We start from the raw sequence: 144,179 nt of genomic DNA, 5'->3' as shown, positions 1-144,179 counted from the left end.
AAGCTAGAAGTCCACAAAGAAGTTCACACTCTCGAACCAAGACCAGAGATGAATAGCGGATCACCACCAATGCAGGCATGACATTTAAGAAAGATAAATAGATCGAATTCTAGATTCCTCTAATCATAATAATACATGTTTTTTTGTAAAAGGTCAGCCATTTTAATTGCGCGCAATCTACAAGAAGGATGTCAAAATTAATCTTAGTTCTGCACCAATTGTTTCGATTGGTTACATTGTTCTTTGGAAATGCCAAACAGGAGCTACAAGTCGTCTACTGTAACGTATTTTGTCTCCCCCCAAAAAAAACATTCATCTCTCCTATCATACTGCATCTATTGCACAACATCTACAACGATTTATACTGTATTTATTTGGATCATAGCTCACTACTTGTATAAAATTATGCATTTGTGTGTGGGAAGATGAGAAGCTTGCAGAGTCAGGAAGAGTTCAAGAGTAGAGCTACTGCTCCGCTGCATCAAAAGTCGCCCTATGAGGTGGTTCAGGCATGTTAAACGGTCACCATAAAATATTGCGTTAACGCTGAAAGGCAAACATTTACAAGCTGCTAGGACAGTTGCTGTGTCTACAAGAGGTACAGACTAAATAGTGCGGCAGCTAACTGGCTAACTAGCATGGGTAACGGTGGTTCAAAGCCCCATGAGGTGGCTTGGGCATCTTATGAGACGGTGACCCAAACATATTGCTTATTTGGAAGGAAAATGTTAGCAAACAGTTCAGAGAGTTGCTACAATGTTAGCAAACAGTCAGAGAGTCACTACAGAGGCTGATAACTGGCTAACTAGCATGGCTAATGGACGTTGAAACCTGAGTAGAGTACAGTAGCTACTCATTTTCAGAGTTATTTGAACCCTTTCATGTAAGCTGATAACATGATAAACTGTGCACTGTAGTCATGACTCTGCCTGAAAAGGTTAGTTAAAAAAATATTCCATTCGTATTTTCTTTTTACATTTGCTGATGTACCCACAAACAGCATTGAGTGAGATGAAAATTTCTACCTGTAATTGTGATGAAATGAATCGCGATACTTTTGCTCATGGTAACACACCATCAAACTGTTAACACCGTTCCAGGCCCATATCCAGAACCATACCTATTGTAGTGTGTGATATTATTATTGTACAGCTGAAATTAGAAATGTATCTATTGCACAGGTGTCAAAGTCAAGGCCTGCGTATTTTCCGTAAGTTTGGCATTCACTTTCACTGCTTCGCGGATGACACCCAACTCTACCTCTCTAGCAAACCCGACGCCTCTCTTCCACCTTCATCCCTCTCACTTTGCCTCTCAGAAATTAAATCCTGGCTTTCCCATAACTTTCTCAAGTTTAACAGTGACAAAACCGAACTTCTCCTTGTCGGTACCAAATCCACCCTCCACAAAACTAACAGTTTCTCTCTCACCATTGGCAGTTCAACCGTGTCCCCCTCCCCTCAGGTCAAGAGCCTGGGTGTCATCCTCGATAGCTCACTATCTTTTCAGTCCCATATAAATAACATAACTCGGTCTGCTTATTTCCACCTCCGTAATATTAACCGTCTCCGTCCCTCGCTCACCCCTCACACCACTGCTATCCTTATCCACAGTCTTGTCACCTCCCGCATTGATTATTGCAACGCACTTCTCTTCGGTATCAATCAGAAATTTCTCCATAAACTCCAACTCGTCCAAAATTCTTCAGCCCGGATCATCACTAGAACCCCCTCCTTTCACCACATCACCCCTGTCCTCCAGCAACTCCACTGGCTACCTGTTAAACATCGTATCGAATTCAAAATACTTCTCTTTACATTCAAAGCGATCCATAACCTTGCCCCTCCCTATCTTTCTGACCTGCTTCAAATCTCTGTTCCCTCTCGGTCCCTCAGATCCTGATCCTCCCTTCACCTCTATGTGCCCTCTGCCCGTCTCACCACGATGGGATGCAGAGCTTTCAGCCGCTCTGCTCCCAAACTCTGGAATTCTCTTCCACCCAACATCCGCAATATTGACTCCCTCCCTATTTTCAAGGCTCACCTCAAAACCCACTTGTTTAAAATTGATTTCAATGTATAGTTCTATCTGCTATTTCATTATGTATCATTTTACTTATGGTTTTATTGTTATGTGCTTTGTTTTATTGTTTTTATTGTAAAGTGTCCTTGGGTGTTTTGAAAGGCGCTTGAAATAAAATGTATTATTATTATTATTATTAAATCCGGCCCGCCACATCATTTTTTTCGACCCGCGAAAGCAGATCAAACTTGTTAAATTGCATGATGATTGCTAAAATCTGAGCCAAAATTTCATATTTTTGGATGTCAACCACAATAAAAGTAATTATTCTTGACTTCAGATTTGAAAACGAGTTATTCATTAATTTGCTGTGTGCTCTATATGTAATATTTGAAGGGATTTAAACATTCTAATGGGTTCCCCAAATTCATAATGGCCCTCGAGAGGAAACCATAACTACAATGTGGCCCGCGGCAAAAAAATGACTTTGACACCCCTGATCTATTGCTTTGATCAGATTATCTGTCATAGTTATGAATACCCTAGATCAGCGGTCGGGAACCTATGGGTCCCGAGCCATATAGGGGTCTTTTGATGATTGCATCTGGCTCGCCGATAAAATTAAATACATAGTCTCGCTTTTTCGCTGTTAATTTCCAGTTTGGGCGGCAGTTGGCGGACAGCGCATTTTTGACTGGCTGATACTGACCTATGGCCATTGATGTCGAAACCGTTAAACGCCCCCTTTTAACTATGCCTGACGAGTAAAAAAAAAACATGAAACATGAAACAATACCATGAATGAAACAGTTGAATATCAGTGGCACTTTGACAAGCCTCATGCTAACGTTAGCATCAATATACTTCTGCGAGAGAGAGCAGAAAGCAAGCGTGCAAGCTAATGAGCAGTGTGCAGACTAGCGAGCAGCAACTTTGATTATGGACCCGGCAAGTTGACTTTCATTCCGATAGTTTGGCTGGATTTTTTTAATCATTTATGACGAATGGAAAATTATTCATATTAATGGTAGGTATAATCACAACGTTATCTTAAATAAAATTGTCACGGTTTGCGAGGTGGTGATGGCGGGTGCGGATCCCAAAAAGCAGGCAGGAGGGAGCAGGAGGTTGTTTGAGAAATTGTATTAAAATAAAGTCAGCAGGAACAAAATGTAAAACATCAAAAAGAATCAAAAGAAGACCAAAAGTAAAAGTCCGCCAAGGTTAAACAAACACATACACAATGCATGCCGCAAACAAGCAGCAAACAAACAATGAACCAGCAACGGATGGTCGTGCCGGGTGTCCTTTTAAGTGACAGTGATTATAACGACCAGCACCTGCGAGGCTGCCGGCAGGGCTGGCGTCGCTACCCGTTGGTCGCCAATCTGATCGGGACGACCAGCACCTGTGCAGGTGCAGGCGGGGCCGACAGCACCCCCCGTTGGTCGCCGACCAGATCATGACAAATATACTCTCACATTTTGTTGAAATCGTGTGCATGTTTGCGTGCGTGCGTACGTGTGTGTGTGTGTGTGTGTGTGTGTGTGTGTGTGTGTGTGTGTGTGTGTGTGTGTGTGTGTGTGCGCGGGTGGGGGTCGGGGTGGGTGTGGGTGTGGGTGTGTGTGTGGGTGGGGCTCTCACTGAAAAACATTTCAAAATATTTTATTTTTATGGCTTTCTTAGTCAAAAAGGTTCCCGACCCCTGCCGGAGATATATCTTAAATAGAATACCTTATCGATTTGTATTGGATTGCAGCCAAATTGATGGCACTTGTTTATTTTCCAGCTGTCTGCTATATGTAGTATTTTTCTTCACAGTTGCCATTTTTTAACAGTCGGCAAACTTTACCAAAGAGTTGCACCAAAGTTGAGCGGGAATAAAAATAACGAAATCAACATTTAAGGGTGTGCATCTTGAGATTGAAAATTAATCAGCCCAGAGATGGGGCCTTCTCCAGGCACAATTTGACCTCCTCCTCCCCTGCAACCCATTTAGGCGGGCTAGATAGAGAGAGAACCTACAGCTCATTGTCCAGTTTTCCTTTTTTTAACAACAAAGAGCCCAAAGTGTCCAGGATGGAGGCGGGGACCCTGAATACAGATGAGCTCCATCCATCTCCCTCTCTTTTACACACACACACACACACCCACACCCATACACACACACGCGTAAACACACGCACATGCAAACACACACGCACACTGTCTTGCTTACTTTCGCTTCCCTTTACACTGAAAAAAAATTCGCACAATGCTCTGCTGCTTTTTAGGGGTTCATTCCCATCACGTCGGAATGTTGCTTTGGTGATCGCACTCACGCGGAAAACATGAATGCACAACTTTTATTGTGCATTCTTCAACGACAAGATGCTTTTAAGTGGAAAGAAAACAGACTTTTACACTATAAGACTAATATTGTAACATGATCGGGCTACATTGTTATTTTGGAGGAGAAATGGTTGAAATTCATCATGAACAAAAGTCATACTCCTGGATCAAGTTGTGTTTTGTTTCAGTTGTGGTTTTCGGTCATTGAAATTTTTCATGAAATAACTGTCTATCTGTCTGTACGTCCATCTGGCTAACTATCTCGCTAGCTATCTTGCTAGCTATCTATCTCGCTATCTATCTCGCTATCTATCTCGCTATCTATCTTGCTATGTATACAAAGAAGAAACAAAGTTGCATTGTAATGCGCATGTTGGAATTCTTATTTCAGAATGGATGGATGTTCTAATTAGGATGGAGTGGAATTTCCCCGTTCCTTTGTTCAGTCTAGAGAGTGCAAGGAAGAAACGTTCATGCATCACAGAGGGTGCATGAAACAATTCCAAGCCTTGAGCGCTGAGAGCTAATCTAGCTTTTAGTGTCTGCTACTTCCTCACATCATTTACATTGTGTGGATGGAACAAGGTGATTAAGATCACTGCATAATTCAACAGGAGACGCCGCGCTCGTGCGTTCGCGCATCGGTTCGTGTGTGTGTATGTGTGGGCGTGTATTTGTGTGTGGTCGAGGTGTTAATTGATTAATTGAAATGCAGGGGTGCTAACAAACAGCCCGAAGGTGAAGACATGGCGCCAGAGTGCTCACCTCTTCGTTTCATTAGCGTCGTGTTAGCGCAGAATTAGCGAGCAAAGAGGCAGGAAAAGAAAGAGTGCGAGAGGACGAAAAAAAAAATGCAATGACTGCAAAAGGCTACCGTATTTTCTGGTGTGTAAGGCGCACTGGACTATAAGGTGCACCCCCAAGGAATGGTGTATTATCATTTTTTTTCCATATACTGTATAAGGCGAAGCAGACTATAAGACACACCTCCAAGGAATGAAAAAGGTTTTCCAAATATAATATACAGGTAACATCCGATTTACGACTGGCGCGAGTTATGACCACCCGTAATTACGACCACGACTGCCAGACCGTTTTTTTTTAATTCTACGGCTTCCACCGCTACAGCTGGAAATGCTGTTGAACTCCGCAGCATGTTTGCTATGCATTTGGTAGAATAAAGACTGTTCTTCTTGTTTAGATTTGTCACGTTCCGAACGAGGCAGAGAGCAGCTGACTCGTCGGAGCAAAATTGAATGTCTGGATCCCCAAGCAAGTGACAGAGACAGAGCACCATGCAAGATGATTTATTCAGAGACAACACAAAGCATTGGTCCCAAAAAGAGGATCAGGGGAATCATAAAAAATAAAGAATACCAAAAACGACGAGTGGGTGGGCAAAGGGAAACCCGACCCGCATACTACGCCAATGGCGAAAAGCAACTCGCACACGGTGGTGCCCAAAAGGAACAATCCCGGAAGATAATACTACTTATGGGATGTGGGGGGGGGGGGGGGGGGGGGGGGGGGGGGGGGCTCGGACCGAGCACCGAAGATATAGAAATCCAGGGTAAGACAAAGTACAAATACAAGTTGACAACATCCCGTTTTCGTACCCCGTGCCCTGATGAAGGAGGTGGTGGAGGCAGGGAGGCGCAGCCCCGCCCCGCCCCCAGCTGTCGATCCGAACGTGACAATATCAAATAAGTAGGATGTTTATTTGCCGGAGCAGCATTGCACAAAATGACGATACAAAATAACTGTTTCTTAACAAACGCGTACAACGATTTTCTCCAGCCTGACAACATCTCACTCGCACAGCGGGGGTGTCCACCGACGGCAAGGCGTTGTTGGGTGGCGGCGCTAAAGCGGGTGGGATCGCCGCGTCGCAAACGCCGCGTCGACCTCTTTGAGACAGTTCGTTCTTCTTCGCGGCGAGGTGGCGGATTGGGCGAGTCGGTGTTGCGGACGGCCCCTGGGTCGCGCCGCGGGGTACGGCCGGGGAGAGGGCAACCGATTGGGTGACCTCTTCTGGCTTCTCCGTTAGCAGGAAGAGCGATTTTTCAACAGCTCGCATGCATAGGAAGCCGTGCGTATTTGGGTCAGCAGAAAGCGTGTGCGCCGACACAGTAATAAAAATCATAAACACGAAATATAAAATGATTAAAATGACAAGATTTATAAATGAACTGTCAACATTTTGGTATATAATAGTATATGATGAGAAGGTTTCTTCAGCCGTCATCTGTACAAAAGTGAAGGTTTCGGACGTTTCGCCTCCTATCCAAGAGGCTTCGTCAGCGAACTAAAGTCTGACTGGTCGTATCGGCCCCATTTATATATCCCTAATGTCCAGACCTGGTGGCGCCGGACACAGCTATGATAGGTCCCTACTCTCAGGTTCGTTCATACAATAGCCTGCTCAGGCAAAACAGGTTAGGTAACTTTCGCAATGCTGATGAGGGTCGTTATGCTGATGAGGTGATACCGGGGGGAGTGGGTGTAATAGGCCAATCGTTAGTCAGGAATGTAGGAACAATCAGTGGGGCCACAGGGGGGGGGTCCCGCGCCCCCCCCAACCTGAGAGTAGGGACCTATCATAGCTGTGTCCGGCGCCACCAGGTCTGGACATTAGGGATATATAAATGGGGCCGATACGACCAGTCAGACTTTAGTTCGCTGACGAAGCCTCTTGGATAGGAGGCGAAACGTCCGAAACCTTCACTTTTGTACAGATGACGGCTGAAGAAACCTTCTCATCGATGGACCACTCCTGTACGACTGAGAGCTTACACAGACATAATAGTATATGGTATATGGTATAAGTATATATACCATATACCATATATAGTATATGGTATAACGTTGCTTAAAAACAACAGATTGACATCGTATACTATCCTGTCGTATAAACCTCGCGTCAGCCATTTTGAATGCATTTCAACTTTCGACCGTCGTTAGTCGGATGTTACCTGTATAAATATATAAATGTTTTCCAAATACAGTATAAGGCACGCCACATTATAGGTGCTACAGTAGACGTTGGGGTTACGCACTACTTCTTCTACAAGTGGAGTCGGTGGCAGCTGACAGTAGTTGCGAGACCTGTTGTGGCTCAATAGGACTTCACATACAGTATAAGGCTCCTCTTTTTAAAGAAAATAAGGGCTTTTGCGTGCGCCTTATACACTGGAAAATGGTATACTCTTTTCAGATTTCTACTAACTTCAACAAGCATCTTACTCATTTCGACAAGTCACTTCAACTAGTTACAATCACAAATGAGCTGACTTTATGTTCCGTCGAGGAGACTAGCCCGGAACACCTCACCAGAAGGCCTCTTAATCAAATTCCCAAGCCACCTCATCAGGCTCCTTTAAATGTGGAGGAGAAGTGGCTCAACTCTGAGCCCCTTCCGGGTGGCTGAACTTCTCACTTTATCTCTGAGAGAGCCCAGACACATTGCTGAGAAAACTCATTTTGGCCGCTTTTATCCAGGATCTCGTTCTTCCAGTCACTCTCCATAGCTTGCGACCATCGGTGAGGGTGGGAATGTCCTTTTTTTTCTTTCAAGTCGATACAAATTTCAAGGACTTAGTGACTGCACTTCAAGTAGTTATTTTTAGTGACTTACCGATTACAACCCGTTTATGTTCAGAGGTTGCTTCCTTCAACTACTCACGACCAGTTTTATGATCCACTTTCTTAGATTGTTATTTCAAGTGCCTTCAAGGAGATACTTGAACTCATTTATCATTTGTGTATTACACAGAACCATTTTAGCTCGGTTATGTAGAAAACCTATTTAAAAAATGTAATTATCCACAGGCAGACTCTTAGCCATTGACTTTTTCGGTGTCATTTGCGTGAAAAGGACATCCACTACAACGATTGATTATCTCAAACCGACGCGAGCTCCAAACAAACTTCCCTTGAAAAGAATGTTTACCGCATTCTTTTTCTATTAGTGATGCATGTACAGTGAGACCTCAACTTACAAACACAACACAAACTTTTCAACTTACAAACGTCAAATTTATAAAAATTAAACCTTCTAATAAGCACTATTTTCATAATACACACCCACCACGGCTGGCGGAGTGATCTTCGGCGGAAGCACACGACCGAACAGCACCAGAGGTTAAGTTACCAACAATCCTTATGGAAGGTGACTCTCCTTCCATAAGCCATCAACGACCATCAAAAAGGTAAATAAAACATTCTTTTACAGCACAGTTTATTTCTTTAATTACAGTCCTCATGTAATGCGCCTCGCTTTCCAAACAGCAATTCCCTTTGACCTTCGACCTCCAACGCCATTCCATCAAGCCATCAATGACCATCACAAATGTAAATAAAGTGACTTTATGATACAATTCAGTGTATTTCTTTCATTACAATACAATAGCACATTTATTATACAGTAAAGTCTCGTTATATCGATATCGGTTATAACGATAGTACCGCTTATTACGATATTATTTTCATTTCCCTTGCACATTTCTAGTCTTTTTATGTATAATTAGTACCGTTTAGTACGATACCCGGTTGTTACGATAATCCGGTTATTACGGTGCTCCTTTTCATCCCCCGCCGGCCATTTTTGTTGTTTACATCGATATATCCGTCGCGCCATTGGTCAACTTGGTCACGTGTCTTGTTACGTGAGCAGCTCTCCCGAGCAGACGCCATTTTCAGACGGCAGCTCGTGTGTATCAGACGTATTCAGCCACTCTCGAACGTCATGTAAGTTATGTAAACGTTGCAGTTTTGGTTTTTCATCCATGTACAGTATTTAATTGTGTTGCATCCAGATATCTTTATTGTTTGCAACAATCACTGTTTTTCATATGATTGTACATGCTGGCGTTCGTGGCTTCGTGTGAATAGAACTTGACGATTTAGCATTGGTTGGTTGCATTTTTGAAAGGAAATAGTCATTAAAAAGTGTAAAGACGTTTTTATTTTATGCACAACTTGATTTTTCACTTCACTACTGTACAAAAAACATGTTAGATACGCAATCCATGAACCTAATGATGAAATTACATGCCATAACAAAGATGCCGCATTTACGCCCCCCCCCCACAGGATCGGATATATCGATAGTCCCGGTTATATCGATATTTTTTCGGATTCCCTTGCGTATCGATATAACGAGACTTTACTGTACATAGAATAAGGTCTGTTGTGTGTAGTTTTAAGGCTTATTTAGTTGAAAAGTATATTTTATGGAAACCTGGGAACGGATTATTCCCATTTTAATGGTTTCCTATGGGATTTTTTTTTTAGATACACACTTTTCGCCTTACACACTCTGTCTGGGAACCAATTAAGTTCGTAAATCTAGGTCTCACTGTATTCCCTTGCTCGAAGTCGTTGTATTTACCCGTTAGTATTCCGTATGTGTAATTCATCATTTTCTTGAATGTCTGTCACATATGTTTAAAAACAACTCTAACATGAAAAACAACATATTTATTTTTGTTATTTTGTCATGTTATGGCTATCATCATCACGTTCACACTATTGGACCAACACCATTGATGGAATTCATCTTATGCAGGGATACCCAATATGCCAATCACAATCGACTGGTTCCAAGTCGATCACGCAGGGTGGAGGGGAAAATAAGACCTACAACTCTGGATTCAATATAAACGACAGTTGCATCAAGAATATTGGATTTTCTTTGCATCGATGTAAAACAGAAATCACCAGCTTCCCCTTTCCATGCTTCACGACAATGAATCCCGAGAGCAGATGGTAACACCCCCCCCCCCCCCACGCACACACGCATGCACACGCATTCACACCCAAACATTCATCGGAGCAAATCAGTGAGGTATAAAATGGGAAAAAATAATAGATGCTGTCACACGGGTTGAGAGGAACAATTGTGAAAATGCCACCAGGCATAACATTATATTATATTATAAAAGTTTTCCAGTGTGCGATAACAAATGGACCTCAATCCAGGCCAACATATAAGGCCAAATAGTGGTTATTGCACCTGGTAGACATATTTCATTATGATGATAATTTGTGTCCACGCCAGTGCCAGGGTTTTTGTCATTGTCACTTGAATTCCAGGACCCACAGAATATTGAGTTTTAGGACTAGATAAACATTTAATGCAGCGTAAGAAACCTTAGACTCTCTTCTTTCATCAGAAAAGAAGAGTTAATTCCAAAATTATATGAGTCTGGAGTTAAGAGTGTGAAATGAGGGTGGGTGTACAAAATATACGTATTGGTTTATATCACGCTTTAACAAAAGCTAAAGCTGGAACAAAGCGCTAACATGGAAAAAGAGAAATGCTGCCATCTTGTGGAAAAGAAAAAAAACATTGCCAGAGGCCATGGCCAGTGCTTTATCGGGATGCAAGCATGAAAAAACATAACCCGAACAAATTCGGGAATGTTGCTCTACATCATATTTTCAATTCCCATCAATGGCAATGAATGATTTCAATACAAAATGTTTGACATTTCCAAAGCTAAATTTTTAAGACAAAAGCAGATTTTTCTAAATTTCCAAGCGATAAAAAGCCAAAGCCAAAAGACAAGACAACTAGATGTGTTTAGTCAGCTGTTGCGAGGCAGGATTCATCTGCCTCACGGTTCCCCATTCGACACTTGTCTACATTAAATATATTATTAGATTAAATTTTAATCACCATTATTAGTCCCCAAGTGGAGAAATTTACATTCCACAGAAGTAGTTATGAAAGGAAGAGGAAAGGAAAATAACAAAACAAAATAAAGGCACTGTTTGAAAGGCAGCCATTCTCACGGCGCCATCTTGAAGTAAAAGCAAAACAAAAAAAATAATGTGATTAAACACAAAAGACACAGACACAGACAGGCCTTATGAATAATAACAAGAGTCACACACACACCCTGAAAAAAGCAGCTTATGAAATTGGTAACTGTACGTTTGTCCAAAACGATTAACATAAGTCAAGTGACGCAGTTGTTATGAGTACAATTCAAAGGGCTCGCCCGCAGTTGCCACAAGAGTTAACGAAAAACGTTGGCCTTTGCTAACTAGATTGTTTGACTGACCTAACAAACAAAAAAAAGGTTTCCCAAATCAAAAATACAAATCAGCTCACAAATCACATTTTTGTTACTTGTTGCAAGGTAAAGTTCACTGGCCCAGCATATGGGTTGTAAGTGATCACAAAGAAAAAAGACTCAAGACGTGTTTCTCCCAATGAAAACATGATGAATAGCCGGCGGCAAAGTCGCAGAGGTCATTCCTCTTATCTGGATCATGTCCTGGTCCGGCAGAAGCGTTTCCACCACCATCCCAACCCGACTGATAATAAAATCTCAGCCTTCCCCGACTTAATAAATCCGCATTCATCCCCTTCGACCTTGACTTCTGCCTTTCATGGCCACACTTATTTCCATAAGTGACTCTGAAGAGGAAATATGAGCACAAAGCAAACGGGCTCCAGTGCCACTGTGTTGTTTTGTTCAGCTGAAGGACGCTTGATGATGAGCTGCGAGGTTTAATGGAGGGAAGCTAATGCTCCCCTCAAGCTTCCTCGGTTTAAACAAGCAACTCCTTTAAGAGCAGCTTGACTTTCTGCCTCGAGCGTGTCGGTAATTACTCTCCAGTGTGCCAGGAAAACCATGGCTCCAGGAAACCTCATTCTTCCAGCACCCCAAAAGAGGTGCTAATGCTAACATTAGCCGGGCCGTTGAAGCTAAGACATCATGGGTCTTTCGTACCTAAGCAAGCAGTCAAATGAAAAGTAGTGTCCCTTATGTTTTTGAAATTCAGAGCCTAAAGCGGATTGATGGACTAACATACTAAACTAGTCCGAGGGATTTTTGCTACCAAATTCGAACTTTGTAAACGAGACAAACGGTTGAAATTACATTTTGGGATTTGGAGAGAGAAAAATTTGATGAGACGCCACTAAAATGAGAAATCAAAGCAAGACGACACCATGGAGGTTGAGGATATGTAGTCCCCAAAGGTAGTTTCACGTAGTAATATGTCCCAGGGATGTGCCCGACTGTGACGATGCTCCAAGGTGTGTGCGCGATTTGAGGCGTGGGTCAAATTTGCTTGTGGACACGACCAAAGCCTCGCGAGAGGTGATTTCTACGTTATTACCCACTGGAAGATTCGAAATAAGATGGCTACCGGGGCGTCAATGAGCTCACAAGTAGCATCTTCAATCAGATTTGTTCTGCATTAGATGCATCGTTCACAACAAAAAAGATGTCTTAAGTAAAGCAATTATTTCAACACACGCACATTCATTCGTGTCACCACACCCGCCATTTTTACACAAGAGGATTAGGGCTTCCAATAATAATAATAATAATAATAATAATAATAAAGTTGGCATGATTCTCAGTTTTATCTCAGAAGTCTGACTGTATTCTCTGAATCTTGAATTTTTACTTTTTTTGTAAATTTCTCCACTGCAAGATTAATAAAGGCTAATCCTATCCAATCTCAAAAATCTGACTTTAAAGTGAGGATTCTCACTTTAAAGTGTGAATTCGGAGATAAAAGTGAGAATCTTGCCACCTTAATTTTTTTTTCCTTCATTGGCCTTAATCTTTTTACGTACATTTTGACCCCATCAAATCCATGATAGCATTTTAATCCCTCTCTCTGTCAAGACATTTAATTTCCACACGATGGCGCAATGGAACAAATAAGGCCTCATGATGCAATGGTCAAAAAGCAAACCATTTGGATGGAAAGCCTCATTGCTTCATGATGCCTCATTTTGCCATCACTAATGTCCATCTTGGGTAGACCGACAAAAAAATTCTCAAAAAAAACATGCTGTAAAATGCAATGGGAGTCTTGGAAATTGGTTTGAAGTAAGCCAGGTTTGAAGACTACATGATTTACTCATTCCCTACCATTCACGAATTTATTTGGGAATTGAAAATATGATGTAGAGCGCCATTCCCGAATTAGTTCGACTTTAGTTTTTTGCTTGCTTGGGTGCCGATAAAGCGCTGGCTAGACCTTTGGCATTTTTTTTCCGTCTACAAGGGGGCAGCTAATGTGCGCAGCTTTTTCCGCATATTAGCACTTTGTTCCAGCTTTAGCTGTTGTTAAAGCACTATATACACCAATATGTATGTATTGCATTGTATGTTGGACAGCTGCCCTCATTTCAAGCTCATATAACTCCAGACCAGTATAATTTAGGTATTAACTTTTTTTCTGGTGAAAGAAAAGAGTATAAGTTTCTTACGTTGCATTGAATGTTTATGTAGTCCTAAAACTCAATATTCTGTGGGTCTTGGAATTCAAGTGACAATGACAAAACCCCTAGCACTGGAGTCAACACATTTTTGGACATCATCTGGCAGTGAATGAGTTAATATTAATTGAAAATTGTGGTAAAATAGGGTCTAACATGTTTATTAAGTCCCTGTGATTGTCTGGTAACAGGTTCAGGGTGTCCCCTGCCAACTGTCCGAATACAGCAGGGATAGGCTCCAGGCACTTGTGAGGATAAAGCGGATCGTAAAACGGATGAGTGAATGGATCGATGTCTATTATGAGTAGACCCACAAAAAAAGCCTTGAGAAACTGCTGGGAAAAAACACACAGGAAGTCTGCTATTTTTATTTGAAGTGACAAGAGATGTCAAACACAAGCTGTGTCTCATCAGCTTTTGCCTTTTAAATAGATCACAACGGCTCAACAAGTGACAGCTCCCCACTGTCAGATTAATTTCTGGTGTGTCACTTTTCAATATACTGTATTGCCTTGTTGTTATTCGTATTACGATTCCCAGTCCATAGTTGAGACGAAACATCATCTCCTTGATTTGTTTTGACAATCAGCAACTGTTTTGAAACCTAACCTCCACGCTTTGGCTTTCACATGGCATCGGCTCAGCGTTGGCATTCCATCTTTACCAGTAGGCCTTGGCGTCATGGCCGATTATCACGATGATTTGGACACGAACAAGCAAGCAGCTTTTAACCTCTGCAGTAGGCCGCGGTCAATCACCATCGGTTGTCACCCCAGGCCGCGAAGGAACCTCGCCGCTTGAGTTCTACCATTAAAATCCCAAATGGAAATAAGAGGGGGCAACTGCGGAGGAAGGAGAGCAGCGAGCTAGCGGGCGAGCTTGTGACCGTCGGCATGCAAATGAGCACAGCGTGCAGTGCCATTATCTGTCATTAAACTGGGATTAAAGTCGTTTGCTCTTGTCAGGGAGATCTGTCAGCGCGATGGCGTGAAGATGAAATGCAGACAGAAAGGGAGATCTTACTTGATGATGATGATATGCGGCAGATTGAGTGACCGTGTGTCAGTGCGTAATCACGTGTGCGTGTGCGCGCGCATGTGTAGAAATGATCTAACCCATCAAAAGCTTTTGATTCCAACCTCGCCTCACATACAAACGTAGCCTTCACAAGCAGGCAGCTATGAAAATTGATCTTGTCACGGTCTCTCACACACATCCACTGCATTATGTCCAGGACAAGCACCCGGATGATTTTGTAATCAAAGTTTCCCAAGAGACAATATGAATGGGTCAGCTTCGGCCTACTTGATGCTGGAATCAATTCCCAGAAGAAAATAGAAATGACTTAAAAATCCACATGGAGCTTAGACAAATCAACTCCTTCACTTCACAGTCCTCCCTTGTGTATTTTGGTGTTCCCCAAGCCTCTGTGCTGGGACCCCTTCTCTCTAGTATTTACCTTCTTTCCATTGGCAATATTTTCTGTAATTTCGGCATACACTTTCACTGCTTCGCGGATGACACCCAACTCTCCCTCTCCAGCAAACCTGACCCCTGTCTCCCACATTCATCCCTTTCACAGTTCCGCTCAGAAATTAAATCCTGGCTTGCCCATAACTTCCTCAAACTGAACAGCGCAAATCTGAACTTCTGCTTGTCGGTACCAAATCCACCCTACACAAAGCCAACATTTTTTCCCTCACTATTGACAGTTCAACCGTGTCCCCCTCCCTTCAGGTCGAGAGCCTGGGTGTCATCCTCGATAGCTAACTATCTTTCCATTCCCATTGAAATAACATAACCTGGTCCGGATATTACTACCTATGTAATAGTCTCCGTCCCTCTCCCACCCCTCACACCACTGCAAACCCGTCCTCGAGCAGCTCCACTTTTCAAAAAGGCACAATTTAAAATACTTCTATTTATATTTAAAGCGATCCATAACCTTGCCCCCTTTATCTGTCTGACCTTCTTCAAATTTCGGTTCCCTCTCAGTCCCTCAGATCATCATCCTCCCTCCACCTCTGTATGGCCTTTGCCCGATGGTGTGAAGAGCTTTCAGCCGCTCTGCTCCCAAATTCTGGAACTCACTTCCACCCAACATCCGTGATATTGACTCCCTTCTCACTTTCAAATCAAATCACACCTCAAAACACTCCTGTTTAAAATTGTATTCACTCTTTAGTTTAATCAGCTCTTTTATTATTTATCATTGTATTTATGGTTTTATTCTTCTGGTGTTTTGGTGTTCTACCAATTGTAAAGCATCCTTGGGTGCTTTGAAATGCGCTTGTAAATTAACTGTATTATTATTATTATTATTTTCTTCTTCACTGTTCACCACTTTGAAATCATCCCATTCAATTAGCCCATTAGTATCCCCAAAAATGACACAATATCAATATTTTTATGACTCCATCGTGAGATGAAAAAAGGTCTAATCTAATACAGTAACAACAAACCCTTTCCTGGAATCAATTTACAGGACACAATATCAATATGGAAATAGATGTCTATGATAGTGTCCATCCCGGTAATGGAACCAATTCCTATGAGGGAGTATACTCCTGCAAAACTAGCTCTTCCGATACCAGGACTGATTCCCTGAAGAAAATCCATAAATCTTGTTTCGGGAATTAAGAATGAGCAATTCACAGTTATTACAGGCCAGCAGTGAAAAGTACTCTACATTGTCGTAGGTGTATCCTGGTTCTGTTGATGTTACCAGTTTAACCTTTAGCATTCCCAGGCTGCCTCTGACTAATTTATCATTTTGAGGCCCGAGGTCACAATTTTGTGCATTAGCTTCCGCTACCGCGGGGAGTTATTTTCATAGCGCCACGATACTACTTCGGAACCAGGGAAAGGCGAATGTTTTGAGAAATGTGTGCAACAATATCAACATCTCCATCATTGTCCCCAATCTACTAATCAATGTGTTGTAATTATAGTCACGAATCACTGCAGTTTGTGTGGAAATGTATCAACATGGAAAACTCAACGTATCAAAACTCTAAGAGTCAAACCTCAGTTTTGGACCATAATACATTCCAGAAACCTGTTCGAAAAACGATTTGGGTGAAAAACGAAACATTTCCTATTACAGTGATACCTCAGTTCTCGACCATAATTCGTTCCAGGACCCTGTTCGAAAAGCGATTTGTTCAAACACCGACACCATCTCTTTGCTCCTGTCACTTGCAAGTTGACAGCGGGGGGGGGGCTGCCTCTCCCGGCCGTTCTCCACCTGCTGTCAATTCTCTAATCACGGACACGGGGCATTTATACGGTTCGCGATCACCTCACCAATGCCGGATGATTGACTCAACTCGCCACCGTACCTGGACTCTTCCTTCGATGCGCGAGTGTATCCGGTCCGAGGTATTTTCCCTGCATCCCGTAAATTTATGTCATCTTCCGGGATTGCGTAGTTTTGCACCCTCGTGTGCCATTTGCTTTTTGGCGTAGTAAGCGGGTCGGATCACCCCCTGCCTTCTTACTCGCTGTGTTCTCTTTTATTTGTATATAAACATCCTGCTTGGGTAGTATACGTCTCTGCCGCCTGCTTTGGGATCACAAATATTCCACTACGTTCTGATGAGTCAGCTGCCGTCACTCTCGCTCGGAACGTGACAGCTATGGATGACTCGGCTACAGGATGTTCTTTTCTCTTAAAAAATCTATCCAATGACACTTGCTCTCACTCCCACAGCCACATCACTAGATTTCACAGCCTCCTTATATTTTAATATCGTACTGATCGTAGATTTCGCCATGCTGTGTTCCCTAGCCAGATCAGACACTGGCAGACCTCCTTCATATTTTACGATTATTTCTTTCTTAAATGCAATAGTTGTACGCACTACTTTTAGCAGCACTTACTTTCTTTGGAGGCATGAGTAGGGGCTAAAACTCTTCATACACCTATATTAAACGCAGCACGTCCGCAAGCGACAAGAGTTGGTCACGGAGAGAGCGATACACCCGTACGCCGCTCAGCAACCCACCCGCGCATACGCACTCACGCGTCGTATTGGCGTTCGAACACCGATTCGTGTTCGAACGCCGAAACAAGAATATCTCGAATATTTTGTTCGAACTCCGATTTGTTCGAACTGTGAGGCGTTCGAGAACCGAGGTACCACTGTATAATCAATGTAATCAAGGTCTGCTTTTTTTATTGTGATTGAACAATACAAACAAACCTGCTCACAAAGGAACACTACACGAGGATAATGCGTCTGTCACAATGAGACGTTAACACAAAGAAGCGACGTATAAGGAAGCGGAGGGCAGTCGAGTGGTGCATTCAGGTGCGCTCAGTTTGGCCGAGAACAGATTTTCGGTTAAAAAACTGAAGCATAAAAATTAGATTTTTTTGGGGTCAAAATCCGAATTGATCAAGAACCGAGGTGTTCGATACCAAGGTTTGACAATACAGTATTCGCAACACTGAAATTGTGCAACAAGAGAAGATTTGATCCCAACGGAGAGAATATCAATCCCAAATATCAACACTATAAAACCCTTTTTGGGAATTGCTTTTCGCCAAGAGAAAAATAACACCTGAGTCAATTCCCAGCTGAAAATATCAATTCTGGAATATTGTTACTCCCATTTAAATGCCACATCTCCAAAATCCACGCAGCGGAAAAACATTGCGAGGCTTGGCGATACAGAAAGGTATTTTCAACAGAAAACAATAATCTGACACTGTACTTCCTGATAACGGCTTTCCCAATATGATAATAAATTCTCAGGAGTGTATATCGACACTCAATAACCACACTCAATACTGGGGTTTGATTCCAAGAAGAAAATATTGTTACCTTGATACAAACCTACCTGATGCCATAATTGAGCATTAGGAGAGTATGTCGTAATGTTGATGGAACTTTCTCAAGACTGGAATTGAACCCCAGGGGAATATATCAATACTCTGACCAACCTTGCTGATATTAGAATCGATCCGCGGGATTGTCCATGAATACCTAAAAGTCAACAAAACAACTTTTTCAATTTTGGAATGATTTCTCAAGAGAAATTGATGATACTCTGATTTCTGGCTTTCCATAGTGAGAATCTATTTTCTGGTTGAAAATGTTGATATTGAACTTTAGATACTGTTTTTTAAACAACGCAGGTGTCAAAGTCAAGGCTCGGGGGCCAAATCTTGCCTGCCACATCATTTTATTCGGCCCATGAAAGCAAATCAAATTAAATTTCATGACTTGCCCTACATCACTCATTTTCATTTACTGTGTGTGACATGCTCACATTTATTGTCAACAACAGGACAGTCTAAACCACAGGTGTCAAATATTCGGCCCGTGAAAGCAAATCAAACTTGTGAAATTCCATGATGCTTGCTAAAGTCCGAACCAAAATGTCAATTTTTGGGGATGCAAACCACAATATCAGTCATTATTCTTGACTTTTGAAAACTAGTTATTCATTAATTTATTATGCGTTCTATATGTAATATGTGGAGGGTGAAGAAGCGTGTCCAGGCAGGCTGGAGCGGCTGGAGAAAAATGTCAGGTGTGATGTGTGATAGAAGGGGTTCAGCTAGGATGAAAGGAAAAGTGTATAAGACAGTGGTGATACCAGCCATGATGTTTGGACTGGAGACAGTGCCGCTGAAGAAAAGACAGGAAGCAGAGCTGGAGGTAGGACCAGGAATGAGTACATTAGAGGGACAAGTCATATTAGAGGCTTTGGAGAGAAAGTCAGAGAGGCCAGACTGAGATGGTTTGGACATGTTCAGAGGAGAGACAGTGAATATATCGGGAGAAGGATGCTGAGCCTTGAACTGCCAGGCAGGAGACCGAGAGGAAGACCGAAGAGGAGGTTTATGGATGTGGTCTAAGAGGACATGAAGGTAGCTGGTGTGAGAGAAGAGGATGCAGAAAACCGGGATAGATGGAGGACATTGATTCGCTGTGGCTACTCGGTGGTCGCCAATCCGAACGTGGCAGTCCGCCAAGGCTTAGGACGACCAGCACCTGTGCAGGTGCAGGCGGGGCCAACAGCGCCACCCGTTGGTCGCCAACCAGATCATGACACAGATTGTCATATTCTGAAATTCAAATGCAATATCGCCCCAAATATTGTCTTACTTGGTATCATATCAATGAAAAACGTATTTATTCTGTATTTTTCGAAATTTTTCATTTGGATTCATTTCTACGCCAGGCGACAGATAGCAAATAAACACTTTTTGCTGCATATTGTCACGAGGCATTCGCGTTGGCAAGAAAAGTGAATTTGCTGTCTGTCGTGCGGCGATACAGCAAGCAGGTGGAAAGAGGATAAAAGTTCACTCAGCTAGATGCAGGAAGGGTATCGTGACTTTTCTTTATTTGAAGTTGATATCAGCTTTCAACAGACCACAGGTAACACCGCTCTCCAGCTTGTCCTTTGTCCCTCTTCTTCCTCCTCGAAGTGACTAGCTCAGGCTGGCTTTAAAGGTGCTTCACCTGAGCTTCTGGCCAATCAGGTCCCAGCGGCAATTGGCCATTCCCAGGTGGTTGCAATCACCTTCTCAGAGTCAATTAGTGGTCGCCCAACTCAACTGTTTTGGATGGGGAGAAATGCGCACCTTTCTCCCATCCAAAATCCACGAAACACAAAATTATTTAACATTTCTTTTAGCATCATGACATCATTCACCCCCTCTCCTCAGAGTTCAGACATTCTTGTCAAATAATCAGCAATAACATTTGTTGTCAGGGCAGAGAATGTCATATGTGACAGGTCCTATTCTCCTAGTCACAGCGTATGGGCCCTGCCACTTTGCCAGTAGCTTACTTGGTCCCGTATGCAACAATATTAACACCTTGTGTCCAGGGTGCCAATCTCTCCCTGATAAATTCTTGCCGTTATTCTCGCTGGAGATCCTCTTCCAGCTCCTGACGTTCTGCATCTTCCGTTTCTTTCTGGAATTCTGGGTTCAGAAAGCATTGGAATTGCAGCTTGTCTTAAATGATGAAACTGTGGAGGTTGGGCATGTTAGGTAACCAGACTTGGGAGTTTCTTGTGCGGGACGAAGGTTCGTTGGCCTGGATGTTCGAGAGTCAGCGCCCTGGGCTGCGGTCCCAGAGGAGGATAATGTTGACTAGATCGACTGTCAAATGTCCATTCTTACTTCTTGGTGCATCTGATCTCTAGATCTGTTCAATCAACATCACCTCTTGTCTGAGTCTTAGGCTTCACCACTGGTTCCATCTCACTCTGCTCAGTTCCATCTTTGGCTTGGCAACTGTCAGACGCCTCATGGAAAAGAAGAACGGCATCTTCTTGGGGCAACTCAAGCTTCTGGTTTCCTTGATCCCCTTCAGAACTCTTCAGTCCAGTTTGGTTGGCCCGTGCTACACAACTTCTTACTCGTCCCACCTTCTTCCTCTCGGCTTCCTCTTATCCTTGTCCACTTCAGCAAGGCGTAACGATCCCACCTTCTTCATGCAGGGTGAAACGATCCCACCACTGCCACCAATTGTCGTGCGGCGATACAGCAAGCAGGTGGAAAGAGGATAAAAGTTCACTCAGCTAGATGCAGGAAGGGTATCGTGACTTTTCTTTATTTGAAGTTGATATCAGCTTTCAACAGACCACAGGTAACACCGCTCTCCAGCTTGTCCTTTGTCCCTCTTCTTCCTCCTCGAAGTGACTAGCTCAGGCTGGCTTTAAAGGTGCTTCACCTGAGCTTCTGGCCAATCAGGTCCCAGCGGCAATTGGCCATTCCCAGGTGGTTGCAATCACCTTCTCAGAGTCAATTAGTGGTCGCCCAACTCAACTGTTTTGGATGGGGAGAAATGCGCACCTTTCTCCCATCCAAAATCCACGAAACACAAAATTATTTAACATTTCTTTTAGCATCATGACACTGTCTTTGTCGCCCCCGAGCGGCCACTAAAATACTACATGCCCCCGAAAAAACATCTTTTATGTTTCGTTCCGCTCGAGCACACACACACACACACACACACACACACACACACACACACACACACACACACACACACACACACACATCGATATGAAGATGAAGAAGATGAAACAGATGGGGAATGAGGAAGAGGAGGAGGCTGATGACATGTTTTCACACTCAGGAGGAAGAAGAGACATCAAATGGAACCCCAAGGGAAGAAGAAGAAAAGCAAGACAAGAACAAATGACATCCTAGATACCTTCAACTTTTTGGGGGATTCTTGACGAGCTACCTCCTGACCACCTTGAGGATGACTCCCGCATGCACGAAGTGTGAAGATGACAAGTAGATAAAATGTATCCTTATCATCCTCATACTTGCCACACTTTATAGATGAAAAGATGCCACAACACCATTAATTTTCTCGCCGCAAAAGAGCCAAGACATTAGCTTCCAGGTCAATTTGCATAGCGACACATCAAAGAAATAATCAACTGCCACATTTTCATTGCAACTTTTCCCACTTGGCGTTCCATTTTTCATGTGCTCTCCTGTTTACTTGCCGCGTAAGACAATGCGCACCTGCATCCAAAGCTGACTTGCGCATGTTCGCAACACCGAACGAGCATTGCAAAGTGCACAGAGCCTCACAGTTGGCTCGCACCAGCCGTAGGAGCTCCGGAGACGGCCGCGCTTGCCACGTCTCCCCAATCCTCCACAGGAGGGCAAAAAAAGTGCGGAGATGCAACCTTACCTTGCGCTAGAGTCCACACGCACACCAACCAGAGTGCATGCAAGCAAATCCACACGCTTCTGCTCTGAGGTGCAGCCATCTTAATGACAGAAGCAAGAAGATAGTGCGGAGTCTTCTCCCTCTTGGCTTCGTCTTCTTCCTCTTCTCTTCTGGTGGTGCAAGTGCACTCTGAAGGAGTAGATGTGAGGGACAGCCAGCGAGTGGAGACGGGAGGGATGGGGGTGGGGGGTCGAGTGAGACTGAGGGAAAGAGCAAGAGCGAGAGAGAGAGAGAGAGAGAGAGAGAGAGAGAGAGAGAGAGAGAGAGAGAGAGAGAGAGAGAGAGAAAAATGGGGAGGAAAAAAGGGAGTAGAGACAGAAAGGGAGAGAGAAAGTGAGGAGAGAGAGAAAGGGGTGATGGATAGAAAGGGGCAAGAGAGAAAGAGAGAAAGACAGGTAGGCGAGAGAGAGAGGAGAGAGAATCAGAAAAGAGAGAGGGGAAAGAGAGAGACAGGGAGGGTGAGACAGAAAGTGAGAGAAAGAGAGAGAGTGAGAGACAGAAAGTGAGAGAGAGAGAGAGAGAGAGAGAGAGAGAGAGAGAGAGAGAGAGAGAGAGAGAGAGAGAGAGAGAGAGAGAGAGGAAAGAGGGAGGTAGAGAGGGACAGGGAGGAGAGAGAGATAGGAAAGAAAGAGAGACAGGAGGGGAGGATAGAGAGAGGAGGAGAGAGATATAGGAAAGAGAGAGACATGTAAGAGAGATAGAAAAAAGAGAAAATAGTAAAGAGTGAGAGACAGGGAGGAGAGAGAAACAGAGAGAGAGGAAAGTTAGGAGATAGCATTTGCATAAAATGGGTAATGAACATGAGTAAGGGGAGAGAATTCGTGTGGTAGTGGCAGAGTGGGAGAAGAAAACTGGATGAAAAGGGTGACGGAAGAAAGGTGAAGAAAAAATAAGGGTGTCACGTTTTGCAAGGTGGTGATGGCGGGTGCGGATCCCAAAAAGCAGGCAGGAGGGAGCAGGAGGTTGTTTGACAAATTGTATTAAAATAAAGGTCAGCAGGAACAAAATGTAAAACATCAAAATCATCTGAACAGAAAAAAGTATCAAAAGAAAAAGTGTAAAAGTCCGCCAAGGTTAAACAAACACATGCACAGCATACAATGCATGCAATTGCAGACAAAGCATGCAACAAACAATGAACCAACACCGGATGGTCGTGCCGGGAGTCCTTTTAAGTGTCACTGATTAAAACGAGTAGCACCTGCGAGGCTGCAGGCAGGGTTGACGTCGCTACCCGTTGGTCGCCAATCCGAACGTGGCAGTCCGCCATTGATCGGGACGACCAGCACCTGTGCAGGTGCAGGCGGAGCCGACAGCGCCACCCGTTGTTCGCCAACCAGATCATGACAAAGGGAGCAAAGGATAAAAGGCAGGTATCGAAGTTTCCAGTAGGAGAGAATGAGTGAATGTAGGAGGAGGCAAAGAGCTCAGGGAAGGTGAGAATGAAGGGAGGTCAGGGGGCGATTTTCAATCGTCTGAGTCAATTTCAGGGATCCCTCCAAAAATCTTCTTCCTCGAAATTTTGTCCAATTGGGCACCAAATGGGAACCACGTCTACAAGACAGATGGACCGCACTTAATTGTTACATTCTAGTCTCCTTCGCTAATAAAATAAATGACATCCAAAGCGCCAACCCCAACCAGCAAGTAAACAGTAATGCATTTGGATGGAGAGCCTCTCCAGACATTTTCAGGCTTCATCCAATTTCCTTCCAGCATCTGTCTGCTTGAATTCAAGCTTTGAACGTCTGCTTCTGCTTTTAGAAGAACAAACAGCTCAAAGTCAAATCAAAGACCTTTGTTTGTTTCTTGCTTTGTTTGTGTATTGTCGGGGAAGAAAAAGAAAAAGATGATTCTCCACCCCAGCACAGAAATGTTTATGCGCTGACTATCTGATTACACAGAAAAACCAAACCAGAAATCGCTTCCATCTTCGCAGTCTCTCCAAGTACAAATGTGTCCGTAGGGTTTGACAAAGATGCTACGATTTATCTGAGGCGGCGCGTCAGCAGGCTCCAAAGTGGACCACGCATCTCGGTCGAGATACACACTCAATGTTTTATCCACGCGGCGCTCTTTGCATTTTATCTGGGATCAGACGGCGCTAAAACCGTTTTTGTCCGTCCAAAAATCCCTCTCTGTGTGCACGGATTCGTCCTTTTATGTGACTGGAAGATACTTTCTGCTTGTGATCATGATTCAGAGGATCAGTCAATAGAACAAGAGGCTTGCACGCTTTGTGTTGGGGGGAATAAAAAGTTGCTTAATACATAATTTTCTGGGTCAGTGATCAAACTTTTTAAAACGCATCAAAGCAATGAACTGAATTCAAATATTTCATCATTTTACATATCCCCAGTTCCAATTAAATGGTATGCCATTGTGACTACAGTAATCCCAGGATCACCCGCAATAGACAAAAATCCGCGAAGTCGGGTTTGGCCAACCACCTCCCCACCCCCACAAGTCAGCACTGGGAACCAATCAAGCTACAGCCATGTCCAGTAATCCCTCATTTCTTGAGGTTAATGGGGACCAGGACCACCTGCGATAGATGAAAATCTGCGAATAAAGGTTTGGCTAATCACCCCCTCTCTCCCTCCATGTCAGCGCTGGGAAGCAATCAAGATCAGAGTCAGTCAGAGTCAAAGTGTGCTTTATTGTCAAATATGCTAATATGCATGACATACGGCACAAGGCACTTATAATGTGGCTAAAAAAGACAGACAATTGACAACATACAATACATGTAATTTGTGAATGTAAAGTGAGGTAGTGTCGTATGTGACGTAGTGACTCTACATGGCTACAGTCATGTAGAGTGATCCCCCGTTTTTCGCTGTTAATGGGACCAGGAACACCCGCGATAGACAAAAATCGGCAAAGTACGGTTTGGCCAATCACCCTCTCTTTCCCCCCATGTCAGCGCTGGGAACCAATCAAGCGACATCCATGTACAGTAAACATCCATTTTTCACTGTTAATGGGGACCAGGACCACCCGCGATAGACAAGAATCCGCAAAGTAGGGTTTGACCAACTGACCTCGCCCTCATGTCAGTGCTAGGAACCAGTCAAGCCACAGCCATGTACAGTAATCCCTTGTTTTTCGCGGTTAATGGGGACCAGGACCACACGCAATAGACGAAAATCTGTGAAGTAGAGTAATATAATTACTGTATAATCAACGTGATGAGACAGAGGGGGTGCTGGGCGGCGCTGAGAAGATGCCCAGCCAGTCCACATGGCTGTAAATCATGGGATATTTTGCTCTCATTTGGGTGACCAATCAAGCTACAGCCATGTACAAAATTCAACCATAACGTCCCTGATCCACTGCTGAAATGGATGCTTTGATCCTCTCCTCTTTCATCTCGAACTGCTTCATGTCATCACAAAGCGGGTACAGCAAGTCCTAAAAAATGAATGACTCTCTGTGTCTTTGTGTTGTCATAGTATTTGTTATTTTGTTTTTTGTTTTTCCCAAGTTGGCGGCGCGTGAACACGCAGCGGCTCCCCTCTTCCAGCAAATTGGCGTTTTCATGTTTATTATGTTTGTAAAAGTCATTATAAGTGCCTTGCATGCTGGGTCCGAAAGGACAATAATTTCATCTGTGCTGTATGTCATGCATATTAGCATATTTGACAATAAACCTCACTTTGATTTTCACTTTGACTTTGAAATCTCTAAGTCATTCTGCTTTTTTTTTATTCAAACGTTTTTTTTATTCAAATCTGTGATGCATTGAAACCACATATCCTTTTTCAAAGAGTAAAATGAAAAAATATATCCACATGTGCATCCATCTGTCTGTGTTTCTATCTAGATATTTATTGATCCGCCGATCGATCAGTTATGCATCTCTCCACAAAAAAAAACTACATCCATTTACAAATGCTAAATTATTATTTTCTTTTCCTTGTGGAAGCCCAAAGTATCTCTACATTACAACCCAGCTGTCAGACAGTCTATCCGTTGGCTCGACAGTGTGTCCGCCTTCTCCCATCAGTCGCTCGCTTTCCTCCCAGACGGGTGACTCGCCGTCACAGGTGATGAGCGCCTCATCCCCGTTGCCATCTACAAACATCCATCAGCGAGAAAGAGGAGGGGATGGGGGTTGGTCTGGTGGTGTTGATGTCTTTCAGATGCCGGCAACAAAGTCGGATGTCTGACCTCAATCTGGCGCCATACCCGCCATGTAACACTTGCATTATAAACACAATAGGGGGGTTGTGGATGAGGGCGCGAGGTATGCATCACCAACCAGAAAATAATTCCATTTGTGTGCAGACCCGCTCTCATTTCTTCGTTATTACCATCACCAAGGAAGTTTCAGATAACTTTTTCCTATATTTTGTTTGACAGGAGTTTGCAGTGTTTTGACATTTGTTGTTGGGATAATTACTATATTTTCCAGTGTGTAAGGCGAACCGGAGTATCAGGTGCACCCCCAATGAATGGTGTATTTTCAAACTTTTTCCATATATAAGGTGCAATGGACTATAAGACACATCCTCAATGAATGAAATAAGTTTTCCAAATATAATGTGTTAATATATAAAAGTTTTCCAACTTAAAGGCACACCACATTATAAGGTCATACAGTAGAGGCTGGGGTTATGAAATACTTATAAAGGGGGAAAGGGAGTCAGTGGCTGCTGACAGTAGTAGCAAAGCCTATTTTAGCTCAATATTACTTCACATGTAAGGCGCACCGCTGTATAAGGCACAGGGTCATCCTTTGAAGAAAATGAAGGCTTTTGGGTCCACCTTATACAATGGAAAATACAGTAGGTTAATTATGCTGAAGCAAAATGTCACTGATTTTACAATATAATACAATACATCGTAATTTATATAGCACTTTAACAACAGGTGAAGCTGTAACAAAGCACTTAACATCGACAGCTATCATATACAGTGGGGCCTTGGTTTACGAACTTAATTGGTTCCCAGACAGAGTGTGTAACACGAAAAGTGTGTATCCCAAAAAAATAATTTCCCATAGGAAACCATTAAAATGAGAATAATCCGTTCCCAGGTCTCCATGAAATATAATTTTCAACTAAGTAAGCCTTAAAACTACACACAACATACCTTATTCTATGTATAATAAATGTGCTTTTGTATTGTAATGAAAGAAATACACTGCACTGTATAATCAAGTCACTTTATTTACATTTGTGATGGTCGTTGATTGCTCTTAATTGACACCTGTTGCTTTCTGACTTGTAAGGTCTTGCGAAACTGAGGCATCACATTATCATTCATCATGTTGATGATTCTCATAGCCACAGTCTTTTCTGGATGGAACTGTTCAATAAAAGCCTGCACATCACAAATTCTTCCATGCTGCTTTCAAGGATCGAAGGGTAACATCATGCCAAGCCTATCACACAATGATACTGTCACGTTCCGAGCGTGACAGGGATAGCTGACTCGTCGGAACGTAAATAAAAGGGGATCCCTAAGCAGGCGGCAGAGACGTCTGTGCTGGTAGAGATTTTATTACAACAAAAGGCGCGGGTCCGATGATTCCACGTACCCGGAACGACGCGATAAAAGAAGGCGGGCGGGGGCGATCCGTCCAGCCTATCAAGCTAGGCAAAAAAATGGCACGCGGGGGTGAAAAAAACTCGCAATCCCGGAAAGCAACAAACTTACGAAATTTAACGTTCGTAAACCGAAAAGTTCGTAAGGCAAGGTTTTCGTAAACCGAGGCCCCACTGTACAGGAAATAAAGCAGTGGTAGCACCGATTTTTCTCAAATCCAACAAAAATTCATCTTGGTGAGATGAATTTCAAAGTATTTCAATGTTAATTATTTGTCAGGATGATGCTAAAACTCATTTTGCTAATCTCCATTAAAAAAAACAAATGAAATCTCATTTTGGGAGGCTCACTATTTAGGTGTCGATCCAGTTTGACCACCAATAATTTTGAATGCGCCAGAGGCGGGAAATGAGCTGAGGTGACAGAGGGAGGATTCGTGCGTCAGGGCCTGCAAGGCCTTCTCTGCTGGCCTCAAAATATCTGAATCACAGACTAATGTGAAATATATTTTGTCCATAATGTCTTGATAAATAATTCCAACTTGTCTTTGAGCATCCTTTCATTACTTTCCCCTGTTGCGCTGCTTCCAGATGTGTTTTTTCATATTTAAGCATTTAACCAATCACATTTCAGCCATCATTTGTTACTAGGGCCATAAATCTACCTGTACGCCTTCAGAATCAGTTCTGCAGGCCCTGGAGCATAAAAATCAAGGGCGATAAAACAGTTGCTGTAATTAATCAGAGTTCGAGTTGGCAACCTAAGACCTGCTTGCAGGCGCTGGAAACAAGTTATCACAAACTATGATTGAGTCAAAACTAGACAAGCATAATATCATTAGACACTAGGGATAGGCGCATACTGGCTAGAGCTAGCACACTGTAGCGAGCTGCATAAGAAAATACATTTTTGTGTTGATTGATAATTGTGATTTTATCAACCCACAATGGCTGAGGGAGGAGCAGAAATGGATTTGGTTGCAGATATACTGTCAGAGTCATTTTCAAGACAGACTTTTCAAGAATAGTTGAACATCATCAAGGTTTGACAGCTCTGAAGCTAGCAAAAATAGCACATAATATTGCAATTTTATGAGGTTATCATGAGTATTTCTTAAGTTTCTTCAAGTCACAAGTTATTTCCTGAGCACCTTCTAGTGGACGTGTAGTAATATCACACCACACTGGTAGCTGACGTAGCACTACTGAAGGCCTAGGAATGACATGCACAGCCCGCCACTGGAAAGAAGGATATATGTTAATGAGTGTAGGAAACCAAAGTCCTGCATCATCCGCCATCACACAAAAAGGATCCCAAATGTCTGCACACAAGCCAATATGGAACAACTGGCAATTGTTTTTATAAAAGAAGCACTTTTCAATTCTTATCCCTATTTGGGATACTACCAGGTTTACTTATTGCCCCATTTTGTGTGGATGCAAGTCACATGACATGAAAAAAAAACACAGCCCACAGACCACAGTGCAGATGAGTGCTGGGGTGGAAAACACACCCCTTGTGGGAGATTTTCTTTTTCCACAATTATCTCCCATGTTCACATGGGCACCCCCGCTGAGACATCATTCCTTTATTCCGCCATGAAAGACGGAATAAAGTGTTTGGACAAAAGCGCCGTGATGACGTATAAATGCACAACATGTTGTCTTTGTGTACGATCGTGAAAAGCAGGATAAAGGGAAAATGAAGTATTTTTCGACAGATTAGTGAGGACGCTCGGTGTCACCTCCAAATGGCCTCTGACACTCAAGTTAATTGCTTCTCATTCTTTTGTGAGCACCCAAAAGACGGTTCAACACACAGCACTTCCAACGATGCGTTTTTTTTTTTCCTGAACAAATATCACTTTCCTCCTTTAACACGAAGCTTCTTTCATATGTAAAAACCGTAACTATGTTCTTACCACACAACACAAGAAAGCATTCTTTTTATAGCACTTTAAAAATAGTTGCAGCCAAACAAAGTTCAAACTACGGTGTGTGTGTGTGTGTGTGTGTGTGTGTGTGTGTGTGTGTGTGTGTGTGTGTGTGTGTGTGTGTGTGTGTGTGTATGTATATGTGCCTCGACTGGGATCACCACCTTATCGCGGTGAGGCACTTTGCGCGCCTCAATGACCCTGAGAGCTACGTCGGCCGGAGTCTTGCACTCCTGGCAGGGTCACCCAAGCCGAACAGGTCGAGGGGTAGAGGCCAGACAAAGAGTGATCCCAAACCCGCACCCGGGGGTAGGCGTAGGCGGAGTCCAACAAACCGGACTACCGGCAGCCCCCTGCAACTCCTGCCAGAAAATGGTCGTCATGAGTATGCTCATGCCACCAGAAACTCATCTGGTAAGAGCGAAGATGGTGGAAGTGTGGAGGCTTCTTGCCCCAATCCCCCCCCCCCCTCCCATGGAAACCCAAAGTCCTGTGGCGATGTGGGCACAGGCCAAGGATGTGGCTGGAAGTGCCTAGCCAAACCATGCACACAGGCGACAATGGAGTGATGGTTGTTCATAGTGCGGGATGGAGCAGCGCATCTCCTCGGCAGCTTCCATTGTGTCTGAGCAGCTCCACACATAGAAGGACATAGAAAAAGTGGTCTAAAAATTGTCTGCTCTCCACACTCCGGACGGTAAACCGCAATCGTCGGAGCATCCCTCCTGCGGTCGAAACTTCAAAAAACGAGTCACAAAAAAACTAAGCATTGCTTCGTGGAATGTCCGCACGCTGTTGGACCTGGCTCAAACCGCTGAGAGGCCCCATCGGAGGACAGCACTTGTAGCCATGGAGCTCGCAAGATACAAAATCGACATTGCAGCCCTCAGCGAGACCAGACTACATGGAGAAGACTCCCTGACAGAGGTTGGTGCAGGGTATACCTGCACCAACCATATATATATATATATATATATATATATATATATATATATATATATATATATATATATATATATATATATATATATATATATATATATATATATATATATATATATATATATATATATATATATATATATATATATATATATATATATATATATATATATATATTCTTCTAGCTGTCCATCATATATATATACAGTAAAGTCTCGTTATATCGATATATATATATATATATATATATATATATATATATATATATATATATATATATATATATATATATATATATATATATATTCTTCTAGCTGTCCATCATAGGTGATGATGACGCTTGCTCCCAGGGAGGGGATGTTGGGGGGATGTGTATATATATATATATATATATATATATATATATATATATACAGTAAAGTCTCGTTATATCGATATCGGATATATCGATAGTTCCGGTTATATCTATACTATTTCTATGCACGCACGGAGAAAATTACATGCAAACAGGGTCGGATATATCGATAGTCCCGGTTATATCGATATTTTTCGGACTCCCTTGAATATCGATATAACGAGACTTTACTGTATATAGTTAATGTATTTATTTGTTTATTTATTTATTTGTTTGTTTGTTTGTTTGTTTGTTTGTTTGTTTGTTTATTGGGGGACAATCTTTTTCTTGTGCCAATATAGTGAGAATCATAGAAGAGCGTTCTTTGGTTAAGGCCCTGCTTCATCGAAGACAGAAAAAAAACACATCCCTACACAGATGCTCAAAGATTATTCCTCATAACAGTAGTATTAATAAAAATGCATAAAATTGATTCATGCAGCACTTTTTTTCTATGTGGGACAGCTTCTGTGTGAAAAAAAGAAGAAGCTGAGACGCACAAAAAGAGGCTTGTGATTTAGGGTAACTTCCTACAGGCAGTTAACTTGCCTCACGGAGGACAGCGTAACGATGACCCGCTCACAATTTCCAACTTTCCGTTTGGTGACAGATAATGTTCACAAGTTTATTGTCCAGGAATGATGGGTCACCCGTTGAGGTGGTCCATTCCTCTGTTTCCGTAGCAACAAAGAAGATGGCCTGAAGGGATCTGACCTTGAATTTCTTATTTTTATTCTGATGCACAAAGACAGAAGCAAAGAAACATATACTGCTGCTAGTCGGTGTGTTTGTTTCAAACTTTGTTTGTTTTTGCGTTTGTGGGCAAACTTTTTGACTCGCGGGCCACAATGTGTTCTAAAATTTGACAGAGGGGCCGGGCCAGGACCATTTGGAGGGAGTGTTTGGGCCAGATATACTAAAGCATTAAATGTAGTGTGTGCAAACCTCATAGCACAGTAAGAACACAACAACCCAATTTATTAACTGTCTTTAAAATGTGAAAAATAGCCCTTATCAGTATCATAAATTTGTCTCATGGAATATGCAAGATATGGCATTTACATTCTATTTCGCAGATACTGGGAGGAGGAAATGGAAATAGATAAAATAACATTTTATAATAATAAGATTTCTCAAGATTGCATCTGTTTCCAACTCTGTATTGAATGTGTATGTAGTCCTAAAAGTCAATATTCTGAGGGTCCTGGAATTCAAATGACAATGACAAAAACCCTGGCACTGGAGTGGACACATTTTTGCACGTCTAGCAGTGAATGAGTTAATGAATAACTAGTTGTCAAATTTGAAGTAACTTTTTTTTTTGTGGTTTACATGGGACGATTTGAAATTTTGGTTCGGGCTTTCGCAAGCATTATGGCACTTGACATGCTTGATTTGCTTTCGTGGAAAAAATAATGCGGTGGGCCAGATTTGGTCCCCAGGCCTTGACTTTGACGCCACTGGTTTAGAGTACCTTGTTGTTGACAATATATGTGAGTATGTCACACAGCGTCAACAAGAAAGAGTGGCATTCGGGCGAGTATCACTTCCGAGCCAATGTATGAAGTGGCTACTGGCTGCTTTAGAGTGCCACATTGTAGGCTGTGAGTGCATGCATATCAAGAAGAGAAAGTGAATGAGTGAAGAAGGGGAGGCAGAGTCCAATATGACATCTTGCCTGTGGACCTCATCTTAAGGCTGGTGTGCCTGCTTTCCAGTGTCTTTCTTCTTTTTATTCAAGCAAATATAACAGCAGCAAATGCTCCCAGATAATCATCAATCTTGTGCATTGCAAGGCTTTTTGTTCAGCGACGTGAAATTTTCTTCGAAAGCGTTCATTTGTATTTTCTTTTTTTAGAGTGTGTTCAGTTCTGTGTGTCATTAATTAACCACCAATCAAAGGCAGCTAAATCCAGCAACGGGATAATTGCCTGAGATAAGTGATTGACAGCTTGACTGACGCTTCCACGGCGTCACCCACACAGATGCTGGATGGGTTTCTTTAACACTGCAGAGAAAGCTACTTTCAAAATTGGTACAGGCATACGATAGTACTCTCTCAAACAAACTTGTATTACAATATTAGTCAATTAAAATCGAGTTTGTGCTTGAGAATCTAAATCAACGGTGTCAAATTCATTTTTTGCTATGGGCCACATTGTAGTTATGGTTTCCTCTTTACATATAGAGCGCACAACAAATTATTTTATAACTAGCTTTAAAATTTGAAGTCAAAAATAATGACTGTTATTGTTATTTGAAATGTTGGTTCAGACTTTAATAATAATAATAATAATAATAATAATAATAATAATAATAATAATAATAATAATAATAATAATAATAATAATAATAATAACACGTTTTATTTGCTTTCGTGGGCTGAAAAACATGATGTAGCGGGCCAGATTCGGCCCCCAGGCCTTGACTTTGACACCTGTGATCCAAATGAATGGAATCTAAATTTTAGATTACTGTATTTTCCAGTGTATAAGGTGCACCCAAAAGCCTTGATTCTCCTCAAAAGATGTGAAGCACCTGCGCCTTATACGCAGGTGCGCCTTATATGTGATGTCATATTGAATCACAACAGGTCGCGTAACTACTGTGGTGTGCCTTATATTTGGAAACATTTTATATCTTTGTATATATGTATTTATATTTCATTCATTGAAGGTGAGCCTTATAGACCAATGCACCAAACATGGATACATTTTGAAAATAAACCATTCAGTGGGGGTGAGCCTTATACAGCGATGTGCCTTATACACCAGAAAATACTGTCTATATGGAATCCTCTGGGCAGTCCAGTGATCCAGAGCACATTGACCTCACGTCATAGCCCTTCCTGTGTGTAGTTTACATGTTCTCCCCATGCCTAAGTGTAAGCGCGAACGGGTGTGTTGGGGGTATCCCAACCCTCTTGGGGGAGTTGGTACAACCCAAACCAGTTGCCAGCCAATCGCAGGCACATATAGACAAACAAACAAACAAACAAACAAGCATTCACTCACTGACTTTTCTTCATCGGTCCATCCACATTTTTGTAAACAAACATTTTCAAATTCAGAAACACATATCACGTAAAAAAAAAACACACACACACAATCGGTCCACCAATCTCAGGGCCCTCCTCTCACTTGAGTTTGGATCTCGCAGGCATGACAGTCCAACATCATTGCCTGCTTGCAAGCAGAAGAAACAACTCTTAGGTCTTTTCCCACAATGGAATGCAGTGCCGAGGCAAAACGAGTGTGACCACCAGAATCTTTCGGAGCCACCGTGAAGCATTTAATTGAGCCGACCGCTGTTAATTTGCATCTTAGGCTGCGAGGGCACTTCATCATCATGCCGATGGCGTCTCTGCATGTCTCTGTGTTTAAGTGTGTTGATGATCCATGGAGAGTCTGCTTAACGACGCTTGAGCGCGTGCGCGCGCGAGGGTAGCGGGCCGGCGTGAAGCCACTTTCATTTGAGAACACAATCTGTTCATGGCGAGATGGCATCGACGTCCACTTAGTGCCTCACACCACACAAAAGGACATTGTTTCCGCCCCCCCCTTCCTTCTTTGTCATAAATTTGCATTTGTGAGCCACGCGAAGTGTTGTTTGGTTGTTCCATCCTCAAAGTTTCCACAAAAGAACAAGTTTTGTGTGACTCTCAGGCTTATGTGGGAATTTTTTATTTTCTGCAAGTCGCAGATGGTACAGATTAGTAGTAGAAGTGCTTCAGAAATTTATATTTAGTAAAATGGACGTACAGTATATGGTTTCATTTGACAGTGCATTGTCATAAAATGAACTTCAATATTTTTCATTGAACGGGAAGTCAGGTCTAACATTTTTTCCTATGCTGTCTCACTCGTCTTAACTGATGAATATTGTGCTTGTGGAATCTGAATTAAGCAGATGAATCCACCCATTTTTTTCCATTTCAGGGGGCAGCCATTTTGTGGTGTACTGGTACTTGCCGTCAACTAAAAATGACATCACAGTGCCGAAGGCCTCAGGTAATAAGTTTCATGGCTCACCAGTTTTCAAAGTCAAAGTCAAAGTCAGCTTTATTGTCAAACGTGCTAATATGCATGACATACAGCACAAATGAAATTAATGTCCTCTCTGACCCAGCGTGCAAGACATGCAAGGCACTTATAACGTGGCTAAAATACATACAATTGACAACAGACAATACTTGTAATTTCTGTATGTAAAGTGAGGTAGTGACATATGTAAAGTGAGTAAGTGACGTACATAAAGTGACGTAATGTCGTAATTGCAAAAACAAACAACAAGAAAGGGTTGAAGGGAGGTCTTGCAGAAAAAAAATGAGAAAGAACAAAAAAATAGTTTTCTGGGTTTGGAGCCGTGCATGGAGGTATTATTAAAAATAATATGAATAAAAAGAATTACAATAATAAAACGTATTCATTACCATAACCTTGTGCGTTATTTTATCAATTTATTAACATGTGGCGTCACAGGAGCACGGCGCTGACGTGTGACCCCTTTGAAGTGCGCCCTTCAACCCTTTGATGTCTTTCAAGCCCTTTGAAGTCTTGACGCATTCCCACGCATGTAAGGCATATGTATATAAGCTCAAGCTCTGGGACACATTACCGTGTCACTTGCCTGGGAGATCTGACAACTACCAACTTATAAATAAAGAGAAACATCAAACTCTTTAAACATATCAAGTATGTTTTGTAAAATAAAATGTAAGACACCGGTGTCAAAGTCAAGGCCCGCGGGCCAAATCCGGCCCGCCACAGCATTTTTGGCCATGACAATCATCAAGGAGAAGACTGTGCTGAGCGGTTGCGCCTTTTCGGCAGCATGAATATGCCAGTACTGTTTTTGAATGGGAGGAATGTCGGAGCCATTCGACTGCCATCGCTGGACACCAAAGGGGCCATTGTGCTTTTTTGCGCCTGTAATGGGCAGCATCTTCACAGTCCCGCTTTGTTCAGCGGAAAGGTCGGTGCTGTTGGTCAGTCTGCGGTTGGATGGATGCATGGCTTGAGGAGCCCGCGATAAGAAGAAAGCAGCGTCAGCGCAGGGCGCCGATGCGTATGTGGAACTGTCGCGGCTTGGAAATAAAGCGGATTTATGTGGGACAGGAGATGTGAGACAATGTCTTTTTGTCAATGGATGCTACAGCTTCGTGTTTGCTTTCAACATTTAGCTTGTAGTAGACGTGCAAATTCCACCATGACGTCCCTGATCCACTGCTGACATGGATGCTTCGATCCTCTCCTCTTTCATCTAGAACTGCTTCATGTCATCACAAAGAGGGTACAGCAAGTCCTGAAGAATGAATGAATCTGTCTTTGTGTTGTGATATTTGTTATTTTTGTTTTTCCCAAGATGGCGGCGCGTGAACTCGCAGCGGCTCCCCTCTCCCGGCAAATTGCCGTTTTCATGTTTATTATGTTTGTTAAAGTCCTAAGTGCCTTGCATGCTGGGTCCGAGAGGACAGTAATTTCATCTGTGCTGTATGTCATGCATATTAGCATATTTGACAATAAAGCTGACTTTGACTTGACTTTGACTTGTTCATTCGGCTAGTAGTTCGTGGCTAAAGCACTGTTGTTTTTGTTTGCGGGCTGTGCAAACCATTCACATTTTTTATGCTTTCCACAATAAGTGATCAAATTATTCAATAGGATTGTTGTCCAGGTCTTTTTTTTTATAGGACTTACGATGCACCATTTAATCAATGTTGTTTTTGGTGTGCGACCGTCACACAAAAGCAACAGTAAGGAACTTTTGTCAAAATAGCTTGGCTAGCTGCGCAAAATAAATCAATAAGGTAATAAATACAAAATAAATTTGAAGATAAACTCTCCTCGTGTGGCCTTGTACCAGTTTGGGGCAGAGGAGCGGTAGTTGGAGATAAGTTGATAAGTTTTCATACAGACAGACCTGATTTTCCAAAAATGGACAAACATGATTTTTAAAATAATGATACGGGGTCACAAGTGTATATGTTGTTCAGAAAATAGGCATTTAAGTTTGTTTTAATGGGGCCGTTACCACTAATTGCTGTAGAATTTAGTTTTTTAATGAAAAAAAAAGATTATATTCTGCCTCACAAGTTTCACTTTAAACATGTTAGTAAAGAAAGTTTTTTTTAATGAAATATGCAGTCGTAAAAGTTCTATTTCTTGCTCCAATAATTACAGGTCCATGTTTTTCCATCACGCTGCGATCCATTCTGATTTCCTCTGATGTTTCGACTCCTCCTTGATAGATCCTTTTATGAGAGATATGTCGGTGTTGGGCAGTAAGATGCAAATAAATAACATTTGCGCAATGCTGCACATATAAATGCCGGTGTCTACGTTTACAACCTCCCTGCCTGTGATGATAACACATTTTTCAGCGCAGAACGGGTATCTGCCTACCAGACAAGTATAATGAATGTGTTAAATGTGGTTCATTTCACCAACAGATGCCATTGCAGAGCTTTTTTGGGGGGGTCGCTTAGCTAGTGCAACCCTTCCCTTCCCCCAAAATCAACATCCTGATGAGTTTGAGGATTGGGGCTATTTGAATAGCCACAACTCTGAGAGCAAAAATAAATACAAAAATAAATAAAACCCTCCTTAATTCCATATTTCACACACACATTCAACCCGTGAGAGAGGGGAAGGCCAGAGCGAAAGCCAGTCACCCCGTTGGCAAATTAATCTTGCCCAGAATAAAATCTTATTGCTGTGAAGGCAAAGTTGTGATCAAATGAAAAAGAATCTCTGTAAAAAAATTCTGTAAAAAGAAAATGCTCTCAAGACATACATCAATTATTACACAATTTCATATTGTGCATTCGGTTTCGGCCTTTTTTTTATCATAAGATAATAACAATTGGTTCATATATAAAGCACATGATTATAAAATAGACATGGGTGATTTTTGCATGTACATGCATGGTCATCACGCCGACAGAGTGGGCAGTGCATGTGACAGTGTATGCATAAAATGAACTTTCTTTTCAAAACATAAACATTCAAGGTTTCTCCTTTCCAAGAAGTCTACTTTGTTTTGTTGTGCGTCGTGTGGACCGGATGTGTGTTTTTCAGCATTTTTGGCCACAACATTCATCAAGGAGGAGACTGTGCTAAGCAATTGGACCTTCTCGGCAGAATGAATATGCCAGCACTGTTTTTGATTGAGAGGAATGCCGGTGCCATTTGACTGTCATCGCCGGACAGTTCTGGGGCGATTGTGCTTTTTTGCGCCTGTCATGGGCAACATTTTCACAGCCGCGCTTTGTTCAGCGGAAAGGTTGGTGCAGTTGGACAGTCTGCGGCGGAATGGATGCATGGCTCGAGGAGTCCACGATGACAAGAAAGCGCATAGCGCCAATGTGGATGTGAAACTGTCACGGCTTGGAATTGAAGCGGATTTACGTGGGACAGAAGATGTGAGACAATCTCGTTTCATCAATGGATGCTACAGCTTCGCGTTCGCTTTCAAAACTTAGCTTGTAGCGGACGTGCACATTCCACCATGACGTCCCGGATCCTCCTCTTTCATCGAGAACAGCTTCATGCAACAAAGGAGATGCAGAAAGTACGCAAGATTGAATGACTGTCGGTGTCATTTGTGTTGTGTCACATTATTTATTTATTTATCTATCTCTGGTTGTTTGTTTTTGACTTGAAGATGGTGCTGGGAGACTGGCTGTCTTTACAGGAGTTCCTGTATTTGTTTTTGCTGTTGTGAAATGTAAATTTCTCCACTGTGAGACACATAAAGGCTTATCTAATTTAATCTAATCAAAAAAGGACTGCTACCTTTGACCGAGAAGTAGTTCCGACTCTCATCCTCGTAGCCTTCATCACTTCACTTGCATGATCTGATGATTTTTTTTTGGTGGATAAGAGCCAATAAGTCATGTAAGACAAACAGAGCAGTCCGCGAGAATAAACTACACCCGCCCCTTCTTCCCACCATTGTAAAAAAGGTCATAATTGTGATTGTGTATATGGTAGTGAGTTATTACGGCCCCTTGGTATTGATTTGTTAGCACTCCAGAGAGCAGAGTGGAGGTGGTGTTATTACTCAAGCCACAAATAACGCCAAAAAGCTGTTGCGAGGCCTGAAATCCAATCGATGATGTCGCTTGTGATTGGCTGCAAGTTAAAGTTCATTTCACTGTGAAAAGAACATCAAGTAATGGGGGTGCCGGTTTTTCCGCATACCGATCCAATCAACTGGGCAGTCAACCGTCGCCGTCTGGAGACTCCAGTTGGCGTTTTAGCTTAGTTGGTGTCATCCAAATGCACGCCGTCCAATCACAGTGCCAGACACAGATAAAAGCATGCATGATATTAATCTATGTGGTTGTGTGCACGTGTCAATTTGACCCGAAGCATAAAAGAACTACTGAACAACAACTCGAAGAACAGGTATATAAATTTCACAAAGTTTTAAAATATAACAGGGGACAGTTTGACCCACCACATTCGCTTGAGAAATCTTGTTTTGTTAGAATTTTTTTTCAGTTGAATTTTGTAAAGTTGAAATTATTTCAACAAATAATAATAATAATAATAATACATTTAATTTCCTTTCAAAACTCTCAAGGTCTCTTTACAGTCACATGATTTTTTTGTGCGGGTGAGTAGCAGCAGCCATTCGCGCCAGCACCAGCCAGCGTCATCACTCATACTGAAATATTATTTCTGCTTTCCCAAGCGTTTACCTTTACAGTGGTTCAATGTAATATGGTTTATTAGCAGTAAAATGTTTCAACATATATTTTTTACATCTTTTAAACTAACGTGTCAATTTAAACCACTTAACAGCAAACATCAATTTTGAGAAATATTTATTCTAATGGAAAATGTTATTAGTATTGCATTTTAAGCATTTGAATGGGTCAATATGACCAAGTACATAGAAGATTCAGCAGCCTTTAAAAAATATACCCCCCAAAAAAGAAAGAAAGAATTGGTTTATTTTCCCCAAAAAAACATTTTAAAACAAACAAAAAATATGACCTGATTCATAACCTGTGGTTTAATATGGGACAATTAAAAAAATACAATAAAATGAAAAAAATAAAAATGGCCAACAGTCCCAATTTCAGAGTGTTTTTCTTTGTGTTTCTCATACTAATAATAAGAATAAATGCCAATGTGTTGAATGAAAATGAGCGTAATTGATAATATTGACTAAACGTCGTGTACAGGTGGCTCATCAAATTGCAACTCTTCGAATATGATCATTACTGATTGAAATGAATTTCTTTGCCTTTGGGACTTTCTGGACTTTATTACCACCACAACGGCTTGTCATTTCCTGCCCTGTGCAGTCAAATCATCTCATCATCTTTCTTTGGTGACTCTTTCTTCCTTGCCTCCAATAATACCATTGAAAAAGTGCGGCGGCCATTCCGAGTGAATAAGTCATGAGCGTTAACAAGCGGCCGTTGAAATTGCAATAAAAAACCTCCCTAAGCCCTCCCACTCTCCTGTTTTTTTTTCCAACGGAATCATTTCAAGGTTCACGCGCCTTGTTAATTTGCCGCCATTGTGTTTTTTTGCTCGGCTGACTGAGGTGATGCAGAGGTAATTGCTGGCATATGCAATTTACAACAACGTAGAATGAAATTAGCTATTTTGAAAGCCTCCATCAAATAAAAAAGGGAGTAAATTGTCTCATCGTAATTCCACAGTAATCCAATGGTGAGATTCAAAAGTTTGGTGACAAATTGACTTTTTATGAGGTGGTGGAGAATTTCATCCCTGAAATATTACAAAGCGCGGAGTCCTCAATTTTCCTGGATCTATGAAATACTCTACCCCAGTGGTCTCAAACTCGCGGCCCGCGGGCCAAATGCGGCCCCCGAAATAATATTTTGCGGCCCGCCTTGATATGAAAGATTAATGTTAGTGCATGATTGATATGAATGAAACTTGTATGTGGAGCTGAACAAGTAGGCAAGAGAAGCAATGTTTAGGACAGTTCATGTTCAATATTCTCTTTATATTAAGAACGTTCAAGGTTAAAGAACTGTGAATACAGACATTTGAAACTTTATTAAAATAATTAGTTTTCCTGTGGTTTTTTCAGTCGTCTGTAACTGCCTTATGATCATTACATTATTTTATTTATTTATTACTGGTTCATTTATTTTTTTTATTCATTTTTCCATTTATTCGTTTAATTCATTTTTTGTGTGTTAAAAATAAAGATTTTGAGAACATTGGAATGTTTTATCTGTGATTTTCTTGTGGAAAAACCGATGCGGCCCAGCCTCACCCAGACTCTGCCTCCAGCGGCCCCCGGGTAAATTGAGTTTGAGACCCCTGCTCTACCCCCTCAGAGTGTGGTCTTGTTTTGTTACAGGAAGTATACGTATCAACATCTGGTGACTTTGAGAGTCTAAGGAAGAAAGGAATCTTAAGTCAAGTGCTATGAATTTGCCAGCTATGACACTGTTGCCCTTTTGTCTCTGCTCTTGTCTTTTTAATGCAAACTTTTGAAGTACCATTTTGTGTCTGAACCACAGTCCTACAAAAGTTCCAATCTCAGAGAAAAAGCCTCGTTTCAATTGTTTGAATGCTATACTGCCAGCTATTAGCTGATGACGTTTTTTTTTTCATGATGAATTGTCTTTTTGTTTCACAAGCAGCAGGGGAGGAAGAGCAAATGGCCCAGAAAATGTGTGGCTTCAAGTTAACCGTATGTGCATGAGACACATGCAGAAAATGATGAACAATTAAGCACAGATCTTGTATATGATGCCAGCAGCTGTTCGGATAAAATCGAATAAACTGTGACCATGTCTCCATTTTTTCCCAAGCCTATTACATTAGATTCATTTGCATTGTGGAGCTTTTCAGCAAATTGAGTACTGCTGAAAATTCTCAATTTTATTTATTTTTTAATTTAATTTAACTTATATTTTTTCCTAATATTAAAAAAATATGTTTTCATCTGCTTATCTTTTTGATTATTTTTCTTATTGTTATCGTTGTCAGTAATTTAAAAATATGTTTAAAACGAATATTAGGAGAGCCAGTACATTTGGAATTATTAATCCCCGGATTTTCTCCCTGCCTTTACTACACGGGATAATGTCATTTCCCTCATTCATACTCTAATTTAATTTGTTAAGAACGTAATACTGTACTTAAATCTGTTTTTAATGTACTGTACCTAGTTGCTCTGTGCTATAGCTACCATCTGTACTTCTTATGGCACTCGTTATATTATTTTTTCTTAATTTTATTCTGCTTATTCTGTCATACCATCATAATTATTTGTATGTATGCTCCATAAAAGGGTGTAATGTTTACAGTATGCTCGCAGTGATGCAGTGTGCTTATTGGGAGACGAACGTCAGTCGACACAGGGCGAGTCAGAACAGCGCATGCGTGCACACGTGATCTGCTGTACGGGAAGTAAATAAAGTCTCTTCCCGCGTCGCCGCGGGCTTTCGAAACGCGGCCTAAATGCAATTATTAAACAAAATGGACGAGCTTTATCTGGATAACATCGACGAGTACGTCCACGACCACGACAAGATCGTAAGAACAATTTTGTGATGTTAATAGTCATGTTCTCATTTTGTATTGTTGTAACGTTTCAACGACATCAGCCTCCGAGCGAAGCTGACAAATGTCCACTGAAAAAACTGACAAATTCAAGTAAATCGCGATAAAATGCCGTTCATATGGCGAGTAACATATATACTCAATAGAATATGTCTTTATAGAGTATTTGGTTTGTTTGGGCTTTGATTTCATCTCTGGAAACACGTTAGAGCAGCAGAAAATTACACAGAACGTGTACTGCATGGTCCCAGACGAATGCATGACCGAAGACAGTATAGCGTCGTTTAACATGAAACCCCCGAGTGCTGTTCATAAATTACCCGACGTTCAACGTTTTATTGTTTTTGAGGAGACAAATTCGGCGTTGGCTTTATCGCTGAAAAGACGTTGAATGTTCTGAAATTCATCACTCAAATGGCAGCTGTATTGCAAGTTAAAATTACTTTGAATGGAATAAACTCGGCTCAAAATTGAGAAAATAATAGTTTTAAACGTTCCCCCAATGGCAACAAGATTTGTTGTGGTTTTCGATGTTTGGTATTGTTTAATAACAATCTTATTTGGTTACTTACGAACAGGTTACATATAAATGGCTGAGTCTCACTCTTGGAGTCCATGTCAACACAGCGAAACGGTTAGTCTTTTAACCCCCTCTCCCCCCGCCTTAACCGTACAGTGACATGTCAATGACCAAGGCAATTTTTTGTTTTCTTTTTCTCTACTCAGAATGCTCTATCATTACCTGGACCACAAGAGGAAGGAGAGCTCAGCTCAGCTGCATGCAACTTATTTTGTTTCGGGAAAGTGTGTGGACAATGGTCACACGGTGTGCTAAAACAATTCAAATTTTATCTTGAGTAGTTGTTCTTTTTTTTTTTAAACCAGTTCTGATTACTTACTCAAGTACTGTTTTTTTTTACCAGAGTCATAAGATGTCAGTGGTGCGTGAAGAACAGCTGGAAGGTGTGTTTTTTCATCCACATTTCATGAATCTTATAGATAAAAATATGCATTCATTGTTTCCCCCCCATAGACTTCAAGTCCAAGATGAGTTTGATCGTAAGTGTGCATGTTTACAGCGTTCAAAAAGCTCTGCTGAGGGACAGTGGGCCACTCTACACTGTCGACTACGATGCGGTCAAAGACAACCTTCTCAGCTGTAGCAAGTAAGTCGATCTCAAAAGATCACTTTCACTAAAGGTTCGTTTTATGGGAATAGAAATAGAAATGGCAAGAATATATATATTTTTTAATCCGGGTCAAAATATTGAATTTTACATTTTATCTCGTATATCTCATGTGTGTTGAGTTTGTGTTGTGCTCTTCCGCAGATATAGCGCCATCCGGTGCTCCTGTGCCGTTCCCATGTCCTTTGAGGAACCCAAAGCTCAGCAAGCTCCCCCTCCTCCTGTTCAAGAGCCTCAGCAGACCAAAAAGCCTTCCGCTAATGGAGATACCACTTCCAAAGCCAGGCCTGCCAAAAGCATCATGGGAATGTTCGCTGGGAAAGCTGCAGTAACTAAGAGCCAAGATGGTGGCAAAGAGGTGAAGTCCGAGCCACAAGAAACAGCACCTGAGGTTTGTCTCCAGGAAAACTTTTTAAAATAGTGAAATAGGTGGAATTGAATCAACATGCAAACGCACGATTGTGGCTGACCAGTTCCTTCTGCGCTGAAGCATTCCAGGAAAGTTAACCCAACTTGCTATTGCCTTAAAGGACAACCGACACCTCCAAACAAGTTGTATCCATAATTTGTAAAATCGCTTCAAATGACTTCTACTGAGCGTATTTAACAAAGTAGCTATATAGTAGCAAAATAGCTATATTTTACGTTTTAAGACTCGCGCTGAATATTCCGGAAGTCTTGTTTTTGAGTTGGTGACGAGTCCTCACGTCACCTCACTGAAGGAACGCCCCTTACTGAGAAAGGACACATTGCAGCAGTCCTTTCATCACGTCAATGCATTTTGCGGTACTTTGTTTGGTCTGAAAACTTCGTGTTGATCCGTGTTGATGGCGAAATTAGAAGGAGAACACATAAATAACGCGATGGTGAATCCTTGTGTGTTGTGACAAAAATGTTGAGTCCATTGAGCCCATGTATTATTATTATTTCCACACGGAACTTTGTCGCCATCTTCTGCCTGTTTTGGGTGTGACACCCCCCCCCCTGATACCTCAAAATGACACGGAATAAATTCTTTAATCGTTTGCAAACATGTATGCTTTCCTCTTCAGAACTATTTGAATCATATTCATAACTGGATGAGTAACAAAAAAGCATGTTCTCCAAATCTGAAGCCATTGTTTTGATTCTCGAGCAAGGCAAGATGTCTTGGCGTGACACCACGAACAAGGGGGCGGGACCTTCTGAAAATGGCCACTTCCGGTTTAAATTATTTGCAGTTTCAGCACACTTTAAATAATTTTTATTGGTGTTTTGCATTTTACTAAAAATATCATACTGTGTGTTTTGGGTATTTTAGATGCTATAAAACGTGTTTTTCTGATGTTAGTTAGGAAATGAGAAAGTGATTTCAGTTGTCCTTTAAAAAATAAATAAAAACATCAATTTTGAGTCATTATCTTAACATAATATCCCATTCAACTTACCAGGCAGTTCAAAAGATGTACTGTATTAGGCAAATTTTCATTTGGCTTATGATGTTTGAAAATAACAGCTGAGATCAGGACAAACCAATTTAATTGATTTGTGGGGAAAAATATGGAATTGACTATATATAGAGATACGGAAGAATAACTAAACAACTGGATTTTACATTTGAAAAATTACGTGGTGCACCACCATACAAAATTCTGACTAAAAACAAATGTACCAATCTTGTCCCAATTTCCACACAAATTGACTTGCTTCTTGAATGTGTCATGACTTAATTTGTCACTTTATATACTGTAAATCTACTGTATATTTTTAGGTGGATGTCCCCAAAGGAAAAGCATCGGCAAAGTCCAATCACATGATGAACTTGTTTGGCAATCAAAGCATCAGTAAGTAAACATTCGTTCAAAAAAAAATTATCTCACACAATTAAACCGATATGAAATAGTTCTAAAAGTAAAAGTCAATTGTCTGGATTTTAGAGAAACAAGAGAAACCCGTCAAGGAGGAGCAAGAAGTAGCAGTGAAGTCCTCATTGGCGGGACCACGACAGACGGAAAAAGTGCAAGTTAAAACAGTCACAACGGAACCGCGAAAGTACAACAAGAAAGACTCAAGAAGGTTTGTGACAGCGTACAATGACCGGGAAATTAGTTAAGTACACACAGGATATGAGATCTAATAAGAAATTTTGCTAAATTATTATGAGTTTCGGACATTTTGTTCAATCATTGAACAGAGGCAGATTGGGATGTGAGAGTGGGGTTAAGTTACCAGCAACAACCCCCACGCACTTTCTGCTATGACTGGAAGCCAAGGTTTTGTGAAGCCCCAAAGTCACTTTCAAGCAAACTTGTAATGCTTGACAGGGGGTATTATTGTTGGCTGTCTGCTGCATGGACCACCACACGGAGCGGCACGCTAAACTAACTTTTTAGCTTGGATATGAAGTGCTGTATCCAACAAAGGAAAATTAAGTCCGTACTATTCCTGGTTTATCTGTGTCCCTTTCAAGACTTCAGAAGGATTAATATCCATGAGATTGTGTACCAAATTATGGATTAGCATTGATTGGTCTTTCAGTAGAGAAATTTACATTTCACAACAGCAAAGTTATGAAAGGAAGAGGAAAGGATATATAAGGAAGAAATTGAAAAACAAAATACAGGAGTTTCTGTACAGGCAGCCACGATCATGCCACCATCTTCAAGTCAAAACAAAAAAAAAACGAACAAATAATGGGACACAACACAAAAGACGCAGACCATCATTCTATTTTAAGGGACGTCATGGTGGAATGTGCGCGTCTGCTACAAGCTAAATGTTGAAAGCAAACACAAAGCTGAGGCATCCATTGACGAAAAGAGATTGTCTCACATCTCCTGTCCCACGTAAATCCGCTACAATTCCAAGCCGCGACAGTTCCACATACGCATCGACGCTCTGCGCTGACCCTCCTTTCTTCTCATCTCCTGCTCCTCAAGCCATGCATCCATCCAGCCACAGACTGTCCAACAGCACCGACCTTTCCCCTGAACAAAGCGGGGATGTGAAAATGTTGCCCACTACATGCGCAAAAAAAGCACAATCAGCCCCTTAAAAATTGCCAATGGGCTATAAATTTTACCGCTGTGATCGTTTTCACGGTATTAACTTTTTTTCTTCTTCTTTCTCAAGCAAAACCAAACGTCTTCAAAGTTCTGAGAGTGAAGAGGATAAAATGGAGAAGAAAAAACGTCGAAGGATCAAGAAGCCTGTGTCCGACAGCAGCGAAGACGAGGATGGTAAAAAGATCATTTTTCCGTTCTACTTGGTTGGGCTGAAATGTTCCATTCGAGTGGTGTAGGTGGCTCTCATCATAAAATGGATGCCAAAGTTTTCTACTTGACTTGTTTGGGTAGTGATCCAACTTGGCCCCGAAGTAAGTTAGTTGTAACATCTAAGAGTATGTCTGTAAACCATTACTGTAAATGTATTTTAATTCAAAAAAATATGACAAATTTAAAATGAAATTTATGAATATTTGTAGAAAAACATTTTTAATAGATAATTGATAATATATTATTACTATGATACAAGTATTATTTTATTGTTATTCTCATTTTATTTGTTTATGTATTTTTGCTGACTGATCTTGGAGATGTTTGAATATATTTAGACACAAAATGGGATTTATATCCTCAACCAATTGCATCTGTTGAAATTGTAGCCGTGTACCACCAAGATGATGTAAATGTATCCTTTTTATCTCTTCTTTATTATCAAAATCTACAAATATCCCAGTAAAAATAAGAAATGTCTACAGTCATTCCAGATTCACCGTCACCAGCGGCTGTGAGAGAGACTGCACCAGCTCCCACAGTGGAACCTGCTTCACATGTAAATATTGCCAATAACTTTTATGCCTCACTTGTAAATAATGAAGATCATGAAAAAAATGTTTCTTTGATTTCAGCCTGAACCTTCAAAGACGACTAGAATACGCAAGCGCAGACGTGTCCTGAAATCTCGAACCTTTGTGGATGAAGAAGGTTGCATCGGTAAGCAAATTAGAAATCTCAAGCCTTTCTTTGGTTTCTATTTCTCACTCTCTTGTGTTGTTGCAGTGACGGAGAAAGGCTACGAGAGCGAGTCATACTCGGAAGATGAAAGCACCGCTAAACAAGCGGCGACAAAAAATCACGCCAAAACCAACGAAAAGAAGAGTCAGAAGAAAACGACAGAGAACAAAGCGACAAAACAAGCTTCCATTATGGGATTTTTCCAGAAGAAATAATGAAGAAAAAAAACACTCAATAAACACGAGTGGAAAAATATTCGTATTGATAGCCAGTGGCATTTTATAGGTGTATTGAACATTAAAGCTGATTCAAATCGAATAGAAAGACCCTGACTACTATGTATGTACTGTATGGTTGTGTTTGCAAGTTGAGATGTGACACACAAGCACCAGCATATTAGACACACCCTTGAGGCAAGAGCACAATTGAGCCTGGTCGGACTGGTCTTTCCCAAGAAGAAAATGATCTCTCGGGGCGTGGTTTAAAAAAATGGATAGAGGCCTCCCTCTTCCTTTGTCGCCAGGTGATTTTTTGTAGCTGCGGCTCCTAAAGATCGCTGAGTCACAGTGCAGGGAAAATATCCTCTTTGCTCAATACAATAACACCAGTCGTCCTGCCATTTGACTTCTCTTTCCTCTTTCAAATGAAAATAGAAATACTGTTCGGACATTTTACTAATTGGTTGTATATTTACATCTTGTATCAGAATCTGAATCAGAAAACTTAATTGTCCCACAATAGGGAAATTTGCAGTCCACAGCTGCAATTTGAAAGGGGATTGGGGGGGGGGGGAATAAAAAAAAGGATTCTGAGCATTGTAAAAATGTTGGAAGACTGAGATGTATACTGTAAATGTGCAAAAATGTTTCATAAAAAACTAAATAGTGCATCATGTATCATGTATTCAGTAACTACAATCGGATTAAGATAGATTTTATAGTGCGCCCATGCCAATGGTTCGCAAGTATGTACAGTGAATAATAAAGCGGTTATGTCAATAAAATTACAATTATGAGAACATGATTTTTAACACCCTAAAAACTGGCAGGATTTATTAATGATAACATTCACTAATTTGTCTTGACACATTTTTTTTGCCTCAGATAGTTTTGTCAATCTAAATTAGACGTCAATCCCCAACTTTTCTTGACAATCTTTTATGGGTCTTCACTAGTATTGGATTGGATTGGATTTGCCTTTATTAGTCTCACAGTGGAGAAATTTACATTTCATAGCAGCAAAGTGATGAAAGGAATGAAAGTAGAAAAACAAAATACACATGAGCTGCTGGAAAGGCAGCCACTCTCGCGGCGCCGTCTTGAGGTCAAAAGAACAAAAAAAACCTAAATAAATAATATGACAGCACAAAGACAATATGACAAAACAAAGACACAGAGTCATTCATTCTTCAGGACTTGCTGTACCCTCTTTGTGATGACATGAAGCAGTTCTAGATGAAAGAGGAGAGCATCAAAGCGTCTTTCCACTAGTGGATCAGGGACATCATGGTGGAACGTGCACGTCGACTACAAGCTAAATGTTGAAAGCAAACACGCAGCTGCAGCATCCATTGACGAAAAGAGATTGTCTCACATCTCCTGTCCCACATATATCTGATTCAATTCCAAGCCGCAACAGTTCCACATACGCATAGGTGCTCTGCGCTGATGCTCCTTTCTTCTTATCTCGGGCTCCTCAAGCCATGCATCCATCCAACAGCACCGACCTTTCCGCTGAACAAAGCGGGACTGTGAAGATGCTGCCCATTACAGGCGCAAAAAAGCACAATGGCCCCTTTGGTGTCCAGCGATGGCAGTCGAATGGCTCCAACATTCCTCCCATTCAAAAACAGTACTGGCATATTCATGCTGCCGAAAGGACGCAACCGCTCAGCACAGTCTCCTCCTTGCTGAATGTCGTGGTCAAAAATGCTGAAAAACAATCCGTATCCATTCCACACGACACACAACAACACAAAGTGACAAAAGAAAACACAAAACAAGAGAAAAAAAAAAAAAAAAACAAGGCTCATGAGAGCACTTGCTGACGGCTGCCTACTCGGGCGCTATCTTGTGTTTATGGTATCTGTGTTAAACAGCACAATCTCCCGTTTTTAGCCAAATCTGGATGGCTATTTCTTCACTTTCTGACAAGGCGAAATGTGCCAAATGAGATTGACAAAACTGATGGATTTCAAGGTTTTATATATATATATATATATATATATATATATATATAGAAAGAGAGAGAGAGAGAAATATATATATACAGTAAAGTCTCGTTATATCGATATTGGATATATCGATAGTCCCGGTTATATCGATACTATTTCTATGCACGCACGGAGAAAATTACATGCAAACAGGGTCGGATATATCGATAGTCCCAGTTATATCGATATTTTTTCGGACTCCCTTGAATATCGATATATATATATATATATATATATATATATATATATATATATATATATATATATATATATATATATATAAAGAGAGAGAGAGAGAAATATATATACAGTAAAGTCTCGTTATATCGATATTGGATATATATATATATATATATATATATATATATATATATATATATATATATATATATATATATATATATATATATATATATCAGTGACGTGCAGTCAGGGGAGGCAGGTTAGGCACCTGTCATGGAAACATCAAATGAAAAAATAAACAGTTATATTTATTTAGTGATTTGTACTTTAAAGTTCTTCTCCATTTAACTGCACTATTTTATTTCGAAATCACTGAATTTTCACATTTACCGTTCAGATGCTAAGTAGAGACGAGAGGTGAGGCAGCAGCCGGCTGAGCCTCACCATGGATTGCGCAATGACTGCGAACTGTGCTGGCTTGCTCTGCAGTGAGACCGCATTGCTGTCCCTCTGCATATCGCTCTTAAAGTGTTCAAACACTTTTAGTATATAAACTAAATTTCTACAGTTTAGCTGGTGTATATAATGTAGTCATTTTATATTATAAACACTGTACTACTGTGTTTATTTTATTTTTATCAAAACTGTGCATTGGTGAGGCACTCAGTTCTCCTGCCTCATGACAGGGGGCGCTGGTGATTACAGATATTCTTCTGGCGCCTCCTCAGCTACAGAATGATAGAATTAGTGAGAGCAAGCTACAGTAAACAGTTTGCAAGTTAAGTGCAACCATCCAGTCATTTTTTTGTGTTGATTGGCCTTATTTTCAGAATGGACGATTACATATCTATATTGAAAGAAATAGAGAGACTTTTCTACAAAGAAGTTATTGATGCCTTTCTTCAGAAGGTGCGGCGCATGGACTTCATTTATAAATAAAGGTAACACAATATTTTTTTATTCTGTTTTCTATGCTACAGTTTATATAAAGAATGCGGACATGACATTTTAAACAACACACGTTAACTGTTGCCAATTAAATGGTGAATAAGCTACTCTGTAGAGTTCATATGTATGCAAATCTGACTGTGATGACATCAGTGCCTCATCAGCCATGAACCTCACCGCACGTCAGCTATCTATCTATCTATCTATCTATCTATCTATCTATCTATCTATCTATCTATCTATCTATCTATCTATCTATCTATCTATCTATCTATCTATCTATCTATCTATCTATCTATCTATCTATCTATCTATCTATCTATCTATCTATCTATCTATCTATCTATCTATCTACCCCTCTCTCTCTGATGTAATTCGTAGTATCAGTGTATAAGTGTTTTTCAAGATAATTATTCTATCCATGGGTCAAAATATTTTTTTTCTCCCCACCCCAACAACCCAGTCCAAGTGTTGCCAAAAGAGAGTGACGTCATGTCGATGCACACAAGCAGGGCGGGGGCGGTGGCCAGGCAGCAGCAACCAGCACTCATCCACCGGTGTCATGGCTTCCTAACAGTCGGGGAGACTGAATGAGAGCAAAAACAAGCCCGCTTGTCTCCAAGGCCCGACGCGCTATCACCCTTTTCCCATCGAACCGAGGAGGGGGCGTTCGCCCGGCCTCGATTTTTTGCTTAGGGTAGACCTTTTCAATTGATTTTTGTTGCATTTGAGCCTTCAAATCCCCCCGACGTTTAAAGGCAAGCACCGCGCTGGTGGAAGATGGCCGACCCGGCGGAGTGCACCATCAAAGTGATGTGCCGTTTTCGGCCTCTCAATAGCTCCGAGGTTACTCGAGGAGACCGATACATTCCCAAGTTCCAAGGGGAAGACACCGTTATTATATCGGTGAGTGAAACGCCCTCCAAGGCGACCTTTATTTTCCCCATTAACCGGGGTTCCTCAGCTCGAGTCAGCGATGCGCCATTTTAATTGTCTTGTAGCTTTACGGTAAGTTAGCACCTTTAGCTTGTTAGCGCGAAGGTTTCACGCTCTCCGCTACGTGCGAAGAAGCAACCGGCGTCCTGGGAGCTGTCACTGAGTTTCGAAATGTATTATTCGATGTCCGCTCCCCATTTTAGGTTTGGTGTCACCCTAAATGTCACCCTCTTGGTTAAGTTAGCCCCGGCCACAGCTAACCAGCTGTCAATCAACAAAGCCTCTCAGGACACTTCCAGTTAGCCACTCTAGCATACAGCACATTTGGAAGATATTTATTTGTTTATGCTAAACGATAAGCCATTATTAATGGTCAAGGGTTAATGCTTGATGTGAGAGTGGCCAACAGTTATCCACCAGCCGGCCTTTGGGCTAAGCTTGACCGGTCTACACAGTTATTTAATGAAAGGCTTACTTAGCATTTAGCTAACCCTGCTACATCACTAAACGTAAATCATTGGCAAAATGCATACATTTTGTGTGTGTGTGTGTTTTAATTGTAAGGCGAAAATGCGACAATACTGATCTATCGTAGTCAATGACGTCTGTGGAATTTTCTCCTTTTGACGTCGTCCCATATCACGTGACGCTGGATCAGATCCGTACCTGCAAGTCCAAGTCACCTTTTGCGATTTATATGTTGCATTTTTTTTTAAATGCTACACTTCAACTAAAATACAATTGTTGGGTTAATTAAATGTTTTCTCAAACAATTCAAGCAGATGGCTCAGGCCTGTAGAATTTGAAAGACTATGGTATTGATAAATGACAACAATGACACCAGGACCCATTCACTTGTAAATGCAACACTTTTTATTATTTTATCCCAAACACATAACAAAATTAGGATGGCAAAATAGAATTGACATCCAGTGTCTTATGAATGTATTTAGTGAAATCTCTCGGGTTTCTTGCTCTTAAAAAACTCATTTATCCTTTTAAAGTTATATTATATACAGTAAAGTCTCGTTATATCGATATTTAAGGGAGTCCGAAAAAATATCGATATAACCGGGACTATCGATATATACGACCCTGTTTGCATGTAATTTTCTCCGTGCGTGCATAGAAATAGTATCGATATAACAGGGACTATCGATATATCCGATATCGATATGACGAGACTTTACTCTATATATATATATATATATATATATATATATATAGTTATATTAAGGCAAACTTAGTTTTTATCAAGCAGTTAAGTGAAATTTGACACTTTCCCGTGGCGTACCCGATTATGTCCCATGATTCCCATTGCCCCAATGCAATCTAATATCGTCTCATCTTACATCATTACCCTTATGAATAATTTGAAGACAGATGATTTGATTTCAGAAAACAATGCACCAGAGATATGTTGGCGCTGTGTTACAGTTTGGCAAAATAACATTTGCTGCTTTCCTGTTAGCCATATTTATTACATTTTTCACTCAGTGATACATACAGTGTTGACTGTCATTAAAACATATATATATATATAGATGTAATAATGTTTTCATTCTTCCAAAAATATTACTCTGATGCAGTATCTAACCTATTGTGCGGATTATATTTCTGGCCCTTTAAACCTGCTTGAGGTGTCATGCCTCTGTGCTCGTCACTCTGATTTGTGAGGACCTCTAAGGCCGAATCAAGAAAGAAATAGAATCTACTGCAGGTCACATGTACACATTGTAAAGAAATCCACAAATATTGTTGAGAGGCTTAAATGCCCAAAATTTGGACTGTTTTACATTAAACAACGTCTCAAAATGATGATCAATATATTTGACACGGGGTTAGTTGACAATTGATCAGCGCTGAATAATTTAACGGTTGAAGCATGCATACTCTACATTTTTTTTTTGCGAATTGTACCAAATTCTTCTTTTCCTTTTAGTTTTTCCCTTCAAGGGGTCGCCACAGCGAATCAGTGTCCTCTGTCTTCAGAGGTTTGATTGTTTTAGCCAAGCTTTTACGTCTGATGCCCTTCCTGACACAACCCTCTGTATTTATCCGGGCTTGGAACCGGCACAAGAAGACACTGGCTTATGTCCCCTTGTGGCTACAGAACAAGCAACTCTATGAACATAATAAAGATGAAGATGCACCAAAGTCTTCTTCTTTTCCTTTCGGCTTTTCCCCTCAGGGGTCGCCACAGCGAATCAATGTCCTCCATCTATCCCGGTTTTGTGCATCCTCTTCTCTCATACCAGCAACCTTCATGTCATCTTTGACCACATCCACATTCGGTCTTCCTCTCGGTCTCCTGCCTGGCAGTTCAAGGCTCAGCATCCTTCTCCCTATATAGTCACTCTCTCTCCTCTGGACATGTCCAAACCATCTCAGTCTGGCCTCTCTGACTTTCAGAATCAGAATCATCTTTATTGCCAAGTATGTAGAACACACAAGGAATTTGTTTCCGGTAGAACACGCTGCACTAGTATCGTCGTCAAAAAAAACCCAAAACTGCTAAGTGGCACTATACAGTTCCATTTTGGCTACTGTTGAAAGAGTTCAAAGAGTTAATGGCTTGGGGGAAGAAGCTGTTTAAATGTCTTTCTCTCCAAAGCCTCTAATATGAGTTGTCCCCCTGATATATTCATTCCTGATCCTATCCAACCTGATCACTCCAAAAGAAAACCTCAACATCTTCATCTCTGCTACCTCCAGCTCTGGTTCCTGTCTTTTCTTCAGTGGCACTGTCTCCAGTCCAAACATCATGGCTAGTCTCACCACTCTTTTATACACTTTTCCTTTCATCCTAGCTGAAACCCTTCTATCACACATCACACCTGACATTTTTCTGCAGCCGATCCAGCCTGCCTGGACACGCTTCTTCACCTCTTTTCCACACCAAACCAAACCAAAGATGCACCAAAGTAGTTTGACAAAATATGTGGGACCATTTCATTTGTCACAGAGTGGCATTATGGTACTATTTTAGAGCTTATAACAGTGGTTCCCAACAGTTGAGAAAAGTACATGTTGTTCCATTGCTTTTTCTGTCAGAAAAGGGCCGGTGATGGAAAAATGATTGCACATCACTTGTTAAAACCAATTAAAAAGTGCCTTCTTCAGTTCAAGATGCGTTGCGCCCTGAAGCAGATTACGATCATCTGTTGGCCTTGAACTCTGCCGTGATTTTTTTTCCCATTATGCATGATTGTGGAAATCATTTACTTTCCCTAATTGTAGTGTCAGCTGCGCTTTATTTGGGAGACTCCCTTTCAAAACCAAGAAATAATTTCGACTTTGATAAAACGTATGAAATGTGAATGTTAGAGGGATACAATCATAACCAGGGTATGTTGAAAGGAGGTTAGACAATATTACTGTTTCCAATTTGTCTTTCTTTTTTTTTTTTTTAGAGATTCTGTTAATTTATATAACGTGCATATGTATTTCAGAAAGGGGACTCTGATTGGCTACAGCTGCGCATATTTCCATCACTAATGGAGAAAATTTGCTCTTAGCTCTCAAGTCTGCCTTTGTGCGGCCCGGTCCCAAATGGGTTTTGGTCCGGTGCCGATCTTTGGACCCTGTGGTTTGGGACCACTACCTTATCACATGCAATCCCAACAAGTATTGCAAGGGATGCTCTATCTTTAGGTGAGCACTAAATATACTTTTCCAGAACAACCTGGCCTGGCCTCCGTTGCTTTTCCAGTTCAAACTGCGGCAATCAATTGTGGCGAGATTAGTGAAAATGCAAGATTGCACGAGTGGCCAATTCTGTATTTTGTGACGATCCGAGTCATCGCCCTCCTTGGCCTGTCTTCTAGAACCTGGTTGGAGGAGGTGCTGAGGAAAGATTGTGTGTTTTCACCATTCGACCTCAAAAAACTGCAGTGAAAAAGCGACCACACACAATGGAACCGATACAATGGGAAATAGACATTAATGGAACTTTAAAGGACAACCGACGCCACCGGACAAGACTCGTGCTGAATATTCAGGAAGTCTTGGTTTTTGAGTTGGTGACGAGTCCTGACGTCACGTCACGGAAGGAACGCCCCGGACCGAGAAAGGACACACAATGCATTTTGCGGTACTTTGTTTGGTCTGAAGTTTGTGTTGATCCGTGTTCATGGCGAAATTAGAAGGAAAACGCATAAATAACGCGATGGCGAATCGTTGTGTTGCACCAAGACAACTATTTGATATTCGCTGACACAAATTCCAAAGAGAAAAATCAGCCCATTTCCAACGGACTCTGGCGCCATCTTCTGTATTTTCAGGGACGCTACACATCAGTCTTGATGGCTCAAAATTACCCAGAAGAAATTCTTTAATCGATTGCAAACATTTATGTTTTTCTCTTCAGAACTACAGTAAAGTCTCGTTATATCGATATTCTCGGGAGTCGGAAAAAAATATCGATATAACCGGACTATCGATATATCCGATCCTGCAGCATGTAAATTTTCTCCTTGCGTTCATAGAAATAGTATCGTAATAAGCAGTACTATCGATATAACCGATATCGATATAACGAGACTTTACTGTATTTGAATCATATTCATAACTGGATGCGGAAAAAGAAAGCATCTTCTCCGAATCTGAAGCCATTGTTTTGATTCTCGAGCAAGGCAGGACGTCTTGGCGTGACGTCACGAACTGGGGGCGGGACTTTATGAAAATGCCCAATTCGCAGCTCATTTTTTTGCAGATTTAGCACACTTTAAGTCATTTTTATTGGTGTTTTGCATTTGACTAAAAATATCAGCCTGCGTGTTTTGGGTATTTTAGATGCTATAAAACGTTTTTCTGATGTCAGTTAGGAAACAAAAAAAAATGGTGTCGGTTATCCTTTAAAGTTGAACCAGTAGCTGCTGATGAGTTGTTAACTCCATCTACTGCCACTTGCTATCTGGACACTTGCCACTTGCCAGCATCATTGTGCGATGCTTGCTCCCGTTTTCTCTCACAGTCCTTGGTTGACCAGTAAAACAATGTCACAGAAAGAGCATGAAAATATGTGGATTAGAATGAATACATATGTATTTTTGCATGTTTGAATAGTTTTGTTCTTTTTTACGATTTTATTATGAGCCATTGTTGGGAGTTTTCTCATAGTATCAAATAATCGGAAATATGACAATGATAAATGTTAACAGTGAAGTCTTTGGAATAGTCTTTTTGACGCACAGCCCTGCCATGGGACATTGGTATTCACCTGCAAGTTGAATGAATGTAAACAGTTTTGTCTCAAGATAAATTGTTATAATATGACTAGAATTCTGCCTTTGTTTCAGTTGAATATTTTGTGGCACACCTCTATCATAAACAATATTGATCAGGCTCTGTAATGTCCCATGACATTGTATCATATATTTACCTTTCAATTTAATGTGCCCAGGATTCATCTCTGTATCACGTAGGTGGAAGTGTGAATTTCTCATGAGTGTTGGCCTAGTTTTCAGACAAATGCAAGAAAATTAAAAAAATACATATAGGTGTAGATTTTATTTTCGCAACGTTGTGTTTTTAGGTCAGTTTATGACATTGGCACATTTCATAAAATGGTGGTTAAACATTGAGAGCCTTGGCTGCTCTTTTAGACTTTGGAGCTTTTCGATTGCTCATCTTAAATGCTTTCGAATGGTAGTTAAAATCTAACCGCAGTTGTGATTTGAAGATGATCGTCAAGACCGACTTGTGGCATCTGACTCATAACAGACTTGCACTCTGTGCTTCTTCACACACGGCCCGGGCCGACCTGACCCGGCGTGGCTTAGCTGCTGACGGCCCGCCATATCGTCCCAGAGTGCTGCGTGCTTTGTGACTGGAGCAAGTGGTGTGTGTTTGCCGAAGTGGTGGCTTTGACGAGTACAACACTTGAGCTCCTTTGCATGCAGACAAGTCAGATGCTAAATCAGTCACTCTGGCAGAGATGTCTGGTTATTGTGCGGCCTTTTAGTGGAAGATTGGCAGGAGTGCTGCATTACTTTTTAAGTCAGCTTAAGGAAAATGTGAGGCAAATTCTTATTTCTGGGAGTAAAGAGTGCCTACACTTGGCATTACCGTCTCTTAAGTCATGTTCTTGAAATAAATAGCCAAACGTCATCTGGTTTGAGCATTTTTTTAATTAGCACACCGCTGAGTTGTTGGCATGACCTTTTCATAAGTAACATGCTGCTTCTGAATGGTGACCTCGGATAATAATGTTAACAGTTCCAACGCAGTTTAGGCAATCGCTAAATTGCAATAATCAACAATCATGATTTTGATAAAAAATGAGGAATCTTTCAGCCGTGTTCAAATGTTTTTTTTTCCTGAAACACAATATTTTGTGGGATTTATAAGATGAGTCAAAATGCTGTCATATGGCACGCAGAATAGGCAACTTTTGCAAGCGAGGTAGTTAATGTATTCCAAAAACAGAATCATGCATTGGACCATGAGCAGGGATCCATTTGAGCTGTGCCCTCGCACCATTTACGCATTTTGACAGCCACTGATGCAACTTTGAAACTCCACTGGGCCAGCACCGGTACACGTCTATTACGATTGGCGCATATTGCTACATGATAAAATTGCCAAAGAAACTAATTTAATTAAACAGCAATTTAAAACTGTTTGTTTTCCTTCAGAGGTTTTAACTTTCGTCGTCTGCGATCTTGCCATACCGATATCGAGGCATAATCACCTTGCATTTGTTTTGGTGTGTTCCAAAGTCGTGGCGGAGGATATCTCGGGCTTTTCCGTGATCCGCCAGAAACTGCCGAAAGGGCTAATCGAATATTCATTTACCCATGGTGCATTGCAGTATTTACATCGAACATGGCGGACTAATTCAGGGTGTCCCCTGCCTCGTGCCCGAAGGCAGCTGAGATAGGCTCCAGCACCCCCCGCGACCCTAATGAGGAATAGGCGGTACGGAAAATGGATGGATGGATGTCGGATGGTTGCAATATGGAGCGTTAGAAGGGGAGTATAACACTGAGACATTAAAAACTGGCAGCAAACAAACATATTCTTGTTTTTTAAGAAACAATTGAATAAGTCTGCGGAGGGTAGTGACAATTCGTTTTAGCAAGCTGCTGTTAAATGATTCGAATTCAGTGGATAATGGGAATTATTTAGGAGCTGGAGAGGCACATTGGAAATCTGCATAGCAAAGAAAGTTAAAGGACAACCGACATCACTTTTTTGTTTCCTAACTGACATCAGAAAAAACGTTTTATAGCATCTAAAATACCCAAAACATGCAGTGTGATATTTTTAGTGAAGTGCAAAACACCAATAAAAATGACTTAAAGTGTCCAAAAATTGCAAAAAAATGAACCGGGAAGTGGCCAGTTTCAGAAGGTCTCGCCCCCTTGTTCGTGGCGTCACCCCAAGACGTCTTGCCTTGCTGGAGAATCAAATCAATGGCTTCAGATTCGGAGAATATGCTTTCTTGTTACTCATCCAGTTATGAATATGATTCAAATAGTTCTGAGGAGGAAAGCATACATGTTTGCAATCGATGAAATAATTTATTCCGTGCCATTATGAGGCAACATTGAGGGGAAATGTCTCAACGAAAAAGAGGCATAAAATGGCGACAAAGCTCCGTGTAAGGAATCAGCTGTTTTCACAGGATGATTAATTCCTTAGACGGAGCTTTGTCGCCCTCTTCTGCCTCTTTTTGGTGCAACACAAAGTTTTCAAACCAAACAAGTACAGCAAAATGCATTGATGTGATGGAAGGACTGCTACAATGTGTCCTTTGTTCGGTCAGGGGCGTTCTTTCCGTGACGTAGGGTGAGGACTCGTCACCAACTCAAAAACAAGACTTCCGGAATATTCAGCGCGAGTCTTGAAACGTAAAATATAGCTATATGCGGTGGAATCTTTGTAAAATACACTCAGTAGAAGTCATTTGAAGCCATTTTACAAATTATGGACACAACTTGTCCATTAAGTAGATGACACTAGTAAGAAATATTGTGCTAAGTCTGTTCTTTGTTTTGTCTGTAATACCATACAATATCAAAATAGCACCGGATTTATTGTGTAGTAGTGAAAGAAAATTGAAAACGTTTATTTTACGTATGAATAAATTATTTGACTTGAATTAAAATTGTTTGTTGATATATTAGAAAAATTAATTTTTCTCAAATAATGGTTTTTTAGTTTGCAATTTAGAAATATCATGCTCCAATGCTGTATTTTGGTTTATTTCAATCAGTTTTGTATACTTCGGCAATGTCGTTGAATCAGGCCCATCAATTTAAAATGTGGACCCCTTTTCAGACATACCAACTGGCCGCCTTTTTTAAATTTCCCAGATGCGTCCGTGCATGAATCGCAAATACAATTTGAATCTGAACTGGTGTATCGTTACAGCCCGAGTTAATTTAATACTGAGATAGCCGCACAAAGGAAAGTGTAACTGAAAGAAAGTGGGAAATTGTACTTGTGGGTGCGACGTCCAGGTGAGTCCATTGTAAAGAGCTGAGCTATCGTGTTGCGTTGTGCCTAGCAACCAGGTCTGGTGAGATTTTTTACCATTGTGCAACGTCAACAATCTCACCAGAAAAGCCATCAGGAAGTCCTTTCACCTGAGCGTCCTCCTGCTTCTCTGTGTTACCATCATTTTGTTTTCATTTTCAGCATGTAATCCCATTAAATGCAAATTGAGGTAATAACGCCGATGGTCACGTTGACAATGAGGAGTTGACAAAATGGGTGCCGTACTATTGTTTGCCTCCGACTTCTGCTTTGGCCGATAGCGGTGTCGCACATTGCCAACTGGCAGGTTTGCATGCAAGGAAGTGAATGATCAGCCTATTAACCAGACGAGCGGCGCTTGACATGCGACCGCCTGTTTCCCGGAGATTATATGCGGCGCGGTGCCAATCAAAGACATTGTGCGCTTGCTCAATGGGTTTCTGGAATACAAAAAGCCTCAGACAGACTTATAACACGGAATTCATGTTGACGTCGCTGAACACCAAAGTGGACAACAAATATGAAACTCATTTACACTAAAGCTTTTAGTTTGGTGGTATATCATGCCTGTGATGGGAGGAGGATGACATGAAGGACTGAGCTTGTGTGTCAAAGACTTCGTTAATGCCGGGACAGCGGTGGAAAGTTTTTAAACACCTCATGCTCACATCCCCTTTGTCTCCCTTCTCGATTTAAAGCAATTACTGCTGACGGCTCGTAACTGAATGTAATGATGGCTTTGAAGGAATAATGAGCGCTCAGGAGCATTGCATTGCCCTGGAATAATAATATAAATGTAGAACTACATGTTTACACAAAGTTCGCTGTCATCAACGCATTGTATTGACGTTTCACATCCAAATATGAATAATTCAAAGGATAATGGATAATGTAGCCTCCTCGTTTTGGACAGAGTGCATCAGTCCAATTTGCTTTCTGCTTTCAATGCTGACATTCACATCATCGACTCATGATTTACATACAGGCTAGACTGCTATCCTGACATGGTCATTCATAGTTTACTTCAGGCAGTGATCTCATACTGTAACTCAACGGTCCCCAACCTTATTTGTGTCACAGACCGGTTGAGGCAAGTGCATGCTGTATGTGCCCCAGCAATCATTTTTTTCCCTCCTCATCGCTTTTAAATTGCTCGTTTTAAAGCACTGCTCCTGACAACAATGATAATTATTCAACATTACTAGCAATTCAACATTTTATTTATACCTTTCAAACAGTGTTATTCTACTTCACAACATAGGTAAAATAAAATGAAGTCTATTCAAACTCCCTTTGCATTTTTATGACTTGTTCAAATAATTCAACAGGTTTCTCTCTTTTTATTCTGAACAGCATGGCACACACAACTTCCTCCTCCATGTCGCACTAGCAATATCCGATCTTTGGAAGTCATGGCTGCTCAGCAGCTGCAGGTTCAGCTATATGATTGGCCCAATTTGTTACGCTTAATATCTGATGACTGCTGCTTCTGTCATTTATTGGCGGGTGCTGTTTATTTCAACTAGCAATATTAGAAGTGGGACTCCCAATTCACAAGTGTCGCACACATTTTCTACATCATGTCTGATGGAACAAATTTGCTTACAGCTCGCAGGGCTGTCTGTAAGATCTGGTCCCAAATGGGCCAAGACTCATGGACCACTGCTATTGCTCATCCTTTTACATGCTGATCCAATTGCCTGTTTTGACATGAAGTCATGGTTGAAACTCCACCCAGCTCAGTGGACTCGATGAGTCAACATGGACTTAAAAGCTCCAAAGACATCCTGCTTCTTGATTTGAATGTCGTTTAACCTGTGTGGTCATCGTGTGCTTGTAAAATCTTTCTACCATATTGGTTGGGAGAATGACTACAATTATTTTTACCTGCGATTCTGCTTCAAAGGCCTCAATTAGTTGTTTGCAAAGAGTTAAAACAATGCCGGGTGCCATGAATGGACCATCTGGCAGTTGAAGACCCTAAAAAGACAATTTGTCCATAGCACCTTACAGACACTGATACTGATGCCTTGACTTTGAGGCGCTGCAATAAATGGCCCCACATTTTTGGGCGGGCTGTCGTCCTGGATGATTATGAAGGAGGCATTCAGTGGCTGTGTAGTCTTTACAGAATCTCCTTATTTTGTCTTCCAGAGCAAACCGTACATGTTCGACCGAGTCTTTCAGTCCAGTACGACACAAGAGCAAGTGTACAATGCCTGCGCCCAAAAGATTGTGAAAGGTAATCCACAAATACGTAAACAAAAAAGTGGGTATAAAAACAATGCTTTTATGTATTTTCGTAGATGTTCTTGAGGGATACAACGGGACAATTTTTGCATACGGCCAGACGTCCTCTGGGAAAACCCACACCATGGAGGTGAGAATCAAAGCAACAAGTGTATAAATAAACTTCTCAATTTTTTCCCCTGCTCTTAACTTCTGCTATATCCTCAGGGGAATCTCCATGACACAGACTCCATGGGCATCATTCCCAGGATAGTGCAAGACATCTTCAACTACATCTACTCCATGGATGAGAACCTGGAGTTTCATATCAAAGCAAGTCACCAGACCAGCTACTTGGATGGTGTCTGATATGAGATTTATACTCATGATCTTTTTCTCTTTACAGGTTTCCTATTTTGAAATTTACTTAGATAAGATCCGGGACCTGTTGGATGGTAAGTCAGGCAGACTTCCACTCCGGCTTTATACATTTTCACTTCCATGTAATTGCAACGTAAAGCACACACAAAAGGATGGGAAGAATAGAATGCTTGCAAACCTACCCCTCATATGCCTCAAAAGTCTTGCCGTCACCATGGTGCATCCTTTAAAAATTCAATTAGAAAAAAACATTTGTTTACGACGCTAACGTGATCAAAACTTGAGCGACACACTGCTTTGACATGCTGACAGACTGCACATAATCAACCCAAATGTATTTTTAATTTAAAAAAGCATCATGTTCTACTCGATTATCTGTGACTTTAGTGTGTGTATGGCTTTTAAAGGCAGTCCCTGGCACAGTGAGTGACATGGGTGTCAGTAAATGAAAGGAGAGTTGACTGTCTCCTAACCGGCTAATTCAATCATCTTTACAAGGTTTTGATACTGAAATTTTGCTTTGAATTTTTTTTGTAATCCAATTATTTGAATTATTCCAATTATGGTGCACCCTCCTCTTCTCCACACACCCTTAAATAGTAACTTCCCAAAAAAACAAAACCCATTTGTATGCCGATATGACCACAACATAGGACCTAATGATTTTGAAAATGCCAAAAGCTTGTTGAAGTTATTTTGACTGAGTTTTTCCCCCTAGTGTCAAAGACCAATCTGTCAGTCCACGAAGACAAAAACAGAGTACCTTATGTGAAGGTGAGACTCAGCATATCAGTTGCTAAACTCGCCAAGAACATGCGACAAATTCCTCATGGTCTTGTGTCTGCAGGGTTGCACCGAGCGCTTTGTATGCAGTCCGGACGAGGTTATGGACACCATCGATGAAGGCAAATCCAATAGACACGTAGCAGTCACAAGTAAGAAATCATGCCCTCTACCACATGTTGAGGTTGAGGCGCTGAGACTGAGCTGAACGTTTGTGTTCCTCAGACATGAACGAGCACAGCTCCAGGAGTCATAGCATTTTCCTGATCAACGTCAAGCAGGAGAACACCCAAACGGAACAGAAGCTGAGCGGGAAACTCTACCTGGTTGATCTGGCCGGTAGTGAAAAGGTGTGCGGTGCAGCTAGCCCATGTGACTCCTTGTGTTAGCGTGTGTTTGGCTAATGCTAGTTTATCATCAGGTTAGCAAAACAGGAGCGGAGGGAGCTCTGCTGGATGAAGCCAAGAATATCAATAAGTCGCTGTCATCCCTCGGGAACGTCATCTCAGCTCTGGCTGAGGGAACGGTATGCATCTTCATTCATAAACTATATGTCATAACTGTAACATGGGTTTTTCATGTGCATTAAATAGTGCTAAAGCAAGACTTTTCAATAAAATATCATCTAGCCCAAGTTGAGCTATTTAGTAGAAACCTCCTATAATGCGTGGGGAGAAGTGCTGGTCCCGAAAGTGACAAAAATCTGCAATTAATTGATGCATGTAATCGTGGCAAAGGTTATTTTCTAATAGATTTTATGACAAAATACATTTTTAGCCGATTGATTGTAAAAATATTCAATTGTCACAGCACTAATCTGTAGGAGTCACAAAGAAATTACCGAGGTGCCCTTATTGTTATAGGCTCAATTCTTGATATAACTTTAAATTGTGCAATTTCAAAAGCAATTTGATTATACCTGCTACTTAATGAAATGTATTTGTAGTTTATGTTGTAAATTTATATTTGTTGTTTTAATCGAGGTTCATTCGCATTTTTTTTAACGATCAGAATTCTACACCCCCTCATTTAGGGTTTCAAAATAACCAACAGACTCCTTCAAGCGATCGCTAAACCCTTTGTTTCACCCTTTCATCAATGTTTGTTTGTCATCTGTGGTACAACACATCAGATAGTACTCCGTCTATCAACAAACAAATGCGGTGTGTTATCGGTTGAACAGGAATAATGCCTTTCAACCACAAGATCATATAACATGTCAACACACACAGAAGCATGTGGGAAATGTGATGCTTCACTTGACAGTTTTGTCCACCTCAGCATCACATAGTAGGCAGTCTTCACTGTCCTTCATCCTATTCCTGACCCTGCAGGTGTCCTGGTGCATCAGCAAATATGAGATAATTGGCAGAGTAAACAGATCCATTGCCCCGTGACACATTATCATTTAAAGAAAAAGATGATTTCAGAAAGCGTCTTTTTTGTTCTGAGATAATGATTTATACACACCAATATGACGCATTAAAGTGAATATTGCGTATCCAGTTGGCTGCAAATCTAACCTTTCCGTTGTGATCAGTTATATTTGGATTAATTTGTACCAGAGGCCAAACGTTTAGATTCATAAAAGTATTGACTATACAAGCAATGTTACAGTTTGCATGTTAAAATGCTTAATAGGGGTTTTCCTTGCTGAAATTGAGGCCGTGATATTGTTTTATTTCTTTTTTGTGTGCCACATTTTTATTGTTGCAAAGAAACAAATAAAAAAGGAGGTGAACCACTCTTAATAATGATGGACGAGGTAACGTTTTTTTAAATAAAATATGTATAAAAGTAAATCTATCTAACGTAAAATTTACATGATCTAAGTGACAAACCATATGATGTCTAGCTAAGTTAGCCTTGCAGTTTATAAATGTACTTAACTTATTCTCTTGACGTGTGCTTTTTATCAAGGCATACATCCCTTACCGAGACAGCAAGATGACACGTATCCTTCAGGATTCACTGGGTGGCAATTGTCGCACCACCATCGTCATCTGCTGCTCACCTTCCTCCTACAACGAGGCTGAAACCAAATCAACCCTCATGTTTGGACAAAGGTAAGCAAGGGGGGAAAAAGATTGCCTGGAAGATGAATCATATCTAAACTGAAATACATTTTGTCTGTTTCTCCTGCACAGAGCAAAGACCATCAAGAACACAGTGACTGTCAACATTGAACTGACAGCCGAACAGTGGAAGCAGAAGTACGAGCGTGAGAAGGAAAAGAACAAGACCTTGAGGAACACCGTCACTTGGCTGGAGAATGAGCTCAATCGCTGGAGAAATGGTGAGATGTTGTTTTCTTAGTAATTATGAGTTTATTTCCTTAAATCATTATTGTCATTATCCGGAAAAGCGTGCAAACATCTCTAAATTCACATGTCCAAGGCGAAAGCGTGCCGGTAGAGGAGCAGTTCGACAAGGAAAAGGCTAATGCTGAGGTTTTGGCCCTTGACAACATCCTCAACGACAAGCCAGCCTCCACACCCAATGTGCCTGGTGTGCGCCTCACCGACGTGGAGAAGGACAAGTGTGAGGCGGAATTGTCCAAACTCTATAAGCAACTAGATGACAAGGTAAAAGAGCTTAAATATGTGCATTTAAAAACCTAGGATGGCTTGTCCACCATCCTGTCCAAAAAATAAATACATCTAAAACCTGCTTTGCGTGTAGCTACGTAAATGTTGACGCTTTGCACCATCTTTTCCATAACATTTGGGACACTCTCCACTCTTGTTATAAAATATCAAGACTGTGCACTATAATGGTATGTTTTTGTTTTTTGGGGTATAATTTAGGTTTTAAATATACTTTATTGAAACCATTCATTCAAACTTATATGTGTGTGTAATTATTAGACCACACCACCATTTGCACTTGGTGTGTATATAATATATACATTGTCTATATATACTATATATAGAAAATGAGTTGCCACGTCTTGGCTCACGGCGCTTCAATGAAAGCCGCACCCTGGTCCTGTCTGTTGCATTGAAAGAACACCCTACTGCACATGAGAAACCTTTAATGAAAATTAATGGGTCAAATTTGAGACTGAAACCAGAAATACATCATGGAATCCAAAAACAAAATTACGTGTGGTTAACCTCATAGAAGATGTTCATTTCAAAATATTTTTCTAAATGTAATTTTTCATCTCCATGCATCTGTGATGGGGCGGTTCTATTGAACAACTGCCACTGAATATCTGAAATGTTCAACAATATACATTTCTCAGCTGTCTTGCATGGCACACCTCGGCCGCATTGCAATGCCAATGCCGTGCCATGAATACTAATGCCACAACACGTCTGCTTCTGTGCAGGATGAAGAGATCAACCAGCAGAGCCAGCTGGCTGAAAAACTGAAGCAGCAGATGCTGGACCAGGAAGAGGTTAGCGCTAAATGTCCACACTGTTTTTTTCCCCCCTCTCTTGCTATCTTACTCCAACTTATTTTTTTATCAACTATATCTTCGGCCAGCTGCTGGTATCCTCGCGCCGTGACCACGAGAACCTCCAGGCTGAGCTCAACCGCCTGCAAGCTGAAAATGAGGCCTCGAAGGAGGAGGTGAAGGAAGTGTTGCAGGCTTTAGAAGAGCTGGCCGTCAACTATGACCAGAAGAGCCAGGAGGTGGAGGACAAGACCAAGGAGTTTGAAGTTATCAGCGAGGAGCTCAGCCAGAAATCGGTGAGGTGTTGGATACCTAAAAACATGAACTCGACCACATTAACCTTGAAGGGAGCCATGTTAAGCATTTTTGTTCACAGTTTAAACACGTCCGAGGTGCAATTTCTATGCAATTATGTAAAAAAAAAATCTAAATTCCCCGCTCATTATTAATTATGTCCAATTTTTCCCCAGTGGGGTGATTTATTCGTCCATCCATACTCACATAAGCACATGCACAGTCACAAATTGAGCGGCCACGATTGCATTGTATTATCGTTGGTGCATGCAGCATTTCATCATTGAGCCACCTGATTAAAGTTGTCAATTAGTTTAGCAATAGTGCACATGAAATGACTAGCCATTATATTCTTTTTGAGTTTTTTTTGTGTTTTTATATATATATATATATTTTTTTAACCAGATTCTTGATCTGTTTATTGGTGTGGCTGATGATTGTTTTTTGACTTCGTTCTTCATTGATCCCCTACTGTTTTGGGTTGGATTTGGTATTTGATTTGGTTCTTAAACACGGTAGTTTTGTGTTAGACCAGGGTCTTGATTCATTAAGTTATTTTTGGGTGTTCTTTGACATGGTTGATCTTTTTTGGGAGCATGGGGTCCTTTTTTTACATTGTCCTTTTTTTTATTATGTTCTTGATGCGGTATTTTGACAACAACTTGCAGACAGATTTTCATAAATTTGTGAATGACAAAGTGTAATTGTTTGTGCACTTTTACACTTGATGGCTCTACATGTATCACACAGACATACAAATAAATATTTTTACCCGAACAAAAAAGGTACATTTTCTACAAGATGTCCCTTTCAACTCATTCACCGCCAGATGATGTGCAAATACATGTCCAATCCAAAAGATTGAGTTTTAGGACTACATAAGCATTCAATATAGTAAGAAACCTTAGACCACAGGTGTCAAAGTCAAGGCCCGCGGGCCAAATCCGGCCCACCACATCATTTTTTTCGGCCCGCGAAAGCAAATCAAACTTGTTAAATTCCATGATGATTGCTAAAATCTGAGCCAAAATTTCATATTTTTGGATGTCAACCACAATAAAAATCATTATTCTTGACTTCAGATTTGAAAACGAGTTATTCATTAATTTGCTGTGTGCTCTATATGTAATATTTGAAGGGATTTAAACATTCTAATGGGTTCCCCAAATTCATAACGGCCCTCGAAAGGAAACCATAACTACAATGTGGCCCGCGGCAAAAAATGACTTTGACACCCCTGCCTTAGACTCTTTTCTTTCATCAGAAAAAAAAAAAAATGTCAAGCTTATTTGGTTCCAGAGTTTTCGACAGTGAAAGTGGGGGCGGCGGCTGTACAAAAGGTAAATGCTGCCCGCTCGTGGGGGGAAAACATTGCCAGAGGTCTGACCAATGCTTTATCAGCACCCCCTGCACGAACAACCAAAAACCGAACAAATTTGGGTATGGTGCTTCATGTCATGTTTTTCAATTCCCAAATACATTCAGGAATGGCAGTGACTTAGTTAATTGGTTGTGTAATGTTGCACTTGATGGCTGTACAAGTATTACGCAGAAACGCAAATAAATATTTTTACCCTAACAAAAATGGTACATTTTCCACAAGATGTCCTTTTTAACCAAAGCGCCCCAGTATTGTTAGTCAAGTCTTTGTCATCTTGTATGCAGTCCATCCTGTCATCGTTGGACTCTGAGCTGCAGAAGCTGAAGGAAATGTCCAACCACCAAAAAAAGAGGGTGACGGAGATGATGTCATCACTTCTCAAAGACTTGGCTGAGATCGGCATTGCCGTGGGCAGCAATGACATCAAGGTGAGGAGTAGCGGGAGAGTCAAATGTTGATCTTTGTACGTCTTCCCACTTCATCGTATTCTCTTGTCTGTAGCAGCATGAGAGCGGCAGCGGTCTGATCGACGAGGAGTTCACTGTGGCACGTCTTTACATAAGCAAGATGAAGTCGGAGGTGAAGAGCATGGTGAAGCGCTGCAAGCAGCTGGAGGGCACCCAGTCGGAGAGCACCAAGAAGATTGACGAAAATGAGAAAGAGCTGGCCGCCTGCCAGTTGCGAATCTCACAGGCATGTCACCCCTCCGCTAGCCATTCGGTGCGAGAATCTCATTAAATAATGCAATTTTCCCCATTTTGCAGCATGAGGCAAAAATCAAATCCCTGACGGAGTACCTGCAGAATGTGGAGCACAAGAAGAGGCAGCTGGAGGAGAATGTGGATTCGCTCAACGAGGAGCTTGTCAAGATCAGCGCTCAGGGTATGTCAGGTCACATCCCAAAAATCTCCTGCAGTCGAAACCGCTGAGAAGTTTGAATCGAAATGTTCCGTGTCTATGAACAATCTTTTTTTTGTCCTGTGAATAGTCCTTGTCCATCAACAATTAGAAGTGTATCGCTGCACTCTGATAGAAGGAATCCTGTGATAAATTTCATTCAGCTTTTTCTCCCTTGAATCTGGGTGTATTAAAATACTTGGGCAAAAAAATAGAAGAAATTCTTAACTCGTAACACATCACGAATTATTGAGAAGCAATTACTAATGTTAATCCGATGTCTGCGGGGATGCCGCCTATTAAGATTTCTTGTCGTGGTGATACACCTGCTCTTGTGTTTTGCAGAGAAAGTGCATGCCATGGAAAAGGAAAATGAGATACAGACAGCCAATGAAGTCAAAGTGTGTGACTCAGCTCTTTTCAATCATCTGCATTTTCACCAATCACCCCCCCCCCCCAAAAAAAAAAAAAAAACAACAACAACAAAAAACAAAAAAAAACTTTTATTGTGTTACAGGAAGCTGTGGAGAAACAGATCCACTCGCATCGCGAGGCTCACCAGAAACAGATCAGCAGCTTGAGGGACGAGCTGGACAACAAGGAGAAGCTCATTACAGAGCTGCAGGAGTAAGGAAGCTCCACCCCATCACTAAGCTTCCTGAAGGAGATCCCACACTTTTTCATAATGTCATATTTTCCAGCTTGAACCAGAAAATCATGTTGGAGCAGGAGAGGCTACGAGTGGAGCACGAGAAGCTCAAGTCCACTGACCAGGACAAGAGCCGCAAGCTGCACGAGCTCACGTATGACCCAATATTAGTTGACCTGTAAAATTGAAAACATTTAACCAACGGAGAGAATTCACTCAAATCACTGCCAGCTGTTTGGAGACATAAATCAGAATCTTTATTGCCAAGTATGTTTAACACATAAAGAATTTGTCTCCGGTGGAACACGCTGCACAACTATCATCATAACAAAATTGAGGCACTTTACAGTTGTATTTGGGTTACTGTTTATAATAATATAATAATAATAAGTTTCATTCATAAGCGCCTTGACCACACATGTTCCGTGACCATATAACCAGCAGGCCTGCCAAAAAATGAGTAGGCTGTTCTCTAACCAGAAATAAAATAATCCTTTCTAGCTTTTTAAAATGTGAGAGGCAGTATCTCAAACAAAAATAGAGAAGCATTAACACTATCTGTTATCCTCTGTCCATCCAGGGTAATGCAGGACAGGCGGGAGCAAGCCAGGCAAGACCTGAAGGGTCTAGAGGAGACAGTGGTGAGTTCTTATTCAAGGCTGTCTTACTTTTTTCAAAGGTATCAATCCTTCCTCATGTTTTCTTTTCTCACCTGTCCTTCAAGGCCAAGGAGCTGCAAACTCTGCACAACCTGAGGAAGCTCTTTGTCCAGGACTTAGCTACACGTGTAAAAAAGGTGAAAAAAACCACCGAGTCTGTGACTATGTTAGCATTTGAGCTGAAATAGTTCCTAACTACTGAGCGTGGTTTAAAATCCTTTGATTTGCATCTCATTTCCATTCTATACTCTCTGACTGTGTCGTACCCAAGGAAAGGTCTAAATATACAATACTTAGTCTGCCACTCAAATTTCTATCCTCAGGTTCCTGTTTATTACACCCGCTTTTGCTTGTATTTTATTGACTAGTGTTTTAAAACCCACTTGGCTAGAACGATAGGATGTCAAATCTTTTTCTGTCTTTTTTTATGTACAGGATTTGCCTTTTTTGAACTGCCTGCTACGATGTTAGCATTTGAAATGGTAACCAGCCACAGAGCAGAAAGTAAAATCCCTCTGGATCTGTCACAGTGCCTTTTGTACTACGGTTCCATTCTTGCAATATGTTAATGGGACAATATTCACGTTGTGAGCCATTCTGCTGGTTAGATTGCTAGGGCGAATAGAATCCTTATCAACCCACAAAAGATATGAACTTAGACCAAGTCAACCAAAACAACAGTGACACGAGACAGTGACACTCTGTTGCTCAGTCCCACCTTTCGTGTTTGCATCCCAATACTTACACTCCATTGTGTTTTTGTGCAGAGTGCCGAGATGGACTCAGACGACACTGGGGGCAGTGCGGCTCAGAAGCAAAAAATATCCTTTCTTGAGAACAATCTTGAGCAGCTCACCAAGGTTCACAAACAGGTAGGAGGTTTACAATGTCACACCCACTCACCATCCACTCAAGCACAGTATTATAATTTTATCGATGTTGTCTTTTTCACTGTCAGCTGGTGCGCGACAATGCAGATCTTCGGTGTGAGCTTCCAAAACTGGAGAAGCGCCTTCGTGCTACGGCTGAGCGGGTCAAAGCTCTTGAGTCTGCACTGAAGGAGGCAAAGGAAAACGCTGCCCGTGACCGCAAGCGTTACCAGCAGGAGGTGGACCGCATCAAGGAGGCTGTCAGGGCCAAGAACATGGCCAGGCGCGGACACTCGGCGCAGATCGGTCAGTGGGAAATAGCGATCTCTCATCTAGTCCAACCAAGCAAAAACAATTTGTCAAATATTTGCATAAAATGGGTACTTTAAAAAAAGCCCTCAAAATGTTAGTGTAATGAAAAAAGTCAGAACAAAAAATTGTTTGATCCTATTAGCATTTTTTTTAAACCACAAGCCCCAAAATAGGAATTTAAATATAAAAATAAAAAATTGAAAAAAAGCTTTAAAAAATAGTATTACAGAAATAAGTGATTTAACTTACAAAAAAATCCCCAAATTATTCATGTCGTTAAACAAATGTCATTAAAAATTATAATTAAAAGCTTTCCTTCACCAAAAATGAAAACAACATTGTTAGTAATTGTTTTTTAACTCATTCAGGAAAAAAATATTGAGGAATTGAAAATATAATGTGGAGAGCCATTCCCAATTTTAGGGGGGGTTTTGGTGGATGCTGATAAAGCGCTGGTCAGACCTCTGGTAATGTTTTTTCCTTCCACAAGGGGGCAGCATTAGCCTTCTGTACAACCGCCCCCAATTGCACCTCATATTACTTCAGACCCAGATAACTTGGGAATTAGCTCTTTTTTTTTCTGATGAAAGAAGAGAGCCTTAGGTGTCATATGCTGCATTTAAAGTTTATGTAGTCTCAAAACTCAATATTCTGTGGGTGCTGCAATTTGAGTGACAATGACTAAATCTCTGGCACTGGACATATTTTTGCACGTCTGGCAGTGAATGAGTTAAATATGGGATTAAAAAAAACAAAACACAATGATTCAACAGTACTGTGGTAATATTGTAAAGTAAATATGAAAAAGTTCAACTTTATCAAGTGTTTGAATAAATAATAATATTACGATTAAAATGCAAGCTTTAAAGTTTCCACAGGTGCCGAACAAAGTATGCAAAAAAGTGTCCCAAATAACATTAGTATAAATTAATATCAACTTTAAAACGGAAACTGGTGAACCAGCCTTTCTTTTAAATATACCGGAGTAATAAAGAGGCACTTATTTTGTTGTTTTTTTTTGTTTTTTTTCTTGAATTGTATGTACTACTCCAATCTAACAATTTCTTGGTTGTTGTCGTTTTCCTCGCCCACCATCGCAGCTAAACCCATCCGACCAGGGCAACAGCCGGTGGCGTCCCCCACCCACCCAAACATCAACCGCAGTGGCGGCGGTTTCTACCAAAACAGCCAGACAGTGTCCATCAGGGGCGGCAGCTCTGCCTCTACCAAGACGGACAAGAAGTAGGTTCACTGATGTTTCTTCCATTGTGTCTGGAATGTAGTTTTTAAAGTTTAGTTTGTTCTAGTTATTTTTCAAAGCAAATGTGTTAGTTTTTAATTAACTTGTAGGGTTTTTCTTTTTCCCCCAGCGTCGTAAGTGATGCTGATATCGTAAATCTAGGTGTATTCATTCCAATTGTCTTCCTTCCTGCATTTAGCTGAAACGAGCAAGCCGGTAGACGACACCACAGAAGAAGCCAATATCATCCGACCTTTGTCACCTCCCTCAGCGCCCCTAGGCGGCCCCCTGTTGGCCCCGTCATTCCATTACTGCTTCCCAGCCACCCAGGAGTGAGCGGATTATAAATATATATAAATATTCTCGGCTGTATAGCTCTGACCCGCTTACCTCCCCGTCACCACAAAAACAAAAAGTTGACAGATTAAGTTTACAACACAAGTGGCAAAAAATATGAATAACAATGATATCCAAACAACCAGTCTTGAACAGCCGCAGCAGCCTTGGCCAACAAAAACTGCACGCGACTTGAATGTGTAGCTGTTCTTTTTTTGCTTTTTTTTGTTGCTTTTTTTGTGGCACGCCCCTGTCATCGTGGTTATCGTGTAAGTAGTTGAGTTGTGCACTGCTGCCTCCCAAACCTCTAAGCTGAATGTAACACTAATGTAATAAATAATAAAATATGAAAAAAGGAGAGATCATACGGCCATCCAAACGTAGCTTCGTAGGCCAAATTCAACGCTGTACATTGTACAATTCCATAGCCGCACACCCGTTTGCCATCGTAGATTTTTTTAATGGTGACATCATCAATATAATATATAAATATAGATACTGTATATATTTATCCACAGTGGGTGGAATGGATGGTAGACACTTCAAAGTTTTTTTAACAGCTTTTCCATCCTGACCTCCTTTACTTCCCCTGCCAAACATACTGCCTTTCACCCTTTTCCATCATACATCCTTCCTTACTCCCATGTTTCCCTTGGTTTGCCATTTAAGCTTCCTCTTATCTCTTCCTCTCTGACTGCCTACCTACCTACCTACCTACCTACCCACCCACCCACCCACCCATCTCCTTCCAACCTTACCTACATTTGCACCTTCCTCCATTTCATACTATCCATCCTTCCGTCCCTTGCTTCTCTATCCCTTCTTTCTAATATCCATCACCTTGCATCCCCTGGTCCATGTATTTTCTTCCACCAATCCATCCTCCATTCCTTCCTTCCTTCCTCCCTTCATAACCATTCTTCACACCTACCCACTATTCCTTTCTCCCTCCATGCTTTCTCCTGTCTCCCTTAATAAATTGTTTTCTTCGAAAGCCTCATCGCTCCAATAAGTGAGTTAAAAGTTAGTGTCTGCCTCCTGTTGTTCCCGTCACATATCTCAAATCCAAATCAAAAGTTGTCAGCTCGCGGCTTGAAATTCTCCTCACTCTTGTCGTGCTTTTACCGTGTACAGAAATTGTCCAAATTTGACAGCACGCCGCTCGCTCACATCCTGCTCACATGGCCGTAGAGGGGAGGGGGAGCAAAAAAAAAGCCAAGGCGTGCAAGCGTGTACTGTAGATCTATTTAATTGGACACCTGTGGAGGCCAATTGTTTTTTATGGCTAACTTAAAGCTGTATACTCGTTGTGTCACAAAGGAAAGGAAAAGGAACGGACGCCGATGATCCAGTCCATGCTTTTTAAGGCCCGCTAAGGCTTAATCTGTAAAGCTACGTGTGATTTTACCCATCATGACGACTATTTATAGCCACCGTGGCCGTTTTGTGTGTCTTATGTGCACCTTTGACTGCTTTGGCTGTGTCCGATGGTCCTCACGTGTTTATGAGAGGGGACAGCTGCTAATGCGAGGCTCAGCAAAAAGCAGCATCTGAACACAAGTCATCACAAGGGTTTATTAAATAAATTATAAAAAAAGTGTAGGGTTTTCTTACTTGTTTTTTTTCACTTTGTTATTATGTTATGTTGTTCCCCCTCTTCCTTTACCGAGCCCCAGTGCATTACGGGGGACTTTAAGCTCACACAAAAAGGATAAGATGAAATAAGTGCATCCAATTAAAGCTGTAATTTTTTTTTGAATAAAGACCTATTTAAATTACGTTTTCAAGGGCAGAGGTTGTTTCCAAAGGAAAAAAGATAACATTTTCACATCTATTTCCCTTTTTTATTCTTAAAAAATATATATATAATATGACAAATTTGGGGGTAAAATCACCTCTTTTGCAAGACTGGAATAATTCTAAATATATTTCACCAAAACAATATCCTTCCTCGTGTTTCTTGACACATACTTTTTTTTTCTTTTGGGTGTGGCCCTAATATTCCTGAAGTGCTTTGTAATCACAGCATGAAGACGCTAACACCATGTGCAAGTGCAATATATACTGTAAGATACACTGTACATCACACAAAAACGTGCACCATGTAATATTTACCATACAAAAAAAGAAAACCGGATCCACTTATTTAAAGATGAAAATATTTCAACATGGACTTTTAACATGTACACCGAGCATTTTGCATCTAGCATTGAAAACACTCCATCTGTTTTAGATGGGATTCTAGTGTCCCCTCCTTCACGTATGTGACAGGACAGTGTATGTATACAGGCGCTTTGCCATTATGTTCACCAATGAAGCAATGAGACTAGCATGGACCTCCAAATGTTTCTCCTGTGTTTCACTTCCCACCAAAAACTGGATATGAAATGGAAATTAAGTTTGACACGTAAGTAAATGGCTTCAAACTCAGAATAACTGGCTGCCATTAGAAATTAAAGGTTAAAAAACACTTGCCGCATTTTTTTTATTACTGTGTAATAGTTGGTCCATTTTAATTCTTTTATTTTATTTTTTTGGGTCGGGGGACTTGATTGGACAAAAGGTACTGGATCATTCCTGGCTAACTGGGGCACAAAGTTGGAGTTTTGACGGATGCAGACAAGATCACCTTTGTTTTTTTTTTTTTTTTTCATTGGCTGCATGATGTAAATGTATGTGTGATTAAATAATTATCAGTAAACAAATTCAGATTTTGTCTCTGGGCTTCTTTGGACATTTATACAATTTTTTTGTCTTATTTTTGTGATGTCAGATTTAAAGGTCGTATATTTTTTTAATCAAATGTTTGTCTTTTTTTACTCTCCAAAAGTGATGAACAAAGTGAATTATCGTCATTCTAATAGGCTTATATTTTGTAATGTGGTTGTATTTTACTACATTTTCCCTTTTTGTGTTTACAGTACTATTTTATTTATTTTTGTAGTTAATTTAAATCCATGTTGGGATCAAAGAGTATTTTATTACATTTTTTTAGCCCTGGTTTTGTTTCACAGTAAACGTGTAATTGTTTTGTTTGTTTTTGGCTTGTCATTTTCTAAGCCTGTTTAAATACATTACTGTAATTGTTTGTGTAGTGTGTTTCTTTGATTTTAAATCGTCAAACTTTTAAAGGCCAAAGGTGTATTATTTTTCAAAACTAAATTTTAATACATTTGGTGTCAACAAAAGTCATTTTGAAGCCCAATTATTTTGCAGTATTTTACTATTTCTATTTTTCAAATAATAAACAAAAACATCAACCCCGTGGTAGACATTCAAACTCCATACTAGGAGGATGGAGCTGGAATATTTTATTGATCCTTTCCACGACCCTTGATGTTGTATTTTCACGTATTTATACCTAGGAGGCGCTCCCATTGTGTTGACGTAGAAACACCTGAGACGGACGAATAAAACTAACCTGAGATCTTACTCCTTAGGTTCATCGGGAAAGGATTCAAATAACTTTTGGTCGGTACGATTCTTAAACGAAAACAACTACATTTAAGATAAAATGAGTCATATTCAAACTTAACTTCAGCCCATCGGTTTTCGCGTGTGGAATCGTCACGACAACGTACACCGGGTTGCTCGTCAGAGTGGCACAAATTAGCGCTCGAGACAATCTTGGGCTCGGGAAGGTGGCGAATAGTTGAGCAACTTTTAGGGGACAGGAAGTGGCTGCTTTTCGGCGTCAAGTTTTGACAGGTGGACGGCTTGTTCTTCAGACACACACGCTGATCTGACTTAAATTTACCGGGATTTCTGCATCACAAGAAACCAACCACCCAGTCCGGACCACCAGGATGTGTTTGCCTTGAGGTCAGTGACTTTGACATGACACTTTTCCCCCTTCCGCTCTCAGACCTGCAGGTAGCAGCCAATGCTAATTACTTAGCAAACCCATTTTGAAAATACGTTTTACGACTTGTTATCAACCTGTTTAATAGTCATTTAAGGCGACTTTTAATTACGGTTTTTTTTTTCAACTGCCCCATGCTGCGTAAGAGTGTCGGGAGAAAAAGATACTGTAACTTGGTGGCGGAAAAAAAGTTGGCTGGAATGTTTCAGGAAGTATGACAATCCCATCGGGAATTTAGGTTGTAGGTTAGTTTGCAGGGCTGGGTTTGTTTGGGGAAGATATGTTCATAATCAAATCCTTTCGTCTATTTTTTGAAGCGCTTCCGCTCTTCATTGTCACAGGTGAGCTGGGGGAATTTGTGTTTAGATTTATGTGAAGTACAACTGCATCAGAAAATGTCTTTATTTGTGTTTTTGTTTAATCATCTGGTTTAATCCTCTGGTATTTTACTTGACACAAAATTAAATATACTATAAACAATCAAATATCCACCTTATTCCAGGCTCTATAAGCCTTTGAGCGAATTGCAGGCACAACTAAACCAGTGTTTTGTTTCCATGCTGTTTGCAAAAGTCCCTTTTCTATGACAGTTGAAGACTTTTGTCAATCGAGGAAAAGTATTGCATATTTGAAAAGAAAAAAACAAACATCAATTGACTGGTCTCATCTGTTAATTTATTTTCTGATGTGAAATATAGTATGTACTATAATGGGGTGTGTGCGTGCGTGTGTGCGCGCGCGTGTGTGTGTGCGTGTGTGTGTGTGTGTGTGTGTGTGTGTGTGTGTGTGTGTGTGTGTGTGTGTGTGTGTGTGTGTGTGTGTGTGTGTGTGTGTGTGTGCGCGCGCGCGCGCGTGTTTGTGTGTGTGCGTGTTTGTTTGTGTGTTTGTGTACACATTGTGTCCCTGTGACGATTACTGAATATGTCCTTGCCTCACCTGAAAACCCTTTTGTGCATGTAAATGTGACTTAAGCAGGAAAACAATGCGAGTAATCGCACAAATGAGCAGTAACTGGTCCGTGTCATGAGCGTAGCTGGTGTGGTAGCGTGCGAGTCACGTTATTAGAATTAGCGTTCACGTCTAATCTCCCCCCCCCCCCACGAGGCGTCCGCCTTCCAAGAGGATTTACATGTCTTCTTCACTTCATCTCATCAGGTTACAATCATATGAGGAAGGCTCAGGCACGCTGGCTCTTTGTATCTGCTGTGTTATTGTTGTTGTGTAAGTCACACCCGGAGAGCATCTTATGACCTAATAACACAGACACTCTATTAGACACTTTATAGTACACAAGCTTGCAGAATAGAAGCAGGTGCTTTGGAATAGTGAAGATGGTGAGTCGCAATTGGGGAAATTGTAACGGGATGGTATCGGTGATATGTCGTGATTGGAATGGGTGCGTCTGTACTTTCAAAATGTGACGTTGAAGTGAGCAAGTCGGGTTTGGATTGAGATCTGTTTGGATTTTAGATGTGGTGCATCGTTATCAACGGTTGTTGTGACCCCATACCTATCTGACCTTCTTCAAATTTCTATTCCCTCTCGTTCCCTCAGATCCTCTTCCTCCCTCCACCTCTGTGTGCCCCCCTCCCATCTCAGTACGATTGGTGACAGTGCCTTCAGCTGCTCTGCCCCCAAACTCACTTCCTCCCAACATTCGTAACATCGATACTCTTCCCACCTTCAAGTTCCATCTCAAATCCCAACTATTTAAAATTGCATTTTCTGTGTAGCTCTCTCTCTTGTTTCTATTTATAATTGTATTTTATTTATTGTATTCTATTTGTGATTGTATTTTATTTATTATAGTTCCTATGCTTGTCTGTGGCTGTAAAGTGTCCTTGAGAGGTTTGAAAGGCGTTTAAAATGTAATATATTATTATTGTTATTATTATTATTATTAAGCTTGTACATCAAGTTTAAAGAGGGTCCATTTTAGGTTGAAGAGGCTTCCGAGTGTTTTGAATTGTTGGTGGTGGATTGTGATATTGTTTGAAGGTGTCTGGGTCTTGAACGGGGTGTGTTGGGATGTTGCTGGTTGTACGCTGGGATTGATGGATGTGCTCTATATGAATGTGACACTTTTCCATTTTGGTGCACTGAACCTTTTACCCATTGACTCTTGTTAAAAGTTGCACACTGTATTTGCAATAGCGACCTCTGAATGCAACTAATAGGACCAAAGTAACGACGGAATGTCATGTCTGACTGTCTGGACCTCGGTCTGTGTCATTGTCTTTGAGTCGACATCTCTATTTGTGATCATCTACCTATGCAAACTCCAGAATTGTCTTGATGCCAAAGCTGCCAAAGCTATTGGAATTGTAACCGTGCATGTTTTGTGTTCCCATCAGCTTGACTGTGGTGGCCATGTCAGACGACGTGTAATCTAACCCGGGGGACAGCAGGAGACGCTATGGCGGAGCTGCCCATAGCTCCGGGCCAGGTCTACATTGAGGTGGAGTACGACTATGAATACAAGTCCAAAGACCGACTGATCACCATCCACCAGGGAGAATGCTACATGCTGGTTCAGAAGACCAACGAAGACTGGTGGAAGGTACGCAGGGAGGAGGGCAGCAAAGGCTTTTATGTGCCTGCTCAGTACGTCAGGGAGGTGCGCAAAGCCCTCATGCCTCCCCCCAAACCTTTACCGCATCATCCTGTTAGCGCCGAGAACTCACCGCCGCATCACCCCGTTCCCGCTGGAAGCATTCCACCTCATTACCCTATTTCTGCTGGCAACACCCCACCTCAGAACACTGGCGCTGTGTGGGTGAAACCCTCCAGTCTGGATCTGGCCGTCCAGGACTCATCTATGGTGAACCCAGACAGACCAGAGTCCAACCCTGCGCGTTCGCCCTCCGTTCATTCCTCCTCGTCCATGCATTTGTCGCCACCCATCAAACGGCGGGACAGTAACCAACGGCAACATGTCCCCGGTACACCCATGGGACCCGAGCGATCTTTATCCGAAATCCCGGCTCAGAGTACCGTACCCGGGTCTTCCCACCAACAAAGCAGCACGCTGCCGCGCATCCGTACTCGATCGCCGGAGTTGGTCCGGGCCCCGCTAGATCTAGACAGCCCTTTGCATTCGGGTGGCGAAGAACGGCGGACCAACGACTCAGGGTCTGGAGACGAACTGAGCAGCAGTTCTACTGAACAACTTCAGGTAAATAATTTTTATTATTGTGACTGGTTGATATTGGAGGGTTAGTATGGGTAGGGCTTTTGTTTTGTGTTAAGGTTTAGAATTATGGTCTAATTTTATCTTTCGGTTCGGTTTGGAGTCTCGCCATTTTGTCGATTTTCTGTGTACATACAGCGCACTAAGAGGTACAGTTGCGAATAATGATTAATCCAAACATTTTTGCGGCTAAATTATGGAAAAAAAATGTTCGGACAGAGATGCTGTAAGTTAGATTTGTATTGCGCGCCTTTTTCCGTGCGAGCACGGTTGTGATTGGCTGCGTACTGTGCTTCACGCACGCTCACAGACATGTTAGAGGTTTCATGGGCTGGATGTTTACGCGACGGACACCAAGGCTGCGTAGAGTATGTGGGCGGGGAGGAAATCCCTCTTCCTAGTTGACGCTCTGCGGAGGAGGCGCCAAGCTCACTTACGATTGGCTGTATAGCGTATGTGGGGGTTGGGGGTGTCCCCTCTCTCCAGTTCACGCTCCAGGAGGACGCAATGCATCACAAAGTAATGGCTGCTGGCACATAATTCAGTAATTATGTGCCAACAGCTTCAGTAATGGCTTACTGAAGACCCATGATTAGTATATTTTACGACTGTTAGAGCGTCTGTGTTTTATACTTGCCTATTTAGTGTTTGACTTAAACATACATTCCATACAAAATATAGCACTGAAGCAACTTACAAACAAATCCACCTGATACTTATTCTGATTCTTACGAACGACCGCCCGGAACGTGTACCTCGTTTGTGAGGTGGGGAGCATCTGTACTCTGAAGCACTGGTCCCCAAACTTTTTTGCACCACGGACTGGTTTAATGTCAGACAATATTTTCACGGACCGGCGGATAAATACAACGTTTGTTTTTTACTCATTTTGCTAGTTTACGGTGGGCTAATTTTAGCGGTATGAATCACGTGACCGAGACAAGCGTTTTGACATGCGTCAAGGGTAAGTCATAGACGGATGTAATCTGGTAATTTTTCATTTTTCAAAATAAAACATAGTTTGGACTCAGATAATAAATAAAATGGAAATTATGTAAATTATTTATTCTTTCTGCGCGGCCCGGTACCAAATGACCCACGGACCGCTACCGGTTGGGGACCTCTGCTCTAAAGTGACTATGTTATCAAACTATCCAAAGTGAAAATAGTTTTTGGTGAGCCGGCATACAGTAGCGAGCTAGTAAACCGCTTTTCGCTACGGCACTGGGTAACTTGTGGCGCTAACGAAGGCACTCAAGGGCTTAATTGTTGGGAAAGGGACAAGCTTGCCCCATGTGTTACTGAGCATTGTTTTGGTCACACCTCCTTCGCTAAAATAAGGAAATCTGAAATGGTGGTACACGTTTCAACACTTAAAACAATCCTGCTCAATTTTTAATGGTTATCAGATGCCTAAATCATGTACTATTTGTTTCACATCTCTGAATTGACTTCGTGGCATCTTCAGGCTGAGGCTTATGGTAGGGTTCTTGGCCTGTCTTGATTGTTAAAATTAGTGTTCGGGATGAAATTCAGGTAGGTGTTCTTGATGGGCTTCAGTCTTAGTTTAGGGTTACGGCTGAAATGAACACTCGGTTATTTTATTTATTAATTTTTTTTTGATAGCTTGATTATTCTATTCTCAATCACTTTGAATTGTACCAAGATGAGAAAATTTCATTTTGTTCACCATTCTAGCTTCATTGCTCCTAGAGCAAACATAACCAAACTAGAGTCAGCCATAACCAAACTAGAGTCAGCCTTCATCTGTACAAATGTGAAGGTTTCGGACGTTTCGCCTCCTATCCAAGAGGCTTCGTCAGCGAACTAAAGTCTGACTGGTCGTATCGGCCCTATTTATATATCCCTAATGTCCAGACCGGTTTAATGAAGGATTTTGTTGTTTTATAAGAATCGCTTCTTTTACCCCCCTTTCAAACCATCTGTGTTCTTTCGGTAAGATTTTAACCTCATTGTCGTCAAATGAGTGGTTGCTAGCTTTTAGGTGCAAATGTACTGCCGATTGAAGTCCACTTATATTATCCCTGCGATGTTGATAAAGCAATTCTGATAAAACAACAAAATCCTTCATTAAACCGGTCTGGTGGGGTGAGGTTCAATTTGGATCGTTCATACAATAGCCTGCTTAGGCAAAACAGGTTAGGCAACTTTCGTAATGCTGATGAGGGTCGTTATGCTGATGAGGTGATACCGGTGGGAGTGGGGGTAATAGGCCAGTCGTTAGCCAGGAATGTAGGAACAATCAGTGGGGCCACAGGGAGGGGTCCTCTGCCCCCCCAACCTGAGAGTAGGGACCTATCATAGCTGTGTCCGGCGCCACCATGTCTGGACATTAGGGATATATAAATAGGGCCGATACGACCAGTCAGTCTTTAGTTCGCTGACGAAGCCTCTTGGATAGGAGGCGAAACGTCCGAAACCTTCACGTTTGTACAGATGACGGCTGAAGAAACCTTCTCATCGATGGACCACTCCTGTACGACTGAGAGCTTACACAGACGTATTTATGCAAGATGTAATGAAAAATGTTAGTATTAAAACAGCCTCGCTGTGCACACTGCTTCTTCTTTTCCTTTCGGCTTTTCCCCTCAGGGGTCGCCATAGCGAATCAATGTCCTCCATCTATCCCGGTTTTGTGCATCCTCTTCTCGCACACCAGCTACCTTCATGTCCTCTTTGACCACATCCATAAACCTCCTCTTCGGTCTTCCTCTCGGTCTCCTGCCTGGCAGTTCAAGACTCAGCATCCTTCTCCCGATATAGTCAGTCTCTCTCCTCTGGACATGTCCAAACCATCTCAGTCTGACCTCTCTAACTTTCTCTCCAAAGCCTGTAATATGAGTTGTCCCTCTAATGTACTCATTCCTGATCCTATCCAAACTGGTCACTCCCAAAGAAAACCTCAACATCTTCAGCTCTGCTTCCTGTCTTTTCTTCAGTGGCACTGTCTCCAGTCCAAACATCATGGCTGGTCTGACCACTGTTTTATACACTTTTCCTTTCATCCTAGCTGAAACCCTTCTATCACACATCACACCTGACATTTTTCAGCCTGCCTGGACAGGCTTCTTCACCTCTTTTCCACAGTCCCCATTGCTCTGGACAGTTGACCCCAAGTACTTAAAATCCTCCACCTTCTTTATCTCTTCTCCCTGTAGCATCACTCTTGCACTTGGATCCCTCTCATTCACACACATATATTCGTCTTGCTGCGACTGATCTTCATTCCTCTCCTTTCCAGGGCATATCTCCACGTCTCTAGTTTCTCCGCCACCTGTTCCCTGTTCTCGCTACAGATCACAATGTCATCTGCAAACATCATGGTCCAAGGAGATTCTTGTCTAACATCGTCTCTCAGCCTGTCCATCACCATAGCAAACAAGAAGGGGCTCAGAGCTGACCCCTGGTGGAGTCCCACCTCCACCTTGAATTCCTCAGTCATACCGACAGCGCACCTCACAACTGTCTTACAGTCATGATATACGCTGTGCACACTGCAAATGTTCTTATTTCTGAACCACATTATTGTTTGGGATGTCACATCTTCTCACACATATTTTGTTTTGTCTAGCCTTTTGCTAATCTTCTCATCTTGGCGCCCCCCTGATGAAAGGCCATCCAAAGACAAACATACGTTTACGTTTTTATAATCTGACTTTTATGTGAATACTCCAATAGACTTCCTTCCTTTCTCACAAATGAACACGAAGACGTGTACGGCAGTTTAAAGGGCAACCGACGTCACTTTTTTGGTTTTTAACTGACATCAGAAAAACGCTTTATAGCATCTAAAATACCCAAAACACGCAGGCTGATATTTTAGTCAAATGCAAAACACCAATAAAAATGACTTAGTGTCCAAAATCTGCAAAAAATTAAGCTGCAAATTGGGCATTTTCAGAAGTCCCGCCCTCAGTTCGTGACGTCACGCCAAGACGTCTTGCATTGCTGGAGAATAAAAACAATGGCTTCAGATTCGGATAATATGCTTTCTTGTTACAAATCCAGTTATGAATATGATTCAAATAGTTCTGAAGAGGAAACAACACATGTTTGCAATTGATTAAAGAATTTATTCCGTGTCATTTTGAGGCAAACGGGCGGGGGGAATGTCTCACCCAAAGAGAGGCAAGAAAATGGCCACCGAGCTGTGAGGAATGAATCAGCCCATTTCCACAGGCTGATAAATTCGTTCCATGGAGCTTGGACTCCCTCTGCTGGCGGCTTTTGGATGTAACACACGGTTTTCAAAAAAAAAACAGTACAGCAAAATACATTGACGTGATGGAAAGACGCTACAATGCGTCTTTTTTTACGGCCAGGAGGCGGTCCTTTTCTGACGTCACGTGAGGACTCGTCACCAACTCAAAAACAAGACTTCCTGAATGTTCAGTGCGAGTCTTAAAACGTAAACTATAGCTATATGCTGTGGAATCTTGTTAAAATACGCCCAGTAGAAGTCATTTGAAGCCATTTTACAAATTATGGACACAACTTGTCCGGAGACGTCGGTTGTCCAAGCAAAATGTCACCAGGCGTCCTGAGAAAGCTCCCTGCAGTCCAGTGGCTGTCTTCTGCTTAATCTGTGGTCAATAGCAGTCACAAGCGGAGGTGTTTGGTTGACTTTGCTGTAAATTTGTTTTTGTTTTGGCTTGTGGCAGCGCAGCAGTTGGTCCTCTCATTTTGCTGTCTCCGTTTATTTTCTTCATAAAAATTCACCCGGTTTTCTCCAGGCTCTGGTCCAATGGGGCCCGCGTCGACTTTTATTGATTATTTTTACCACCAAGAAACACTGCAAAATAAGAAAGCCTGGTTTTCGGATTATTCATTCAGGTCAAATAAAATGTGTAGTTAGCGACACAGGGATCTGCTGTTCTTCGGCGATTTCATGGAAATGTAAAACATTTAATCAAGATGCCTGATGTGCCGCTAGCTGATCTCATTGTACTTCTGATTACATTAAAGGACAGGAACAGCGACAATATTTGGTTAAGAAAATACATAATCTACTGCTTACTGACAGGTACTGTACATTGTAATACTTTAGCACAATGTTGCAGAAAGATGTCAAAACAAAGAAGGCTGGACACTCCCAGTTGGATATTTTTACAGATATCCAATAATTTATTGAAGATATTGCATGCTGCTTGCTGCCTTGGCTTGCTGAATACAGAAAAAAATATTTATCTTGGTGTAGCCTCTGCAGGGATCCCTTTTCAAATAAGTCTCAGAATAATCAACATTCTGTGTTCCGATTATGAGGGGATCATCTGCTGCGTCTTTGATTAGTCACAAACAACTGTGTGTGTGTGTGTGTGTGTGTGTGTGTGTGTGTGTGTGTGTGTGTGTGTGTGTGTGTGTGTGTGTGTGTGTGTGTGTGTGTGTGTGTGTGTGTGTGTGTGTGTGTGTGTGTGTGTGTGTGTGTGTGTGTGTGTGTGTGTGTGCGCGTGTGTGCGTGTTTGCCACAGTTCCTCACTTTATAAAGCTTTTCGTCTTAATCCCTACAAGTGCTTCAATTGATGTGTTTGACTGTGCGTGGTATTATGTCAGCAGAGCACTGTGAGCCCTCTCTCTCACTGTGCGTGTGTTTATATTTATGGAATAGTTGTGTTAGGGAGTCTGTGAGTTTAGCATTTTCGCCCATGTCAGACACACACAGAGTGGTCACGGCGACAACACCACGACGGTTGCGGCCATCATCATGTATCCAGATGAGAATGGCACGGTAGGTCGGACTGACGCTTCAGCTTCACACATTTGAGCTAGTCAGCAGTTTTTACGCATGTGACATCAACAGCGCTTGTAGCAGCTGGGGAGGTGTACCACGCGAGAGACTGACTTCAAGGGATGAGCTTTGAATGGAATGAACTCGTGGTCAAATTAATGAACAACCATTTTAATTTTTTTTATTAATTTCTGTCTGTCCATCTGTCTCTCTTCCCTTTATCTCTATCTCTATCTCTCACTCTCTATCTACCCAACCAACCTCACCCATCCGTCCGTCCATCCATCCATCCAATCAACCCCACCCAATCCATCCATCCATCGAGCCATCCATCTACCTATCCATCCAACCAACCCCAAATGTCCATCCCAATCTATCCATTAATCGATCGATCGATTGATCCATCCATCCATCCGCGTAATTTACTAATCATGTAATTTAATTCCCAATACGGCGTGAGTGGAATCATTTTCATATTGTTTTGCTTCGGTCACCATGAACTCATTCATGCTATAGATGTAGCTGAATCGCTGAACGTAGCAAGCTAAACATTATGTTGTTGCCAATGATACCATGTGGTCGGCAATGTTCCCTCTAATTTTTCATGTGTCTGAGCAGACAAGCAAGCTCCCTGGGCACACTGAGGACCACTGTGAGCAACATCAGATGTGTACGAGGGACGTGTCATTCGCGAACGAGCCGGTTCTTAGAGCCGGCTCTCCTAAGTGAACGAAGAGAGCCAGTACCTAACAAGGAGCCGGAAATGGGAGCAGACTTTTTTTGTCCTCTATTCCCCGCCCCCAGTCTTCGGTTAAATCCGCATGTGATTGGTCGATATCAGTGGTAGAGGAGGGAGGGGAGAATTACAGACACATGCAGCAGTGAGGAGGAGGGGGAGTGGGTTCGGGTAGACAGGTGGACAAATGTCACATTATGTTGTTATTATTATTCAATTATTATATTTTTTTACTAGTTGGTATGATAGCATTATTAATATGAAAAGCAAATTAATGACAGCGGATCATCAGACCACAATAACCACAGGGAAAGTGAAAGTTGGTGAATGCTCTCTGTGCACATTTAAATCAAGCCAAATAAATAAAAATATTAGATATAGTGTATTTTTTACTTGAGTAATTTGTTTTTCACATAATTTGACATGATTTTTGGTAGTTAATTAATTTAAGAAAAAAAACTGAGGAGCCATTTGGGAGCCAAAATAGCCGGATCTAGTTAGTGAGCCGAGCCAAGACAACCGGTTCTTTGAAAAGAGCCGGAATTCCCATCACTAATGTGTACGCAGTGGCCACACACAAGTTTCACGCCAGTACGTATCACGGTGCGTATGGGCAGGGCACATTCGCGCCGTTCTGCTCCGATTGGCTGCGTAGCGTACGTGAACTGTGCGGCATTATTGGCTGGACACCTGTCACTCATTGAGTTACATTGCAAAATGTGCGTTGCATAGTGTCTTGTGTGCTAAGTACAGTAAAGTCTCGTTATATCGATATTCAAGGGAGTCCGAAAAAATATCGATATAACCGGGACTAACGATATATCCGATCCTGCGCCGAACTGCATTAAACAAAAGCCGCCAAAAGAGGGCAGCCAAGCGCCATATAAGAAACGGAGCTGGCCATTAGCTCCCTTTTTTTTTGGGTGAGAGATGTTGCCTCAAAATGGCACATATATTTCTTTAATGATTGTAAACATGTATGCTTTAATCTTCAGAACTACAGTGTATTTGAAACATATTCATAACTGGATGTGTAACAAGAAAGCATATTATCCGAATCTGAAGCCATTGTTTGGATTCACAAGCAATGCAAGAGACGTCTTGGCGTGAAGTCATTTTTATTTGCATTTGAATAAAAAGTGACATCGGCTGTCCTTTAATACACAGTATGGAATGTTAATAATTTTCAAAATCATCGCGCTTCAGCAGACAAAACAAGAAACATTGTTGCAAAAAACGATTGCATTCATATACAGTACAGTGGGCATGTACATAACACAACAGGGAAACTGCAACGCTTACATCTTACTGTATTATGTATACAATTTAAAAAAGTCATCAATCTTCTTCTGCTTCCCATTTTTACCTTTTAACACAAACACTTCAATCTCGTATGCTACACACGAGCTAGCGTCTGAAAATGAAAATGGCTCTGCTACACGGGTGCTGGGCACGTAACCAAGTCACCTGACCAAGTCGACCAATGGCGCGACTGATGGCGTGACACGTAACCAAGACACGTGACCAAGTTGACCAATGGCGCGACCGATGGCGTGTCACGTGACAAAGTCACACGGCCAAGTCGACCAATAGCGCGACCGATGGCGGCTCATGTGACCAAGTCGACCGATGGCGGCTCACGTAACAAGACACGTGACCAAGTTGACCAATGGCGCGACGGATATATCGATGTAAACAACAAAAATGGCCGGCGGGGGATGAAAAGGAGCACCGTAATAACCGGATTATCTTAATAACCGGGTATCGTACTAAACGGTACTAATTATACATAAAAAGACTAGAAATGTGCAAGGGAAATGAAAATAGTATCGCAATAAGCGGTACTATCGATATAACCGATATCGATATAACGAGACTTTACTGTATGTGCAAGCAGTTTAGAGGGAACATTGGTAGTCGGCACAGAGAGGAAGAAGAGGGCCGAACTGATTCGCCCAACTCCCGTGACGCTCTAAGTGATGTGGGCTAAAGCGCGAGCCGTGCTACGTTACATAATAACATTTGTTTGGACAGCTGGTTGTTGAGCCGAGGTTTGGCTCTAGGACAGAGCAGAGGCTGGTAGAATGTACACAAAATACAGGAACATCAATGTGGCAATGGAAAAGTGGCTTGACATGATTTTTTTGTTATTTGAAAGTAGCTGGTTTCTGCTTTGCAATTAGCGTGAGTAAATAATCACACTTTAGTGAGAGTTCATTGTAGTCACATTTTTGTGGAACAGCAAAACTGGCACAACTACCGATTCCTGTCATCATATACTGTCATTCGAGACTTCAATAATCCCAAATACTTGACAGTGGACAGCTGTGACTACACTCTGTTGACATGTCGGAATTTGTCAATTGTTTTGTAGCGCTGCGTTGCAGACATCAATGCAATAAGAACATAGACCTCAAGTGTGGTTTCATATGCATCCTTTGCAGTTCAGAATTTTAAGAATGCTCAAATGATATATGGAGTCTCTGTTGCCACTGAATGGGTCTACTTTTGCCCCACCCATTTGTACTCCTTCACATAAATCAGTGTGCTTTGTCATTTGTCACCTTCAAGAAAGACCAGTTTTTCATTGAACTTTGCATCCCACCAAACGCCTTCTCGCTGATTAATCATTAAATGTGATGGTAAAGCACCACAGAATGCCCATTCACTTATTTCTATTCTGATTACTTATACCGTAAATGATTAATCTATCTTCCTTCACTGGGGACTTCTTAATTGTTTTTGGGGCTGATTCTCACTGTAAAATTCTTAACTGTCAAGCCAAGTACGTACTATTATTTTATTTAACTTTTGTGTGTGTATATTCATATACAGTAAAGTCTCGTTATATCGATATTCTCGGGAGTTAGAAAAAATGTCGATATAACCGTACTGTCAATATATCCGTCCTGCGCCGAACTGCATTAACAAAATTTAATTTTAAGCAGATTCTTTACTTACAGACAGTGTAGGTGTAGGTGTTCAAATAGCTGACATGTTTCGACGACTACTTCCGCCTTGCATTAACAAAAGTCGCCAAAAGAGGGCATCCAAGCGCCATATAAGAAACGGAGCTGGCCATGACCTCGCCATGTTGTGCCTCTTTTTTTTTCGGGTGAGAGATGTTCCCCCAATGTTGCCTCAAAATGGCACATATAATTCTTTAATCGATTTCAAACATGTATGCTGTCCTCTTCAGAACTACAGTGTATTTGAATCATATTCATAACTGGATGTGTAACAAGAAAGCATATTATCCGAATCTGAAGCCATTAGATTCACAAGCAATGCAAGACGTCTTGTCGTGAAGTCATTTTTATTGGTGTTTTGCATTTGAATAAAAAGTGACATCGGTTGTCCTTTAATACACAGTATGGAATGTATGGTAATTTTCAAAATCATCACGCTTCAGCAGACAAAACAAGAAACATTGTTGCAAAAAACGATTGCATTCATATACAGTACAGTGGGCATGTACATAACACAACAGGGAAACTGCAACGCTTACATCTTACTGTATTATGTATGCAATTTAAAAAAAGTCATCAATCTTCTTCTGCTTCCCATTTTTACCTTTTAACACAAACACTTCAATCTCGTCTGCTACACACGAGCTAGCGTCTGAAAATGAAAATGGCTCCGCTACGCAGGAGCTGGTCACGTGACCAAGTCAACCAATGGCGCGACGATCGCGCCACCGATGGCGTGTATCGATATAAACATAGCAAAATGGCCGGCGGGAGATGAAAAAGAACACCGGAGTAACCGGATTATCGTAAAAACCACGAATCGTACTAAACGGAACTAATTATACATAAAAAGACGTGAAATGTGCACGGGAAATGAAAATAGTGTCGTAATAAGCAGTATTATCAACATAAACGACATCGATATAATGAGACTTTACTGTATCTTTTAACTCAATCATAGCCAGACGATGTGCAAAAATGTGTCCACTCCAGTACCAGGGTTTTTGTCATTTTCACTGAAATTCCAGGACCCACAGAATATTGAATTTCAGGATTACATAAACATTCGATTCAGCGTGAGAAACTTTAGACACTCTTCTTTCATTAGAAAAAGAGTTAATTCCTAAGTTATATGGGTCTGCAGTTATCTGTGCTTAAAATGAGGTTGGCTGTAATAAATACAATACCATACATACATATTGATTTATATCGCCCTTTAACAACAGCTGAAGCTGTAACAAAGCACTAACATGGAAAAAAGGCTAATGCTGCCCCTTTGTGAAAGGGAAAAACATTGCCAGAAGTCTGACCAGCGCTTTATCGGCACCCCTGCAGGAAAAACCAAAACCAGAACAAATTCGGGAATGGCGCTCCATGTCATGCTTTTCAATTCCCGAATAAATTCGTGAATGGCAATGAATGAGTTAATGTATAAATATCCATCCATCCATTTTCCGGTCTGCTTATGCTCACGTGGGTTGCAGGGTGTGCTAGAACCTATTCCAGCTGTCTTTGGGCAAGGTAAACCCTGAACTGGTTGTCAGCCAATCACAGGGCACACTTACACAACCAACAACCATTCACAATCACATGATGGAATGATCAATTAACCGTGCATGTTTTTGGTGTGTGTGAGGAAACCACAAGACCCATACAAAACCCACACAGGAAGGCCAGACCACAGTGTATTGAGTTCACTGTGGAGCGGACGTACGAACCATTCGTCCACCGTGCTGCCTTAAATATTTATCTTGTGAAATGCTCCTTTTTGGGACGCCTTCTCTCATAATTTCCTTAGTTGTACTTGTAAAACAATGAGCATACCGTAACATCTCCCTAATTAAATTTTCTTTTCCAAGCCTCTTTTCATCATTCCATTCCAGGTTAGACGGGTTAATCATTCTTTATGATGACTGACTGTACACTTTTAACCACCATGTTGGTCAACATTTTGAGGACCATGTTGCACCGCGATTGGTGACTTGGGACCGGTCGGTGTTTGGGCTTGTTGGACTGGTTTGATCTTGACAGCTTTTGTGTGTGGTTATCTGAGAAAGCCAAAGACTTTGAAACCAGAAAGACCAGTTCATGTTCTATGAATGAAGTGATGCGATTCCCATTAAAAAAAAAACGTGTTTTGTTTTTTTTGACTCTTTTTCCCATGCCATGTTTTTAGATATTGAAGGTACTCATAGAGATATTGCACAATGGTTCTTTATTTATTGATGTAATGCAGGAGTGTAAAACTGATTTTTTGTAGTGGGCCACTTTGGAGTTACGACTTCCCTCGGAGGAACGATGTAAAATCTCAACGTTATTGCTTGCCCATGACAGTTTGATATTTTGGTACAGAACTTAATAAGTATCATGACAGTTAACACACATGATTTGCTCCTGTGGGCCACATAATATGCCTTTGACGCATGTAATGTAATGGATTTAATTTCATTATTTTAAGTTCATATGACTACGTATATTGGTTTACAGGAAAATAATGTTACATACTAGCAGGAGATCTTGAATATCATTCTTGACAAAATATCATTTGTAGAAAATAAATGCACATAAAATATTTCATGCAGTATTGACTAAATTGTAATATTTGAATTTGAAGGCTGCTCTGGCTGGCATATTTTGACAAGAATTGACTCGAGGTCAATGTCTTGAAAGCTGAGTTCATCTTACTCACGTGAACAATTTCATTTCGATTACACTGATGCGTTTTTCTGTACGCAGCATCGGTGACCTTGGACAGGCAAATTTGCGCACATTGTCAAGTGTAATTAAACAACGGGCCGTCCTCATCATCTCGTCATTGTTGTCAGCATGATGACTGAACGCCTCTGCACTAATCTGTAGTAAAGCTGCCAAATACTGTATTCTCTCACGCTACAACTCCTTGTTAACTTTGTACCTGAATTAAGCTCTTTTTTTTCTGCTCAAATGGTTTCATATGCAAAGTAGGTGCTTTCGTGTGTGTTTCTTTATTTTTTTCCAATTAGCTTGGCACTGTGCCAGCGACGGAAGGTGCATGCATGAATATTCATTCAGAATGGAGGAAATGTTGTTGTGTTTTGTTAAGTGTGATATTTGGGAGCTTTTATTCAATCCTTATTACTTCCAAGAGAGTTCATTTAGCCGACTATAAACCGGCCTAGTCACGACAACGTCGCATGATACGCTGCTTGCTGCAATACCTTGTTGGACTCGGGCGAGTGAGTAAAAGGTAGACGATGAGTTGGTCGACGTATGGTTGTTCTCCTGATGTTGTCAGTGAGACACATTACACTCAACACGGTGCCTGTCACATTGTGTGGCACTGTGTCACATTGAACTCCGTTTGAGAAAATAACACCTTGATTGGACTTGAAGACCTCTGGATGTTTGTACATGGATGTCAGTGTCATGGAATTAGCAATGTTAAATAAAAAATGTGCATGGCATTCAGCTTTCTACTATGTGGCCATGTGCAGGGTATTTCCCAGACACCTACTCAAGCAAAAACATAACAGGAATCAACATTTGAATGAAAATCTTGGTTGACTTATTTGAACATTGTCCTTGTCGTCCGTGATTGGCCGCACACCGACCAGGTGTGACTAGTCCATTCTCCATGTCCTGGTTGTGTCACTTTATATAACTTGCAATCGCAAATCCTTTGTACAGGAGAAACCAGAGTGGCATGTGCTCGCTGCTAAGTCAATCACGTTGCATTATGTGTCTGCACCTGTCCAAATGATATCCCCTTGCATGCTTGTATAATCAAATATGCACACACACACATGCACATTTTTAAACATCACCACGTTACTAAGAGATGAATGCATACGCTCAGCTCAGACATGACTGATATCTTTCGAATGGTTTCAGCAGGTGTCAGTCACATAGTAGGAGAAGTCAATCTTAGGTGCTGAACTTAAAGGACAACCGACATCTCTGGACAAGTTGTGTCCATAATTCCTAAAATGTCTTCAAATGACGTCTACTGAGCGTATTTTACAAATATTCCACCACATATAGCTATATTTTACGTTTTAAGACTTGCGCTGAATATTCCTGAAGTCTTGTTTTTGAGTTGGTTACGAGTCCGTACGTTACGTCACTGAAGGAACGCCCCTGACCGAAAAAAGGACACATTGTAGCAGTCCTTCCATCACGTCAATGCATTTTGCTGTACTTTGGTCTGAAAACGTCATGTAGGACCAAAAATAGGCAGAAGAGGGCGACAAAGCTCCATGTAAGGAATTAATCACCCTGTGGAAACGGGCTGATTAATTCCCTACACGGCTTTGTCGCCATGTTCTGCCTTTTTTGGGTGCGACATTTCCCACCCCTGTTGTCCTATCATACTGCGTGTTTTGGGTATTTTAGATGCTATAAAACTTTTTCTGATGTCAGTTAGGAAACAAAAAAGTGACGTCGGTTGTCCTTTAACACCCCTTGTCCATCTTTCCACTTTTCACACTGCCTCTTAAGAATGAAAAATCACAAATGCAGAACAGGATGTTGAGAGAGATCCCCAATTTGCTTCCTTGGGAAGTTGTATCAAAGGTGTCATGACGGCTGTGTGTGAGAGATTACCGCAATGCCATCACAACATCTATCTTTCTTTGATACGACCGTCAGAAATCGTGAAACCTGCGGGTTGATCTTAAGCCAAATTCCATGTTGATTACCTTTCACACAGGATAACAACACTGTAAAGCTATGTGGGGTACTAATTCACACAAGACCACTATCTAGGAAAAGCTTACTTTGATGGATGAATGTGAAAGGAGACCATACAGACACTGTACAGCCTCTGTTTCCCATCTGATGACACCAGAGACTCCATAAAATTTGCTGGTTGACTTGGAATCCCTATTCTACCTAAGCCATGACATAGTTTGCTTTCCAAGTGTTGCCTTACATGTTTGGACAAGTGTAAGCATGTGCCCACCGTTTCGAAAGTATGTGTGTGCATGTTGTTTGCTCGACACTCTACTGTGATAAGCAGCCCAGTGGATATGTGTCACAGACAAATCAAAGAGGAAAGTAGGCAAAAACAAACGCAGATTCTCTAACAAAAGTTCAGCACTGACTTGACAGACTTCGTTGTCATTCTCCGTCCTAGAGGACCCTTCAGTCAACTTCAAGCTACGGTATAGAGCAGGGGTGGCCAACCAGTCAGAGACTAAGAGCCACATTTTTTACTATGTTACTGCAAAGAGCCACATCAAGATGGTGGTGCGTGAACACGGAGCGGCTCCACTCTCTCTGCCGTCAACTTGGCGTTTTTGTGTTTATTATGTTTGTTAAAGTCATTATAAGTGCCTTGCACGCTGGGTCCGATTGCACAGTAATTTCATCTGTGCTATATGCCATGCATATGAGCATATTCGACAATAACGCTGACTTTGATAAACATGGGCACACATGAACACTCCATCGCCCCATCCCTCACACACACAGACCTCTGCTCAGACAGATTTATTAGAAGTATCACCTTTTAAATACAAAATCAGCAAATATATTGGAAATTGACTCCGAGAGTACTAAAACCACAGGCAACAAAGAACAATGTATTTCCACACACAAACTCAGTAAAACCAAGTCCACAAAGTCCACAAACAAAAATGTAATAATTGACAATAGTTTGCATGTTGCTTAGTGGGACTTCTGGCATTTTTTGTCTTGAACAATCCTCATTAAATCTGCCTTGCATTCTGTTGTTGCCACTCGAAGCAATTCTTTGACATGAGTGTCAGTCAGAACCGATCGATGCTTTGATTTCACATGTTTCAGGGTAGAAAACACAGACTTGCAGACGTATGCTGACCCAAACATTGACAGTATTGTAAGCGCAGCCGGTTTGACATTGGGGTATTTTTCCATTGGCACGTGTTTCCAGAACTCAATGGTCCCTTCCCTTAAAGCAGGTTTCAATTGATCTTCCTCACAAAGATCGATCATCTCTAACTCAGCCGCAGCTTCATCTGTGACAGCGGGGCTTTCAAACAGTCCGTCTCCGCATTAAACGGGTCGACAAGGAACGTAGACCACAGAATCGGGTTCTCAACCAGTGTTGCATATCTGGCTCTGTGCTTATTGAGGGCGGCGCTGATGACTTGCCCGCTGGCTTTTAGCAGAGTGGAAAAATGTGTTAAATCTCCCTTTTCAATATGCGCCCTGAACAGCTTCAGTTTGATGACAAACGCAAACACACTTTGTACCAAGTCAGGCAGAATTTTTGACTTACCCTGCAGGGTAAGGTTCAGTTTGTCCAAGTGACACAGCATGTCGACCAAAAAAGCCAGATCCATAATCCACTCGTGGTCTGCTTTTCAGTCTGAGTTTTTAAAGTGACCAACTTGTGCTTGCGAAGTTCAGTCCCTTTGGGGAATTCTTGGTCGATGTTCGCGTGGAGTGAGCTGAAGTGGCGCTGAAGATTTGACGCTTTGAAATACGCCAATGATGCCTGACATATAAGGCAGAATGGCTTGCCCTTACGCTCAACAAAAAATATAAACTCTCCCACTCTGTTAAAAACGTCCTGTGTTCGTCTTCATATTTTTGTTTTGCTGTGCATTTTTTCCCTGCCATTTTGAGAGCGAACTTGACGCAAATTAATTGTTTACATCGTAAACAATTTGTGTCCAGTCTCTGATTGGTTGGCCACCCATGGTTTACGACATAAATGATTGATTTTCATCACACGCACATGCGTGTTAACGTCACATGGTCATCTTGATACCGTAATTTCACGACTATCAGGTGTACTTAAAAGTCTTCACGATTCTCAGGTGCCCTTAAAAGTCTTAAATTTTCTCCAAAATGTGCAGCGCGCGCTATGGTCACGAAATTGCGGTACATAGAGGATGAATGGCAGCGCCAGCGCCAAACTTTTTTTACGCTTGTCATGTGGACGCCCCTTACGAGTCGGCCCCTTAAGAGCCGCATGAAATCAGCCAAAGAGCCGCATGCGGCTCGGGAGCCGCGGGTTGGCCGGGCCTGGTCTAGAGTCTATCATATTAAGTCAGGGAATTTGGGAACAATCCAGCAGCCCCTGAAGCCAGTTTCTCTGAGGAGTGTGGAATTTGGTTGACATGTCTATCACGAGTAGACCAACAAAACTGTATCAAGAAGCCATGTGGGAAAATGAATTGAAAGTCTGCCATTTTGGTTCACATTGGCCATGTTGTTTGAGACCTACTGTATCTATTAGGGCTTTCTGAAAGCCAAACTTGCCTGAAAGATATATTTTTTAATTCTAAACAAGCCCCTGTTGCTAGTTTCACTTGGCCTTGTGAAATTTGGTATGGATGTCTTATATCAGTAGACCAACAAAAATGTCGGAAGAAGCAGTGCTGTAAAATGAACAGGAAGTGTCATTTAGTTTTTTTTAGATTTTTTAAAAACATATTGTATATTGTTTATATATTATTTATGAAGCCAGTTTTATAAAGCATGAAATTTGAAAGTTATGTTTACCATGAGTAGATGTAAAAAATAAAAAACAAGAAGCCATGCTGGAAAAGGACAGACTTCTATTTTTTCTTTTAAAACTACCGTATTTACCAATTTTGTTTTTCAGTTCCTGGTCTTTCTAAAATCAATTCCCTTTTTTTAAATTGACTTCCAAAAGTCAAATTTACATCGCAACATGAAATTTGGTCAGTGTGTCTTTCCTGAACAAACCCACAAAACAGTCCACAGAATACCGACCTGAAAAGACACAGTAAGTCCAAGATGTTTCTTAGGTTCATTTTGGCTTTGAGTTCCTTCAGAGACAAAATCCCCCAGGAGATTTTGTACATTCGCTTCTGACTTTGATCCTGCTCTTCTCAACAGATGGTTTTAGAAATTGTCCCCCATTGACCTTCCCTGAAGGCGACACTTTGTCATAGCGAGCACTGAAGTGAGGTGACCATGTTGAGCATCTCGCCACGCCTCGCCCAATCTTCCTGACCTCCATATTGATTAGCTCCTAGCAGCAAAGTCTGCCAATAACAGCTGCTGGCTAATACACAAACACCATTAACACAATCATGGAGGTCGCAGTGTCTCCATGCATTTTTAATGAGGCCTTAAATTACGGCACTCTCTCGACCCCTTTCACACTGAACTGATGCTAATCATGCTTGAGTATAAGAACTGAATTTAGCAACGGTATTTTGATCATTAGCTTTTCACTGCCAAACTGCTCACTGTGCCCCTTCCTCACTGAGCCGGACCCCAAATTAACTCTTTCAATGGCAGATGATGTGCAAAATGTGTCCGCTCCCATGCCAGGGTTTTTGTCATTGTCACTCAAATTGCAGGCCACAGAATATTGGTTTTAGGACTACATCAACATTCAATACAGTGTTTGACACCTGAGACTCTCTTCTTTCATCAGAAAAGAGTTAATTCCTAAATTATATGGGTCTGGAGTTATCTGAGCTTGAAATGGGGGCGGCCGTACAAAATACAATACAATACTTGCATATTGATTTATATAGCGCTTTATCAACAGCTGAAGCTGTGACAAAGCGCTAACATGGACAAAAGGCAAATGCTGCCCCCTCATGGAAGGGAAAACTTTGCCAGAGGTCTGACCAGCGCTTTTATGGCAACGAATGAGTTAACAATGGTTGTACACCACAGAACGAGCCTTATTTTACCTCTTTCATACTCACCCAGAGCTGGTGCCTAACTAAAGTCAAAATCTGTACTAGTTCATTGGAAAAACCTTCACTTTCTTACTGAGGTCAAGCCAAATTGTGTCTGTCCTGAGATAGTCCCTCCATGCCCCCAAATCACGGAAATAGCCACTTTGTATACCCTTTTCACTGACAAAAAGACGCAATTATCACAAGTTCTTTGACGTTTGACCACTTAGTGCTGTGTGTACGGCACACCCACAACAAATCCAAACAAAACAACTCTAGGGGCTCTTTCACCAGGTAAGTGTGTAGGGGTTGACAAGACGTGACCTAAGTGGAAACCCTCCTGTGTGTGATTTTGGCCGCGGAGGGGGTGGATTTGTTTGCAACCTCAATAGCAGGATGCGGTCTGGCGGTGGCGGTCGAAATGGGATCCTGTCGTCCCCGCGCTCTAAACAGTAGATTGAAGGGTTGGACTTCCCTTTTGACGCGCACCCCTGCATGTTAATCACGCGCTTGCTTGTTGCAGCGGAGTTAAGCGAGGCTTGATGGCAGTCATGCCAATGAGGAGTAGTCGGCGTGCAGTCTCCATGCATGAAGAGGTAAATCGTTTGAAATCATTGCTTGTTACAAAAAGGCGGCCTGACGCCGGCGTTGTTGATGACTTTGCGCCCTCGCTTGCGTCGGGTGTGAAGTCGCCCGCTGACTGTGCTGCAGCTTCCTCTCTCTTGTCACCGACTGTATAAGCCTCGGCAACCTTTTCGAATGGACTTGTTTGGAGTGGAGATGAACTGATCTGCAAGCACACACAAAAAAAGAGACTGACATATTTATTTTTTACTTGCTTGCTTAAACAAAAGGTTATATTTTTGATTGATCTCCGTGGATACTGTAATTGTGGCACTGGTTGAATGAAGGTGGTTTTTTTGCCACAATTTTTCAAAATAATTTGCCTTTAAAAAAAAGAATATTTTTTATGAATTAAATAGTTTAGTCATAACACATTTTGTGGAAATTTAATAACATGTTTTTGTTTACATTTTACATAAATTGAATGATTTAAAAATTGAATTTAAAAGAAACAAAACTCTGCTTTTTTTCCCAGTTAAAAATTCCATACATTGTAATTGCCTGTCTGGAGAAAAAGCAAAATAAAGTAAAACCAATCACCTTTTAACAATTCCTGACATCGCAATCATGTTACCTGGTGATGTTTTTGGTCTCTTTTTTTTCGTGTCAGTCATGAATATTCGAATCCTTGTGAAATAGAATTCATTGCTGTATTGTTTCGACTGATTTAGAGAAAATCTCACCTGACCTTAAGCGTGATGATGCAAGCTTTGCAAATGGTGTTAAAGGACAACCGACACCATTTGTTTCCTAACTGACATCAGAAAAACGTTTTATAGCATCTAAAATACCCAAAACACGCAGGCTGATATTTTTCATCAAATGCAAAACACCAACAAAAATGACTTAAGGTGTCCCAAAACTGCTTCAAAATGACCTCGGAAATGGCGAGTTTCAGAAGGTCCCGGCCCCTTGTTCGTGACGTTACGCCAGCATACTCCAGACACAAAACAATGGCCTCAGAGAGTTCAGATTCGGAGAAGATGCTTTCTTGTTACTCATCCAGTTATGAGTATGATTCAAATAGTTCTGAAGAGTAAAGCATAAATGTTTGCAATCGATTAAAGAAGTCCTTCCGTATCAATTCGAGCCGTCTGGACTCCAATGTAGCGTCCCAGAAAATGCACAAGATGGCGCACAAGCTCCTTTGGAAATGGGCTGATTTGTCTGCTGGGAATTTGTGTCCACTTCTATATGGTGTTACCGCAATTGGTAGTCTTTGTGCGACACACAACGATACACCATCGCCTTATTCTTGTGTTTTTCCTTCTTATTTCGTCATCAACACGGGTCAACATGATGTTTTCAGAACAAACAAAGTACCCAAAATGCATTGTGTGTCGCTTTCTCGGTCAGGGGCGTTGCAGACGTGACGTCACGGTAGGTATCGTCACCAACTCAAAAACAAGACTTCCTGAACATTCAGCGCGAGTCTTAAAATGTAAAATATAGCTATATGCGGTGGGATCTTTGTAAAATGTGCTCAGTAGAAGTCATTTGAAGTGATTTTACAAATTACGGACACAACTTGACCGGAGGTGTTGGTTGTCCTTTAAGCCTCCACATTGGGCCACGTTGGAGGTTCTGTTTCATGAGAGTATCTTTTCAGTTTTGTGGCCAATACGCGTTCCCCTTATCAGGATGCGGGCCCGTCTTTCCGTTTCGCTTCCTCATTTCTACCTGACGCGGCTTCTTGCTAACTTCCTTCCTCTGTTTTTCTCTCGTCACCTCACGAAACATACTCGCCGTCGCCTCCTTTCTGTGTCGCCATGACCCCCAAGCACATTTCTATGTCCACAAAAACTGTTTGTAGTGAGTACAGGGAGGTTCCCAGACTGCTCAAGTTAGTTGTTGGTATAACTTGTGGGCATTTATATGGGCATGTTATTTTATAAAAGGAATTGGTATGCTTTGAGTGAGATGACGTATTTTCTTCTTCATTCTACATTTAAAAAAATACAGATTGAGTTTTTCAAAATACAGTCTCAATTTAAAAGTGTTTTCATGTGTCCTCAGAACTTGCCATCGTCGATTCGCGGCCGGCCCGACTCACCCGTGTACAGCAACCTAGAGGAGCTGAAAATCACGCAGTCGGCGGCGCCCCCTCTCCCGGTTGGCGCTCCTCACCAGGTGCTGGGCGACTGGGAGTCATACAAGGACCCGCACGGCCGCCTCTTTTACTACAATCGCAGCACTCATGAAAGGACCTGGAAGCCGCCTCGAGCCCGGGATGCCAGCGGATCGCGTGGAGACAACAGCACGGGAGAAAGCAACGAGGTGAGGGAAAAACACCCCTTTCATGCATAGATTCATGGGAATGTGGCATTTATTTCAATGTATTTATTTATTGAAGACGGTAGCCACAGAGGGAACAAAAATCCCATACATGCATTTCTTTTCACAACAAAAGTGAATGTTAGATATTGAACTTCCCTCTGTGTTTTCAATACCTTAACACACAGCCAGCATCCAGCCTCTCTTACTTAATTCACATACTGTCTCTGAAGCAGGAGAATCTGTATGCTTCAATAGATTCCCCTTCTGCCATTTATACACCAAAAAGCCTCTTTGTTTAGGCTCTATTTCTCCGAGCAACATCTGTCCTGTTTTTACAGAAAAACAACTTGGGGATGAATGCTTTTAAGGCCGACGTGAAAGTGGCTAATGGGAGGTATTATGCTGTGTTACAACAACAGTGGCACCGCATTCGGGATTATTATATGAGTCCAAAGCTGGACTCAAAAAGTATCAGGCCCTTGCTGGTAATGCACGCGAAAGCAGCAACAGGAGCTTGTGATGGACCAAATGACATTAAATGGGAAAGCATAGCAAAAATGTTATTGCACATTTTTTCCCACAAACACACAACGCAAGACCGCCACTGACTGTGCTTGTTGACCGAAATAGCATTGCACACAATTGCATCTTGTCCGCATTGTTGCTTTCTGTCTCTACTTGCTGTGTGTCAATCTTTTGGGTCATTTGTCCGGAGTCCCAGACATGTCTCAAAAATGATATAAAGCCCACAAAATCATGTCCCGTGTGCATCGTCTGGCAGTGAATGAGTTAATACCTTGTTATAACTATTTAGCTTTTTTTAGTTCCAATGAATTAGCATTTTTTTGTGCATGTTCTACTTTCATTGTGGCCACAACGTAATATTTCGTACACATCTTTCATCTCTTTTGTGGTCACAGAATAGCAAATTGTGACCACATCTTTGCATATTTTCCTTGCAAATATTAGTCAACTTTACTTGGATCCTACCACAGTGATACCTCAGCTTACGAACGCTATAGCTTACGAACTTTTCGCCTTACGAACATTAAATTTGCGAGAATATAATCTTGGCATACAAACTTCTTTTCAGCAAACGAACCAAACCACACGGAGCGCCACGGTGGCTGGCGGACTAGTTTTCGGCAGAAGAACACCAAACCACACGGTCAAACAGCTCCACGGTGGCTTTTCATCACCCCTTTCCCTGAGTGCATACGTGGTTTGTTATCAAGTATACTTTTGTTATTATGGGACCGAAAAAGACCCCACCACAGGCTAGTGTTCAGCTGAAGAGGACACAAAACAAAATTATGGTCGAGCAGAAGAAGGAGATCATCAAGAAACACGAACGAGGTGTGCATTTTTGTGAGTTAGCGTCCCACTACCAGTATGGAGAGTCGACCATTGCTACGTGTGGCTAAGGGTGTTTCTTTGTTGTCTAAGCAACGATCTCGGGCAAGAGAAGAGGTTGAAAAACTTCTGTTGATTTGGATTAATGAAAAGCAGCTAGCAAGGGACATTGTGAGTGAGGGTATTAGCGCTGAGAAAGCACGGCAACATCACTCGGATATTATCAAGAGGCAACCTGGAAGTTTGTCATCCATTGACAACTACCATCACAAAGGTAAATAAAACGACTTTATTATACTGTACAGTTTATTTCTTTAATTAAAATACAATGGCACATTTATTATACATAAAATAAGGTGTATTTTGTGTGGTTTTAAGGCTTATTTAGTAGAAAAATATGTTTTGTGGGCACCTGGGAAGGGATTATTCTCATTTTTAATGGTTTGTTTGGCCTTACACACACTTTCTGGGAACCAATAAAGTTCGTAGACTGAGGTATCTCTGTATATGGATTCAATTGGCAGATATTTTGCATTTCAAGATAAATTGAGGGTTGATTATAATGTCATAATTTGCTGTTTTTAAGATATTTATCAAATCTCTAAAAAGCCATCCAACGCTCCACAAATATATATATTTTTTTCTGTAAATTCTGATCGGACCATTTATCATTAACTTTATTAATTAACTGATTTGCAGTGTCTTTCACAACTTGAAACACAATAAGGTGACTAAATGCAATAAAAACCCATTGTATTGTACCCAAGTATTAAGGATTTTTTTTCATTAAGGATGTACCTACCACAAATGCTCCCTTGCGTCGTCTGCTACAAGCCACGTGAACTCCTCTTTCCACGATGCTTTTAATAATGATACATTGATTTCTAAGCGCCTTTCAAAACTGTCAAGGACACTTTACAGTCACGGGATAATCTATGTTTACGTTTTGTAGCGTCATAAATTCTGTTAGCTTCTTTTGAATCTTTCTTGTGGGGCTGAGGTTCTGTGCATCTACTTTGGAAAATGATATGCAAATGCACGACCTTATAACGCTAGGGAAAGTCCGGATGCACGAAGCAGGCTTCTGATTGGCTGCCATGCCGAGTATACAAATTGACAAACGAACCGAAATTCCAAAATTTGCAAACCGAAACAAGAGTTCAAAATTTGAATAATTTATTGAGATTTCGAAATCTTCGTTCAAACATTTGCTTTATTGAATAATGCAAACGTTTGATTTGAAAAAAAAAAAAAAGTCTTTTTTTTTTTTCTGGTTGTCGGCCACCCGGGCAGAGACGTGGAAGGTGTATGCCCGATGTAAAAGTTGCACGCCCCGGGCAGGCATTTTTTTCAGACACTGCTGATTGCTTGTAAAATGTTGCCAATATTATTTATATTTCGTGGGAGTTAATCACAATTTAATTTACACATTATACCTTTTGTGGGCAGACAATATTTTTTTTCTGGACACATTTTATCTGACCCCCAGCCCGTATCTCATGTCTGTGCCTCTATACATGTGGGTGTATCATTCCTGGTGTCTTCCTCCTCTTTTGCTGAAAGGTGACTATTTTCCTCCCCATCCTCCTTTTCCCCCCTTTTCATTCCCCACGCTCAGAGCACTCCCCTGTCGCTCTCACCATCTTTCTTCCCCTTCCTATCGCTACCGCCGGGCCGCCTGGGGCCCCTGTGCTCGGAGGACGTGTGCTTCAGCGCTTACTCCAGCTTCTCCGACAGCCAGTACGGCTCACCGCCTTACGGGTGGTCGGAAGGGATGGACGAGTACGGCCACACGCTCTATGTCAGTGACTATACTAATGAGAAGGTACCTCTACTCCTTCCGTTGTCTTTGAGGCTTGGCTTGGCTTAGAAAGTGGTGGAAATTCGGCCTTCCCATAACAGCTGTTGGTTTTTCTTTCTGATTGTCCTTCTTTTGTGTGTACACCAACAGTGGCTAAAACACATAGATGAACAGGGTCGTCCATATTACTACAGCGCAGATGGCTCCAGATCCGAATGGGAGCTTCCAAAGGTAAAGATTTGCCAGGAAATGGCAAACGATATACAGACTTGACAAAATGCAACCTCTGAAGCCAGTTTTACTTTGAGACATGGTATTTGGTTGCTTGCCTATTGTGAATTGATTCATCAAAAATCTCAAAAAGCCACGCTGTGAAATAGTGGTCCCCAGCCACCTCATGTTTTGCATGTTTCCCTAGTCTAGGGGTGTCCAATGTTTTTGCAACGGGGGCCAAATATGGTGTGTTAAAAATGTAGGGGACCTTGACGGACGTTCTTTACATATTACAGCAATTTAATTTAAACAAATTTCAGCGAGCCATTCTGTGTTTCACATTTGATATTTTATTTTAATTTCAGCTATCTTAAGTCTGTGTTTTGGTTCATTTGAAACATGCATATCAAAATTGAATTGACAGTGAACATTTGAATTGAATACAGTGAACCCTCGTTTATCGCAGGAGATACGTTCCAAAAATAGCCCGCGATAGGTGAAATGCGCGAAGTACAATGTAGTCATCTTTTTTTTTTTTACAATGCAAAACTGTACATACTGCAGAATGAAACAAAAAATAAAATCACTTTTTTAATAGTTTAAAGAACTGTGTTGTAAAACGAAAAGTTCCGCCTATTCGTCCTGACTCCTCTGCGCTCCAGTGTCCTTTTCTACTGAAGGAGTCTTTGCCAGAGAGAAGAACATTATCGGTAGTTGTTAGCACTCTGTCTTTTTTTTAGCAAGAAGATTTTTATAAACCGACATGGCCCGATTTCTAGAAGAACGCTCCATGAGCTGTTCAAAGCCAGTGTGTCTGATTTTAATTCTGCTTTATTTGCAGTGTTGTTTCTTTTACTTTGCATGCCATTAATAAAAATAAATAAGTAAAAAAAAAGTCTTCTTCCCCTGAAAAAAAATCCGCAATGCACTGAAGCTGCGATAAGTGAACCGCGAAGTAGCGAGGGATCACTGTATTCACCCAACTTCACTTTGGAAAATGCCATTTTAGAAAATTAGCAGGGGTCATTCAGTCAATTACTCATACACAAATGTTTTATTCCAACTTGTGCCTGTAGATGGCAGCACTTAGCACATGCATGTAACAGCGCTACTACCTCCTTCTTCTTTTCCTTTCGGCTTTTCCCTTCAAGGGGCCGCCACAGCAAATCAGTGACCTCCATCTTTAGAGGTTTGATCCACATGTTTGTTTTGGCTAAGCTTTTACGTCGGATGCCCTTCCTGGCCCAACCCTCTGTATTTATCCGGGCTTGGGGCCGACACAAGAAAACGTATGTCCCTTTGTGGCTAGAGAACAAGCAACTCGCTCAATAAAAGGCTGCCAAACACAAAATGGTCATCGGCACAGCAACTTTCAAAAAAGCAAAAACTATACTCAACAGTGCTACTGCCTAATGTATATAATTGCAGGCCAGACGTTATTGATTTTATGACGGAAGCTGCGGGGCGGGTGAAAATTGACCACAGGTCGTATTTGGCCCCCGGTCCAGACTTTGGACATGCCATCCCTAGTCCGACACATCAGATTCAAATCATTAGTTCATCAGGAAACGCTTCCTGATAATGAACCTGATCATTTAAATCACATGTGAAGATCGGAATTCGACACCTGCATCTTAATGAAAATGTTTTACATTTGAGTAAAGGCTGTAATACGTCTGTGTAAGCTCTCAGTCGTACAGGAGTGGTCCATCGATGAAAAGGTTTCTTCAGCCGTCATGTGTACTTCTTTGTCCGACACCTTCAAAGAAGTACAGATGACGACTGAAGAAACCATTTCATCGATAAAGGCTGTAATGGCGACTCTTGCGCTATCCCTTTAGTACAACCATTCGCCACCACAGCACCTCGCAGAACCCACCAAGACTCGCAGTCTGGACAGGAGACATGTGGAGCCCATCGTCCTGACCAAGTGGAGACACAGCGCTTATGTCCAAGAACCCAACGATAAGGTGCGTCACATTAAATTTCTTGTCGAATAATCCATACATGACTACCAAGTGAGCAGTACTTCCGGTTTGTTGTCTACATGGTCGACTGGACGGCAGGGTATTTTGTTTGGGGGAAATACATGAATGATTCAGTTGTAGATTGGTTGCTTTGCAGCGGACGCTGAATCTCAGACCGTTCCGGACAAGCTCTTCACGCCTGCATCCGTACAAACAGCAAGTCAGTTTGTGTCAGCACATTCATGGATTACCACAGCTGGACTGTACCTCCTATTTTCTTTTTTCTTAAGTGACCAAACATCTCGCATGATGATAATCTTATTCCTTTCTCTTACTTTTTAAAATGATTTCACTGTGAGAATGCAGCAGTTGAGGACATAGAATCGAAAACATTTGGACAGCAAAATGCAACCAAATAAAACAAGGTGAACCCCAGCGTAACCTACTCAGTGATATATACTTGGGTTTCGACTCTTAAAATATCTTGGAAAGTCTTAGTTTCTCAACAGGTCCTAAATCAGAGGTGTCAATGTCAAATCTGGCCCGCCACATCATTTTATTCGGCCCCTGAAAGCAATTCAAGCATATCAAGTGTCATGATGCTCGCTAAAATTCGAACCAAAATTTCTAATTATGACATGTAAACCACAATAACAGTCATTATTCTTGACGTCAAATTTGAAAACTAGATATTGATTCATTTGTTGTGCGCTCTATATGTGAAATGTGGAGGGGATGAAATATTCTAATGGCTTCCCCAAATTCAAAATGGCCCCCGAGAGGAAACCGTAACTATAATGTGGCCCTTGGCAAAAACTTAGTTTGACACCCTTGTCCTAAAAGGTGTTGTCCATCATCATCATCATCATCATCATCATCATCATCATGTCATCAAGGACATAAACGGCTTTAAAAGGTATTTAGATATCCTATAAGATTTGAATAAATTCTTAAGATATCTCGCATGGTCTTGAAATTATCTTCATGATCTATGAGGATTAAAAAAAAACAAGAGGTCTTAAACTCTAAAAATGCTCTCCAAGGTCCTATAAGGTCTTAAACGGTAACAAAAGATCTTATAATTACCCAAAAGCCTTTTAGAAGACAGTGTTTTCCAAAGTCTTTTAAAAAAACTTCCATTTCACCTCTTTCAACCCTGAAGAAACGGAAACATCACAAATCAACCTCGTGCGCTTGTGTGATATTCCCATCCTGGTTTAATTGGTTGTTCATTAACCCATGTTGACCGCCTTGTGTTCCCCTCGCTAGGACGCACTTCTGAGCCCAAAGTCCCCCGCAACTGACTCGGACTCCAGCCCCTTTTCTCCTAGGCGCCCTTCCTCTGTTAGTAAAAGCACCCTCCCCTCTCCCCCCACCAAGAACAACCTCCATGTTGTGTATCCCATGCAAGCTTTCCCCATTGGTTGCCTTCTTCTGATGCAAGAGAACCTTTGTGGAAACATTGCTTGGAGGCTTCTTTGAGTCCCCGCAGGAGCATTTCCTTCTTTTTTGAGTTGTTTCGTGTTTGTGCTGGGGTGTGAGGAGTGCAATTGTAGTGAAACATGAAATCGTAACTGATGAATTAATGTAGCGTGCTTCTGGTAATTTGAGCGAATTGTTTGTTGTTTTTTTAATATCATCGTCAGACTTTAATTTGAGCGACTCATCCGTGAATCTTACACATTACAATCATCAAACTGAATTTGTAGTGAATTATATGAGACCGTAATTACCGAATCGTATGTATTGTCCTGATGTGTGTCAAATTTATATTCTGTGTCAAGTAAATTGTATTGAGTCGTACTTGTATGGATTTGAAGTGACTCACGCGTGAGTGGATTGACAAATGGAGTGAATCAAATGTTACTTTATCATAATCGTTCTTATCATATTGTTTTTAATCGGAAATCCAGATTGCCATGCGCCTTGAGTAAATCCCATTGTATTTATTTAAATGTATCGTGAGTCAAACAAACTAGAAATACTGTAGAGTGAATCGAACGCAATCGGAACTTAAGTGAAACCGAATGGAATTTGAATCGGATTGGATTCACTTGCATCCTTATTGAAGTGCATCGGATCAGCTTGGGAGTGAATATCAGCTCTTAGCTTTGAATCATCGGAGTGAATCTAATTGAATTTGTGATTGAATCGATATTGGGGTGAATCGTATCAGAGTGTACGTGAGAATTGCAAACACTGGAAATTATCAGCGTATTGCTACAGTTATGTTTCGACTTCACGTTCGTTTGATCTAGCCTGCTTGCTTTTCCCTTAATTTCTTTTGCTGCGCTTTGTTTGGGTGCTGGTGTTCTTGCCCTTGTTGGCGGTGTTTCAATGCGGCCATCCCTCTGCGATGATCAATGCTTGTTTTCCAAACGCACGTCTAAGCTGCTCACTACCTGTGTTTTTTTTCCTCTTTCTCTGCGTTCAGCCCTCAGAGAAGTGCGGCGTGCTCAATGTGACAAAGATCACAGAAAATGGCAAGAAAGTTCGGTGAGTTCACATTTTTTTATTGTCATTTTGTATTTTGTATTGGTCGTAACTCTCTGTCATAGGAAAAATTGGACTTCCTCCTGGACGGTTTTGCAAGGCTCTACACTACTTTTCGCCAAAGGCCAGGGAGGCGGGACCAGTTGGGTACGTTCGTCAAACTTTCAATGAAATCAATGGCTGTTATTTTGCTGGCTGCGATTGTCCGCCATCTTCTTTTGCGTGTGCGCAGTTTGGCGGCGGTCAGTCCAAACCCGAGTTCATGGTGGACTTGAAGGGTGGCTCGGTGGACTGGGCCTCAAAAGAAAAATCCAGCAAGAAACACGTCATTGAGGTGGGTTTCGTTTTACATGAAACTTACCGTATTTTCCGGTGTATAAGGTGCACCGGAATAAAAGGAATGGTGTGTTTTCAAAAATTTTCCATATATCAGGCATATCTGTCTGGAGTGACGGAAAATTATGTCAGAGCGGTGCAAGACATGTATCATGACTGTAAGACAGTTGTGAGGTGCGCTGTCGGTATAACTGAGGAGTTCAAGGTGGAGGTGGGACTCCACCAGGGGTCAGCTCTGAGCCCCTACTTATTTGCTATGGTGATGGACAGGCTGACAGACGATGTTAGACAAGAATCACCATGATGTTTGCAGATGACATAGTGATCTGTAGCGAGAACATGGAACAGGTGGCGGAGAAACTAGAGATGTGGAGATATGCCCTGGAAAGGAGAGGAATGAAGATCAGTCGCAGCAAGACGGAATATATGTGTGTGAATGAGAGGGATCCAAGTGCAAGAGTGATGCTACAGGGAGAAGAGATAAAGAAGGTGGAGGATTCTAAGTACTTGGGGTCAACTGTCCAGAGCAATGGAGACTGTGGAAAAGAGGTGAAGAAGCGTGTCCAGGCAGGCTGGAGCGGCTGGAGAAAAATGTCAGGTGTGATGTGTGATAGAAGGGTTTCAGCTAGGATGAAAGGAAAAGTGTATTAAACAGTGGTCAAACCAACCATGATGTTTGGACTGGAGACGGTGCCACTGAAGAAAAGACAGGAAGCAGAGCTGGAGGTAGCAGAGCTGAAGATGTTGAGGTTTTCTTTGGGAGTGACCAGGTTGGATAGGATCAGGAATGAGTACATTAGAGGGGCAACTCATATTAGAGGCTTTGGAGAGAAAGTCAGAGAGGCCAGACTGAGATGCTTTGGACATGTCCAGAGGAGAGAAAGTGACTATATAGGGAGAAGGATGCAGAGCCTTGAACTGCCAGGCAGGAGACCGAGAGGAAGACCAAAGAGGAGGTATATGGATGTGGTCAAAGAGGACATGAAGGTAGCTGGTGTGAGGGAAGAGGATGCACAAAACCGGGATAGATTGAGGACATTGATTTGCTGTGGCGACCCCTGAAGGGAAAAGCCGAAAGGAAAAGAAGAGGAGATATCGGGCGTCTTCAATGAATGAAAAAAGTTTTCCAAATATTATATATAAATATATAAAAGTTTTCCAAATAGAAGGCAAGACATTATAAGGTGCCTTATACACCGGAAAATACGGTAATGTTGATCCACAACAGGTCTCGCAACTACTGTCAGCAGCCACGACTCCATTTTTCGTTTTATATAAAACGGAACCCCAGCCGCTATTGTAGCGCCTTATAATGGTGTGTGCCTTATCCTGTATATAGAAACCTTTTTTAAACAAGGCATTCATTGAAGAGGTGTGCGTCTTATAGTCCGGTGTGCCTTATATAATAATAAATAATAATAATAATAAAGGCAAATCCAATCCAATCCAATATATGGAAAAGGTTTGAAAATACAAAGTTCATTGGGGGTGCGCCATATAGTCCTGTGCACCATATACAATTAATCAATTCGAGTATTACAACAAAGATTATTGAATGTATTTTGTAATCAAGCTCCTTTATCCTATATTATATATATATATATATATATATATATATATATATATATATATATATATATATATATATATATATATATATATATATATATACACACAGTAAAGTCTCGTTATATTGATATCGGATATATCGATAGTCCCGGTTATATCGATACTATTTCTATGCACGCACTGAGAAAATTACATGCAAACAGGGTCGGATATATCGATAGTCCCGGTTATATCGATATTTTTTCGGACTCCCTTGAATATCGATATAACGAGACTTTACTGTATATATATATATATATCCTTTATCCGCAGTTGAAGACCCGGCAGGGCACGGAACTTCTGATCCAGTCGGAAAACGACACCCTTGTCAACGAGTGGTACAGAACGCTAAGGGACACCGTCAACAGTTCGGTAAGGACCACCAACCAACCGAACCAACATTATGCATTCCTTTCTACTCAATTGCAGATGAGTCGGGCATTGTATCTCTATTCATAATATTCCCGGGTAAAATGTTCTTTTATTTCTTTTTTATTTTGTTTTTAATTAACATGACAGTTAATTGGTTATCTGAATTTTATTGTCTCAAATATGGCAGTCGGCCCATAAGGGAGGAAAAAAAAGAGGTTCCTTAAGGTATTTGTGTTTATTTTTGTAGGCGTGTGAGTCTGATGAACCCATTGAAGAAGACATGCCTGAGTCACCTAGAGCAGAGAAGCAAGACAAGGAGAAAGAACGCAGAGACTCCAAGAAAGGCAGAGGTACGTAAACTTCATTGTGAAATACGGCCACAAATGATAACAACCATATCAACGGAGCTTCGGATCGCAAAGGCAATAAGCAGCCATGGTGTCCTAAAACCAACCGATTCAGTGACTGTTCAGCAATAATTGATCAGGCTTGATTCCTGCCACACTGTCACAGTGATAAAAATGTGATTATCGTATTCTGCTTCCCAAGCAGCCATAAAGACGGCAAGCAGCGTGGACGGGCCTGATAATAAGAAGACCAAACACAAGCTGAAAAAGTTTCTGACACGCCGCCCCACCATGCAGGCAGTGAGAGACAAAGGCTATATCAAAGGTACTGTCATATGACCACCGCCAAGGCCTCAGTTTTTATTTGGTTTCTTTTCCATTAATAAATGTGCTTTGACACCAGTTGTCTCGTGAATGGCATGTCTATCATGAGGAGCCCCTCCCAAAAAAATAAAATAAAATAAATGGATGGATAGATAGATAGATGGACGGACAGAATGGATAGACCGATAGTTAGCTAGCTCGCTAGATAGCTAGCTAGATAAATCGGTGGGTAGGTCGGCTGGGTGGTTAGTTAGGTGGGTACGTGGGTGGGTTGGTAGATGGGTAGATAGATGTGTAGATAGATATTTATACCGTAGATAGACAGACAGACAACAAAATAAACAAATAGCTAATTAAATAAATGGGCAGATAAATAGACAAAGAGGTAAATAGCTAAATAGATGAATTGGTAAATAGATACATGATACATGATACATGAATAGATGAATACATAAATAAACCAATACATCAATAACTCACTAGCAACAACATGCTCGAAAAGAAGGTGGGAGTCAAACCCTTTTGGTGGCAAATTTTGATGCCTTGCTGTAAAACAAAACTGAGAATAGCATGCAAACATTTGCAAAATTTAGCAAGTAGCATTTAGCTTAGCATTATGAAATTTGATGGACATGCCTATCAAAAAGCAGACCCACAGAAAAAATAAAAAGTTTCAAGATCCCACGATGTAAGAATGAACATAAAGTCAGACAGTTTGGTTGAAAAGAATCATTTGAGGTCGGATTTGAATTTTTATCTGATTGTAACCAAATTAGAAGCATCTTTACGAGTCAACTCGTAAAACTGTCAACCATTTGACGTATTGGGAGTGCGTTTATGAGGTGACGACTCCCGAGAAAACACCAAATTATTAAGTCATTCGTTCTTCGTGTTTAAAAAGATTCAGTGCTTGATGGCAGTTTGACGTCAAAGCTTAATATTTGCGAGGCATATCTATCCGAAGCGGACTCGCATAAAAGCCTCCGGAAGGCACGCTGGAAAAAGCATTGGAAGTCAGCTACTTCCAAACGGTCACTTGAGGCTGACTTTGGCAATTTTCAGAAGTCTGACTTAATTCATCATTCATAATTAATCATTACGTTGATGAAAATTCAGCCCCCGAAGGCAGTTACGCAGAGCAGCATGAAATTTAGGAGAGCCGTCTATCATGAATAGACAAAAAAAGAGGAAAAAAAACAACAAACAGCATGACTGCCACCTTAGATCAAAGCGGTCGCTTTAGGCACGTGTGAACCAATTGCATGAGTCCTCCTAAAATCTTTTGAAAATACAGCTTCTGGAGCCAGTTTGACGACGCATCATGAATTTTGGATGGCATGTCTATCACGAGTATTTCCATGAAAAAGCCCCAAGAATACAGACTATAATGAACAGCAAGGGCGTCATTTTCATTGATATTCGTAGGCTCCTTTTTGGTTATTTCCAAGGTTCCTTCAAAAATAAACTTTTTGGTCCGATTACTTTAAAACAGTGGTGTCAAACTCATATTTGTCGCGGGCCACATCGTAGTTACGGTTTCCCTTGCAGGGCCGTTATGAATTTTGTATAAATGTTTCATCATCTCCACATATTATATACATAGCACACAGCAAAATAATGAATAACTTGTTTTCAAATTTGAAGTAAAAAATAATGACTGTTTTTGTGGTTTATATGGGACAATTTGATATTTTGATTCGGACTTTAACAAGCATCATGGAATTTCACAAGTTAGATTTGCTTTCGCGGGCCGGATTTGGCCCCCGGGCCTTGACTTTGACACCCGTGCTTTAAAACATGAACCACATATATAAGAGACAAACGAAGAATTGTAAATTATGTTTTGGTGACCGCGTGTGGGCAGAGTATGGTGTTGAAGTTTGATGATCCATAAGACAGGAAAGTCTTAGAAGTCAATTCCCATAAAGTGAAGAACGGGTTTGACCCATCTTGAGTAACTGAGACATTTTTGTTTGTGTTTTTCATCCAAACTGTGTGCACTTGTGTGGTAATTTGTGTTTGTGTGTGCACAGATCAAGTGTTTGGATGCAGCCTTTCCAGCCTGTGCCAGAGGGAGAACTGCACGGTGCCCTCCTTTGTCAAGATGTGCACGGAGCACGTGGAAAGCAACGGTGCGTCCCGCGGCGCCACCTGCCTGAAGACATGCCGCGCAAGCATTTTATATTTATATTTTCCCCCTCTTCCTGTCTTATATTTTTGTTCTTGCAGGTCTTCACATTGACGGCCTCTACAGAGTCAGCGGGAACTTGGCCCTCATCCAGAAACTGCGCTTTGCCGTCAATCACGGTGAGTCCCGCATTCTTTTTTTTTTTTTTTTGGTGGTTATTTATTTATTACTGGTTGTTGATGTGCCGGCACGCAGATGAGAAAGTGAGCCTGTCTGACGGCAAGTGGGAGGACATCCATGTCACCACCGGTGCCCTGAAAATGTTCTTCAGGGAGCTTCCCGAGCCGCTTTTTACCTACACGCTCTTCCACGACTTTGTCAGCGCCATCAGTGAGTCCTCGTCTCAAATTATAGACCTTTCAGATAGTCATATATACAATAATATACATATTGATGTATATAGTTTAAGATGGAACAAAGCGCTTAACATGGACAACGATCATATACAGGAAATAAAGCAGTCGCAAAGGTAGTCGAAAGCACCAGAGAATAAAACTTATATCAAATCTGAATTCTCAGTCAAATACCAAAGTGTAATACAGTGATACCTCGACTTACGAATGCTTTAGCTTACGAACTTTTCACCTTACGAATATAAAATTATAGTATAATCTTGGCATACGAACTAGTTTTCGGGAAACACACATAGCGCCACAATGGCTGGCAGAGTAGTTTTCAGCGGAAGAACACCAAACCACATGTTCCACTCTCACTTTCTTTCAGTGCAGACGTGGTTTGTTATCGAGTGGATACTTTTGCTTTTTTTGTCACCGAAAAAGACCCCACCATAAACTAGTGTTAAGCCGAAGAGAACACAAAAGAAAATTACTGTCGAGCAGAAGATGGAGATCATTGAAAAACACGAACAAGGTGTGCGTTTGTGTGACTTAGCGTCCTAGTACCAGTATGCTAAGTCGACCATTGCTACGTGTGGCTAAGGGTGTTTCTGTGTTGTCTAAGCAACGGTCTCAGGCAATAGAAGAGGTTGAAAAACTTCTGTTGATTTGGATTAACGAAAAGCTGCTAGCAGGGGACAGTGTGTGAGGGTAATATCCTGTGACTGTAAATTGTCCTTGAGAGTTTTGAAAGGCGCTTATAAATGAAATTTATTATTATTATTATTATTATTATTATTATTATTGTTATTATTATTATTATTATTATTATTATTATTATTATTATTATTATTATTGCCGAGAAAGCACGGCAACTTCACTCGGATATCATCAAGAGGCAACTACATCAACGACCATCACAAAGGTAAATAAAATGACTTTATTATATAGTACAGTTTATTTATTTAATTACAGCACGACAGCACATTTATTATACATAAAATTAGGTATATTTTGTGTAGTTTTAAGGCTTATTTAGTAGAAATTTGTTTTATGGAGACCTGGAACCGGATTATTCTCATTTTTAATGGTTTCTTTTGGGAAATAAAGGTTTAGCAGATGAACTTTTCACCTTACATTGGGACTCAATTAAGTTTGTAAGCCGAGGTAGTTGGATTAATTAGAGACTTTAAAATGCTTTCAATGTGTTGTTTTCATTTTTTTGCCTGATTTTGCCCATGGCTCTAAATTTAAAATAGTATTATTTATTTTTTTATTGTGATTTATTTATTTTGTATATTTTTGTTCTACTCAAATTCTCTTTGAACTACTTGAGCCATTCAGGTGGCTTAAAAGAAAACTTTTTATTTATGTTGTAAGATCCTTTTTTTAACTGACTCAAATTTATCGATGAAAAGGTTTCTTCATCTGTACTTGTACAGATGACGGCTGAATCTATCTATCTATCTATCTATCTATCTATCTATCTATCTATCTATCTATCTATCTATCTATCTATCTATCTATCTATCTATCTATCTATCTATCTATCTATCTATCTATCTATCTATCTATCTATCGATGAAAAGGTTTCTTCATCTGTACAAGTACAGATGAAGAAACCTTTTCATCGATAGACCACTCCTGTACGACTGAGACCTTACACAGACGTATGGCTCAAATGTAATTTCTTTGCATTGGAGTCCAGTTCTTGAGCGCACCCAAAATAATCAACACAATCATTACTGTAACATTTGCCATCATTACGCAAGCACTGCTCTTGTTTTCATCCCACCAGTCACTATCAGTCTCTGATCAACTTTTTATTTTCCTGCGGGGTGGCACAGAGATTCCAGACTACAAGCAGCGAGTCCACACCATTAAAGAACTTGTCCGACAGCTACCCGAGCCCAACCACGACACCATGCAGGCCCTCTTCAAGCACTTGCGCAAGTACGGGAAAAAGAAAACCGGGGACTTAATTTCTTGGACCATATTGGCATTTGTTGAATTTTGATCAAATAGAATTAATTTACTGAGGCAAATTTAAATACATGTCTGGAAAATCAGAATCATCTGTATTGCCGAGTCTGTAGAACACACAAGGAATTTGTATCTGGTAGAACACGCTAGTATCATCATAAGAAAAATAAGACAAATTGAGGCACTATACAGTACTATTTGGGTGAGTATAATGGCTTGATAATGGAAGAAGCTTTTTAAATGTCTGCTGGATTTGATGCGCATGGATCGGTAAAAATCCAAATTGTTCCACATCCACCCGAAAGCTTCCAAATATCCATCGATCGAAATGTATTAACGTTGTCTGTCTTGTATCTTCAGGGTGATTGAATACGGCGAAGAGAACCGCATGACCAACCAGAGTGTGGCTATCGTATTCGGTCCAACGTTGCTGAAGCCTGAGACGGAGACGTGGAACATGGCGGTCCACATGGTCTACCAAAACCAGATTGTGGAGCTCATCCTGCTGGAGTACGACAACCTATTCGGCAGGTAGAGGACGACGGGTAGCGATGGCGATCTGACGAGACCAAAACCACTCTTTGCACTTTGGACTAGCTTTCGGTTACTTTTCCTGACACTGGATTCTAACTTAAAGGACAAAAAAAACTTCCACCAACAAGAACAACCAAAACAAAAAAACAACAACAAAAAACGCACAAACCTTCTAAGACCAAGAGAAATGGATCCCAGATGAACTTGGAATCAAATGGGAACGCATCATCTTTCATGAAACTCTTCCACTTCATGGAGTTGCCACCAAATTAAACACATATGAAACCAACTTCAAAATAACTAATATAGAAAATCCATTAAGACCTGCTTGAAATCATTTTTTCAATTGATAAATGTTATTTTTCCACAACCGCCCTATTTGATGGCATTATGCTACAGTCTTTCGATAAATGTCATTTAATTGTCATTACATTTTTTTCTCAGTAATTGGAAACTGCAGTAGATAATGCAATGAAATAAAAACATGCAATAAATTGATAAATCTTCCTTGAATGTAGATAAAAAAGAAAATTCATAAATACGATTGCCATAAAATGCCATTGATTATTATTATTATTAATCATTCACATTACATGAAGATATCATAAAGTGATGAAAATGAAAATCGATTAAGTGCCAAGAAATTCTAGGAGACATAGTGAAAAAGGTCATGAAATACATACTGAAAATTACAATATCATAATGGAATTGATTATTTCATTTTTTCAAGAGAAAAGCGTTCCATTTAATTGGCTTTCTATGTGTTTGATTAAAAAAACACTCCGTCATCTCTTTATTTTGTTTATTTTCATTTTTTTTTAATCCATTAACAAAAGCGTTTGATAAAATTCCTTTCACGGCAACTCCTGAAACACTTACAATATATTTGGTTTCTCTTTACAACGTTTGTGCGCATTGGAGGGAGATTTGAAAGTTGTATTGTACACAGAATTTATATATAACAAGAAGAAGAATAATGCCTGAAGTGTTTTTTTAATAGATAAATCAGGCCAGACAACAAAACACTTGTGATCATTGAGCTCGGCCGTCAACGTTTTAGCTGTCGGGTCAACGGATGATTGTGATATCATTAATTGTGACATTATTAAATACATTGTCACAATAAAGTGCTGCTGGCTCCATTAACCTGCAATAAAAGACATCTGAGACACATTTGGAAAAAGATGATTTGCACTTTTTCTTCATCCCAAAAGTCTTAAAAGAAACAATTGAGAGTTGGGCCGAAGAAGCCTTGTGAAGCTGTTGAGGGTCTTTGCCTTCTTAATTTGGAAAGAGTCAAAGCCTCGTAAAAGTAGACCACACCGGTGATATCTGGTGTTCAGCTCGATTCACAGCAACGGCATTCCTCAAAGTGATTTGTTTCAGTGCATTTATACAAGGGTGGTCATTCGATAAATAAGGTGCATTTTGGGAAAGAAGGACTAGTTTATGTGTTTTTGTTGTTGTTTTTGCCTTCTTCCACTTTGTCCCCCTGCACTGTCAGCAGTTTTCGTATCTGCGCACAAGCTTCCATATGAAGTGATTAGTTGGACCAAAGCCCAATTAGCTTAGCCGCTAACCACTCTTCGTACATTGAAAAGCACTAATAGCTGAACCTTTGTTTTTGACAATTGTATCAGAATCAGAAAACCTTTATTCGTCTCACAATGGGGGTATGATACATTAATCATGACGATGACCGTTTAACCCTTAAAAAATGATTCATTTATTTCAAATTGGAAACTTGTTGTATCGTAAAAACGTATGTTAGCCATTGAGCCTGCTAATAACAAACCATCTTCTTGTTTTGATGTTTTAATTTCAGAATCGATATGTATTTATTTCAGGATGACAAATTCACAATGAAACGAAATTTTAAAAAGGAGCCTATTATTTGCTAACCTCGACTAGTGAAAACAAACTTAGCTTGCGTCCACGCAAAGCGTCATTACCTTTAGCCACTGTCTCCTGCCCCAACACGATGGAATAGACTTTAAAAGTTTGAGTTTTTAAATGAATACTTTTCACGGTTTGATTGTTTTTGAAGCATTTATTTATTTATTTTTATTTTACGACGATGATATTGAATCGTTTAATAACCCGTTTATTTTTACGGGCCGACCGATGAGAGAGAGAGAGAGAGAGAGAGAGAGAGAGAGAGAGAGAGAGAGAGAGGCATCACGGAGAGTTTCCCTTCTAATCGCAATTAACGCTTTGAACCGGCGAGTGGCAACACAACAGCGTCAGCGTTTGTTCATTAGCACTAAAAACGTAAACAGATGATGCATGGATGCTTTTATGATTTTTTTTTGTCTTTGCCGAGGTCAGGCCAGTCGAGATTAAACGCTAACAATATTCCGAAACTAAAGGGATTTGCCGACCTGCTGCTATTTAACACATAACCTTGCCGAATATGGGAAAAAAAGCAATTAAAAAGTGTTGGAAGGTTAAAAGAGAACAAAAACGATTGAGAATCTTCCAGACTCATTTTTTTTGGAGGGTAAGTGGTGAAATACCCTGTTTGCCCTTTGAAGTCGCAACCGGCGAGCTAAGCAGTGGTAAATACAATGCAATACAATACTGTACAATACAATACAATACATATGGATTTATATAGAGCTTTAACACAATTCATTTCTATGCTCAGCCATTAGTCTTGGTGCGAAAGGTCACTCTTGGTACTGAACTTGGATAAGAACAGTCTTGAACTGCCAGGATGGAGACCGAGAGGAAGACCAAAGTACCTTTCGGCTCAAGATGGTCACTACCTACACAAGATGGTCACTACCTACACAAGATGGTCGCTACCTACACAAGATGGGCGCTACCTACACAATCACCCATCTGTCAACAAACCCCTTTTTGAGACGTTTACCCAATTTTTATTCACATCCCCGAAATATGTGAGTAGTGAACCAGAATCGGTTTGAGATTAAGAAGTTTGGTGGTGCGTGGGGCTTCAGAGCAACATGAGTGTTGACATTTAGTCAGCAATTTTTTTTCCCGCTCAAACAAAATGTATTAATGGCCTGACCTTTCTGTATGTGTGTGTGTTTAAGGGGCTTGGGTTTCATTCGTAGCTGATTTCGAGATGGCGGTGCCCTTTGCACAGATGCCACCAGAGAGTCAGTAAAGAAAAATGTGCCCATACAGCGCCTAGGTTGTACAAATCTCACAGGTGAAATGTTCACTTCATCCTCAAAACCAAATGTAGATGAGGGTCTGACATTACAAGTTGTATTTTATGACATTCTATCATTCTGGATCAAAGAAGTTGCTTGTGTGTGTGTGTGTGCGTGTGTGTGCGCGCGCGTGTGTTTGCGTGCGCCTGCGTGCGTGTTTGCGTGCGTGTGCGTGCGTGTTTGCGTGCGTGCGTGTGTACGTACATACTATGCTGGATTTTCTGTGATGTCGTCCCGCCCTGCTTTTATTCATGAACACTTGATCCTTTATCTGGATGAGAAGTGAGCGCAAAGTAAGGTAGCAGACAGACGTTTTTTTTCCTTCTCATCTTTTGTCTTCACACTCTTCGTCACCCGCCCCCCTTCAGCATGTCATCTTTTCATCCCAGACAACACGGCAGCGCTGAGCTATCAGCCGACAACACTTTTTTCAGGCCTTGCCACGCGCCTTTGCGTTTTCGAGTCTCAAGAAAACAAAAATGTGCCGAGAATGTTTCCTTTCTTGTGTTCATTTTCTGTTGTGGCGCCTTCTGGGGGCCGTTTGCCGCCGCGCACTGATTCCAATTGCGCGAATCAATGACCCGATATTGCGAAGACGCCTGATATGAAGCAAAACAACGGACGGTTTTTTTTGCTCGCGAATGGAATGTGCACACGATGATGTGGACGTTTTTTGGGGCAATCATCTTCTTCTTCTTTTCCTTTGGGCTTTTCCCTTCAAGGGGTCGCCACAGCAAATCAGTGTCCTCCATCTTGAGAGGTTTGATCCGCATGTTTGTTTTGGTCAAGCTTTTACGTCGGATGCCCTTCCTGACACAACCCTCGGTATTTATCCGGGCTTGGGACCGGCACAAAAAGACGTGTCCCTTTGTGGCTACAGAACAAGCAACTCGCTCAGTAAAAGGCTCCCAAACACAAAATGTTGCCATTCATCTTGATGTTGACAAAATGACATTCTTGTGTTTCCTTTGCTGTCATATTTTTTGTCACTCTTCAATGCCTTGTTTCTCATCATCAAACACCGCCTCTTGTGGCAAATGGCCACCACTAGTCTGCCTGTAAAGTTGGCGTCAAATTCCACATTTTCTTCACCTGCATTTTAAAGTTTTTTTGTCCTCCATTTTGTCTTTCGTGAGTGTGCAAATGCTTTGGTCCTACTTTCTTGCCTTTGGCATAGTTTTGTCAAAATTATACATTTTCACCAATTTGTCTGTCTCTTTTACTTTTGTTCAATATTTTATCATTTTTCCAATTAATCTAATCTGCCCAATACCCGCCTCCCCCTTTCTTAACTTATTCACTGTCATTCCCGAATTTATTCGGGAATTCAAAAGCATGATTTTCCCTCCCCCAAGGGGGCAGCATTTGCCTTTTGTACAGCCGCTCCATTTTTCAAACTCAGATAACTCCAAACCCATATAACTTAGGAATTAACATTATTTTTGACATATAGCTATATTTTATGTTTTAAGACTTGTGCTGAATATTCAGGAAGTCTTGTATTCGAGTTGATGACGATGCCTGACGTGACATCACGTCTGGAACGCCCCTGACCGAGAAAGCGACACACAATGCTTTGTTTGGTCTGAAAACTTTGTGTTGATGGCGAAATTAAAAGAAAAAAACATAAATAATGCGATGGTGAATCGTGTGTTGCACCAAGACGACTATTTGATACGAGTAGACACAAATTCCCAGCAGACAAATCAGCCCATTTCCAACGGAGCTCGGGCGCCATCTTGTGCATTTTCTGGGTACTACATTGGAGTCCAGACGGAAGGACCTCTTTAATCGATTGCAAAGATTTATGCTTTCCTCTTCAGAACGATTTGAATCATATTCATAACTGGATGAGTAACAAGAAAGTATCTTGTCCGAATCTGAAGCCATTGTTTTAATTCTAGAGCAAGGCAAGACGTCCTGGTGTGACGTCACGAACAAGGGGGCGGGACCTTCTGAAACTCGCCATCCCGAGGTCATTTTGAAGTAGTTTTGGGACACTTTAAGTCATATTTATTGGTGTTTTGCATTTGACTAAAAATATCAGCCTGCACATTTTGGGTATTTTAGATGCTATAAAATGTTTTTCTGATGTCAGTTAGGAAACCAAAAAAAAATGTGTCGGTTGTGCTTTATGTGAAAATGACAAAAACCCTGGATATAGTCTGGTAGTGAATGAGTTAAACTTCACATTACAACTTCCCTTTTACTGTCCCGATTCTTTTGACCACATTTTCTCCTATTTTGCCTTCTCTGGTGTGTCACGACTCTTAAACGACAACCGACGTCTCCGGACAAGTTGTGTCCATAATTTATAAAATGGCTTCAAATGACTTCTACTGAGCGTATTTTACAAGGATTCCAGCGCATATAGCTATATTTTACGTTTTAAGACTCTCGCTGAATATTCCGGAAGTCTTGTTTTTGAGTTGGTGACGAGTCCTCACCCTACATCACTGAAGGAACGCCCCTCACCGAGAAAGGACATACCGTGCACCTCAATGCATTTTGCGGTACTTTGTTAGGTCTGAAAACTTTGTGTTGATCCGTGTTGATGGCGAAATTAGAAGGAAAACACATAAATAACGCGATGGTGAATCGTTGTGTGTTGCGCCAAGACTTCTACAGTGTATTTGATGTTCGCTTACAAAACGTCCCAGGAAACAATTTACACTGAGCTTTGTCGGTCTCTTCATGTTCATAACTGGATGAGTAACAGTGACGTGCGGTGAGGTTCATGGCTGGTGAGGCACTGATGTCATCACAGTCACATTTGCATACATATGAACTCTACAGAGTAGCTTATTCACCATTTAATTGGCAACAGTTAACGTGTGTTGTTTAAAATGTCATGTCCGCATTCTTTATATAAACTGTAGCATAGAAAACAGAATAAAAAAAAACATTGTGTTACCTTTATTTATAAATGAAGTCAAAGTCTGTCTCAATGAGATCACTGTCAGTGAAGAAAGTCGTCCTTGATCAGTCCAGTTCCGACTGTATGTTTTCAGTCTTTTGTGCTGAGAATCTGTAATCACCAGCGCCCCCTGTCATGAGGCAGGGGAACTGTGTGCCTCACCTATGTACACAGTTTTTATCAATATAAAATAAAATAAACACCGTAGTACAGTGTTTATAATGTACAGTGACTGTACATTATATACACCAGCTAAACTGTAGAAATTGAGTTCATATACTAAAAGTTTTTGAACACTTTAATAGCGATATGCATAGGGACAGCAATGCGGCCTCACTGCAGACCAAGCCAGCATAGTTCGCATGGTGATTGCGCAATCCATGGTGAGGCTCAGCCGGCTGGTGCCTCACCGCTCGTCTCTACTTAGTATTTGAACGGTAAATGTGAAAATTCTGTGATTTTGAAAAAAAAAATCCAAAAATGGTGCAGTTAAATGGAAAAGAATTTTAAGTACAAATCACTAAATAAATATAACTGTTTAATTTATTTTTCATTTGATATTTCCATGATGACAGGTGAGGCATAGCCTCACCTGCCTCCACTGACTGCACGTCACTGATGAGTAACAAGAAAGCATCTTTTCCGAATCTGAAGTCATTGTTTTGATTCTCCAGCAAGGCAAGACGTCTTGGGGTGACACCACCAACAAGGGGGCGGGACCTTCTGAAACTGGCCACCTCTGGGTTCAATTTGAAGTAGTTTTTGGACACTTTGAGTCATTTTTAATAATAAAAAAATTATAATACATTTTATTTCAAGCGCCTTTCAAGACACCCAAGGACACTTTACAATAAAAATAATAAAACAAAGCACATAACAATAAAACCATAAGTAAAATGATACATAATAAAATAGCAGATAGAACTATACATTGAAAGCAATTTTAAACAAGTGGGTTTTGAGGTGAGCCTTGAAAATAGGGAGGGATTTTTATTGGTGTTTTGCATTTGACTAAAAATATCAGCCTGCGTGTTTTGGGTATTTTAGATGCTATAAAACGTTTTTCTGATGTCAGTTAGGAAACAAACAAAGTGATGTTGGTTGTCCTTCAAGTCCAAACTGCCCCCTTTCTTTTCTCGTTGGCATGCCTGCAAACCATATTCTCGACATTTTCTTGACTTTCTTTCCACGTTCAATAAGAGCAGCTTAAGTCTGCACATAAGGAGATGCTAGATTTTGCGTCTTTCAAAAAAACAACACTTCCCGTATAGAGAGGGAAAAAAATGACTTGAAAAGACAAGCCCGCATTGAGCATTCTTAGCGCAGGCGTGCATGAATTTTTAGCAGCTTATTGATTGAATCAAGCCAAAAAAAGCTGCTACTCCACCTGCTCGCTAGTTTTTATGTGGCAAAACAACAAGATTTTCTGCCAGGAAGGGGAATTACGTCTCTTCGACAACACATTCACGTATACACCACACGGACGCTTAGCATTCAGAAACGCGCGTCGCACGCATGTAAACAAGACGCAGCAGAGCAGAGGCGATCGGAATCATTCAAAAGAACGTCAACTGGTGAATAATCATCGTAGATAACACACATTTCTGTGTGTTTGTGTGTGCGTGTGGGGAACTCAGAAGTCACCCTGCATGAATAATGTCCATACGCATAATGCATTGTAAACATGTGCAACGCATGAAAAGGTTATTTTATGGCCTATGGCAAAAAAATGTGAATGGCATCCATTTTGTTTCAGACCTTTTTAAGCAGGTGTCTGTAATAAATTGACACGAAGGACGGGTTCAAGTCCACATTAGCTAGGTTTGCTCTTTACTTGTAACCTGTTGTTGGGGAAATTTGTTGAGCTTTATCACCATTATGAAAAGAACAAATCCGATCAGAAGAGTGTACAGTCAGTAAGAGCAAAAAAAAAAACGATTTCAAATTAATCGATCATGCATGGTTTTGGAATAAGGGAGAGAACCGGAGTACAGTGAAACCTCGGTGGAGGAACCCCATGGCTTACGAACTTTTCGGTTTACGAACATTACATTTATGAAAAATTTACCTTGGCAAAACAAAATATTTTTCGGGATACACACGGAGCTGCCACAATGAGTGATGTGTCGTTTGCGAACGAGCCCGTGTTGCGCTCTCCACTACAGTAAGGGAGATACGGTGTTGTGGGATCCAGAAAAAAAACACAAGACAAGCAATGTGATACGTCTTGACTCAACAGTGGTTTACTTCGAATGCCCCGTTCTAATGCAAACGTACGCGCACAACAATTTCCGGTCCAACGATCTAAATCGGTCCGACACGAAACACGAACCGAAGCAGGCGTTCCATGTTTAAATAAACATTTTCGATATATATCATTTGTAAACCAATAGAACTACGCAAATGTAACCAAAATAGGAAATACGATAATTTACAACCTGCCACATACTCCCCCTCAAAATAGATGTTGTCCCCAACATATGTACTAGTAAATACATAAATACGCTGGACGACGTGCCCAAAACAATGACGCACGGTATTATGAACTGCATCCAAATATGAACTAAAATAATGAACAGTTTACAGACTGGAACTCTTTTCATACATTCTGTTTACATTATAACAATCAACAATTCACAGACTGGAACTCTTTTCATACATTCCGTTTTACTTATACAGGGCTCATCGGGGTCTTCTTGTTTCCATCTCACTGTTCTATTAAACCGAAGTGTCGATTAACCATTTCTGTAGTATTTCGTGGCATAATAGGGGTGTGCGCCATACATCCAAGGCATTGTCTGTTCACCATGATATGGTACTGTCCCTACATTGTAGCAAGATGGCGAACCAAGGCGATCATACGTGAATACCTTGGGTCTCCTGTGTTCTCGTCGTGGCCGTTGATTTCCCCCAATATCAGGATTACTGGGGGGTGGCTGGGGAAAAGGGGGACACACTGTCACAGGTGGATCATTTTCCGGACCAATGTTGCCCTCCTGAGATTGGTCAACTTCCGCAGCTCCCGGCTCCGTCCCCGGCAGTTCATTCCCCAGTTGATTGTCATCATGGTGGGTTGTCTCCACAAAGCTCACGTCCCGCGGTTCTGGTGAGTCTGGTCGGGTGCTCTGGCGATGCAACACTGGATAATACTCATCCTCCTCATCATCCTCTTCCGGATCCATTTCCGGCATCTTGTTCGGTCGTTGCCGAGTGGACTTTTCCTTGGACTGGGACTGTAGTGAAGTCTCTAATGGCAAATGATCACATGGCAGCAAGAGATTGCGGTGGAGTATCCTAGATCTGCCCTTCCCCCTCTCAGGTTTCAGCTCATAAACTGGAATGTCTTGGCTGACTTGACGAACCACTGTATGAACAACATCCTCCCAGTGGTTTCTCAGTTTGCCTGAACCTCCACGTGGGGTTAAGTTTCGAACCAGAACACGATCACCGGGCAACAGGGTAGAATACTTTAGTTTACTGTCATATAGTCTCTTACTCCTGGCAGCAGCTTTGTTGTTATTTTCTTGCATGATCGCATACACTTCCTCCATGCCCTGTTTCCACTTCTTCACATAGTCCTTCTGGTTGGTTTCACCCTGGTTAGAGTCTGGATTCAAACTAAACAACATATCAACTGGCAAACGTGGTGAACATCCATAAAGTAAGTAAAAAGGTGAGAACCCTGTCACCTCACTTTTGGTACAGTTGTAAGCATAAACGAGTTTGTTTAGTGAGTCTTTCCAGTTACTCTTTTGTTTCTCTGTCAGTGTCTTTAACATCTGGATCAGTGTTCGATTAAATCGTTCAACCTGTCCATTTCCCTGTGGATGGTAGGGGGTTGTCCTTGAACCCGCAACCCCACAATATTCCTTCAGTTGAGCAAAAAGTTGATTTTCAAATTCACCACCCTGATCATGGTGAATTCGAAGGGGGAACCCAAACTTTAAAGCATAGTCATTAAAGATTTTGTTTGCCGCTGTTTTGCCAGATTTGGACGTTGTAGCATAAACTTGAGCGAAACGTGTAAAATGGTCTACTAGCACAAGCACGTATTCATAACCACCCTTACATTTGTCAAGATGCAAAAAGTCAACGGAGACAAGTTCAAAAGGCTGAGTAGTCACAATATTAGTGAGAGGGGCTCTGGTCTCACGGTTGGGCTTTTTGTGTTTTAGGCACACACACTCTCTCAGTACATAGTCCTCTATTTCTTTTTGCATAAAGGGCCAGTAAAAACGATCCCTTACAAGGGAAAGAGTCCTTTCTACACCATGGTGGCCCATTTCATCATGCAGCTCTTTTAACACTGTCACCTTGTGTTTTTCAGGAAGCAGTAGTTGGGTTCTGTTTGCCGTTTTTCTGTACAAAACACCTCTGTCATTAAAGTGTAGCTTGTCCCATTCCCTCACAAGACAAACAACTTGAGGACAATGCTTTCTTAGTTCAGTACCTAGCGGTTTCGTCTCCGCCAGTTTGTATCTAATAATATGTCCTATAATGGGGTCAGTCTCTTGATCTAGCTTGATCTGTCCAACAGTCAATGGGGCTATCGGTGTGTTTAGTGACACCTCGGCACACGTAGCTGAGATTCCCATAGACCAAGCTGCACTAGACTCGTTCTGTTGGTCAACCGCTTGTACGGCAGCACTCACAGCATCATATGACATTTCTTTTGTACATCCTTCCATATATGTTACCATATCAAGGGGCATCCTAGATAAACTGTCTGCATCAACATTTTCCTTACCGGGACGATATTTAACAGTAAAATAAAAATCAGAAAGTTCTGCGACCCACCTGCACCCAGTTGCATTTAACTTAGCAGTTGACAGTACATAAGTGAGTGGATTATTGTCACTATACACAGTGAAGAATGGTGCATAGTACAAATAATCACGAAACTTGTCTGTGATCGCCCACTTAAGCGCCAAAAATTCCAACTTGCCCGAGTGTAAGTTATAATTCTTCTCAGCTGCAGTTAATGTCCGAGAGCCATAGGCTATCACGCGAAGTTTGCCATTTTGTCTTTGGTACAACACAGCACCTAAACCCCGGTTAGAGGCATCTGTATGCAAATGAAAGGATGCGCGAAGTCAGGAAAACCTAAAACTGGTGGTTGAACTAAACAGTCTATTAGCTGCTCTAACACTGACTGATGCTCATCACTCCACTCAATACGTGTGTTGGAAGACACACTGTTATGTCTCACTTTCCATTTTTGTCTTTGATGCTGCTGAGTCTCAACATTCAGAGGGGCTTTAAGCAAAGCATACAAGGGACTAGCGATACAAGAGAAATCTTTGATGTATTGCCTATAATAGCTTAATAGTCCCAAAATGGCTCGAAGCTCACCGACAGTGCCTGGCTGCTTGTTTTTCAGGGCACGCACTGCTGCTGTATCTGCCGGGTCCATTCGGCTCCCCTCAGCAGAGACAATCCTGCCGAGGTACCTCACTTCCGGCTTGAAGAGGTCACACTTTCGGGCTTTGAGTTTTATTCCATTTTCCCTGAGACGTCGCAACACTCGTCTGACGTCCTCAACGTGGTTGTCAAATGTCCCGCTGAAAACAAGAATGTCATCAAGATAGGGGACACATATTTCGTCCCGTAACCCCTCCAGACATTGTTCCATACACCGCTGGAACGCTGTTGGTGCATTCATGAGTCCAAACGGAATTCGAATCCATTCATAAAGGCCCCAAGGGGTCACAAAGGCAGTCAGGTGTCGGCTCCCTTTGGACATGAACCCCTGGTGGTATGCTTTGCCTTGGTCCAGCAGCGAGAAGATGGTGTTACCCCCAAGGCTATCCACCACGTCCTGTACCCATGGGATGGGGTGCCGGTCAGGGTGTGTTTTCCGGTTCAGCTCTCTGTAATCAATACATAAGCGCAGTGTACCATCTTTTTTCCTGACACAGACGACAGGGGATGAGTAGGAGGAAGTGGACTTTTCCACCCACCCCTGCGTTATCAAGTCCTGTAAATAATCTTTCACCTCTCTGTACATTGGCTTTGGGACAGACATATATGTCTTTGAAACGGGCTCAGTGTCTTTCAACAAAATGTCCATTTGTAGGTTTTCCACACACCCTATGTCGTCGTCCGATTTTGAAAATGATGCCGATTCCTCTCTCAACATCTGCTGAACGGTCTTTCTTTTATCTTCGTCCAAATGAGAAAGGTCAATTGGGGGGTCCCACTGCTCACTGAGAGCGATGGTGGTATTCTGGACATGGACCTCATTGACAACCGCTGAAGGAAGGTCCCTTTTAAATATGTTAGCTGGGTAGACAGACCCTACTGACTGCACTGTACCAATAATAGCCTTTACTGGAAACCTAATATCATGATTAGTAGGGTTCTGGACACTAACAACTATCCTAGGGATGGAACCTGCCTTTACTGAGACCAACAAGTCACAAAGCTCGAGGCCATCTGGCCACTGTGGGTTTTCACTTGGCTCAAAAACCAATGTAACATCTTCCTTAAAGGGCTTAGCCTGTACTTTGCATGGAATAATAAGTGAGCTATGCCTGGCTATAGTGAATCTCTCATGTGTTGTTTTTACACGGTACTCATGTGCTTGTCCCAGACTAACTGCTTTTATGAAAGTGGCAGCTTTATTGCGCTTAAGGTGGGGAAAAGCTAGTCTAACCGATTTCAAGAGCTTTTCTGTATCCCCTGTTTGTGACTCATTAGAGAGGCTATCTAACACAAGACGCTCAATGACATTAAACCCTATGATAGGACACTGTTGCTGGTCACCTTTTAGTACTAATACTGGTACAAGTAGCCCTGGATCATTAGCACCAAGTTTAAATGGTATCTCAAGCCATCCTACATAAGGCATATCCGTTCCATTAGCTGCCACAATATTGAGAGTGTTATCAGGGTCAATAAGTTCATTCACATTTTTCAATGACACGTCAGGTAAGTTTGTTTGTTTCCATAACTCATCTACAGCACACACCTGGGACCCCGAGTCCCAGAGTGCTTCAACCCTTTTGTTACCCAAAAAGCACCGAATAAGACATTTCTTTCCCACTAACTCCCTGACCGAAGGTAATTTGCCACACTGTTTCTTATCTGTACGCTCGACAAATGACTGCTTATGTCTCTTCTGAACGGGGCCACATGTGTGGGGCTTACATTCCATTTTCATAGCACCACTGTAATACTGGGACCTATCTGTCTCTGTGGTCACACCATGTCCCACTGGGGTAACCCTTTCTAGTTTAAAGCGTGGTTCCTAGCTGAGTTCTGTGCTTTGCAGCCTGCTCTGAAATGTTCACTACTTCCACATTTAAAACAGTGCTGACAATATTCTTCACCTGTCTGAATACAAGAATAACACCTGGGCTGAGGGCGACGGGGCATGTAGTACTGCTGAGGGGCGAACCGCTGCTGGAACTGTGCTGCCCCCCTCATCGGCCTGGGGCCTGGTGCTGGGTGGTACTGCTGAAGAGCTGATGGGGAGTGCTGGGTGTAGTAGTGCCTGGCTGGTGGATCTACCTGATATTGTGAAGGTGGAATGAAGGCGACCTGTTCAGGGTAGTGGTCAGGCAGGCGTTCAGGTCCTCCGCTGGTGGGCTGAGAAGTGGCTGTTGGTTTCTGAATAGTCTCTTTGATCTGGGACACTTCTGCACGCAGCTCTTTTAACAGCATCATCTCTGACCTCATCTCTTTGATCTCTGAAAGGAGTTCATTCGGCACAGTAACAGTATTCTGCTTTAAGACTGTCTTCTTCCCAATCGGGACTGGTGTGTCATCTAACTGGACAGTGTTCAGCGTTGTCACCCGTGCAGCAGCATTTTTCTTTTTTTCCTGTCGCTCTTTTTCATTTGCACATGCCATGTTTAATTTTTCTAACAGTACTTCATCTGATGTGGTGGTTAGCAGGAGGAAAGGTTGCATGTCACTCTTTACATTGTCACTCTGTAACCCCGTCAGAACTGTGTGCAGGAATAAACTCTGGACCAACGTGGGATCATACTTCACCCCTGATTCGGTTTCTTGAGATGCAAAAAGAATCCTTTGACGAAGATCCATTGCATGCAGTAGAAATTTCTGTGGGGACTCTTTATTAGTCTGCACTTCCGATGAGAGCTGCTTGTACAACTCAGTGGCTCCTCTCTCTTGATAGTGAGATCGGAGAATCCTTCGTAAAGAAGTTAGGGTAAGATTTTCTTTCCCTTCGAGGTAGCTTCTCAACTGCAGACCTGGTGTTATGGCACGAACCACTGCATCGATGATCTCATCCCCCTGGTAGCCTTTACTGAGCCCACTTTCTATCTGTCTGACCAAATTAGGAAATGTGAGTTTATCTTTTTGTCCGAGTTCCCCTATTTGTCCAGATATTTTGAAATCTTTGCGCCAGGGGGCAGTGTCTGGGGGCACTATGCTTCTCTTTCGCACTGCATCCCGACCTTTTTCACTTGGGTTGGCTAATCCTAGTTCAAAATCTTTTATACTTTCAATCAAGTCCTTTACACGTAGCAAATCTGACATTCCTCCATCTTCTAGCTCTAATTCAGCTCTTTCAATGTAGGTTGACACAATATTAATTAGTTGGCCCCGAGTCTTTCCTGTAAGTTGCTCTCTTTCCAGTCCAGATATTTGGATTTCAGCACATAACTCTGACAACTGTCGAAAATTCAGTCCAAATAACTTGCCTTTGATGTCCAACTGTAATTCCTCCAACGCCATTTTCGAGAGGGTAGACGCAGTTCAGCTGGCCGGATTCACTTCAAAGTCTTCCAGTGCCCTCTAGTGGTGGCTGTACGCACAGAGATGCAACTAGAGCACATGTAGAAACAAACCAGTAAACGGCGACGCCACTCCGACTGGGTTGATTGGGGATATTCGGCGCGAGCTTCTACCCACGGCGAGTAGACAACACTTGAACGCAAATATCCCAGCGGTGCCTCCAAAATGTTGCGCTCTCCACTATAGTAAGGGAGATACGGTGTTGTGGGATCCAGAAAAAAAACCACAAGACAAGCAATGTGATACGTCTTGACTCAACAGTGGTTTACTTCGAATACCCCGATCTAATGCAAACGTACGCGCACAACAATTTCCGGTCCAACGATCTAAATCGGTCCGACACGAAACACGAACCGAAGCAGGCGTTCCATGTTTAAATAAACATTTTCGATATATATCATTTGTAAACCAATAGAACTACGCAAATGTAACCAAAATAGGAAATACGATAATTTACAACCTGTCACACCCGTTCTAACAAGAAAATGGCAGCCGGCTTGTTTTGGTCATCTATTCCCCGTCCCAGTCGTCGGTTAAACCCACGTGATTGGTCAAAAACGCAGCAGTGGGGAAGCGGCGGGGTTACAGACAGAGAGAGTGAAGCCAAAATAGAAAATTGCTGCCGACATTTTTTGGCCTCTATTCCCCGTCATTGACGGGGAATAGAGGTCAATAGAGGTCAATTTTCATCCGGCCTGACCCAAAAAGAGGCAGAAAATGGCCACCGAGCATTGTGAGGAATGAATCAGCACAGGCTGATAAATTGGACGCCCTCTTCTGGCTCTTTCTGATGCAACACGAGGTTTTCAGACCAAACAAGCATTGACGTGATGGAATGACTGCTACAATGTGTCCTTTTTTTTTAGTCAGGGGCGTTCCTTCAGTGACGTCACGTACGGACTCGTCACCAACTCAAAAACAAGACTTCCGGAATATTCAGCACGAGTCTTATAACGTAAAATATAGCTATGTGTGGTGGAATCTTTGTAAAATACGCTCAGTAGAAGTCATTTGAAGCCATTTTACAAATTATGTCCGGAGTCGGTTGTCCTTTAAAATACCTGAAATTAAAATAAAAAAGCAAACACAAAATGGCCCCCTGAAATGTATTTAAATTAGTTGCTCTTACATGTAACGGATATCTGCCAAGTTTGGCCGCTCTTCATTTTTAACACACCAAATCTGGCTCCCTTTGCAAAACGTTTGAACACCCCTGCTCTTACCAACTTGGGAAACACAAAAATGCTTGTTTTTCGTGATGACATTGGCATTTTTTTTCTTCACTTTTTTTGGGGCTCATTTGTGAGCAGATCTTGTGATTTTAACAGATGTGTATGTGGCTTTCTTGAAGGTGAAGCTACAATTTTCATCGAATGCTTTAACCTTATTACTGTCATGTTTCAGTTTGCGACCAACGGGTGGCCTGCATCTGCACACGTGTTGGTCGTTTTAATCAGTGGCAGTCCTGTGTAACTGTTTGTTTCACTGTGTTAGATTTGTTTCATTTTGTCAGGTTTAACTCATGTTTTTTTTGCTACTTTGGACATTTCTGTTCTGATGACATTGTTTGAGATTTTGTTCCTGCTGACTTCATTTAATGGAATTTGTCAAATACACCCTGGTCCTCAATCTTGCCTGCAATTTTGGGGTCTACTACCCCAAAACCTTGCAGACCGTGACAATTACCGATGCTAATGTTGATAGCGGCTAAGGCTCTTAGGTGAAAGGAACCCCAAAAGAAAGTTTAGGGTCTAATTGTTAGCAAGTAGAAGGCTCTGTGATTTTTCAGGTGGCTTGGTGGTGAATGCATTTTGGCGGCTAATGAGCCATGCGTACGGGTGCGGGGGGCAAAGGGGGGGGGTTTCCAAAGGTTTCACGCAGATGGCAACAGTCGTCGGTGAAATGAATCATTTGCTTTCAATTCCAGTCTGGACCGCCCCCTTCCTTGCTTCTTGATCCGTGACTTTCTTCTTCACCAATAAAACCTGTGCGCTGTTGTTTTAAGATCAAACGTTAACAGTGATACCTCAGCTTACGAACGTAATTGGTTCCCAGAAAGTGTGTGTAAGGCGAAAAGTTCGTCTGCCACACATTTATTTCCGATAAGAAACCATTAAAAATGAAAATAATCCGTTCCCAGGTCCCCATAAAACATAATTTTCTCCTAAATAAGCTTTAAAACTACACAAAATATACCATATTTTATGTATTATAAATGTGCTATTGTATTGTAATTAACGAAATAAACTGCATTGTATAATAAAGTCGTTATACGTATTTACTTTTGTGGTGGTCGTTGATGTAGTTGCCTCTTGATGATATCCGAGTAAAGTTGCCGTGCTTTCTCGGCGACAATACCCTCACTCACTGTCCCCTGCTAGCTGCTTTTCGTTAATCCAAATCAACAGAAGTTTTTCAATCTCTTCTATTTCCTGAGACCGTTGCTTAGACAACACAGAAACGCCCTTAGCCACACGTAGCAATGGTCGACTTAGCATACTGGTACTGGGACGCTAAGTCACACAAACACACACCTTGTTCGTGTGTTTTAATGAGCTCCTTCTTCTGCTCGACCGTAATTTTCTTTTGCGTCCTCTTCGTCTCAACACGATCCTGTGGTGTGTTTTTTTTCGGTCCCATAATAGCAAAAGTACTCCACTCAATAACAAACCACGTCTGCACTCAAAACTAGTCAGCGAGCCACCGTGGCGCTGTGTGGTTTGGTTCGTCCACCGAAAACCCGTTCGTATGCCATGATTATATTTTTGCAAATTTAATGTTTGTAAGGCGAAATGTTCAGGAGCTAAAGCATTCGTAAGGTATGACTGAGGTATCACTGTATAAGCATGAAAGTTTTCATGGGGAAATGTTTAAATTACATTTCTATTAAAAAAAAAAAAGAAAAACATGTCACGAAGCATGTTTTTTTTTCGGCCCTGATTTTGTGGTGCCCTGCCATGTTTCTGAATAAGCTGAAGTAATGTGCATGTTCTTTCGTGCCGAATGTGCAGTCTGGCGTCTGCGATGAAATATGAGGTGGCTTTTTTTTTCTCCTTATCGTATCTCGTCGAGTCGTATCTGTTCGGTCATCAACCACAACGGGATACACGGCGACCTTGCGTCTGTTCATTCTTCATGGACTCGTTTTGAAAGTGACACGAAGAAGTAACTTTGCCGCTGTGCTCAGCCCACACGCAATGACAGAAAGTCAATTGTTTCCCAATTTCAGCCTTGGCCGTCGCTCTCGTACAGCAACAAACTGAGAGGACACCTTCGTGTTTGAACGCAACTCGGAATTGGCCAGCAGGAGCTTAAGATGGCCGCTTCGCACATGTAATTTTTGTTGTGTGAAATTTTCTTCCATGTTTAAAAAGAAAATGTTTTGAAGACGCACATGCATTTTTGGAGTGAATATTGTACATCCGATAGCAGCACCGCACTTCGTCTTCCTGGGGCTGAATAATTGAGCAGGGATTTGCATCGGTTGCGCTTTGACCCCGATGGGAACGAGTAAGCTTGACAATGCGCATGACGATGATCACACTAGACTCGAGAAAGCAAATCCAAATGTGCACTTGAATCATAATTTCCGTTTTTTCTGAGGGTTGTTTGGGTTTCTTCTCCATGGAGATAGGTTGGTAAACCATGACAAGATTGTCTTGTCAAAGTGAAGCCGCGCTGATCTAAGTACCCCGAGAACAGGAGCCTATTTCACACGCAAAATAAAAAGTGGCTATGTGAGCAAGTGAACACTTTCCCGGAACTCATTGCGAACGGCAGACTGGAGATAGAGCCATCAAAACACAAACAAGGACAAAAAGGCGGCAAATGATTCGGGACCCGGGGCAGCAGAGGCAAGATTGTTTGAAAGACAATCAAAAACGCGAGACAAAGTGGAAAATTTCACAAAAAGACCTGCCTTCACAGATGAAGCTTCAAGTGATTCAAGTGACGACTACAATTCCAAGGCCAACAGTTATGGAGCATTTGGGTCAACTCACCATACTGGCTCAAATACACATACACACACGCACGGGCATGCACGCAAACACACACACACTCTCTCTCACACACACACACACACAGACTGTGAAGACTACAGTATGTTTCAGATGCTATTGCAGCTCTGCTACACAGTGCAAGACACGAAAGCTGGCCACGTGACCAACGGTGTTACCGACACAGATTTCGCTAATGGTGGTACTGTATTGAAATCCTTAAGCAAATATTGATTCAGCTTGAAGCTGCTTTTGTATCGATATAAGCAGACCAAATTGGCTGGCGGGAGATGAAAAGGGCTCCGTAGTAATTTCCGGATTATCGTAATAATCATGTATCGTACTAACCGGAACTAATTATATCATAAAAGACAAGAAATTTGCCGGGAAATGAAAATAGTATATATATATATATATATATATATATATATATATATATATATATATATATATATATATATCAGAATCAGAATCATCTTTATTGCCAAGTATGTAGAACACACAAGGAATTTGTTTCCGGTAGAACACGCTGCACTAGTGTCGTCGTCAAAAAAAAAACTGCTAAGTGGCACTATACAGTTCCATTTTGGAAAATGACAAAACCAGGAACAATACTAGGGAGCGTGTGACCGAGGCTGCTATCCGCGGCGCCATCTTGGATCATCATATATATCATCATCATATATATATATATATATATATATATATATATAACGGGACTTTACTATACTATATATATATATATATATATATATATGTATATGTGTGTGTGTGTATATACAGTATCTGGAGATATATGTGTATACGTATATATATATATATATATATATATATATATATATATATATATATATATATATATATATATATATATATATATATATATATATATATATATATATATATATATATATATGTACCTATCGATAAACATATAGATATATGCCACAAATGTTGTCAGTTAGCATCTGCTCTGAAATGTTTGCGCCACCTACAGGAATTGGGGTTGGACGTCTAACGACCAACATGTTAGGGCAGGGGTCGGGAACCTTTTTGACTAAAAGAGCCATAAAAGTAAAATATTTAGAAATGTTTTTCAGTGAGAGCCACACGGCCCCAACGGGAAATGAACGGCGAAAAAACGAAAATATGTATTTAGTTTTATCGGCGAGCCATATGTAATCATCAAAAGAGCCATATATGGCTCGCGAGCCATAGGTTCCCGACCCCTGTGTTAGGGGATTGCTTGGCCTTCCACAAATCTCCAAGACATTCAAGGCAATGTCAAAATCATATCCATGTATTGTGTGTGAGAGGTTTCCAAGGGTACCTTTTTTTACTGTGAAGGCTTTATGTCCTCCCTGGGAGTTTAATCCTCACAAATCCCATTTTCTACTCGGGAGCACTCCATTTGTACACCCCCGTGCCTCCGCCTGATAACGTATGGACGAAGGTGGCGGGCTAAGACACTTCAGTGTCATTTCAGACTCGTTGCAAAGCAGCTGTTGCTCAACAAAATGTAAGTAGTTTTGCAGCATACCAAAAAAAGCTTTGTACTTTCCATGGTGGTTAGGTTTCAATTGAGTTGAATTGAATATATAGAATGTCATTAATTTAATTTCCTTGTATTTATTTAACTTCATTCATTATATTTAACATCATTGGCTTTAAATTAATGTTTTTTGGCACATCAAGTGCTTTCAGGCGCTTTCAACCTGAAAAAAATCACCACGTATAGTAAGGAGTTTTTAGCCCCCCCCCCATAAAAAACGACCAAGGTGTTTTCAGCCCAAAAAAACAACCATGTATAGCACTGGTGTCAAAGTCAAGGCCTGGGGGCCAAATCCGGCCCGCCACATAATTTCTTCGGCCCGCGAAAGCAAATCAAATTCCCTGATGCTTGCTAAAATCCTAACCAAAATGTCATATTTTTGGATATAAACCACAATATGGTCAACACTTTATTCTCGACTTCAGATTTGAAAACTTGTTATTCATTAATTTGTTGTGCGCTCTATATGTAACATGCGGAGGGGATTAAACATTCTAATGGCTTCCTCAAATTCATAACGGCCCTCGAGAGAAAACCATAACTACAACATGGCCCGCGACAAAAAAATGACTTTGACACCCCTGATGTATAGTAAGCCGTTTTGAGCCGGAAAAAAAAACATGGAGTTTTTATCTCTAAAAAACGACCATCTCTTCTCAGGCGTTTTTTAGCCCGAAAAAAACAAACTGTGTATAGTAAGGCGTTTGTAGTGCGAAAAAAACAACCATGTAAATAAAGTAAGGCATTTTTATCAAGAAAAAAACGACCATGTTTAATAAGGTGTTTTTAAGCTTTCAAAAAATGACCATGCATACATATATAGGAAGGCATTTTTAGCCCCAAAAAATGTATAGCAAGGCGTTTTCACCTCTACAAAAACAACCATGTACTTTGAGGCGCTTTTAAGTGTATTGTGGCCTTTTTTTTAATCACAACATGCATTTTCTCTCTGGCTTCTGTTTCGGACGATCGTCCTCCCAGCTGGAATGATCAGCTTCCTGCTGGCTGAAATGCAAGTGGATGGTTCACTGTATTTTTGTGGAAGCCAACAAAAAGCCGACCGTGCAACACATGCACATGATCGTCTGCGCATGATTGCCGACATGCTATTTCCCGCCTGTTTTCTGTAACCTGACGTCTGTTTTTGTTGTTGTTTTTTTTTGTCATTGTGCCGCCACAATCGTTGGCAAATTGATTGGAAAGAGCTGATCAGCAAGAGCTTGATTAGCTGCCCACAAAGACTGGACAGGCTCCTCCGTAAAATGACGAAAATACAAACGGTGGCTATATTGACTGCAGTGCCCGGCCCAACTGTAAGTGAAATGTCTGCCAGACGCTGATAAAAACTATTAAGATGTATTTGCGGCCCATAAATATTCCTGGCATGTGCCACCCGTCCGAGGCAAAGCATACTAATCTGCTGTGGTGGCTACTTCTTTGGCAGCTCAGCGCTTATCTCTGTAAAATATCAAACGGTGACTCATTTTACTCCAAAAATAAAATCATGGAGGAAGGGAGGAAGGGAGGGAGGGAATGATTAAAACAAACAAACAAACAAACAAACAAACAAACAAACAAAACATGCACTTAGAATAAGATACCTTCCAAAACAATAACAGTCTTAGTTTGAAGTGAAATATTTGGAAATCCATCCGCTCATCAGACCATCGATGGGGCACACCCTGAACCGGTTGCCAGTCAATCGCAGGGCACACAGCGATGAACAACCATCCGCACTCACACTCATACCTTGGGGCAATTTGGAGTGTTACCTCAACCTGCCGCGCATGTTTTTGGAATGTGGGAAGATACTGGAGTACCACGGAGGCCCCGAGAGAACAAGATCTAAAAAATATGCAAGACAAAGACCGTTTTTTCGCTTCTGACTAGTGTCCCAATACTTTTGTTCCAAACTCCACATTGACTTTTCTGCATCATGTAATTACCCCAATATTTTTGTCAAGCATGCTTATTTTCATCTCCATGGCTTGCCCCACTTATTTTGGCCAAATTCAATATTTTCATGTATAAAGGTCATCCCAATATTTTTGTCCACATTTTCACTTCCTGTTAGTACAGCAATACATTTATCAATTGTCCTCCATTTTCCTCTTCCCCTAACTTGTCAAAGCTAATTTTGTCTTTCGTGTGGGCCAATATTTAAATTAAAAAAATGCACATTTTCACTTCCAATTGGCATCTCAGTACATTTTTTTTCCTTAAATACAGTATCCCATTGTCAAAAAGTCCCAAATTCAATACTTTGTCGAAAGTACACATTCATTTCCAATTGGAAAATATCATCCATTCCACGTACGTGTTCTTTGTATTGTGGGTTTCCTCTTCCACGTTCAACCACTGCCCCCTTCTGGCGGTTGGTAGATCTGCCATCTCCCGAAAGACAATACAGTAATCCCTCCTTTTTCGCGGTCAATGGGGACCGCACTAGACGAAAATCCGCCCAAGTAGAGGGACCAATCTACATCGAGTGACGTCAGCACCGAGAACCAATCAAGCTACAGCCATGTACAAAACGTCCAACTCATTTGCCATTTTTTAAATTCTGAACGTTTTGTTACCCTGAAAAGAAAAAAAATCTGCGATGCATTGAAACTGCGATAAATTAACCGCAAAGTGGCAATAGATCACCGTACTGTATTTGATTCTCGTCAACAAATTGACAAACGGCATTTGGACACAGTGGTTAATGAATGAATCAGTCAATCTCTAACTGAACGAGTGCTCAAAATTTAAGGTGGACTTCATTTATAAGCACCTTTCAAAACTCGCAAGGTCACTTTACAGTCACAGGATACGTTTTTCTGTGGGTGAGCAGCGGCAACCACACGCGGCAACATTCACTCAACCCGGAAGTAACTCAAATTGAAACAAAGCTACTAATATATCGCCAACAGATAGCTACCTAGATAGCTAGCCACCTAGATAGCTACATATATAGCTTATAGATAGCTAGTTAGCTAATACACTGAATGTTATTTTTAGTTATTCACCTTAATAGCGTAAAATTTTGTAACATGTCAATTTTGTAATATGTTCCCATGCTGACTTTTTTTCTCTACATGTTGAATAATCTCATTTATTCTGTTTTCAGGAGAGATGCTTTGACACTGATGGTCAAATATTTTACCCCCCAACCCACCCTTTTCTTTTTATCAATTTAGTCATTTAACATATTTGTTTATTGGCTGATTAATCGATTGATTAATCGACTAATGAATCAATTAATTAACATGGATTTATTTATCTATTTATCATTATTTATCTTATTGAGGTTTATACTGTACACATTTCCCTCTCTTTGCATTTACTTTGGTCCAGTATACACACAAAGCTCAAATAGTTTTATATTTGGATTTATTATTTTGATGCCATGTGCCACTTTTTTGTTGTTTTTTTTACAAAACCCCCAATCCAGAAACATTCACTGACCTATTGTTTCTGTTCTTTGTCTCTAATTAAGCGTGAAAGCGGTGGTCGATGCAACACGTGTGCTTCACATTTGCTTTGAGCACTAACACTTTCGAATGTCAACCTCCCTTCTCCGCTCGCTAAAAAAAAAATCATTGCATTTCTTGCTGGCATTTTGAAAAATAACAAATCTTCGCGAAGGTTGCATTTACTGCATTTTTTTCACAAGTTCAAAGAGTTCCCCGTTGTCTTCAGAATATGCGTCTCACATCTTCTGACCAAGTGTGAAGAATTGTTGACATTATTAGTGCATATTTCTGAGGTTGACTCCCCCCTTAAAACTGAAAAACAAGAACTTAAATGCACCTGCACTGCAATTAATTCATTTACTAGATGACTTACTAGATGGCCCTTAAAGGACAACCGACGTCATGTTTTTTGTTCCCTAACTGACATCAGAAAAACATTTTATAGCATCTTAAATACCCAAAACACGCAGGCTGCTATTTTTACTACCAAAACTACTTCAAAATGACCCTGGAGATGGCGAGTTTCAGAAGGTCCCGCCCCCTTGTTCGTGATGCCACGCTAGGACGTCTTGCCTCTAAAATCAAAACAATGGCTTCAGATTCGGAGATGCTTTCTTGTTATTCATCCAGTTATGAATATGATTCAAATAGTTCTGAAGAGGAAAGCATAAATGTTTGCAATTGATTAAAGAAGTCCTTCCGTGTCATTCTGAGGCGTCTGGACTCCAATGTAGCGTGTCTCAGAAAATGCACAAGATGGCGCCCAAGCTCCGTTGGAAATGGGCTGATTTGTCCGCTGGCAATTTGTGTCACCTCGTATCAAATAGTCTTGGTGCAACACACAACGATTCACCATCGCATTATTTATATTTGTGTTTTCCTTCTAATTTCGCCATCAACACGAAGTTTTCAGACCAAACAAAGTACCCAAAATACATTGTGTGTCGCTTTCTCGGTCAGGGGCGTCACCAATTAAAAACAAGACTTCCTGAATATTCAGCACAAGTCTTAAAACGTAAGATATCGCTATATGCGGTGGAATCTTTGTAAAATACGCTCAGTCGAAGTCATTTCAAGTGATTTTAAAAATTATGGACATAACTTGCGTCGGTTGTCCTTTAATGTTGACAATCCCTCTGCTAAGCAGAGTAAAAGTGAATAACAACCCAGTGCAAAGGTGAATGAAAGCATTTTTGTGGGCACAATAATCAAATACATGTTTCTTAGATGCTAACGTGAGTGCCAAGAGAGATTCCATTGTTTTATCATTGGCAGATGCAATATTTTCTCACCCAGCCAAATTTCATTGCCGACTAATGTTGTGGTCTGGCGCTTAACATGGCCCAACACAAAGAACGAAATCTAAAAACATATGTGGTTGTTTAATTTCACACTTGAAAGGTTGGGCGTACTGTTGAGATGCACAAATATTTGTATCAAAGATTAAAAACTCACATTTGTATATGTCTCCTTTAATGCAGTCGTTTCAGATGTTAACATTGGAGTAAATCAAGGTAAATGATCATTCAGCCAGTGGCAAACGGAATACATTTCTTCAACACAAAAACATGGAGGATGTATGTGTCAGACTGTCTACGTTGGGAAAAAAAAATACTGTGATGTCTTTTAAAAATAAAAGATTTCAATAGGAACCAATAAGGTGTAAGAGGCTTTGGCATTTGGGGGATTTCAGGTCCAACGCGGTGCTCTGCAGACACACTAAAACAAAAATAGGATTATTTACAATGTTAATGTTTACTTTTTTATTTTTTGGGAGAGAGAGGAAGAGAGAGATTATTTGGGGATTGTTTTTTGGCCAAGAATAAGGTAGATATTTGTATAAGTTCCCCCGCCCCAAAAGAAAATATATATAATGCTACTTTAGTTTTGTTTAATAATGATGTTGAATCTTTTGAAAAATTAAGTCTGTTTTTCAATAATAGTCATCCTGAAACAAAAATAGGATCTTTTTTGTTTATTTTTTAGAGAGATTGACAGAGAGAAAGAGAGAATGAAAGAGACACAGACAGAGAGAGAGAGAGAGAGAGAGACAGACACGGAGACAGAGAGACAAAAAAGAGAGAGAGAGAAAGAGATTTTTTTGGAGGGGGCTGTTTAGGGTAGATTCTTCCAAGAACCCCCCCCCCCCTAAAAAGTATTTTATATAATTCTAATATAGTTTTATTTTCAATAATGATGTTGAATCTTTTGAAAAATTTAAGCCTGTTTTTCAATAATAGTCACGCTGAAACAAAAAATAGGATTATATACATGTTGCCTTTGTTTTTTAGTTGATTTTTAATTTTTAAGAGCGATTGAGAGAGT

The 144,179-nt window shown here is 41.3% G+C and overlaps 5 protein-coding genes across 14 annotated transcripts in view; 3 read left to right on the top strand and 2 right to left on the bottom strand.

Annotated features, from left to right (window-relative positions):
• The window catches only part of LOC148891672 (contactin-associated protein-like 4), an 83,884-nt gene extending 61,435 nt beyond the window's left edge, over positions 1-22,449 (bottom strand). For both annotated transcript variants that reach the window (XM_089008605.1, XM_089008606.1), the window contains exon 1: positions 22,288-22,449. In XM_089008605.1, coding sequence (XP_088864731.1) covers positions 22,288-22,366 — 79 coding nt within the window. In that variant the 5' untranslated portion in view covers positions 22,367-22,449. The remainder of the gene's footprint in view (positions 1-22,287) is intronic.
• Positions 22,450-42,534: 20,085 nt separating this feature from the next.
• Positions 42,535-48,660, top strand: pold3 (polymerase (DNA-directed), delta 3, accessory subunit). The gene is made up of 12 exons (XM_089008145.1): positions 42,535-42,688; positions 43,294-43,349; positions 43,442-43,541; positions 43,639-43,678; positions 43,749-43,881; positions 44,047-44,293; positions 45,653-45,725; positions 45,819-45,957; positions 47,014-47,120; positions 47,642-47,715; positions 47,792-47,876; positions 47,943-48,660. Exons 1-12 carry the CDS (start codon positions 42,614-42,616, stop codon positions 48,110-48,112), a joined length of 1,299 nt encoding a protein of 432 aa, XP_088864271.1. The 5' UTR covers positions 42,535-42,613; the 3' UTR covers positions 48,113-48,660.
• Positions 48,661-51,777: 3,117 nt separating this feature from the next.
• Positions 51,778-76,563, top strand: LOC148891670 (kinesin-1 heavy chain). 2 transcript variants are annotated; one of them, XM_089009195.1, is made up of 26 exons: positions 51,778-52,146; positions 62,815-62,902; positions 62,967-63,040; positions 63,118-63,222; positions 63,296-63,344; positions 63,989-64,044; positions 64,118-64,205; positions 64,279-64,403; positions 64,475-64,579; positions 65,974-66,119; positions 66,201-66,349; positions 66,451-66,638; positions 67,388-67,456; positions 67,546-67,752; positions 69,416-69,559; positions 69,636-69,824; positions 69,896-70,013; positions 70,374-70,429; positions 70,546-70,655; positions 70,730-70,831; positions 71,258-71,318; positions 71,402-71,473; positions 72,104-72,208; positions 72,295-72,511; positions 73,618-73,759; positions 73,957-76,563. In XM_089009195.1, the coding sequence occupies exons 1-26, from the start codon at positions 52,021-52,023 to the stop codon at positions 73,958-73,960; spliced, it is 2,895 nt and encodes a 964-aa protein (XP_088865321.1). In that variant the 5' UTR covers positions 51,778-52,020; the 3' UTR covers positions 73,961-76,563. The 2 variants fall into 2 exon arrangements, with proteins under 2 accessions (XP_088865321.1, XP_088865319.1); XM_089009193.1 differs by having other exon boundaries at positions 69,633-69,824.
• A 978-nt stretch (positions 76,564-77,541) lies between these two features.
• Positions 77,542-119,186, top strand: LOC148891669 (rho GTPase-activating protein 12-like). 8 transcript variants are annotated; one of them, XM_089009203.1, is made up of 19 exons: positions 77,542-77,915; positions 80,310-81,130; positions 101,867-102,127; positions 105,099-105,305; positions 105,432-105,512; positions 107,336-107,464; positions 107,619-107,681; positions 108,731-108,805; positions 109,896-109,957; positions 110,020-110,101; positions 110,187-110,288; positions 112,172-112,270; positions 112,518-112,620; positions 112,823-112,942; positions 114,975-115,073; positions 115,171-115,248; positions 115,325-115,459; positions 117,312-117,417; positions 117,808-119,186. In XM_089009203.1, the coding sequence occupies exons 2-19, from the start codon at positions 80,372-80,374 to the stop codon at positions 117,980-117,982; spliced, it is 2,736 nt and encodes a 911-aa protein (XP_088865329.1). In that variant the 5' UTR covers positions 77,542-77,915; positions 80,310-80,371; the 3' UTR covers positions 117,983-119,186. The 8 variants fall into 8 exon arrangements, with proteins under 8 accessions (XP_088865329.1, XP_088865322.1, XP_088865323.1 ...); XM_089009196.1 differs by lacking the exon at positions 107,619-107,681 and having other exon boundaries at positions 77,543-77,915; positions 112,820-112,942; XM_089009197.1 differs by lacking the exon at positions 107,619-107,681 and having other exon boundaries at positions 77,544-77,915.
• A 22,631-nt stretch (positions 119,187-141,817) lies between these two features.
• The window catches only part of LOC148891668 (uncharacterized), a 14,726-nt gene continuing 12,364 nt past the window's right edge, over positions 141,818-144,179 (bottom strand). Inside the window, exon 10 of the mRNA XM_089008954.1 lies at positions 141,818-144,179. This exon is cut by the window's right edge and continues 1,099 nt beyond it. The gene's annotated coding sequence lies outside the window, so the exon portion shown is untranslated.

The sequence above is a fragment of the Hippocampus bargibanti genome, linkage group LG11, assembly GCF_051943395.1.
Source record: "Hippocampus bargibanti isolate YZ-2025 linkage group LG11, ASM5194339v1, whole genome shotgun sequence".
NCBI classification, from domain to species: domain Eukaryota; kingdom Metazoa; phylum Chordata; class Actinopteri; order Syngnathiformes; family Syngnathidae; genus Hippocampus; species Hippocampus bargibanti.
This window is presented reverse-complemented; position numbering and strand designations above follow the sequence as displayed.

Coding starts and splice junctions, on each gene's coding strand:
- LOC148891670 (XM_089009193.1), top strand. CDS start 52,021: ATGGCCGACCCGGCGGAGTGCACCATCAAAGTGATGTGCCGTTTTCGG. Junction 66,639..67,387: donor ATAAGCAACTAGATGACAAG/GTAAAAGAGCTT, acceptor GCTTCTGTGCAG/GATGAAGAGATCAACCAGCA. Junction 72,209..72,294: donor TCACCAAGGTTCACAAACAG/GTAGGAGGTTTA, acceptor TTTCACTGTCAG/CTGGTGCGCGACAATGCAGA.
- LOC148891669 (XM_089009203.1), top strand. CDS start 80,372: ATGGCGGAGCTGCCCATAGCTCCGGGCCAGGTCTACATTGAGGTGGAG. Junction 102,128..105,098: donor GCACGGGAGAAAGCAACGAG/GTGAGGGAAAAA, acceptor CCCCACGCTCAG/AGCACTCCCCTGTCGCTCTC. Junction 107,682..108,730: donor TGCATCCGTACAAACAGCAA/GTCAGTTTGTGT, acceptor TCCCCTCGCTAG/GACGCACTTCTGAGCCCAAA.
- pold3 (XM_089008145.1), top strand. CDS start 42,614: ATGCAATTATTAAACAAAATGGACGAGCTTTATCTGGATAACATCGAC. Junction 42,689..43,293: donor TCCACGACCACGACAAGATC/GTAAGAACAATT, acceptor ACTTACGAACAG/GTTACATATAAATGGCTGAG. Junction 43,350..43,441: donor CATGTCAACACAGCGAAACG/GTTAGTCTTTTA, acceptor TTCTCTACTCAG/AATGCTCTATCATTACCTGG.